The sequence below is a fragment of the Diplotaxodon limnothrissa genome, linkage group LG7, assembly GCF_057381915.1.
Source record: "Diplotaxodon limnothrissa isolate DT_005_m linkage group LG7, D_limnothrissa_male_GT1.1, whole genome shotgun sequence".
Taxonomy (NCBI): Eukaryota; Metazoa; Chordata; class Actinopteri; order Cichliformes; family Cichlidae; genus Diplotaxodon; species Diplotaxodon limnothrissa.
In genome coordinates, this window is record NC_140602.1 from 64,238,944 (window position 1) to 64,340,417 (window position 101,474).

Genomic DNA, 101,474 nt, shown 5'->3' on the forward strand with positions numbered 1-101,474 from the left:
TTCTTTCCTAAATGTTATCTTTTATAAAAAGTAGGATAATTAAAACAAACTTGTATTGTAGTTCTATTGCGTAGAAAAAAACTGTCTTGTTTTCTGTTGTCTGTTATATAATATTGGGGATGTTTGTGACAATTAATTTCTTAATTAATCAACTCCAACATGTTTCCAAGAAAAAAAAAACAACCAATTCAAAAAGATTACGCCGCCTCTCCTTCCTGGCGTGGCCGGCCAATTTCCCCAAATGGCGTCGTCTCATCCTTCCAAAGGGCATTAGAGGAGAGTAGGAAGGAAAACTACCATCTCCAGAAAAAAATGCAACAAATTGGAGAAGAGAAACTTCAACTGGAGGACAAGTGTAAGGCAAGGCAAGGCAAGTTTATTTGTATAGCACAATTCAACAACAAGGTGATTCAAAGTGCTTTACAGAGACATTAGAAACAAAAACAAATAAAAAGCATGATCTAAAATTGATTAAAACAATCAAACAAACAAACAAACAAACAAACAAACAACAGTATATAAAATCAAAACAGATAAAATCAGAACAGTAGATAAAATCAGTAGTTAAAATGTTAGTTTTGAAATTTAAGCTTAAAAGTGTGGATTTGGTGCTTTATTCAAATGCAGCTGAGAACAGGTGAGTCTTCAACCTGGATTTAAATAAACTGAGTGTTTCAGCTGATCTGAGGCTTTCTGGGAGTTTGTTCCAGATATAAGGAGCATAAAAGCTGAATGCAGCTTCTCCGTGTCTGGTTCTGACTCTGGGAACTGATAAAAGACCGGATCCAGATGACCTGAGGGATCTGGAAGGTTCATACCGGGTCAGGAGGTCACTGATGTATTTTGGTCCTAAACAATTCAGAGCTTTATAGACCAGCATCAGAACTTTAAAGTCTATCCTCTGACGGACAGGCAGCCAGTGTAAAGACCTCAGAGCTGGACTGATGTGGTCCACTTTTTTGGTCTTAGTGAGGACTCGAGCAGCAGAGTTCTGAATGAGCTGTAGTTGTCTGACTGATTTTTTAGGTAGACCTGTAAAGATGCTGTTACAGTAATCAAGCCTACTAAAGATGAATGCATGGACTAGTTTTTCCAGGTCCTGTTGAGACATCAGATCTTTTATCCTTGAAATATTCTTGAGGTGATAGTAAGCTGATTTTGTTATTGTCTTAATGTGTTTTTCTAAGTTTAGGTCTGCATCCATCACTACACCCAAATTTCTCGCCTGGTTTGTGGTTTTTAGGTGTATAGATTGAAGTTCTCTGGTGACCTGTAATCGTTTTTCTTTGGCGCCAAAGACTATTACCTCAGTTTTGTTTTTGTTTAGCTGGAGAAAACTGTGGCACAACCAGTCATTAATTTCCTCAATAGTTGGGTTGCGGTCACGTGGTTCTGATGACGTGCGGAGGCAGCGCGATTTTTGAGTGGAGGGCGGAAGTAAACATGGAGGACACTGTGGAGAGTCAGGAGAGCAGCTATTGTGCAACTTTAGACCCCGTTTCTCGGGAGAGATATAAACAGATAGTTAAAAAAATATATCGGACGTGATCCGTATTCTTTGAAAATGTCCGAATACACCACAGAAGTAAAGGATTTGCCTACTATCGAGGCTGTGGATATCACCAACTACTTGGTCCTCCAGACTTCTTACTACACTAGGCAGCAAATGAAAGCTTTCAAGAGTCTGGAGGCGTACAATTTTTTTGTCAGCGGGTGGGTCCACAACCTTGGAACAAAACGTCTCCGTGATGGATACAGTTTGGTGTTTGCAAGGGTGAGTGTTTGTTCTTATATTGCTTTATTGCTTTAACCTCCAACACTAACAGTTAGCGGTAGCGGCTTTAACGTCAACAAACATGCCACATCCTTAGGACTTCGTTAGAGTGACAGTTGTTTGTTTCAAGGTAAACCATTCTCAGCGGTCTAACGAGACACCTCTGAAGACTTGGGTAATTGCAAAGGAGGATGGAGAAGTGATTGCAGCTCATTGCAATTGTATGGCAGGGTTAGTAGCCTAATTAAGTAGGATGTTATTGCAATGAGAACACACACATACACATACACACACACACACACACACACATATACGCATAGGGCACTGCTAGCATTTTGCAAGTGTACTTCAGTAGTAGTGGGGAGAGAGTGTTTTCTTTTAGCTAAGAATTCATCAGCTAAGAATTTGTGTGATTGCCTTAGATCCCTCATGACACTCAGATGCATTTTTCAGATAGAGGGTAGAACTATTCAGTCATGTCATCACCTAGATAATGATTTCTCTATAGGCTGTTGAGAAAGAGTTAATGAATAAATATGTTACTTCAAATAAAGTGCCATTGCACATTAGTATTAGTAAGCTATGCATCATCAAAATGTACTGTAAATATTGCATTTCATGTTAAAAAGATTATGTGCTCTATTTCCAGACTATCAGAATCATGCTCGCACGTTGGAGCTGTTCTTTTTGCAGTTGAAGCTGGGGTGAAAATGAGAGCGACATGCACATCAGAGCAGTGCAAGTGGCTGATGCCATCTCATGTTAAAAAGGTAAGCCAAAAAGCAAAATGTAGGATAAAGAATGTTATATTGGGACTTCATGTGACAGTAGGATAAAATATCTTCCCCTATACTGCTACCTTGTCGTGGTGGGGAAGCTTGAGTGCCTCAATGACCCTGTAGGCTATACCGGCGGGGGCTTCAAGCTCCTGGTAGATCTAATCAAGCCGGGCAGGTTGCAGGTGAGGGGTCAGACAAAAGGCAGTACTTTAATAAATGAAGAGTTCTATTCCAAAACGCTATAACAGCATTTAAAAGCCATTTCCTTTTTCATGACTAACATAACCATGACTGCAGAACCGTATACTGTATATCACACCCTTCTCATGCATGCCTCAACACCCTAGCACTTGTTTTCTGCGCACACACACACCTGACTGCAGCACTTTATATATTCACATTTCTCATGCATTCCTCAATACTCACAACTCCTCACACCACATTTTCATCAACATGGAACTGCTTACTTTCCACTCCTTTTATACCCAGCACATGGCACCTCCATCCCCACCCAACATACACACACACACTTCACTGCCAACCAACCACTATACCCAGCCTAAAACACACATACTCACTCCACTGCCATCACTGTTCAATTTCGAATATTTTTGGAAACGAATATATAGCGTTTTGGAAAAGAGCTTTTTAAATTTTAATGATCTTCTTTGGCTTAATTTTTCCAGATTCCTGCTTGCCCAGTAACTCTGATTGACTTCTCTTCAGCAAAGTCAAAAAAACGAAAGCTTGAGTGTTCCATTGATGGCTGCACAAGTACACAAAAGGTTGGGAAATCACTTCCATGCCCAAGAGTGCAGAGAGATTCAGAGACATACTGTAGGTTTTTTGAGAGTTTAAGCAAAAACTGTCCAAGGAGTGCAGCACTGATGTCTAGGGAACCTTACCACAAAGAATTTGTCCCCCAGTCTAGCATGCTTCCTAAAACTGTGCCTGAGTACAGAACACCAGAGACACTGCAGCTCCCCCCCAAAGACCTTGAAGAGCTATGCCTGGACTTCCAGCTTGAAGAGCTCACCCTGTCCCAAGTCCAGGCTGTAGAGAGGGCGACTCGAAGTCAGAGTGCAAGCAGTATTTGGTTTAGGCAAAGAGCTGGACGCGTAACTGCCTCTAAGCTGAAACAAGTTCTTAAGACCAACCCCCAGCAACCATCAAAGAGCTTGATCAAGGCCATATGCTATCCAGAGGCATATAGGTTCACCACAGCTGCTACAAGGTATTTAGGGTTTGATGTAGGGTAAGGCAGAGTTAAGATTTGGGGTATGAAACTGTCCATAACTGTAACTAAAAAAGTGTTATGAAGATGGAGGTTAGTTATAGGCTTATACGGCTAGGGTTATACAGGGTAAGAACTAAGTATAGTTTAGGGTAATGGCATATTGTATAATACATCACTTTACTGTTTTACACATCCAATACTAAGTAATAATTTCCTTTTCATGTTTGGCATGTGTACTGTTTATAGTTATGGATGCAAACATGAAGCACAAGCCAGAGGAGCATATGAGAAGCTTATGAGCCAGGAGCATGCAGGCTTCTCATGTATGGACAGCGGTCTCTGGCTGAACCCCAAGTGGCCATACATGGGGTCCTCCCCTGATGGGATAGTCACTTGTGACTGTCATGGAACTGGCATCTGCGAGATTAAGGTATTGACTCTGTTGTAGTCAAGGCCATAGGTGTGACATCTTTCCATAAGAATCAGTGAACTGAGTAAAAATGCAGGAAATACCTTTTCTAATTTCTAATCTATTGTTCAATTAAGATAAGATGAGGCTTTATTGTCTGTGTCAAATAGACATTTGTTTTGGGCAATGAGAGATTATGATAACACAGACCACACCCATCATCTTTGCTTCTTCACTGTTTCATCAGATAAATCTTGATTGTTGTTCTCATCACTGTGATTTTAGTGCCCACACTCTCAGAAAGATGCGGTCAACCTGCGCATGCGTGCTGGGGAGAAGGGCTTCTGCCTCATCAGTGACGGGGATAATGTCACACTGGACCCAACTCATGACTACTACTCATGACTACTACTATTACCAAATTCAGGCACAGCTTCACATTGCAAATGCAGAGTACTGTGACTTTGTTGTGTGGAACCGCAATGACATATTTGTTGAAAGGATTTTGCCTGACCTTGAGTTTTGGGATGATGCGATTCCTAAAGTTGAGTGTTTTTTTAGAAACAGTATACTCCCAGAAATACTGGGACAGCAAGTTACAAACATACATGTGTAATGTGATAAAAGGACGACAACATAATGACATTTTGAATATTGTTATGACCTGATGGTAGTCATTATGAGTTCTGGCTATTGTATTTGCTCTGACGTAGCATTAGAGCACAAATTGTCATTTAATTTTATTGTACATTTAATTGTGTCATTTAAGTGTTGTGTAACACTACACAATGATTAAATGCTATTGAGGCAGCATAATAATACATTGGTGGTTTATTTACAAGATTAGACTTTTAAACAAATAAACAAAATAGATTGCAATCCATCTCACAGTATAATACTGTACAAACTGCCAGCACAATATGACAGTTGGAGAAAAATATTTCATTTGAAAACATTTACAGACTAATCAGGAGTCAGGACTTAGGTACTACTATTACTCTACCCTGTTCTACTTATCACCAGAGCCAAGCAGCAGATACTGGACACTACTCTTCCTCTCCACCCCCTTCTGTGAGCCGTGACAGTGACAAGACATTTAATTTTTTTTAACTGATTGATTACCACCCACCCCCCTTACTCCAGTGGGACAACAGACTCGGAGAGATTTGATAAGGCACAACAAATTACCCCAATCTTGTCGATCAATGCATGTGTCTCACCTGGCTTTGTGGACATGTTCTCTATTGGCATAGCCCTGCTCTGCAGAATTTGATATTTCCTCCTGACTAAACCTATGACTCGCTCAACATGGATACGCAAATTGGCTATTTTCCTTGTCTCTGCCACTTCATAGGCTGACAGCTGTTTTCTCCCTTTAGTGAATGCCGGTGTCTGTAGTGAAGCACAGTAAAACCCCACATTATCGCCAATATTGAACCCACGATCTGCAAGGACAATATCTCCAGGTAACAAGTTCTTTAGGAGGCCACTCTCTATTGTGATCTGCTTATCGCTAACTCTCCCTCCCCAGGCAGAAGATATGTAAGTGACGTAGCCTTGGGGGGCAACACCAATCAAAAATTTTACAGTGTGATGGTGCTTGTAGTTGGACCAAGTTTGAGCTTGTGCAAGAAGATTAGATGGTCTCTCAATAAAGACTTCAAAGCAATCAACAATCACAGCCACTTTACATCCAAATGCCTGTCTGAAACTCAGTGGCATCGTAGCTTGAAGAACATGTCGCTCTGGCCACTCAATTAGGAACTCTAACCTTTTATGAAGTATGTCAATTACTTTATGCCAAACTCTAGAAGCAGTGGACAGAGAAATATTGAACCTGAAAGCTAAATCTTTCAGGGGCAGATTTAGTCTCAGCCTCAGCAAAACTAGTATGAATTGTTCAAATTTGGACAACAAAGACATAGGTCCCGAGGTGATATAGGGCTCGCACAGTTCAAAAATCTGAATTAAAACTAAGAAGTTGGGGAGCCCTGTGTAGAACTTTGTCTTGTCTTCATTTTTTTCAAAAGCCTCCTGGCTGAACTGTGTGTCCAGAGCCTTGCTCCGAAGATCAACCAGCTCTGCTGTGTTCTGTCTCAAAACATCCTCCATCTTCTCGATGTCATCCATCGTCAGCTCTGTCTGGCATCCAGCATCCGCACAGCCTGCAATATAACAGTGGGGGAGCATAATCAGCATAATAGAGGCAACCTCAATTTTTACTCATTTTCACTGTAGGAGTTTTTTAGTGGGCTATTAGAATCTGGTGTAATGTGTTTAATTCACTATGTTAATTTAATGTAATTATTTTTTTTAATCAACAAAAAAACATGTTGCGTCTAAACAAAAAATATATTTATATGTTTCTCACCACAGAAACCTTACATTACGGATATCTTTACTTATCTGTGAAAGGAGACTGTCTGGAATCTGGCAATATAAGAACCATAGCAGTGTACAAAAACCTGTGGTGTGTGCCTGACGGTAATAAGTGCCACTTTTTCTTTTTTTCTGAATAAAATGGTATGGATTTACTCTGTGATTAAAAAAATCACAAACATGTAATATGTAACTTGGACCATAATCATTACAGATAATGGCATCTTTTTCTCTTTGACATGATTCTTGTTTGTTTTACATCTCAGCACAATATCTTACCTGGATAAGTGAATGTCTCATTCACACTGAAGTCTTCTGGTTGTGGATTCTCAGCTGGAAGCTGCAGTTCGGGGTTCTCCACTGTCACTAGGCTCAAATCCGGGCTCTCAGCCGTCTGTTGCATATCCAAAATCGCCTCTGCACATCGATGCTGTTCTGCCTTAAGCTTCATTCTTTTCTCTCGTTTGAGAACTGATTCCGATCTGGGTTTTCGTTCGTAGCCGAGATTGACCGTCGGAGCCCAGTCCTCCGACTCTTCGTCATCCAAAGCACTTGGGCAGCCTATAGTCCCAATCAAGTCAATATTAGACTACTAACTTAAAAGCACTAAGTAAACGAGAATTTAACGACAACCTAATGCTAATAAGTTCGTTTGCAAACATAACATTACCTCTGACGAAGTGGTCGCTGCAGACACGGGCATTGGCAGACTCTGCTCCTCCCGACTGTAAACGTAAATTTAAAATCCATTTTTTCCTACGTTTTTCGGTTAGAATTTTCCATTTTTCTCCTCTTCGTTGGGCTATTTTTGGTACCCTAAAATACCGTTTATCAGTTTCTCTGGTCGACCTACTGGAGCATCCGTAAACACAACAGGACATAGGCATTTTGCGTACTGTCTGTCTGTGATTTTGCGCTTATCTTTTTCACTTCCGACCGCCAGTCAAATTTAGCGCTTTACGTCGACGTCACGTCTACGTCAAATGAAACCTAGCTATACATTTACCAAGAGCCTGTACAGGGCCTCGGTCTCCTGGTGACATTGTGATATATATTTGTGTGTCATCTGCATAGCTGTGGTAGTTTATTTTGTTGTTCTTTATAATCTGTGCTAGTGGGAGCATGTAAATGTTAAACAGAGGGGGTCCCAAGATGGAACCTTGGGGAACTCCACATGTGATACTTGTCTGCTCAGATGTGAAGTTACCTATTGATACAAAGTATTTCCTGTTTTCTAAGTATGTTTTGAACCAGTTTAGTACAGTTCCTGAGAGACCTGCCCAGTTCTCCAGTCGTTTGAGTAATATGTTGTGGTCAACTGTATCAAATGCTGCATTGAGATCCAGTAAAACTAAGACTGACATTTTTCCACTGTCTGTATTCAGACATATGTCATTAAACACTTTGGTCAGAGCGTAGCAATTATTCTGTTTTAAGAAGTAACTGAGCTGTTGAGAAACTGCTTTTTCAATGATCTTACTTAAAAATGGGAGATTTGAGATCGGCCTGTAGTTGTTCATTTGTGTCTTGTCAAGATTGTCCTTTTTCAGTATAGGTTTGATTACAGCAGTTTTTAGTGATTCCGGAAACACACCTGACATTAAGGAAAAGTTGACGATCTGTAACAGGTCTGACTCTAAAGTCTTTGAGACCTTTTTGAAAAAACTTGTTGGCAGGACATCTAAACAGCAAGAGGAGGAGTTCAGTTGACCTAAGATGTCCTCCAGGTCTTTGCTGTTAATAGGGTCAAACTGTTTCATGGTGTTTAAACAGTTTTTCGGTGGACACAGTACATATCCTGGATCTGCTGTTGATGTACCAATTGCTTGTCTAATCTTTTGGATTTTTTCTGTGAAGAATTTGGCAAAGTCATTGCAGGCCATGGTCGACTGAAGTTCAGCTGCCACTGACACAGGAGGGATTGTTAGCCTGTCAACTGTAGAAAATAAGACCCGAGCATTATGACTGTTTTTAGTGATGATGTCAGAGAAGTAGGACCTCCTTGCACTCCTCAGTTGTAAATTATAATTGTGAAGTTTCTCTTTATAGATGTCATAGTGAACCTGGAGGTTTGTTTTTCTCCATCTGCGCTCAGCTTTCCTACACTCTCTTTTTTCATTTTTCACTAGTGTGGAGTTTCTCCATGGAGACTTTTTCCTTCCAGAGATAACGTTCACCTTAATGGGAGCAATTGTATCCATTACATTTAACATTTTTGCATTGAAGCTATTGACGAGCTCATTGACTGACCCTCTGGACAGATCAGGTGTTAATGGGAAGACCTGGTTAAAGATCTCACAACTGTCTTCAGTTATACACCGTTTTGTGATCACTGCTGTTGATATATTTGTGTGGGCTGAGATTTTACTTTCAAAGAAAACACAGTAATGATCAGACACGCCCACATCAGACACAGTAATGTGTGAAATGCTCAGGCTCTTGGAGATCAGTAGGTCAAGAGTGTGTCCTCTATTATGTGTGGCCTCTGTTACATGCTGAGTCAGCCCAAAGTTGCCCAGAGTGTTACTCAGGTCTTTAGTCCCTTTGTCCTGAGGGTTGTCCACATGGATGTTAAAATCCCCAACAATAATTACACAGTCAAAATCAACACAGATCACAGACAGCAGTTCACTGAGGTCATTAAAAAAGTCTGTGCAGTATTTGGGAGGCCTGTAAACATTAAGAAACACAACTTTGGATGGGGCCTTCAGCTGTAAAGCCACATATTCAAAAGACTGAAAACTTCCAGGAGATAGCTGCTTACATTGAAATGATTCATTAAATAAGACAGCGACCCCTCCTCCTCTCCTGCTCACCCTGGCCTCACTGATAAAACTGTTAGGAGGGGTCGTCTCGATGAGAACAGCTCCACTGTTACTTTGGTCCAACCAAGTTTCAGTTAGAAACATAAAATCAAGGCTGTGCTCAGTGATTAAATCATTAATTAAAAATGTTTTCCCAGCTAAAGATCTAATGTTTAATAAAGCCAACTTAAGTGTTTTAGAGGCATTACTTGTCCCCTCGTGTTTGGGAGCAGTCTGTGGCACACAAGGTATGTTTACTATATTTAAAGATCTTTTAGAGTGTAGCTCTCTGTGTTTTGACCAGGCCACATGTCTCCTTCCGTCACCTGAAAGTACAGAGATTTTAAAACCTTCTAGTAAACAGGGTCCCAGCTTCTCCTGGGAAAAGTCACCACTGCCATAATCCTCGCAGCCCGGACCCTCCACACATCACACATCAGACTGCGGAGACAGGGCATGAAGGTGGTAAGGAGGAACTAAGGGGGGCGAGGCTGGGCAATGTGGCTTCGATTGCTCTGTTGAGGGTGGGGCTCGATGGCGAACCTTTGGCTGCTCTGGTGGGGGGTTTATGGGGGACAAAAAGGGATTGGGCCGGGGGGTAGATCTGAGCCCAGCATTGACCCGCTCCATCATCTCCTCAGTGAATTTCAGGTGTGGGGAGGAGGGAGAAAGGGAGGGGGAGGAGGGTGATGGGGGTGATGGCCTGTCAGGGGTTTGGGGGACTGGGGAAGATCGTGGTCCCTGGTCCTGGTCCTGGTCGTTGGTGTTGTTGAGAGAGTTGGAGGCAAATAGGGACCCCTCTTCTAGCCTCAGATGTCTCTCCTTTCTGAGGCTCTTCCTGGGTGGGGGCAGATGGAGCTCCTCCTCAAGGTTTCTGCTGGGCTTTGTCTGTTATTGAAGTACTGTTTGTTCCTCTTTATGAGATAACTCCTCGTTTATCTCAGCCTTGGCACCAAGCACAGATGGATGACGTATGGAATAAAATAAGTTGGAGGTGAACAGTTTCACCCTTGACTTGTTAAAATTAAATCCATTTTCTTTAAACAGATGCCTGCGTTCCCAAAAAATATTAAAGTTGTTGATAAAAAGCACTGAGTGGTCAGCACATGCTGATATAAGCCATTTATTCAGTGTAAACAACCTGCTGAATCTCTCGTCTCCTCCTCTGACCGGCGGTACAGGTCCACTGATGAATACAGCTGCATTCAGAGAGTTTACAGTATTTAATAATCCAGTAAAGTCCCGTTTCAGAACCTCTGACTGTTGTTTGGACACATCGTTTGACCCTGTATGCAGAACAATGTTTGTCACAGTTGGATATTCATCTGCAATTAGAAGAAGAATTCTCTCCTTCAGGTTGTTGACCATATCGTTAGGAAAGCAGAGGACTTTAGTGTTCTTAACGCACATCCTTTGTACATCCTTTACGGCAGAGTCACCCACAATCAGAGTTTCAGGCCTAGCCTTGAGCTTTCCCTGTGGCCTTTTACTTTTCAAAAGATTTTCGGACCTTACTTCGCTACTTTTAGATGGATGGTTGTCCGATAGAGATCCAGGGTCCTTTGATAGTGGAGCAAATCTGTTGTGCAGTTTCACATTCAGTTGTTTTGGAGGTTTGTTGTTAACCTTCCTATTCAAGTGTAGACGAATGGAAGCCCAAAATAAAGAGCTGGAAGACAGACAACAGCGCCAGCCGGACATAAAAATTATTAATGAGGGCTGGGGAATCAAGTTTGCTCAGACCCGAGAGCAAATTGTGCACCTCATTAAAGAAAACAAGCAATAGAGTGCAGAACTAAAACAAATGACCAACCAGCTCCAAGACAAGAAAACGATGACTGATAAGATACAATGGGATCTCCAATACATGGACCGAAGGAATCAGCTCCTCCAAAGACAGCTCCATGAAGCTGTGGAAGAAAAGAAAGAAATCCTCCAACAGAAGGAAGAGCATGACAAAAAGCAAAGAGACATGCAGCACGAACTGAAGAGCATGCAGGAAAAATACCGAATGCTGAAAGAAAGCCTGGATGAAACACTGCGCCAACATAAAGACCTTCTTCAACAGAAAGAGCAACAACAAGAAAGACTGAAAGAAGGAAAACATATTGTCCAGGACTTTGAGTCTAAAAATCTAAAACTGCAAGAGTTTTGTAATCAGCTGGAGGACAAAGCAACTAAAGTGGAAGAAGAAAAGGACAAGTTGGAGAAACGCTGCTCACAGATGCTCACAGGGATTTTGGTGGAATTCAATAACTTGAAGCGTGAAAACACTCAAATGCAGGCACAAAAACAACAACAAGACAAAATACGTGAAGACTTGCAGCTCACGCTCCAAGAAATCCAGAAAAGAAACGAGCAGTTAGAAGACAAGCACAAAGAGGTCCAACAGAGAAATGCAGACATGCATAAGGACAAGCTGATACAGGAGGCAACATCCAAACAACTCAAAGACAAGCTTGAAGAACAACAAGCAACCTTAGAAGAGGTGGAACAAAGATGTGAGAAACTTGAAAAGCAAAACACAGAAACAATCGATGAGTTGAGAAATCTCATCCTGGAGAAAAAAGCGCTCGTGGAAAAGTGAATGAAAAAAAAGAAAAAATGGTTCCACTTGTTCCGGAGGAGAGACGCTACTGCTTCCTCACCTGATGTAGCCTTGTCTTGCTCCACCTCTGTTAACCCCCCCCAACCAGTCCCGGCAGTTGACTGTCCCCTCCTGAGCCTGGTTCTGCCGGAGGTTTCTGCCCGTTTAAAGGCAGTTTTTCCTCCCCACTGTCGCCTAGTGCTTGCTCAGAGGGGATTGTTGGGATTTTCTCTCCTCTGCCTTTTTTCTTCATTTACTTGTTTAACTTTTTTCATTATTACTTCGTTTTACCTTGTTTCTTTATTTACTTGCTTGTTTAACTTTTTTTTTCAACTTATCTAAAAAATAAACCAATTGAATTTATGCTTTGAGTATTTTTCATCTCATCTTTACAGAATTTTTCCAAATAATTTTCAAACATTCAGATCTGTCTTTTATTTTCTTCTTGAAACCTCATAAATGGTGAACTAAAAACCCCGGAATATGGTTTGAAACATCGTTTCAGCTGAAACTGGCATAACATGCTTGAGTGAGAGAGTGTGTGTGTGTGTGTGTGTGTGTGTGTGTGTGTGTGTGTGTGTGTGTGTGTGTGTGTGTGTGTGTGTGTGTGTGTGTGTGTGTGTGTGTGAGTGAGACAGGTGCCAGGGTATCACTAGTTAGGTCATCATGTTTAGGCTCATTCACTCCAAAATTATTTAGGCTAAATCTTTAAAACAGTGTCATTGCATACACATTTTCAATTCACTCCAATCGCACAAATGCAGAAATAATTATTTGCAGTATCTTATTTATTATGAGATTATGTCATGACTGATCATTTGCACCCACACCACCAAAAATGGGAGCAAATCGAGGAGATCATGTTTAATCGGTTATAAGAAAAGGTCAGAAATATAAGTGCCAACATGAGCAGTGTCCACAGAAACCTCTGAATCTCAGCTCAAAGCTCAAATAAACCATTTCTACAACCACCAAACACAGCAAAGACACCAAACAGTTAAAAGAGCAGTGACGTCACCACGAATCTGTGGTCAGGTAATATCCATATTTTGATTGATGATTTTCTGGAGTTAAATGTGAACCGAAGCATATTTTCAAAGGTGTTATATGCTATAAAATACTTTTAAATAAAATAATCTCTAATTAATTAGGTGTGGGAAATAAAAAAAATCTCATTTTTCTATGTTTGAGTCACAGTAACTTCACTGGGCTCACATTTTACTGATTCCATTCTTTACTCGCATGTTTTAAACGCTTACAGCACTTTCACAGGTTTTTATATTCTTTTGAAAATTCATGTGAACTCAAGCTGTCAGAATTGTAATGTAAGCTTTGATAATTGTCCACATTTGTCATTTTGACGATTATCCCTTTATTTTAATGAATACAGCAAACAGAAAAAAAACTAACAAATTAACAAACGCGGCTCCTAATAAGACAAAACCTGATGATGCTGCAAAACACAGTTAAGTGAGAGGAGGCTGTAAAATGGAATAACTGAAAAAGTGGCAGTGTACAGAGGTGGCGTTCCTCACCCTCTGGGTATCCGTAGAGGTTGTCAACAAAGTTGGAGATGGTGTAGTCGAACTCCGCAGCTGAGATGCCGTCGTTGTCCTCACTGTCGTCCACAAACTTCAGCCCCTCTCCCTGGTTCACTCCTATCAGGATGTCATAGTTTAGGAACTCCCCCTGGTGGAGAAAATAAGGAAGAACATGCTGAGTGCTGGAACAGAGCCTGTGTGCATCACAAGTCTACAACAGGAAGTGCAGCTGAAACACAGCTTTGGGAATTGGCAGCATTTCATTTCCCAGTAAACAAAAAAAAACATTAGCTGTTGGCTAAAATCCCTACTATAAACTGTAAATACTACAAATATGTGCAAAGAGCTGCAAACTAATATATATACATTGCAAACAATAAATACACATTCCAAAATAAAAACACCTCTGCACATGAAGTGGAAACGTTTGCTCTTGCAGCGCTTCGCATCAACATGTATATGAGGTACTTTTGAGATTTGATCTGTGCATAGGTGCATCTTTGATGTGCAGCTCAGAGATCCACAATCCAGCACGTTTTCTGTTTCTCTGACCGCCAGGCTGCTGACCCGAGGTCACGTAAGAGCTTTATTTTTTATCTAAATGTAACAGACAGTTGGTAGCTCTCCTTCCACGCATTTCATACCACACAGCAGGCATACTTCTGGTTGGTTGACCAGAGTTTTTCAATGCCTGTCTGCATTAACACATCTCGAGAGGCATACGTGCCAAAGAGCGGAATGTAGCAGCTGCAGCACGGCACACAGAGCAAATATTTTCATGGGGTAGTATCAGAAATAAGACCTTTGAATATGTAGTCCCTTTAACTTCTTTCCTTCTATTAAACCCTTTGACAAACAGCCATCCAGTGTCCTCTGACATGTGCTCTTATCATTTGTTCCTGATGCTCAGATACAATCCTGGACTCAACATATGTGGCTGTGTCTCTGTCCTTGCTATAGATATGTGTTAATGTGCAAAATAAGGTTAAAAAACTTAAGAAATAAATGCCCTCTGTTACATTTCATAGAAACCTTCATGGTGGAATGATTAAAAGCATAAGAAAAAAAAATAACAATGTTAAAATAAAAAATATGAACACAATGAGAGTTAGATGAAGTTTTGATTCAAGAATAAGAATAAAAAAATGAACACATGGTTCCCTGTGATGCTGCTGAACACGAGTACTTCACTTCAGAGATTTCAGTCAACACTGGTGTGACAGCGAAGGGAGTCATGGGACTACATCGTAATCTGTCCTGTGGGCCATTTAAAAGCAGATTTGCTGGCTAACCACTGCTGTCAAAGCAAAACTAAAGAAACATTGCACCTTTATTCCTTTTTCCTTACGTCCTTCTAACCTTTTCTTTGAGTCTTAACAACAAGAGTGTAAAGTTAATAGCAGTAAATGTCAAGGCTTTCTGATTCTCAGTGAGATAGAGCGAGCTAGAGGAGCAGAGAGGAATGTGTTAAATGAGGGTTAACTACCACACTGATCCCAGAACAGACCGCATGTACAAATCAAGTTCTCTCTTTAGTTCGTTTTCATCCTCCTAGTCCTCCTCATCTCCTTGTAACCCTGTTTTTATTCCTTGGGATGAAAAAGCAAAAAGGGGCCCGAATCTAATCCTGCAGGAACAATCGGTCATTGTTTGTTTTTCAAACTGCTGAGATATGAAGCGATCCTCGCTTGTTTGTCTCTAGTTAGTCTGCAGTTTTTATGTTAACACAAATGCATGAGTATTTTACTGACTCACTAACTGACACTGGCACTATCGGCGGTTTAGAGATGGCGTATGTACACAGATTGAGGAGGATCTAAGTATGACGTGGATGACAGAGGAAATCGGGCATGGCCCTCCTGTCAAAGTTCATTCCCACTTTGAGTTTTTGTTTCACAGACGGTTCAGCCTGATGTAAATTCACTGCCAGAAGAAAAATACCCTATAAATCTATTAGCAGCTATGGTTTAGGCAGCAGAGCGTAAACTAACACGTCACTTGGAGATAACTGTAGATTTTTCCTTCATGGTTTCAAATGTAAGCTGGCTGATTTGGTTCATTTTTGTTTTTTGTTTTAAACTGAGCAAACCTGGTCTTCTCCTAAGGACTGCTGCAGGTATCATGCAAGCATCTTAATTTAATAAAAAACCAACAACAACAAAAAAAAACCCAAAATAGAATGAAACTCATTTCCGGAGACAAATAACACTGATAGAGACATTTTTTTGTACAGATGATTGGCAAACGGAAAGTTTCTAAAGAGTCGTGCACACACAAGTAGACTACTACAACATGCTACTTAGTTAGGGGAGTTTGGGAATGACAACCAAGCGGAACAAAATTAGACCCAAACATTGTCATCGAAACAAAAACACAAAAAGCTGAGGGGAGGGAATAGAGAGGAGGAAAGCTGAGCTGGAGGCGGGGTTGCTGGAGGGAGGCGGGGAGGCAAAACTTAAACGTTTGAGTCGCATGAAAAGAGACTTAAGCCACAAGTCTACTTACAAGAGAAAACTGTCAAGAATCACAATGATTAATAAGTTTTAACACTTGGTATTTTCGGTATTTTCAAAGGCTTTTCAGAAAGTCTATGACGTGTTCAGCAGGCCATCAGACTGCTGAACACGTCATAGACACCTCTATGGGCTCAAAATGTGGTCATAAATATTTTGTACTTGTAAATCGGTTTTGTACTTGTAAAAAAGATTTGTATGTGTAAAAAAAATTTGTGCGTGCGTAAAAAAGATTTGTATGTGTAAAAAAGATTTGTGTGTGGACTTAGCCAAAAACCCCTGCAAGTTACAACTACGAATTTTGACCCTATTTTTCTTCCTTTCATCTGATTGGTCAATGTCATGTCAATCACAAATTTAACAATCCAATCAGAGAACAGATGGGTTTGGCTGTCGGAGGGGCGCTTTTTTGAACTGCAGGTCCTTGAAGGGTAATCTCTATATAAATATCCGATAGTAGTTAGGTCCCCTTACTTTCAGCAGCTGTTGAAAGGATAAAGTTGTGGTATGTCAGTGGTTAGAAATACCATTATTACTTTAGGATTAGTGTAACACAAAGTCAGGGCTGACCCAGGACCATTGCTGTGAGTCACAGTGCGCAGCATAAAAGTCCTTTCACATCGGACGCAGGATGTGCTGCTAATGCTAATTGCTAACTAAAAGCAAAGGATCCAGAATTTGTTGCTGGCTGCTGGGCTCTGTGGGTTTTTGCAGCAGCTCTACCTGTACTAGATGCACCTGCTCCTTGTCGTTTTTATCTCTGACTTTATGTGAACTACAAGAGTTTGTGGGTTTTTTTGCTAGTTCTTCAAATGTTCAATAAAAACATGTATGCTAATTCATAACGAAGAAAGCTTTGTAATGAAGACTGTCATTTCCAAAACACTGCCCCCCCCCCCGGCCGGCAAACAACCACAAAATGCTTCCCCCATGAGTTAGAGCGAGGCTCCACGAAGCTTAGAAAACCCTTCTTGGACACAACAGATCTGAAAAGAAGGGATTTTATTCATTTATTTATTTATTAAGCGAGCGCTTGTTTTTCTGAGGAAGAAGCAGAGTTGGTTTGTTTCCAGCTGAAATCATCCAGGCTCAGGAATTTGAATCAATCCACATCATTTCTGCTTGAACTAGAGAACATGAGTATCGACTTACATTTGGTCTGTGAGACACATGTCATAGTGACAGTATTTGGGTTAATATGGCATTAATCACCCTGGTCGCATTTCTTCAATATCAGGCACAAAGTTCAGGAACTCGTTCTTTGCAGCCCGCGCAAGGTAGGAGGTCTCCAGAGTGGGAACCATCGGGAAGTTTTCATAGTCTGAGCAGGAGGGACTGGAGGCACGTGAGCTGATCTTAGGGGTCCTTTAACACAAATCACACCAAGTTAGAATCAAATAGATAACCTGTCAATAACCGTTTGCAGATCGAGGTCAATGTTCCTAAAAATATGTTTACTTCTGGCCCATTGAGCCTCAGCGGGAGTCCGACAGAGAGGGGCAGGTAGAGGAAGGGGTGAGGGTGGCACTGCTGAAGCTCGTCACGGATGGATCATGTCCGGTCGGTGAGATGAGAGAAAGCTGAAGTGAAACAACAGCAGGACGAGGTAGACGTTAATATATCAACTCCCTGATGTGACACAGAAAGGCTATTTTTTTTTATTTATTTGTATTATTTCTCACCTTGCAGTCACTGATGCTGTTCACCAGCTGGTTGTATTCACTATTGAAGGTGTGTGTCAGAAGGCGCAGGCACTACAACACAACAGGAACAAGACCGATCAGCTCCAAGCAGAGAAGGCAGCAACAAGAACGCCCACTAAGCCGACGTTTTTCTCACCTTGGTGGCCAGCTCCTTCTCACGATCCACCAGCTCTCGATGTCGGCGGAATCGTAGCCGCTGCTCTCGCTCGGCCTGATGGCGCTTTCAAAGGTGGTGCTGGAGATCTGCGAGGAGACGGAGGTGGACGTGGACAGAGTGCTGGAGCTCACGCTGGGGGACAGAGACTCACTCAGGGACTTGGTGGTGGGAGCTGTTCCCACGGGAGCCGCCTCTCCCAGAAGGTGACGGGTCTTTTCCACCTGGAAAAAAGATGGGGGCGAATGTGAGGTGGAGAGAAGAGGGGAGGGTTAAAACTTTTTAGAATAGCACTTTGGTCTTCGAGTTGAAAAGTCATTTTTCCCTCTACGATATTAAACAGAGATTTATTTCTTTATGAATCTTTTAAGGCCCCACCTCCTGCAGCTGCTCCATCTTCTCTAGCTCCCACTGGTGCTCTAGGATGAGGATATCTCCTCTGGGCCTCCAGCCAGCGAGGCTCTCCTCTCCACGCACGTAAGCCACTGATGTGTCCAGGAGCTTCCTCCTCCTCCTCTGCATCCCTGCTCAGGACATGAGCCCTCATGTTTCATGGCCGCTCACCTGGGCTTCCAGTGTCAGACATCTTACACAAGCTCAGCTCGTAGATCCCAGTCACTCGGTTGCTATAATGAAGCAGAAGTTATGAAGAAGGAAACTTTGTAACAGGGCAGATATCTTTGATTGTGAAACAGAGATGGCCACAGTACAGCAGCCCAGATTTACCAGTCAGGAGTTTTGGAGTATCCAGTCCCAAAGAGGTTCTTGAGAGAACGGGGTGGGGAAATCTTGGCGTCTCGGGAGTAAAAGACCGTGCAGTTTGGTGATAATGGCAGGCTGGATGCAATGATCCAACTGCAGAGAGGCGATAAAGGGTGTGTGTTAGACACGATGACATCAAGAGACTTAAAAACACGTACAAACAGGTACAACACGGCGGAGCAGAGGGCTGACAAAGCAAAGGAAAGGAACCCAGGGCAGCACAGAGTTGGGCACGAGGGATTTTACTGTTGAACACCACAATCTCAGTCTATAGTGAGAAACAGCTGAGGGGGAAAACACTGATCTGGAAACGTCTGAGTGTTACAGAGGATATACATAGCACTGTGGTTCAGTGTCACACAATCACAAACAAATACAGAAAAGTACTAAAAAGGGTGTTGCCTCCAAAGATTGCTTTTACTGGTTTGGAGCTTAGGAGGCTTAATAACGACAGGCATGAATGAAGACAGATCAGAACAGCTGTTTTATCACAGCATCCAGTACCAACACAATCTGAATCGCAGCTGAATGTCTAAAATATCAAATGTCATTTTTTGGTCCATCAGCTACAGCATGAACTGCTTAAAGTGAGAAGCAGCCTAAAGCCCGACAGATTCATCTTTCCAGACTGAAAATATCTCAGAGTGAACCAAGTGTTGCGTTTTCAGTGTGATCTCACAAAGTCAAATCCCTTTAATGATGTTCTGTCCTGTCTTCCTCTATCAAAAGCACACAAACACTATAAAACATTGTTTCTGTGCTTTGGGGTTTTTGTTTACTACAGAGAGGTAAAGCACGACTAGACCCTAAAGGTAGGCTGCTCACCTACAACCACCTCATGAACATCTTTCCAATGGAGCTCGCTGCCCTTCTCGTGGATGAGGGTCACTCTGATCCTCCGCTGGATCTCCTGCAGCAAACATAACAGGAGCTCAGGATCACAGTGAGCACAGCTAGAGCAACATTACGCTTTAAAAGAAGATATTCAACTGTGTACAAAGGAAGCAGTTACCACTGTGTGAGTAGCTCAAGTAGTAGCTCGTGGCTCAAGAGTTGGGAGTTCGCCTTGTAATCGGAAGGTTGCCGGTTCGAGCCCCGGCTTGGACAGTCCCGGTCGTTGTGTCCTTGGGCAAGACACTTCACCCGTTGCCTACTGGGGGTGGTCAGAGGGCCCGGTGGCGCCAGTGTCCGGCAGCCTCACCTCTGTCAGTGCGCCCCAGGGTGGCTGTGGCTACATTGTAGCTTGCCATCACCAGTGTGTGAATGTGTGTGTGAATGGGTGGACGACAGGTTGTGTAAAGCGCTTTGGGGTCCTTAGGGACTAGAAAAGCGCTATACAAATACAGGCCATTTACCATTAATAAGAAAACAACATATGCACCAATCCTGTACCTGGTGCAGCAGGTAGGTACCATGACAGGGCAGGCCTCCACTGTGATCCACGATGGCTGGGATGTACCTGTGCATGGAGGGAGGAGGTGACACAACATCCCAACTTATAATATTCTTCCTGGAGATAATTTTTATGGTTCCTTTAAAGCTTGTGCGTGAATATAACACTCATCACACACATTTGGTGATGGTGTTCAACTTGGTGGCTGCAACTGGCGCACACACACACACACACACACACACACACACAAGCTCAATGTTATCAAGCTGGAATTTGTCTGAATTTAAGAGAAGATGAATAAAGGTGAGGAGTATTTTCTACATGCTTTGGGTGACTAAATGGAGGATGGATAGGTGATGTGAAAACACTACTGACCCTTTATACTGAGCCAATAGCTCACACACTTCTATTAAATCTGTCTAAAGAGCCAGTAATCACAGAGGATAGATACTGGAAACAAACTGAAATGTTAGGAGGAACTAAATCACACATTACAACACCAGTGGCAGCACCCTGCTGTCTCACACATCGGGATCACGGTCCTGTTGAAACGGGCTAATCGCTAAAGCTCACAGTTGCATTCGTCTATACTCAATATGATCGAGAGGAATATTATTACACTTGAAAACTGCTCTATTCACGTCTTCTTTTGCTGTGAATGATATGTCAGCAAGGTGCAGCACTCATAACCACAGCGGAGCTTTACCGTGCTACCGCCTGCAGACACAGAGCACTATAAGAGCACAGCACGACTCTAATCACTACAGCACCAGCATCAAATGTCTGGCTCATTAGCTACAACAGAGTCCACTGTACCAACCATGATGCTTGGGGACAGTTAGCACAGGGTCACTGGCCACTGGGAGGAAGGGGAAGTGAGAGAGCTGGTCAGCCTCGTCCTCCAGACTGGCCACAGCAGAGGACGCCAGGGAGTTGGCGTGCTCGGACAGCGTGTCCAGCACTTTGCCGTTCACATAGCCGCTCACAAGCTAGCGGATCAACTCTATCTTACGGGTATAGTCTGGATGTGCGATATTGATGAACGGTGAGAGAGATGGAAGGAGAAAAGAAGAGGAAGGAGGACAGAGTTGGGTAAGAGGTTTATATAAATAAGAGATACATACATACATATCCAAAGGAGGTGAGAAATGACAAGGGAAAAAAAGTGGAAGGTCACATGAGGCATGCTTATGTAACAAAAAATCAACATAAAATTATTGATGGCAAAGAACACATTGAAGTGACATGGAAACACTCGCCTGGTTTGGACAGAGGCATGGGAATAGGATAGTACTTCCTGGATGCTGTTGGAGGACTCTTGACATAATAAAAATACCTTTTATCTATATATGCATATAGAATTAGCCAATGTGATTAGAATACAATCGTTTACAAAATCTGCTGCATTAAATATGAATTATCACTGCACGACTGGATCTGCTGTTTGACCCCCACCAACCTGGTCCCGTCCTGATATTCTAACTCTGTAATATGCAACTTCTGTCAGTGTCCTGATACTGGGAACTGAATTTCCCGGAGGAACCACCCGAGGGATTAATAAAGTTCTATCTAATCTACATTGACAACAGAAAAAGAAAATCTGCTGCTTGCAACAGCATTGTGTTAGAAGCATTTTTACTGGAGTGAATGCATTTAACTGTACTTGCATCATCTGTTAAAAGTACTTATATATTGCAATAAGACTGCAAAAAGCAAAGGGGACTGAATTCTATAGTATGTGGTATGTGTATAAGGTGACACATGTATGCAGTTTCCTGCCATAATGTAAACTTGGAATCATCACATATCTACAGGTATTTGTACTGAATGGAATGAGCTGTGGTGATTAAAAGCATTAGCAAAAGCATACTTACTAGTAGTGGCCTTTTCTTCTTAGGTCTGGATCTCGATGCCTCTGGGACTGAAGATCACAGCCAAGTCACCAGTTTCATAAACAATAAACAAACAAAAAGCAAATAAACAAAACACTTTCAGAGATCGCACAACTTTGGTTTTCATCTTCATATGATAATGTTCCTTGAATCAAATCTACCATACACACTCTACTACAGTGTATCAAACTAGTCTAAATACTTCCACAAACAATGACATACCCATCTTTGTCTTTTTGTGGCTTTCACCAAAAACTCTCCCCCTGCTGGATCCTGTGTTGACGTACGTGATTTTGGGAGAAAAACAAAAACAAAATCATTTTAAATGGTTACATTAAATGTAATAATATCAACATTCAATAGATTTGACTGTACATGTATCAAGTGGTGTAAAATACATGTTCCTTGATCCTTGATCCTTGATGAGGCATGATTCACGTAGGCATCCACAAACTCCTTCCTGTTTGGAAGATAAAAGTAGTGATTTACATCCACACTTTGGTCAAATCATGAACTGTTCTGTTCCATTTTGTTTAAAGAGTGGTCGCTTTATATCTCTGCCACTGATATTTTACTGTGGTTACTTGTCCCATGGTAATTCATTGTGTAGAAACCTGAAAATTTGTGGTGTGCTTCAAGGATATGCATTCGACCTCTTTCTGTTAGATGCTTCACATTGGCCACAAACGAGTTTATGTAATAAAGCTTTGTTTCTTTGTAGATGATATGCGGTTATATATTTCTGTAAACTGACTTTACAGATCAGCTGCATTTGTAGGCTGATCTAGAGTTATTAGATTAGATTAGATCATAATAAGTGATGACTTGTTATTATCTATAGCATCTGTCTGGCTGGAAGAAACTATGCTTGCTTTTTTAACATATACTATGAAAAACATTTTTTTTCAAATATATGTCCCAGCTTTCATCACTTGTGACTCTATTGTACTACTGTACTCTTTCTTCTTCAAATCGTGTTAAGGAAACCTCAGACTGCAGTAATTAGGGATTTACTGACACCAGGTAAGCAATGTTTAGTGTAAAATACACTTTTTTATTGTTCCAACAAATAACCAATGTTACATATGTTAAAGATTTATTATTGGAAATAATTCAACCCCACCAGAATTAAACAAAACACAAAGAATAAAGTGATAAATAATACAGAAGTGCTCTATTGGATTGTATTACATAGTCAGATGTTTATAGCAATATAGTAGTTATAAAGCAATACATTCTCCTGTTCATGTTTGTCTGAGCATAAAAATTAGATTTGATTCATAAGAATTATAATGCAGCAGTAACTTAAATTATTGGATAAATTATGACATATTAAGAAAAGTCAGATAATTCTAAAGTGCCGTATGATGCTGATGCTGTTACACAGCAGTCTTATGTAGGGATGTTGAATTTTTTGAAAAAGATACATGTTACAAAGTCAAGTTGTGCATTTTCTATAGTGTAATATTAATGTAATACAGTGTAAATTATCCTGAGGTACCACAGGAAAAAAAAGATGAGTTCCCAGAGTAAAAATAAATCTCATCCCTCCTCCTCAGCTCAGACACAGTGCACGCTCCTTTAGAGCTGCATACGATCCACCATCACAGTGTGAAATCTGTATCTGCTAGCAGGGCCTCTGTCAGTCTGTCTCGCATGATCTCCTTAGTTGAGTAAAAAGGCAGATACAGATTAGAGTGACATGTCTCTGACTCAGGGAAGTGCTGATCACAGGTGCCACTCTGAAACTGCACCTTCATCTTGACCTGGTCGATGCCAAGAATAGGAGCTCTCCTGTAACCAGTCAGGAACCCTGATGAACAACAATGGAAAGAAAATATAATTTTACTTAATTAATGATAGTTAGACAGCTATCAATGTCAGTATATTGTGAAAAAGCTCATCAATATCCAAAAAATTCTATAGGAAGATAGCACTGCTCATCATTTTTGGTCATTTGGTTGGCTCACCTAAGCTAGCTTATACTAAAAATGTTATCTCATTAAGCAAATAATTAACAACGTTTTAGTAAATTTGAAAACTTTTGCATACATCTTATCATCATCACATCACAGGAAAAAGTATTTTTGCATATTTGTCACATTTATGTGTAAAAAGTAAATACAAAACACAATTGTTAATTTATCATTTCATTCATTAAGGGAAAAATTATTCAAGCCTAGCTGGCCCTATGTGAAAAAGCAATTGACCTCTAAATGTATTAACTGGTGGAAGCATCCTGGCAGCAAGAACTGCAGTCAAGTGTTTGTGATAACTGGTAATGAATCTTTACATAGCTTTGGGAGGAATTTCGGCCCACTTTCCTTGGCATACGTTTTTGTACTTTGAACAAGCATAATAAAAACAGAATCAGGGCCCAGTGCAAAAACACATGGCTTTTTTAAAAGGCTTAACCAGGCTATGAAGAATCTTTCATTTGACTGAAATATTGTTATTAAGGTATATTCGTCAGATCTGCAATAAGCCGGGTACTGACCTATTCAAATTATAGTAAGAGAGTCACTACGTTGTCATTATACTTAAAATCATCTGTCAGAATTTGAGGTGTTGTGTCTCTTTTGCATTTGATGACTAACTCAAACATAAAGCAGCTTTACAGTATATTAATCAGAACAATGCTGCTCTCTAATATATCTTGGTAAAGTGCAGAAAAATCTAATGTTTTATATGATACAGTGTGATTTCAGTAACATATCATAATGGAGGCTTCAGCAAGTACTTACGAAGGAAATCTTTCCTCTGCTCTTCAGTTAGTTCATCAAATACCTCCCAAAACATCTGTATGGTGGGGTGGCGGTCATGATATTTCCAACCATAACTTGTGTTCTGAAAACAGTGAAAATGACTGTTATAATAGAGTTTTTAAAGTCAGGCATATATACACTATGTTGCCAAAAGTATTCCCTAACCCAGGGGTCAGCAACCTTTAAGACCCAAAGAGCCATTTGGACCCGGGTTCAACGTAAAAGAAAACACTGGGAGCCGCAAATACTTTTTGACATCTACAATGAAGATAATATATATTGTTTTTTACCTTTATGCTTTGTGTGAAAAACTAAGGTGTGTTGCTTATGAAATCCATGAAGTGCTACAGAGAAAGTTACATTTTATTAATGTAATTAACACATTTTGAACTCTTAAAGAAACATAACAAAAGGAAAGACACCCAGCTGAACTAAAATGATCCATGTAGCAAACAAAAACTGTGAGCCGCCACCCTTATATCGCCTTTGGGCTTTTGGAGCCTTGACCTCACTTTTAAAAAATAATTGGAAAAAAAGCACTATGCTGCTAAAAAATGAAAAATAGATATTTGCAAAATTCTGCCTAAATATGTATTTTACCTGGTTAATGTGTGTGGCGGGGCGTGGTCTGCAGGGGAGGCGGACGCACCTGAGCGCCACCCGCAATCACACCTCGCCGCCTTAACGTCTGTGCCATCTATGCTGTTGTGTTGTTGTTGCTATGTGTTGGGCTGTGAGCTGAAAAGCTACAGCTGGCTGTATGCGTACAGCAACCGTGTGTGAAAAGTGGTCAATAAAGAGATGCTGAAAAGCACGTTCATGGAGACATCGTCGGGTCTGCCATGGTATGTTTACAATGGGACTTCTGCTCCTGAACCTCTGCGCACAGCGTCTGCAAATCGGGGCTGTACGAAGTCACTTTCATCTTCACGCAGGACTGTAAGCTGTCATCTGTGAGGCGTGAGCGGCGTTTGTTTTTAACATAGTTCACGGTGGAGAACAGCTGCCGACATAATGTGGATCCGAAGATCCATAATTGGCCTACCTGGGGTTGAAAGTCTCGATAAATGCACGGCGTTTCGGCGGGTACACCGGCTTCCGCGAGTGTGGCGCTTATTTTGAGCGATGAAAAAATAATAAAATATAATTTTATTTTTATATTTCAATATCACAATAATCTTCCAATGTAGAACTACAAGTTGAAAAAAGAACTAACATAAATAAAATACACTTCAGTTAAATACTTTTAATTTATTTTCCCAAGCCACGCAGAGCCGCACTATACGGACTAAAGAGCCGCAGGTTGCCGACCCCTGCTCTAATCCATCCAAATCATTGAAATTGAAATTTCCTCGCTATTAAATATTCCATAGTCAGCTGTTAGTGATATTAAAACAAAGTGGAAGTAATTGGAAATGACAGCTAGTCAACTGATGCTAAGGCTCATAGTGCACTTAAGTCACCAATGTCTGCAGTCTGCTATTGTTACAGATGTCCAAACTTCATTGGTTTCCATGGCTGAGCAGCTGCATCCCAGCCTTACATTGGCAAACACAATGCAAAGCGTCAGATGGAGTGATTTAAGCATCTCAACACTGGACTCTAAAGCAGTGGAGATGTGTTTACTGGAGTGACGAATCACACTTCTCTGACTGGCAATCCGATGGATGTGTCAGGGTTTGGTGGTTGCCAGAAGTACTTGTCTGACTGCACTGTGCCAAGTGTAAAGTGTGGTGGAGGGGCGGTTTTGTTGTGGGGCTGTTTATCAGGAGTTGGGTTCGCCCCCTTAGTGCAGATGAAAGGAACTCTTAATGCTTCAGCATATCAAGACAATTTCATGCTTCCAGTTTGGGGATGGCCACTTTCTGTTCCAACATGGCTGGGCACCAGTGCACAATACAAGGTCCATAAAGACATGGAAGAGCGAGTTTGGTGTAGAAGAACTGGACTAGCCTGCACAGAGTCCTGACCTCACCCTGATAGAACATATTTGGGATGAATTAGAGCAGCAACTATGAGCCAGGCCTTCTCCTCCAACATCAGTGTCTGACACCACAAATGCACTTCTGGAAGAATAGTCAAAAAATTCACATAAACACACCTAAACCTTGTGGAAAGCTTTCCCAGAAGAGTTGAAGCAGTTATAGCTGCAAAGGGTGGGCTGACTATTGTATTATACTATCATACAAAAGTCTGGATTAAGACTGAGATGTGACTCAAGTTCATATTTGTGTTAAAGCAGCCGACTGAATGCTTTTGGCAGTACACAGTTATTGTGCTACAGGACAGCTGTGAAACTACAGCCTGTGTCTGTTTGGCTGAATGTACCTGTTTGAACTTTTCCCAGTCATACACGTCCTGGCCGACCAGCACTCCCTGCAGCTCCTCTGGTCGAAACAGCCTCACCAAATCCTGCTCACACACCAGGAAGAAGCCTCGCTTGAACTCCTGGAACAGACTCTCCACTGATGTGTTGAAGGCATGATTCACATAGGCCTCCACAAACTCCTTCCTGTTTAGGAGGGAAAATGTTAAATTAGCAAATATTTCACAGAGACAAAGGTGCTGCAGATGAACCTCACAAACACTTCATGTTTTATATGCTTACTTATTTTGACTTGTCAGTGGCTTTCCAGGAGTTTGAGGATCCAGGTCAACATATGTTCCATCCCAGATTATCTGTAAATTAGTTATAAATCAGATGAGTTTAGCTGCAAAACCTGAGAATGAGACAGATTACTGATCATCTTCTATAGTAAAACACATACCAAAAAGTCCATGTAGAGATTATCCAGAACATCATCTTCATAGTTTAAGATGGTCTGCAGACTCCTTTAAAGAAATTAAAACAAAAAGTTGTATCAAAAGAAGTTCAACTATGTACATTTTACAGCAGCCACAAGTTACTGTAACTTTTGACACACCACAACTTAAAATACATCCATCCATACATTTTCTTCTGCTTGTCCAGGGACAGGCTGTGGGACCAGCAGCAGCATGTGTTACTGAAATGAAATGGATACTTACCGTCCTACAGTCGGGCTGAACTCCTTCATATCCTCCAGTGTCGGCTCTAAACCGAGTAGCTTCTTGAACAGAACCAGTGGGAATGGTAAGTGTATGATACACTGGTTGTACAAGGCCAAGCCACACAGTAGTCCAAACAGGAAGAAGTTTCTCTTGCTCTCCTCTGTTGCCTGCATTAATAAAAATTCACTTTGGTTTATTTTTGGTTCATTATTGCTTATCGTTTAAATTTTAATCTTTTAACCAATTTTATACAGTTGGTGGGTTCAGTTTTAAAGTCTTACATTGGAGGGAAACCATGCCAGGGTTTTGGAGTCATTGAGCATGAACATCCCAGATTCTTCTGACACCATTTTAAGAAACAGGTGGTGAAAAAGGTCTCGTTTGTAGACATCTTTGATGTTTGGATCCTCATCAAAATGGACCTGAGAAATATAAATATTAGAGATGCTTCTGGAAAGAACAGTTGCAGAAGAATGGCTATGCATTAATCATCAGGTGAAAATCAATCAAATATTCACCACAAGTGGCTTCTTGAAGTCGCTGTGAGCAGTAGCTGCCAGCTCTCTGAAGGTGCTTTCGAAAAGTGATGCGCGCTGCAGGTGCAGTTTAAAAAATTTGGGTTTTGACTGGGAAATCCATCCGTATTGAAAATCAAAAACCATCTGTGGAGGCGCCTGCTGTTCATTCTGCAAGACAAAACAAAGTATCATGATTTTAAAATAAATTCTCTATTTAAATCCAATTGTGATGTATATAAGGCAGCTGGTGAACCACGTGAGCTAGACTGGCTCTTGCTTCTGTTCTGAGGTTCTGAAACTGACGCCTGCCTGAACTGTGAGTGAAAAGAGTGCTGAGAGAACTAAAACAAATAAAACAACAAAATGTTGGAATCTTCTGCAGCACTGAGGGCAGCTGCTGATTCATGATTGTATTCTGTTAGTTTATTTTCTGTTGTGACTCCTTTGTTTTTTATAGATGGTTGTTTTGTCTGTTATATAAAACTGCTGAATAGTGTAGCTTTAAAGTGCGATCACTAATACACACTAATGCAGACTGGAAAATTACAAATTCTGCTATTGTTTTCCTGTAACAGGGTGGTGAAGTTACCTGAGTGAATGCAGAATTCATGTCAAAAACCAGCTTCTTTGATTTCAGATCCATCACAAATGGGTACTTGCACAGAATCACAGGCAGATCATCTGCATTCTGGAAAAAAAAGGAAACAACCCACATAAACAGTTAGTGAGCTTAACAGTGTGTTAACATGAATGAGTCATTTGGTGGGTTGACTGCCATCTTAGCAGGTTCAACGTACTTGTTGTCAGCTGACCTCACCTTGAGTTTTGACTTTGTTCGCCAACGTTTGAGATCCTCCTTTAGAAACATCTGCCTAAGCTCGAGGCAAAAAGTTGTTTCTGGGATTTTCTTGTTTATCTCATTGGTCTTAAAACAAGAAGTGGTAGTATTTGTTATACTGGCTGTGTGAAAATCCAACTTTTTTTGTTGAAAAGCTGAGCAGTAATACATTTAATTAAATTTTGATAATTTGTGATACTGACATAGTACATATGCTGGAGGATTAGCAGTACGTTTCTGGCTTGAGCGTCGCAAGAAACAGACTTAAAGATTGGAATCCACGAGAGGGCCGTCTTCCACACCTGAACATATCTGATCATGTCGGAGGGTGACAGTGAGGACCACCATTCCCCTGAGGATGACAAAGTTACAGTCAGCTCTTCACTGGCTGATATCATGGATTAAGAAGTCTAGAGTGTTCATTAGAATAAAAAGCTATCATTTAATACATTGATGCATTTAAACAGTATATACTAATCCAATAAATACACTTTTAATAGACGTGCTGAAGATTTTAAAGTTGTTAAAGTCTGCCTAAATATATGCCTGAACAACAGACTTTAAAATTGCTTTAAAAACAATTAAATTACATTAAATAATAATTGAGTTGTGACATAATTATGAGCTCTGAATCGCAAAGCTTCAGCAAGGTTTTGGACTAATTCCTCAGATTTGTTAAATTAGTTGTTAGTTTAGTGTTTTTTGCATAGGTGAGATTGTGTTATGGGAAATGCATTAACTGCTTTGAGAACTGTTGGAGTTGGATAGAATGATGTTGATGTGAGAACTGCACTAAAGTCGGGACAGCCAGTAAGCAAAATAGTAGGTGTCACCGTACCTAAAATCTGGACGCTTTCATTGGGGAGTCGTTGCATGGTAGCAGCGACTGCATCAGCAAGCCTTTTGCTTTGTTGCCATCTGCATTTCTGTATGCATGCATGCAGAAGTTCATTGAGAAGCAGGAAGATCCTCAATCCTTCCACTCCCACAGGGTTCATATCAACAGATGGAAGCAGCTGCAGAACAGCAGTCTCAGCCTGCTGATGCAACTTGTTATTAATTAAAGGTTTAATTAAAGTCCACTTCTTACTTTTTTAGTTAACTGCTCATCAGGTTACAAACGTGTGTTAGTCACATTCCAGTTCAATACCTCTGCAAAAACAACATCTTGCATCACCAGCTTCTCAAAACTTTGCCGTGCAAGTGACAAGTCCAAACCGGAGTACGTTGGTGAAGTTTGGAAATGTTTATCTTTGCTGACATGAAGAAAATGACAAATGTGTATCTTCAAATGTTAAATTCAACAGATATAAAGAAGTCATGATCATGCTCATAAATGGTGTTCTTACCTCCTGTCAAGAAAGCTTTGATTCATACAGGATGGAGATGTGAGCATCCTGTGAATTTCCCTGCGAAGAGTTCATGAGGTTAGTCAGTAACACTAAGACTACAGTGTACATGCTGTGCAGCAAACCAGTTACAAACAACAACAATAACAGCTGCTTTTGTGTTAGACTTACTCTTTTAGATTTTTCCACAGCTTTGGATTATATGCAGAGACCCATTTGTCAATCATGTTATCAATAGAGTGTTCTGTCACCTTGTTCTTTGTGCCACTGCCTGACTCGTGATCAGCGCCCTGTGAAAGAAGCAAAGGTTCATGTTTGGTTTAGACACATGACCTCACAAGTAGATATAACTGGTAAAGCCATGTTTACATCCTCCCACAGGTATCCTTACTGCACTGTATGCATTTGTGCTGGTACCTCATTAGGCGTGCGTGTTGCAAATGAAGTGTTTCCTCCTGCATAGATGTTAGAAATGTCTAGAATAAAAACAGATGAGAAATTATCTACCTAAGAGTCAACTGTACTGTATGGGATGGTTTTTCAGTTCCAGAAAGAAATATAAGATATAGCGACTTGCTCTTACAGTGGGCTTAATTTGTGACATTTAGTCAATAAACCTTTTTGTTGTTAACTGTGGTTAACTTGGTTATTTGGATCAAATTCAGGTCCAGTTTTATTTGCTTAAATTTTTTTTTCATCAGCACTTTAAAAACATACAGCAGAAAACCTAAAACCTGCCGTGAGTTCATGACATTTATTTTTTGGATTATTTTAAGTTTTCCAGTATTTGATGCGTGGCCAAACATTTTGTCTATGATTATATTCAAGCCCTTATAGTCAGAATTACAAATTATTTTAAACTAAGGCTTTACCCAATTATCTATTGGGCTATTGGCTCATCCGTGTTACACCTGCAGCAAGTGCAAAGCCCAACAGTGCAGCTCCTCACTGGTTTCAGAAGACTCAGTACCTCTGAGTAGCACTTTTTATTGTTGCATAGTGAATATATGTGTGTGTGTCTTTGTCAGGTTTATAACCTCTATCTATACAGTTGGATGTGACACACCTTAATTATTACTCTAACAATAAAATTATTTAATTGTTACTGTTAGTTTTGTGTAATTGTAAATTGAATCGACTCTTCTGTTCAGATAAATGTATTTACCATGTGGCAGTTGCACAGGTAGTGGCACTGATGCCTGAGTCTCTTCTCCACGTCCCAGCTGCCCTTGTTCATTACACCCAAACGAGTACACCTTCTTGGATTCTGTCAGTACCAGTGTGTGGTAGCTGATTGAGAAAAGAGTGCATGAAAAGGAAAGTCCACAATGTAAAACATGCTTTTTCAAAGGTTTTAAACATCTGTGTTGTTGGTGGACCTCAGTATGATCACTCTGAAGATATAAGACAGAAGTTGAAGTTTCCTGTTTGCTCAGCAGTAAACGCTTTTCTTTTTCAATTATTTATGATATAATAATAATTAAATGTTACCTTCCACATGCAACCTTTGTGACCTTTGCCCCCCAGAGCTCTGCAACAAGCCGAGGACGCTGTTCATTTTGTAACGAGTTGTGGCCAAGCTGTCCATATTGACCAGAGCCAAATGTAAACACTGCACCGTCCTGAGAACCAGACAACAGTTCATATTAATTTTTGCCATGTACATATAGTTATCTCAGGAGTTTGTGGAAAAGCAATTAGAAGCCAAAGAATAAGAAACAAAAAGGCGCTTTCATAATTAATGCAAAATAAACAATGATAGTATGAAAGTACTGGAATTTCTTTCAAATTAAAAAACAGACAAATAAAATAAACCTCAATATAAATAACTGGAGTCAACTTTAAACAAAAAAAAATAAAAAAGAACACAGATTGAGTGTATATCAAATATCATGCATTCATCTATTATTTCCTCCTGTAAAGCAACCTTCAAATTAAAGCGTAAAGTAATTTGAAAGATGCGCAAAGAAAACAAAAAACAAAGATTATGGAAATAAACATGGAAACAACGACAAAGACCACAACTGAAATACTGAGTTCAACACTTCACACAACAAAATACATCTTCTGACATCTATCAATGTTTTAATCACAGCTCATTTAAATCATAGTCAGCATTTAATTGTTTCTCTGCTTGTTCTGGTGGTACAATTTTATGTGAGCCTGTTAACTGTTGTTGACTCACCTTTGTCAGAGCGGCAGTGTGGTCCTTCCCACAGGAAATGGAAACAGTTTTCTTCATGTTTAGGTAATGAACCGGAGTCGGTGTATGTCTGTCTACGAGAAAAACAAAATACTGAATATTGCATGTATATTTTGATACCTGCACCTTGAGTACATATACATCAGATTCCTTCTGGGAACCACACTTCAGTGCAATATTGACAGATATTGACAGATACTGAGAGTGAGAGATTTAAACTTTCGTTGTAGTACCTTGTGTGTCACCCAGTCCAAGCTGTCCACAGTCATTTCTGCCCCAGCTAAACACTCCTCCAGAGACAGAGAGGGCGAAGCTCTGCTCTCCACCTGCAGCGACCTGGACCACTGGGATCGCTGACAAAGATCTGACATGCTGGGGTGAATTCACGTATTGCTCGTTTGTGCCCAGACCCAGCTGCCCCCTGGAGTCCTGGCCCCAAGTATACAACTGACCATCTGTGAGGAAAATCAACATAATACTTTTCTATCATATTAAACTCCTAAATCCACTAAACCTGTGAAAAGGATTCGTTTTCATTCAGGTTCACAAGCCTTTTCTTGCTTACTACATACTTCACGCTACCTTTTGTCAAAACGACTGTATGCTGGCTCCCACAAGTCACCTGAGACACCTGTTTGTTGCGCAGTGCTTCTGGTGTGCTGACAGAACACATGCAAGAAGTGATCAAACTCTTCTGTGATTACAACGGCAGGTTATTGTGAATTCAACTGGAAATTGAAGGACGATCCCTTAAAAACTGAAGCTGCAAATCTTTGACCTCACCTGGGACTGAAAGGAGGGCGAGCTTGATCCACACAAAAAACGATGCCGCTTTCAGACAGAATCCTCACCACATCTTCACCACAACTCACAGCCTCAATCTTCTCTTCGCATTTCACAATCTCTGCAGATTTACACACAGAGCAGGTCATAGTGGATCAACACAGGCAGAGAAGTGAAATTGAGACAGAGACATAAAGCTGATACTCACTCTGTTTCCCTCTCACTCTTCCCTCATCTTGGCTCTCAACTGTGTGAATGATGTAAACATCCCCATTTCTTTTAATGAAGGCAAGCAGTCTGTGACCTGCTGAAAGATCTGTGACTTGAAAGCTGAGGTTTAAAGAGCGTACTCCATCAGCAGGTGAAATATTTGAGGGTCTTTTCAAGCGAAAGCCCTGCTGCCAGTCCTCTCCCCATGAAAACATGATGCTAAAATGACTGTGCAGTACAAGCAGCTGCTTTTTATGACTCAGGTGGAAGTATGAAACGAAACCTGACTGGTTTATTGAGCAAAGTCAGCTGTGAGAAAACAAAACTTACAAACAATAAAAACACCACACCTAGTGAGTCACTGGCACGTGGTTTATTACCTTAGCTGGAAAACCAAAAACGAAACTGGAGTTGACGTGTGCAGATTTTGCATGACAGCAACATATTTACCTATACTGAGCAAGTCATTCGCATGAGTCACGAAGTTACTCTGCATTTGGTGTTTTCTGAAGGAGGTGTGGCTTTTACCCTAAATAACAAGAAAATGTGTGAGGCTGTTAACTGTTAAGTATACCAGGTGTGCAAGATATCATTTGTGCTTTTTCTTATTTTCTGTCATACATACCATCACAATGATGGATGCTCATATTGAACATGACCTAAGATTCAGACAATGGTGTCATTATATGTACAAGTAATCGCTGTGAGCTAAAAGCTTGTAAGTACTTTGTTCCAGACTGTTTCTTTAAACTCTTGGCTCTGTATGATGTCAGTGAGACCAGGTATTCCAAATATTATCAGCTTGGTGTCACGATGCCGGGTCTTATGACCCAGTGTTTTGAGTTTAGTTTATTTGGATGTTTATATGATTAAGCTCATGAGTTTTTCTAGTTCTTTGTTATTAGATTCCCCTTGTGTCTTCCAACCCCTGTTAAGTCTCCCTTGCCCTTCATGTGTTTCATGTCTGTTATGTTGTCAAGTTCATGTAGTCATGTCTGCGTTTCATTATGTTTCCTATTTTATTTTCTAAGAGGTTCTGTGTTTTGTTTTACTCTTTCCCTGTGGCGTTGTTATGTCCACATTGTGTCTACTGTGCCTTTCTGTCCCATGTTTCAGGCTCCTATGTTCTGTCTTCTCAGTTGCTGTTAAGTTTGCATGTTTAGAGTTCAGTCAGTGTGTTTCCTGTTTTACTTTGAAGGTCCATGTCTTATGTGAGTGATTCTAGTTTTGCTTCCCTTGTCTCGTCCAGCCTGATTACTCCCAGCTGTGCTCTCCTTCTGTGTCTCATTCCCTCGTTATCCCTCTGTGTATTTAAGCCCTGTGTTTCTCTTTGTCAGTGTTGTGGTCTTGCTCATAGCTGTGTGAGTTGCCATGTGTTTTCACGTATGAGTTAGTTGCAGTTTTCCCCAGTTTAGTTTGTTCTTTGTTTCCTTCCCAAGCCTGCAATAAAGCAGTGTTTTGAGTTCACTTTTGTGTCTGTGAGTTTTGCGTTTGGGTCCTTCTCTTGCCTGCACACAGCCGAAACATGACACTTTGGCACACAGCTGTGGCTGAGGATGGAGACTCCACCCACCTATTGTTCAAATCTTTTGTTTGTGGAAGCAGCCAAACAGAGCGATCCTGGTTTAAAGGGAAGGGGTTGGATTATTCTGAAGCAAGAATATCAATATTGAGAAGGAAATGAGCAAAGTGGGTCACTTTCAGGTAACTCCAAGTAAAACTTTAATAGTAAATCCACATCTGGAACACAGAACAGTGTAGTTTATGTTGAAAACTAACATTCTTTTTTACATAATGCAAAGTTTTTCATAAAATGATGCAAATCTTTACTTACATATGTTAACATTGGCAACACTGGCAACATTGTATAAGTGTGGCTGATTATGATTTAGAGAGTGCAGTTATTTTGTGTATTTTCTGAGCTGTAACATTTAGGGGAAAAACTATGAAATACTGACAGACTTTCTCCAAATTTTATAATCTAATATTACCTATTTACACTTTAAAAAAAATATACACACAAGCATAGATGCCAAGTCATCATCATAAATTTTTTATGTTCCAGAAACTAAACTAACAGGCAGAACACACAGCCCGAGAATGGACGAAATCATGACGCTGCACAGAGGGAGACACAAACAATATATACACACCCAAGAAGGAGGCAAAGATCTCAATGTCAGACTATTAAATAAATCCAAACCAAAAGTCCAAAACGCTGGGTAGAAGACGCAGGATCATGAGAGTAACAGTAAGTATGTTTCAGTAACTGCAAACGCTAGACTTAATCAACAATTACTTTTTACTGTTCAATACAGTAAAAAACTGTCTTATAATACTGATCACTTATGGATCCTCTTATTGTTGCTCAGGGCCTCTGTGAGTTTGGTTTGCATGATCTCCTTAGTTGAGTATAACGGCAGCTCCAAGGTCGAGAAGCACGTGTGTGTCTCAGGATAGTACTGGTCATAGGAGACGTCCTCGACTTCTTTAACTTTGACTTGCATCTTGATTTTGTCCATACCGAGAATAGGCACCCGGTCAAATCCTGTCACAAACCCTAGAAGAGGAAAAAAGCAGAAATCGATGAATGTCGTGAGTTTTTGTTTACTTTTCTGCATGTTGGGGTGCTTTATCCACAACCTCAGCTGCTGTGTAACTGATGTTTCCTACCACATGTTCACTGCATCGATTAGCAAATGTCAAAACCTTCCTGAGTGATCAAAACTTTAGTAGTCACTGTGATGAAGCAATGTTGCAAATTTACAATGGTAAATTCCTGCTAATAAAGCAGATTAGTAACGTAACTTCCATTTACATGTTAAAATTTAACTAGCTTTTATGATCAAATCAAATACTTACAAAGGAAAGCTTTCTTCTGGTTCTCAGTCAGTTCATCAAAAACCTCCCAAAACATCTGTATGGTGGGATGGCCTGCGCTGTATTCACCTTCATAATGTGTGTTCTAATCGTAGTGAAAGAGGCTGTTAGATATATTGAAAATAATTCATTCAAACTGTAATCAAAGCATGCACAAGGATGTGATAAAAAAATTGCAGACAAATTACATCTTTGTGTCACTAACAGCTGTTTACCTGTTTCAGCTTTTCCCAGTCACTGAAGTCTTTGCCCACCATCACTTCTTGCAGCTCCTTTGGCCTGAAGAGTTTCACCAAATCCCGCTCACACACCAGGAAGAAGCCTCTCTTGAACTCCTGAAACACATTCTCCACTGATGTGTTGAAGGCATGATTCACGTAGGCATCCACAAACTCCTTCCTGTTTGGAAGATAAAAGTAGTGATTTAAAAAAAAAAACACAATCACACTTTGGTCAAATCATGAACTGTTCTGTTCCTTTTTGTTTAAAGAGTGGTCGCTTTATATCTCTGCCATGGTCATTTCCCATTAATTGCTTAAATTACTTGCCTATAAACAGGCAAACTGAGGGTGGTGTATCGCACTGGACCTTGTTACCTTTTCTAACCTTAGTAGTAAAAATAAGGAAATTGGTTGGTTGATTATGTCCTTGTTGTAACTATGCTTCTTGGCAAATAAACTTAGACTATTGGAAAGCCTGATTATTCACCCTCAAATTGTGTCACATTTGCAAGGAAAATGCATTTGTGGGTTGAGCAGCAGAGTTGAGCATGTGACTTTCATCCATGACAAACTTTCCAGATCATCTCTGCTAATGCCAAACAGCTTATTCTGCTATTGGCTCTTGTCTGGTGTTATTTGTTGGATTGATTGGATCATTTGCTGGCATACACCCAACACATCACACTGTTTCCACCAAAACCTAGTTTTATCCGCACTTTGACCCTGTGATCATACAGTAAAATTTTGTGGTGGTGTCTTCTTGATTCACCTGTCTCTGATATCCCCTGTTTTGGCCTTCAAATTTGGAGGTGGTGCTAGGGCTCACTCCATCAATGTGCCTTGATTGGCACAATCAGGTGCATAATAAGCATCTGATTGTCAGAACTGCAAGTACCAGAAGCCTAAAAATGAGAGTCAATAGCAGAATAGGCTGTTTGGCTTTGGCAGAGAAGATCTGGCATGTTTAAATGGGCGCCACGCACAAATGTGCACAAAAATGACCCAATTTTAGTGGAAAAAAACATGCCAATTCTTTCCAAGAAGTGCTGTTACAACAAAGAAATTATTTACTAAATATAAATATTCTTTTATGTGATGACGTTTTATTATGTCTAGCTTCTCTCTGGCAGGATAATTCATAGTTTGCTTTTCAAAAACATGTTATAAAAAACACTTTAATTGTCCTCACTTATTTTGACTTGTCACCAATTTTTCCGAATTTTCTGGATCAAGATCGACATCTTTCCCATCCCAGTTGATCTGTTGAAAAAAAAATATTTTACTGCTTTAAGAATTGCGAATCCCAAGACCATTTTGAAAACTGTTTTGATTTAAGTTGTGTGGAAAACCCCTACCGAAAAATACATGTCCAGGTTTTCCAAGTCATCATCTTGGTAGTCCTCCAGAATGTACTGCAGACTCCTGTAAACATAATATAGTTTAGGATCATTTGTATAACCAATCAACACCTAAAACTACAAATTTGTGTGAAGTAAATATAACTGTTATTAAATTTTCTGCCTTACTCTCCAACACTTGGGTTGAATTCTATCAAATCCTCCAGTGAAGGCCTTACACCGAGCAGCTTCTTGAACAGCACCAGTGGGAAGGGTAAGTAGATGATGCACTGGTTGTACAAGGCCAATCCACACAGAACTCCGAACAGGAAGAAACGCTGGTCTTCCTGAGTTGCCTGGTGTCAACGGTGAGGACAAATTTAAATCAAAAGTTAGTTGTCAAAGACTGTATTGATGACTATCATCTGTACTAAACTATTGTTAGTTATATTGTATTATAATCAGTTAAAAGAATCAGAAAATTCTGAGTCTAATCTTATTTCCAATCAATAGGAAGGCTTACTTTTGAGGAGAACCATGCCATTGTTTCAGAGTCATTGAACATGAACATCCCAGATTCAGCTGAGACCAAGTCATGAAAGACTTCATAAAAAAAGTCTTTCTTGTAGACCTCATCGATCACACGATTTCCATCAAAGAAAACCTACAAGACACAGGGGCAAAAAAAGTTTAGATCAAAACTGCATGAATGCACGAGTTTTTAATGTTATCTGTGCCTTGCTGTGTTTACCACGAGTGGCCTCTTGTAGTCTCTGTGATTCGTATCAGCCAGTTTTTCAATAGTGTCCTCCAAAACTGACGCTCGCCTTAGCTTCACTACGAACTGAAAGTCTTCCAAAACTGAGGGATAGCAACCGAATGTCCCCCAAAAACTAAAAAAGACTTTTGTCACTTCTGTAAGCTGAAATAAAGTGAATGATGTCAGTTTTACTCTTTCTCAAAGAGAGAGAAATATTCTGTGTCACATAAACACCAGTTTTTGGAAGGTTTTTTTTACCTTGGCATGGTAAGCATTCATGTCAAACACTGTTTTCTTTGATTGCAGATCCATCACAATTGGGAACTTGCACAGGATGAGAGGCTCAGCATGTGAATACTGAAAGGGAAAAACCCATAGAGGTCTTTAAGGTTTGATTGCGCATAAAAACCCCCATAAATTTCTTCATGTTGTTTATTTGAACACTGGGTATTGACTAAAAAGTGACCGAACCAAAGATGAGAAGAATGGAATAACAAAGTATGACACAGTAGATTACACACAGACACACTACTTTAGACCAGAACATTTTACCTTTCGTTGTGACTGTAAAAGCCAATGTTGCAAATCCTCCAAAAGGAAATCTTCATCAGCTGACACACAAAAATCGCTTTCTGGTATCCTTCGAGTTTCTGCAACCCTTCTGTTTGCCTAACAACAGAACATCTCATTATCTATTTATCATCATTTAAAAGGCAGAGAAAGGGTTGCATTTCACTTTAGGAATGAGTGAAATGACTGTTTTAGGATATTTATACTAACATTGTACATATATTGGAGGACTAGCAGCAGATTTCTGACTCCAGAGTTGCGAGGTACAGGTTTAAAGGACAGGATCTCTGATAGGGCCTGCTTCCACACCTTAACGTATCGCACCATGGTGGAGGGTGACAGCGAGGACCACCAGTCACCTGAAGAAAAACAGAGAAAAGATAAAAAGGACATGCCATGAAACTTTGAGCACTTTCTCACCTTCCAGATTAAAAAGAGTATTGTGATATCATGTAGACAGCTGTGACAGTACCTATGATCTTAAGACTTTCATTCGACAACCTTGTTACTGCACCAGCTACCGCCTCAGCGAGCTTTATGCTCTGTTGCCGTGTGTGTTTCAGCACTGCATGCAGAAGCTCATTGAGAAGAAGGTAGATTCTCAACCCCTCAACTCCAACTGGTTTCTGGTCGAGGGAAGGAAGCAGGCGTAGCACAGCAGCCTCGATCTGTTAGTTTGGCAAGGATTGCAAGAATCGATCAGCAGCAGTTAGGTCCAGGTACTGTTACATGTGTATTACATTAGGCAGTAGAACGGGGAATTCATACATTATGGAGAGATGCTGATTCCTCAAATTATTAGTAGGATATTTATAAAATAACAAGCAAACAAGAAGACCTTTTGCTACAGATTGCATGTATTCTAGCAACATACCTCTGCCCAAACATTGTCCTTTGTTAACAGGTTCTTGAAAGCAAGCCGTGCATGTTTTAGGTTCAAGCCGTGGTACTTCAGTGAAGTTTGATAATGTTTATCACCGCTAAGAAGACAATGAACAAAGTCCACATATAAGTATGGCACTTATCCATAAGAAAACATTTACCAGCTAAAACAATATTTCAGTTCTTTCAATCCTGAAACACCAGATCTCCCACCTTTGAAATGAGAAAAAGAATGTTGTGCACAGAAACTGTGTATTTACCTTTGTTGAAGGAAACTTTTATTCAGACAGGATGCAGAGGAAAACGCCCCGTAGATTTCCCTGTGAAGATTTAATATTTTCATCCGATTGCAGAAAAAAATGTTTTCAAAGAAATAATTTGAATGAAAGAAACCATACAACACCATGCAAACCAACAAGCTGTGACTGCCAGTGCATCGTACTTACTGTTTAATCTTTTTCCATGACTTTAAATCACATTCAGAGATCCATTTGCCAACCATGTTATCAAGACAGTGTTGTGATGCAAAGCCACAGTCTGTGTTTGAACCCTCGTCAATGTCCTGTGAAGGAAAGTAGTGACTGTTTACATATTCACACATATTCGCACTTCCTCCCATCACAGTCTGTACCTAATGTGTTAGTGTCAGTACCTCATCAGACGAGCATGTTGCAAATGAACAGTTTTCTCCTGCAAAGATGTTTCTGATTTTGGGCCCATTGGTGCCTTAAATGATAAGTAAACACGTCACTTCTTTCATAGATAAATTACGGTAATTGCATCCTCAATTTGTTTATTATCAGAGGTGTAGTTACCCTGTGGCAGTCGAACAGGCAGCGGCACAGATGGATTACTCTCCTCTCGATGTCCCAGCTGCCCTTGATCCTCACAACCAAAGGAGTAGACCCTCTTGGATTCAGTCAGCACTAAAGTGTGATTCCTGTGTAGATGATAATATACTAAATATGTATACCTCAAACCCACACATACACTTTACTAACTGCTTTACTTTAAGCATTTTTTATTTAAGATGCTTGATGTTGTCTCTGATATCTGTTAGTCTCTTCAGTGATAATATAATAACTTAAGGTGTTTTTACATTAACATGCTCATGTAACTGTATAACCAGTGATCTTTAAATTAATCTATTTTTTTAACTCTATATAAAAACATTCTTCTAAGAGAATAGTGATACATTTAAAATGTATAATTGCTTCACATGGATGTAAAAGCTGAAAAAAATAAACAAAGAAACATTCCTTGTTAAAGGATGAGACTGATTCTGCAGGATCAGATCTCGGGTCAGGATGCATCTTGTTCAGATTAGGTCAGAACAGTCAGTGAAATGTCCTAGCTTTGTTTGTTTTTTTTCTTACTCTATATAAAATAATAAAATAATAATTCCTGGGATACATTTAAAACTTTAACCTCTGTATCTTTGATGTGAAAGCTGAAAAATATTCAAAGTAACCTGAATATTTCATGAATTAAACAGTATGTGTGTCGTACCTTCCACATGCAATCTTGGTGACCTTTGCCCCCCAGAGCTCTGCAACAAGTCGAGGACGCAGTTCGTTGCGTAGTGAGTTGTGACCGAGCTGTCCGTGTTGACCGGAGCCAAATGTAAACACTGCCCCATGCTGAGGAGCCAAACACACAACCACAGTGTAAAGTCCCACAGCCATTTACTTTTACATGACAACTGTTTTAATATGTTTGCAAAAAATAAAGAATTAAGTTGCTTTTAAAATTTGTGTCCCAGTGGTAAGTACGGCATCAAAATCAAACTCCACAGAGCTTTTCATTCTCTTTCAGCTTTCTTTTTTCATGTTTAGAACTTGTAACTTCTATAGGAAGATGTTTTTGAGACAACATTCAAAATCCTTTTTTTTTTGCATTCCTTGAATAATTTCATTTTTTTTGTTTAAATCCACACTCTTTACAATAATATATTAGTAAGAAAGGAGAGCATCAAAATGCTCCAGTTGTCTAACCTTTGTCAAAATGGCCGTGTGGTCCTGTCCACAGGAAATGCGCTGAGCTTTCTTCATATTCAAACACTGAACAGGAGCTGGTGTGTGTCTGTCTATAAGGAAAAGGATTGTCAGTGTTATTATGTTACCAGATTATAATGTTCATTAACATACAATAAAGTTAGGACATTTATTGTAAAGCCACAGTACCTTTTGTGTCTCCCAGCCCGAGCTGTCCACAGTCATTTCTCCCCCAGCTGAAAACACCTCCAGAGACAGAGAGGGCGAAACTCTGGTCTCCTCCTGCAGCGACCTGGATCAGGGGGATCGCTGACAGTGATGGCACATGTTGAGGTGATCTGCAGACAGACTTTCTCGTACCCAGACCCAGCTGGCCCCTGCAGTCCTGACCCCACGTATACAGCTGACCATCTGTGGGAGAATCAGCTTGTCTCTGTGAAACACTCTCACTCCTGATATCTTCAACTTTTACTCAGAGTTTATGTTTAATGTCATGACCAAATGGAAATAAAATTTCCAATTCAGATTTCATATATAAATGCTTGTATGCACAAAAGATAATGTGTACCTGATGGAGAAAGTGAGACTGAAGTTTAAAATTCACCCGTCCTTCTAGGCTTTAAATGATTAGATCTTATTTTGAGTGCACCAATAAACTGCTTTAACCTGCCCACAGTAGCTAAACACACAGTGGCAAAATATTGTTTGTTCCTACATCTAAAATACTCTAATTACTCATTAGATAGATCGATACCTTTATTTGGTTGTTTACAATTGTACCATGCATGTGTATTATAATTATACAATTTAAAATATGTGGAGGAATGTATATCTATATAGACATGTATACAAAGACAAATAACATGAACTACACGACAGATGTTGTTAAACTACAACCTTAGGGTCCGTGCAATCATGAAGTGCAAGTTGGCTGGACTGATTCAGGGTCTCTTAATTATTTTAGCTTGTTTAAATAAAAACCTAAGATGAGATGGCTGCTGCTCCCTGACCCTGGTTCTGCTGGAGGTTTTTTCCTGTTAGAAGGGAGTTTTTCCTTCCCACCATCACCAAGTGCTTCCTCAGAGGGGTTCTTTGACTGTTGGGATTCCTCTCTATTATTGTAACGCCTTTACCGTCAAACATAAAGTGCCTTGACGTGACTGTTGTTGTGATATGGTGCTATATAAATAAAACTGAATTGAACTAAAAATCTTTAGCGCTTGCAAAATTCGACTGTACCTTTGGTCAGTGCAACTGAGTGCTGACTCCCACAAGCAACCTGAGAAACCTGCTTGTTAGAAAAAGCTTCCAGTGGCCTGAAAGAGAAAGAGCAGAAGAAGAGAACAGAGCTGAAACAGCCATTTATGAGCGCTAACTATGAACCCAAATAAACATGAATCACACTGTATACACTCCTAGGACTACGATGGAGTATTAGGACCACATTAAGAAAAAGAAATTGTGTCAATTTTGAAAATAAAGTTGACACACCCACCCAGCACATCACCCGGGTACCCACAGGAGGGCGGTACAGGACAAAAAAAAAAGCCAAACCAGACTGAAAATCATCACATATTCCAGGGCTGGAATACATATATACTGTTTATACTGTATCTAATTATTAGAAACTGTTTAATATACGATTTTTACATTTTTTGCCTTCTGACCAGATGCAGCTGGTCACACACTGTGTTTATGTAAGGAAAAAATGTCTTGTAACTTAAACCGATTCTGTAACTCATCTACAAAAAGCATTTTGTAAAAGGTAGACTATAGCAGCACTGGCAGTTTGTCTTGAAACAGCTGTCATCTCCACATTATAACACATTTTCGACTTTTTTAAATAATATTTTTTTCTTAACGTGATACTAATACTCCTTCTCACAGGACCAATAATAATAATAATAATAATAATAATAATAATAATAATAATAATAATAATAATAATAATAAATGTTTGCACATCTGTATCTGTTACCTGGGAGTGAAAGGTGGGTGTCTGGTGTCCACACAGAGAACTTTGCCGCTCACAGACAGCAGTGCGACCACATCATCGCCACAACTCACAGCCTCTATCTTCTCTTTGTGTTTCACAAACTCTGCAGATTCACAAGCCACAAACACAGCAGGCGTGAGTGGACACAGTTCGGTTAAATGTAGCAGAGAGTGAACTTGTTAGTGACACCGATACTCACTCTGCCTGCCTCTCGCTCTTCTCCCATCCTCGTTCTCGTTTGTGCGGATAATGAACGCGTTTCCGTTACTTTTAACGAAAGCCAGCACGTTTCGACCTGCCGACAGATCCGCGATGTGATGGCTGATGTTTAAGTAATGAACTCCATCATCAGTGGTCGTGCTGTCGGTACCGGAGCCGTCTTTCACGTAAAACCCGCGCTGACAGTCCTCTCCCCAGGAAAACATGTTGTCGTGTGTTTAGGGGCAACAGCTGATCCTCACTGTGTCACTCTGCAGTCTGTCAACAAGAAACGAAACTTAAACTTAAGCATGCCGCTGCACAGCATCCGGAAAGGAAACAATAACACGAGTCAGCTGATCTGTTAAAGTAACGAAACGAAAGTAAAACTGATAAGAGATAATCATAATAACAATAACAAGGAGAGGTCAATTGTGTAGCTTTTCATTTGGTTTCGTTTCACACGCAGGAAGTGGACAAAAATGCATGTTTGTATTGTACAATGTGGGAAATGTTGATACTGCGTTTAGCTGGTATCAACTTTTTATGTAACAAACCTTAAAAAAAGAGAAAAAACCAACTACTGTATAAATTTAAAGGCTTGGCAAAAATCATGAAGGAGAGGTTTCTAAAAATAACATGATTTATTGATGCATGCAATTGAGATAGAGGTATTTGGCTCATACACTTCAATGGCCCGTCTTGGCATAACAGAACCCCAGATGTGATGGGCATTAGAGCAGGATCCCCCGGAGTCTGGACACTGGTGGTGGAGATAAAGACGGAGGCTTGAATGGAGCCTGAGTAATGATAGGCGGTGATGGGGAGTGGGTGGGTTGCACGAAGGCGTCTGCAAAGGAGAATGACAGATGCGAACTAAGACTTAAAGTGCTTCGTGTGACCTGAGACACGAAGAAGATGATTGGACAGGACCAGTGATGTCATAAACAGGTTGACAGCGTGAACAAGTGGAAGTGACGTGAAGAACAGACTGGGAGCAGACAGACATCATAGATCTACCTTACTGAACTTATGTATAAGCTTCATAACAGTTTCAGTCCACCTTCAATGCTCCTGACTTTGCTTCCCTGGCCTCTCCTATGCTAAAAAAATTAATTCATTAAAAATATATATATTAACACTAGTACTACTACTAATAATAATAATAATAAATAACAATAACAGCAGTTACTGTTAAGCTTTGCCTGGCAGTGTGCAATATATCAAATATGCCTGGAAAAAATATATACTGTATATTTCATGTATAATATATATCTTGGCTCTGTATGATGTTGCTGAGAGCAGATATTCCCAATATGATCATCTTAGACCTGCAGCTGTATCAATGAGCTTGGAGCTCCATCCACTTACTGTTTAAATCGTTTGTGGAGGCAGCATCCACAAACTCGGCTTAAAGCCAAAGGATTGTATTTTGAACTCTGAGACTTCCACAGAGTCCAGCATTAACAATTTGGAATTGGAAATGAGCAAAGTGCATCGAATTTCAGTTTTAATTTATTCTAAGCAAAGCTTTAATAAAATTTAATCCACATCTGAAAAACTGAACAGTGAAAGTTTTGTTCAGAACGAAGATTAATTCTTTTATGGTGTAAATATGTTTCATAGAATTTTGATATTTAATAAATATCACACATGTCTACAATGACAACATTGCATAGGCTCAATATGATTTACTGAATGCAGTTATTTTGAATATTATTTGGATATTTGAATATTTTATGAGATGTAACAATAAGGAACACTTCCTCCAAACTATATAAAAGCATGTATCACATTTTTATTTTTAGTAGGTGGGATTTCTTTGGTATACATACATTCCATCTACATCACAATCAACAGCAGTACAACTAACTACAAATGCTACTCTTTGGTCAGCAATTCACAGAGTGCAGCATTACAATGTTATGTCTTCTGTTCAGTACAGTAAAAAAAATGGCATTTATTGTTGCCAAGTCATCATCATAAATTTTTTATGTTCCAGAAACTAAACTAGCAGGCAGAACACACAGCGCGAGAATGGATGAGATCATGACGCTGCACAGAGGGAGACACAAACAATATATACACACCCAAGAGGGAGTCAGGGCAAAGATCTCAACCTCAGACTATTAAATAAATCCAAACCAAAAGTCCAAAACGCTGGGTAGAAGACGCAGGATCATGACAGTAACAGTAAGTATGTTTCAGCAACTGCAAATGCTAGACTTGATCAACAATTACTTTTTACTGTTCAATACAGTAAAAAACTGTCTTATAATACTGATCACTTATGGATCCTCTTATTGTTGCTCAGGGCCTCTGTGAGTTTGGTTTGCATGATCTCCTTAGTTGAGTAGAACGGCAGCTCCAAGGTCGAGATGCACGTGTGTGTCTGAGGATAGTACTGGTCATAGGAGAGGTCCTCGACTTCTTTAACTTTGACTTGCATCTTGATTTTGTCCATACTGAGAATAGGCACCCGGTCAAATCCTGTCACAAACCCTAGAAGAGGAAAAAAGCAGAAATCGATGAATGTCGTGGAAAAAGTGGAAGTCACTGAGTTTTATTTTGTGGATAACATTATGGCCTGATAGCCCTCTGAAGTCACACTGTCAGTTCATTCATGACTGCTCATCCACCTCAGCAGTTCATCAAATACTTTTTCCTACTAAAGACCAGATACCAAATGCACAAATTAGGAAATGTAAAAACATTCTGGAAACAAATGAACTCAGCTCATAAAACACGAATATTTTACTTTATTAAATCCTTGCAATTTGTGGCTTTACAAGATTAGCACTCATTGTTTTATATGATCAACTCAAATACTTACAAAGGAAAGCTTTCTTCTGGTTCTCAGTCAGTTCATCAAAAACCTCCCAAAACATCTGTATGGTGGGATGGTCTGCGCTGTATTCACCTTCATAATGTGTGTTCTAATCGTAGTGAAAGAGGCTGTTAGATATACTAAAGATAATTTAAACTATAATAGAACTGCAGACAAATTACAGCAGTTTACCTGTTTCAGCTTTTCCCAGTCACTGAAGTCTTTGCCCACCATCACTTCTTGCAGCTCCTTTGGCCTGAAGAGTTTCACCAAATCCCGCTCACACACCAGGAAGAAGCCTCTCTTGAACTCCTGAAACACATTCTCCACTGATGTGTTGAAGGCATGATTCACGTAGGCATCCACAAACTCCTTCCTGTTTGGCAGATAAAAGCAGTGATTAAAAGAAACACATCCACACTTTGGTCAAATCATGAACTGTTCTGTTCCATTTTGTTTAAAGAGTGGTCGCTTTATATCTCTGCCATGGACATTTCCCATTAATTACTTGCCAATAAACATGCAAACTTGTGGTGTATCTCAAGGATATCAGGGCTCTAGACTAACTTGTTGCCATGGGCACACCGGCACAAAAGTTAGGCGCACTCAAATTTTTCAACCGCCATCGCTTAACACATGTGCATCTTTTTGGGGGGGAAATTGCAGTCCATACATATAATATTCATTTCTAAATTATTAACTTACAATCTTGTGCTTAAAGTGCTTTGTCAATATTGTAGAAAATGTTAAACGTAATCATTATCTCGGCCTCCTCTGATGACCTGTTTGCTGTTGCATGCTGCTGAAAGGCAGTGGGGAGAGGGGACACTTGGGCATTTATCGCAGCATATAATGTGTTTTCTGGATACACTGTGCTTTTTCAGCATTCAAAGATTGGTGGCACCGTGTCAGAGCACTGGCTATGAATTTCAGACGGATCAGGCCTTAACTTAACAAAAAAGTTATCAATAGTTCTTTTCATCTTTTCTTATTACCCAGAGCTACATCCACTTCTGTCGGGCCTAGGCTGCTCACTAGGGCTGGGTATCATCACTGATTTCTATAATCCATTCGATTCCAGTTCTCAAAGTCCTGATTCGGTTCAATTTAGCCTCAGACAGTCAGAAATATTATAATTCTGATCATTTATCAGTACTGATACATGTGAAACTTCATCAGAATTGTGAACATCACAGCAGATGCCTTTGTGTCAAAGTAACTGAGAATAAAACACCGAAAAACATGAAGGAAATTTTTCTGGCCTGGCTTTTTATATCAGATAACTTTAAAAACATTCTGCAACATTCTGTAATTTTGCATAATTTTAAAAAGTTTACATTTCTTCAGTATTGAACAACAGAAAAAACAAAAGGCTTTCTTGTCCGAGGTCATTTAAGTGAAAAAAAGAAAAAGAAAAGAAAAAGACAGCAGCCACAGCGCTGTAAACAACGGTAGACTGGTGGGTAATAAGCGAATGAATAATACAGAAAACAGAGATTTGAGACGGGAAACTGTTCTTGAAGTACAGAGAGAGATAGAGAGAGAGCTAGCTGTGCATGAAGTGTGATTTTAATAGTCGTGGAAGCAAAACAGCAAAATTCATGAGGACATTGATCAAATGTGAAGCGCAGTTTGCTGCTTCTTTTGCTGCTGGCTCGGCGAATTTTGGTTGGATAGACAAAACCTGCAGCTCAGAATCAGCGCAAAAAGACATAAAAACAGAGCAGACCCGACGCATTAGAATCGGTGAGCTCCGACAGCGTGTCCGTCTACGGGCCGTCGGGTGAGAAAGCCGAGAAAGACAAAGCTGATTCTGATGCGTCGGGTCCGTTCTGTGTTTACGTCTTTGTGTGGAATCCGTGTACCTGCTCTCATTTGCTGTGTGGTAGTTGTTGAAATAGTTTTGTGAGCTTTAATCTGAGAATCTGGCGTTTCTGGCAAAACACAGTTATATTTAAAAGTCAATTCAGGATTTAATGAATCGATATCGCTTTATTCAAACTACTCACCTCCCACTTCCACCTGCACTTTCAACTGGACCAAGGCCAATCAGAGAGGTCCCGACCCCTGACTATCTCTGATTGGTTTAGTGACCACATGGACAGTTGCAGAGATTTTTTTTTTTTTTTGGTTACCTGAACAGTGCGACCAAATATTTTTTTAGGCGCACCACTGAAAAAATTTGCTCGCATTTGCGACCAAATTGGTCGCACTCTAGAGCCCTGGATATACACCGAGTCTTGGTACTTTTTCTAATTAAATGCTTCTGCTTGGTCACAAAACAGTTTAATGTATGTTTCTTTGCAGATGACATCCAGTTATAGCTTTCTGTCAGCTCCATTGTCACTGTCACTGTTGGTAGAGTCGTTAGATATTATGTGATGGCTTGTTATTATCTCTAGCTTCTCTTTGGCAGGACAATACTATATTTGGTTTTAAAACGCATGTTATGAAAAAATGCTGCCATTGTCCTCACTTATTTTGACTTGTCACCAACTTTTCAGGACCTTCAGGATCAAGGTCAATGTCCTTTCCATCCCAGTTGATCTGTTGGGGAAAAATAGATATTATTGATTAAAGAAGCGAGTTGATATCAAAGCCGTTTTTGACTTAAAGTTGTGTTAAACACCTACCGAAAAATACATGTCCAGGTTTTCCAAGTCATCATCTTTGTAGTCCTCCAGGATGTACTGCAGACTCCTTTAAACACAAAATACTTTGAGATGATTTGTGGAACCAACCAGCACCTAACACTACAAATATTTGCGCAATACAGCAAATACAAGGGAACTTTCTCCCTTACTCTCCAACACTTGTGTTGAATTCTATCAAATCCTCCAGTGAAGGCCTTACACCGAGCAGCTTCTTGAACAGCACCAGTGGGAAGGGTAAGTGGATGATGCACTGGTTGTACAAGGCCAATCCACACAGAACTCCGAACAGGAAGAAACGCTGGTCTTCCTGAGTTGCCTGATGCTGACAGTAGAGACATTTGAAATTGTTTTCTTGAATTAAGGAATAATAAATCAGCAATCACAATTGTTAAATAGTTTTTGAAGTCAGTTTCGGTCTATTTAAATTATATTTTTAGTAACTTAGTAACTCTTACTTTTGAGGAGAACCATGCCATTGTTTCAGAGTCATTGAACATGAACATCCCAGATTCAGCTGAGATCAAGTCATGAAAGACTTCATAAAAAAAGTCTTTCCTGTAGACGTCATCGATCATTTCATCAAACAAGACCTACAAGACAAAATTATAAAAAGTAAACAAAATTTGTTGTATGCCAAAATATTGTTTATGTAACAATGTGTACACAACAATGCAAACATTTTGAGTTGGCTTGTGCCTTGTTGTTTTTACCCTAAGTGGCTTCTTGTAGTCTGTGTCACAAGCATCCGCCAGTTGTTCAAAGGTGTCTTCCAAAATGGTTGCTCGCCTCAGGTCCAGTAAAAATACATCTTCATCGTAATCATCAAAAATACCCCAGTAGTCAGAGAAATTATCCAAGTCGTAACTCATCTGCATTGAATGGGAAAAAAAGTTCAAGATTCAACATGTTTTTGTTTTGCCTACCTGATTACTTACTTTAAAGTGTATTTTAAACAGAGTATTGTATCACACCAAATTCATATAAGGATGTCATTTACCAGCTTGGTGTATTCAGAATAAGAGTCAAAAACCAATTTTTTTGATTGCAGGTCCATCACAATTGGGAAGTCACAAAGGAGAAGTGGCTCAGCTTTGGCATTCTAAACACAGAAAAGAAAACATACAGTTCTTTTGAGTTTAATAATGCAATTGTTAGCAATGCAGACATTTTCAGTTGGAACCACTCATTTTTTATGATATGTTACATGCTGTAATGTGATTGTCATGATTTGGCTGTGCAGCAGGCAGGAAAGGACCCAAATGCAGACTCACGGAGGCGAAAGTAGACTCAGACACAGCTTTTTTTGCTAAATGGCAAAACAACACAAAACTAGACTGGAAAATTATATAAACCGGGCACACGGGGACACGCACAACCATGAGGGACATAAATACACAGGAGGATAACGAGAGAAGTAAGAACACACGGGGAATACAGCTGACACGAATGAACCTGACGCCACAGGGGAAGCACAACTAGACACACAGAACATGGAAATACGAGACTTTCACAATAAAACAGGAAATGTAGAAACATCACACAGGAGCCGACAGGAGGGAGCATGAGAGGGAGAGAGAGAGAGGAGACGAGAGAGACAAGACACAAAGGGCGACACAATATCCAAACATGACATGGTGACTGGGAGGACACAACACTCAGAGAAACGAGAAGGTCTAGGGAGACAGATAAACACAATAGATGGAGAAAATATGGAATGACACACAAGGATGGGAACACAGGCACAGAAGAGGGAAATAAGGCACAAAGACTAACACACATAAACACATACTGAACAAAAGCTAACAGAATAAACTCAGGGAACCATAACACAAAATGTCATAAAAACAGAAGAAACTCAGAATGCTGGGACCCAGAACCATGACAGTGACGGTAAATATAATGTCAGGCTGCATAATGGGATGTTAATATGAACAGATGGTGAAGAGTCAATGAATGATCGCACCCAAGGCAAATGACAAAAGAAAAAAAGAGAAAACAGCCATCACAAAAGCAGACCCAAACACATGACAGACACATCGCTTTAGCCTAAAACAGAAACAAAAGGCAGGGTTTTGTTTTGTTTACCCCGTTTTCTGAACGTAAATGCCACTGGTCCAGATCCTCATTAAGAAATGCTTCATCCAACAATAAATAAAAACTGCTCTCCGGTATCCTTCGAGATTCCGCAACCCTGCTGTTGGCCTTTAAAAGAAAAATTTTACTTACAATTTATTTTTGTTTTCAGGTTAAAAAAAGAGGCATTAAGGCTTAAGAAGGAGTAAAATGACTGGTTTAAGATAATAACACTGACGTTGTACATGTATTTGAGGACTAGCAGCAGATTTCTGACCCCGGAGTTGCGGGGAACAGGCACAAAGGACAGGATTTCTGAGAGTGCCTGCTTCCACACGTTAATGTGTCGAATCATGGTGGAGTGCGACAGAGAGGACCACCAGTCGCCTGAAGAAAACAATAACGTTAGCAAAAGTAAAAACAGCAGATAGAAGGGCTTTAAAATTTCCATGTATAATAGCGGTGGTGGGTATAGGCAACATACCCATAATCTGGAGGCTTTCATTCGACAACCTTGTTACTGCATTGGCTACCGCCACAGCGAGCTTTATTCTCTGTTGCCGTGTGTGTTTCAGGACTGTGTGCAGAAGCTCAATGAGAAGAAGGTAGATTCTCAACCCCTCCACTCCCAGTGGTTTCTGATCGAGGGAAGGAAGCAGGCGTAGCACTGCAGCCTCGATCTGTTAGTTTGGCAAGGATTGCAAGGATCACTCAGCAGCAGGTAGATCAAAGGTGGACTGTTTTTGTGCAGGGTGGCGTTCAGAGGAAAAATGTTCGGATTATTTAGGTATCTTATAAAAACCAGGATTCTTACCTTGTCACTTAGAGTGTATCCAGTTACTATTAGCAAATATCCCCTAAATGAGTCATATGCAAGTGTTTTTTTAAAGGCGACTGTGCCTGTTCAATATGTGGCCACAGATAACAAGTACATTACAATAATATATACAATATATGAAATGATAATCATGTGTCTGCTTGATTAAGCTATATCAGGTTTTAGACTGTCTCAGTGATACAAATGGGTAGAAACTAGAAGACAGTCTAGACTGAGGCTTTGTTTTAGAGTTATAATTACATGTGAGTGTCTGAGATAGTCTGAGTTTTGTACATACTGCAACAGTCAAAATAACAATTGAAATACTCCCCTCCCCCCCTCCAAGTATAAAAAGGATCAAATGAATGATTGTCAACATAGACATAAAAACAAGGAGTCATGAGTCTTGACATTTCTCAAATTATTGGAAAGATTATTTATAAAAACAAAAACAGAGCCTTTTCCTACAGATTACATGTATTCTAGTAACATACCTCTGCAAGAACATTGTCTTTCTTTGCCAAATTTTTGAAAGCATGCCGTGCATGTTTCATGTTCAAACCGGGGTACTTTGGTGAAGTTTGGAAATGTTTATCACCGCTAAGAACACAAAGAAAAAAGTCCACATTAAAGCGTTTCTTCTTCTGCATCAGCAAATATATATAGCAGCAAAAACATTACCGCGATCACCCAGTTAAGTTAAGAGCATGTTCACATTTGCTAATTAATTAACTTTTAACACTGATAGGAATATCATTAGTTTGGCTGCTATTTTGACATCAACCAATGTACCAGACAAACCCACACTGTGTCCTCTTATTCATGCTAATAAGAATCATCGATATCATTACAAATTAGCACAGAATAGCCATAAATGGCAACGCTAAATTTCTCAAGCCAAAACCTATTAGACCTACCACCGACAACCTGCCATGACATGGACATTAACTCTGTATTTACCTTTTTTCAAGGAAACTTTTATTCAGATAGGATGCAGAGGAAAATGCCTCCATGATTTCCCTGTGAAGATTTAATGTTTTCATTCAATTGCAGAAAAAAAAACTTGCTTTCAAACGAATAATTTGAGTCACAAAAGCCATAAATCACCAGGCAAACCAACAAGCTGTGACTGCCAGTGCATCATACTTACTGTTTAATCTTTTTCCATGACTTTAAATCACATTCAGAGATCCATTTGTCAACCATGTTATCAAGACAGTGTTGTGATGCTATGTCACAGTCTGTGATTGAACCCTCGTCAATGTCCTGTGAAGGAAAGCAGTGACTGTTTACATATTCACACATATTCGCACCTCCTCCCATCACTTAATGTGTTAGTGTCAGTACCTCATCAGACCAGCATGTTGCAAATGAACAGTTTTCTCCTGCAAAGATGTTTCTGATTTTGGGCCCATTGGTGCCTTAAATGATAAGTAAACACGTCACTTCTTTCATAGATAAATTAATTGCATCCTCAATTTGTTTATTATCAGAGGTGTAGTTACCCTGTGGCAGTCGAACAGGCAGCGGCACAGATGGATTACTCTCCTCTCGATGTCCCAGCTGCCCTTGATCCCCACAACCAAAGGAGTAGACCCTCTTGGATTCAGTCAGCACTAAAGTGTGATTCCTGTGTAGATGATAATATACAAAATATTTAGACCTCAAACCCACACATACACTTTACTAACTGCTTTACTTTAAGCATTTTTTATTTAAGATGCTTGATGTTGTCTCTGATATCTGTTAGTCTCTTCAGTGATAATATAATAACTTAAGGTGTTTTTACATTAGCATGCTCATGTAACTGTATAACCAGTGATCTTTAAATTAATCTATTAAATTTTTTTAAACTCTATATAAAAAATGTATTCTAAAAGAATTGTGATACATTTAAAATGTATAATTGCTTCACATATAATTGCTCCTTTGTCCCACACGCCATCAAACTCTTTAACTCCTCTCTGGAGGGGAGAGGGAGGGGAAACAGGAGGACAAAGGAGGGGGGAACAACTAAGCTGTAGTGCCTCTTCACCTCACTGTACAATACCTTGTGCAATACTTTTTGTAAATAGTCAACAGTGCAATAGACTCAATACTTGAAATGTGCAATTCACTTGTATTTTTATTTTTATTCCTATTTATTCTATTTATCCCCTTCGTATATTTTATTTATATTTGTCTCTGTTGTGTGTGTGTGTGTGTGTGTGTGTGTGTGTGTGTGTGTGTGTGTGTGTGTGTGTGTGTGTGTATATATATCATTCTGTAACTCTGTAACTTCTGTCAGTGCTGTGCTTTTTGGAAATCGAATTTCCCAGAGGAACCCACCCGAGGGATTAATAAAGTTCTATCTTATCTTATCTTATCTTATCTTACATGGATGTGAAAGCTGAGAAAAATAAACAAAGAAACATTCCTTGTTAAAGCTGAAAAAAATTAGATCATGAATTAAACAGTATGTGTGTCGTACCTTCCACATGCAATCTTGGTGACCTTTGCCCCCCAGAGCTCTGCAACAAGTCGAGGACGCAGTTCGTTGCGTAGTGAGTTGTGACCGAGCTGTCCGTGTTGACCGGAGCCAAATGTAAACACTGCCCCATGCTGAGGAGCCAAACACACAACCACAGTGTAAAGTCCCACAGCCATTTACTTTTACATGACAACTATTTTAATATGTTTGCAAAAAATAAAGAATTAAGTTGCTTTTAAAATTTGTGTCCCAGTGGTAAGTACGGCATCAAAATCAAACTCCACAGAGCTTTTCATTCTCTTTCAGCTTTCTTTTTTCATGTTTAGAACTTGTAACTTCTATAGGAAGATGTTTTTGAGACAACATTCAAAATCCTTTTTTTTTGCATTCCTTGAATAATTTCATTTTTTTTTTTGTTTAAATCCACACTCTTTACAATAATATATTAGTAAGAAAGGAGAGCATCAAAATGCTCCAGTTGTCTAACCTTTGTCAAAATGGCCGTGTGGTCCTGTCCACAGGAAATGCGCTGAGCTTTCTTCATATTCAAACACTGAACAGGAGCTGGTGTGTGTCTGTCTATAAGGAAAAGGATTGTCAGTGTTATTATGTTACCAGATTATAATGCTCATTAACATACAATAAAGTTAGGACATTTATTGTAAAGCCACAGTACCTTTTGTGTCTCCCAGCCCGAGCTGTCCACAGTCATTTCTCCCCCAGCTGAAAACACCTCCAGAGACAGAGAGGGCGAAACTCTGGTCTCCTCCTGCAGCGACCTGGATCAGGGGGATCGCTGACAGTGATGGCACATGTTGAGGTGATCTGCAGACAGACTTTCTCGTACCCAGACCCAGCTGGCCCCTGCAGTCCTGACCCCACGTATACAGCTGACCATCTGTGGGAGAATCAGCTTGTCTCTGTGAAACACTCTCACTCCTGATATCTTCAACTTTTACTCAGAGTTTATGTTTAATGTCATGACATAGACCCTGTGTGGACAATTAGTAAGGCAACCAAACGTGTTTCGTATAAATGTAAGTTGGATGGACTGACTCTGTCTAAATTATTTGAGTTTTTCATTTACATTTGTAGCAGTTTATTGCAGAACTGTACTGTACCTTTGGTCAGTGCAACCGAGTGCTGACTCCCACAAGCAACCTGAGAAACCTGCTTGTTAGAAAAAGCTTCCAGTGGCCTGAAAGAGAAGGAACAGGAAACAGAAGAAAAATCCAAATAAACAGGCTACACACTGCGGGGTTAAAGGCCTAATCATAACAGCCATAATAAATCATTTTGCACATTTCTATTGCCAGTCTATGGAACATACTTTTTTTCTTAACGTGGTACTAATACTCCTTCTCATAGGACCAATAAAAACAACAACAACAACAATAATAATAAATGTTTGCACATCTGTATCTGTTACCTGGGAGTGAAAGGTGGGTGTCTGGTGTCCACACAGAGAACTTTGCCGCTCACAGACAGCAGTGCGACCACATCATCGCCACAACTCACAGCCTCTATCTTCTCTTTGTGTTTCACAAACTCTGCAGATTCACAAGCCACAAACACAGCAGGCGTGAGTGGACACAGTTCGGTTAAATGTAGAGAGTGAACTTGTTAGTGACACCGATACTCACTCTGCCTGCCTCTCGCTCTTCTCCCATCCTTGCTCTCGTTTGTGCGGATAATGAACGCGTTTCCATTACTTTTAACGAAAGCCAGCACGTTTCGACCTGCCGACAGATCCGCGATGTGATGGCTGATGTTTAAGTAATGAACTCCATCATCAGTGGTCGTGCTGTCGGTACCGGAGCCGTCTTTCACGTAAAACCCGCGCTGACAGTCCTCTCCCCAGGAAAACATGTTGTCGTGTGTTTAGGGGCAACAGCTGATCCTCACTGTGTCACTCTGCAGTCTGTCAACAAGAAACGAAACTTAAACTTAAGCATGCCGCTGAACAGCATGAGGCAACAAAATCACAACAGTCGGGAACACGATAGTGAAACTGATAACAGATAATCATATGAGACAACAAACACCAGCGCAAGACGATTGCGCTGTTTTTCAGATCCATGAGTAATATTGATGGTATTAATGTGGCAACGGTAATGTTTATAGCTTTTATCCCCAATGTTCCATTCCATTCAATTCAATTTTACTTTTTGTAGGGCAAAATTACAACAGCAGTCAACTCAAGTTCCCTTTTGAATGACAGCAGGAGAGAAAATGGAGAGAACCCCCCAAATAGACCAACAACGCTGAGACAGAGGAAAAAAACTATGGCGGAGAGCTGACATTTCATTATCACCAATGATTAAATACTTGGATTACCACAATATGATGTAAGCTGGTATGTTTTGATCAGTGGTTTGAATTTCATTTAAGTTAGATTAATTATATTGTTGACAAAAGAGAAAGCTGATGATAATGAAAACTAAATCAGTTAAAATGTTGAGAGGGTCAGCAGATACATGCGCTTTGACACTGATGAAGCAAAGTGTGTGTGAATATTTCTGTTAACTTTGACAAAATGGCAAAATAGTAAAAAGAAACTTATGGGAACAACAACAGGTTTAGTATTAACCAACCGGCCCATTTAACAGACACAGCAGCGATTACATTCCTGCACTCTATGATACTGGCTCATAGTGAACACTCTATTACAAGTTGGTCCAATACGAGCTTTGCTGCTATTGGGCCAATCGAAGTATGCTACAAAAGAGCATTGAAAATATTAGATAAGAAACCCTTTTCATATCACCATTGTCAACTTTGAGATGAAGTTATACATGGCTGAGGGACACACAAACATGTGATCGTGTTTAATTAATCATGCTTCATGTTGGACGTGAAAAAGAGTTAATGTATTACAAAAAGGGAAACATAGCATAATGTGTCAGTGCAATATCACCACAGTCAGAGCATGTGTAATACTGGGATATGTGCAATATAACTGATGTGTTTCCGTTATTATTATCTATATTGTCCTCTGTTGTCCACTCCTCTTGTCATTGTTTGGTCTAATATGATGTGTTCACTGTTTTTGTCTTTGTCACATGATCTGTAAATATTATCTCTGTATGTTTTTACTAACTTGTGTGTAACACCAACCTGCCAGAGGGTCTGCAGATGAAAACTAGCCCAAGTCTATAATCTGGCATATTTGCATTTGTGTAAAATGCTTATTAATATGTGCTGCCCCTCTTTCTAAAATAAATAAATAAATAAATATATTAAACTGATGAGAAGCTGTGTTCACCCCAGAAAGCTCCCAGAAATTTGGGCAAATGTCTGCTGTGAAATTTTTAGCCAAACCAAATTGCAGGTCAGTTTAAAGCCGAAAAGTAGTCCAAACTCTAAACCGTTCCTGAGATGCAGAAATGTTTTCACATAAAATTCATCGACTGTACTTCCAAACAAATTACACTTACAAATGCTTGTAACACAAACGATGAAAACAGTAACTGCAAAGTTGAGACCGAAAAGTGTTACAGTTAAAGTGATGAGGTGATAGCTGCCATTGGTGATTGTAACAAATGTAGGTTTTATTATAGCAGAGGTTCCGAAAGTGTCCCTAGAGCGGGCCAATAATAAGACCTGGGAATTGCACCACATGGGAACCATTGTCAGCTATAAATCATATCAGACAGATGCTTTAATTTCTTTCATTATTGAAAATTTGATCATTCTACTTAGGGTGCTGATCCAGAAACTGGTGCTTTCAAGTGCTTTCAGCACCTGAACCTCTTGCTTTAAGGAAAGTGTGACCATAACGCCTCTGTTGGCAGATACAAAGAAGAGCCTTCCTATGTATTTGCATGCTGATCGTAACTGTTTTCATAGAGAAACACCTTATAAAAAGCCTTATAATTTAACTTATACCTTTGATTCTTACAAGTGTGGTGTGTATTTGACCTCTGACCTATCTATTTGACTTCTCATCTAGACTATAGTGAGGGTCTAAAAGATCCTAATGTTATTTAGAGCTATATGTTCCTTACTGCCATTGTTTGTTTTGGCAACATTTGGGAGATTATATACCAACATATGTGGATTCTACATATCACAATATAGTTTGCATACAAATATCCTGTCATCCTGTATCAATGTGAGTGATGTGATTTTGAATAGAATGACAAGCACACGTGTTCAGTCTAGGCTGAAAATGTAGACATTTGTGTGACAATGAAACATGCAATATTCACAATATAATCTTTTAGATAATTTTATTAAATTAATAAAATTAATAAAAACATATCTTATTGGGCACTTTAAATTAATAAACTCAATTTACAGTGCCCAATAAGATAAGTTATGTATTAGTTGACAAAAAAGAAAACCCCAATAATCTGACATTTCCCTCTGAGCAAGCACTCGGCGACAGTGGGGAGGAAAAACTTTCTTTTAAAAGCAAGAAACCTCCGGCAGAACCAGGCTCAGTGAGGGACGGCCATCTGCCTCGGCCGGTCCTGGAGTTTTTAAAATGACTTGTTAGCCAATTAAAAAAGTTACTTTGATGTCAACTAATACACTTAAACTGTCTGTCATGGTCCTGGGCCATGTTGGCCCAGTATTCTTAGTTTTCATGTATTTTTGTATTTTATTCCTTATTTAGGCAATGCTTCCTGGGTTGCTCTGTTACGTTGTTCCTTATGTGTTTTCCCCTTGTGACTCTTACCCCCGGGCTGCCCCTCTGTGTATCTGTGAGCCCTCGTCTCTCCTTGTGTTTTATTCCATGTTTTCCCCAGCCTGTTATGTCTGTGTTCTCCCCGTGCTCTCTCTCCTCCTGTCTGAACCTCTGTGTACTTCCTGTTTTACTTTGACAGTCTCCCGTCAGTGTTGCATTTACTCCTGCCGTGTCTTGTTATGGTTATCAGTGTCACATGTGTTCCCCGTGTGTTCCCACTTACCTCGTTAACCCTCTGTGTATTTATGTCTGCGTCTCCCTCAGTTCGGTGTCGCGTTCTCCCTCATTCATGGCTGTGTGTTTCTCCGTGCAATATGTTATAGTTTCCAGTTTAGTTTGTATGGTTTTTCTGTCCAGCAATAAAGCTGTGTTTTGAGTTCAATCCTGCCTCCGTGAGCTTGCGTTTGGGTCCTCATCCTGTCTGCACACAGCCGCAACCATGACACTGTCCTAATAATTTTAAACAAATATTTACAGGCAATCCTGATGGATTGCTTACAGAACATTCATTTTGTTTTGTTTGTGTGCGAACTCCGTATACCTCGACCCACATAGGTTTTAAACATAGGTCTGAATAATTTAATGTGAACACCGGCTTCTGCCTTGAATGTTTTCCACTCGTGAATAATCTCTCTTACTGTAGAATGATGGACTTTAAGTTTTTTGGAATGGTCTTATAACCCTCCCCAGATTGATGTGTAGCAGCATTTGCTTCTTCAAGGCCATCGCTGATGTCTTTCTTCTTTTGAGTTTTGTTAACAAACATAAAGCTTCAGACCAGCAAACTGGAAAACCTTCTGATTTTATTGACATGTTCATTTGCATTAAATTATTAGCAGCAAATGACTGCTTCTTACCCTTTTAACTCCAATGGAAACAGTAAGAGTGTAGTTTTTCACATACTGCTTCTGCATTTTGGCTCACCTTTTGCTAAATAAACATAGATGTAGTGCAATATGTGATGATCTGAGGCTGTGTTTACTCAGTTTAAAACCAGATCACTGATACTAACTCCTGAGCTGACTGTAAGTTAACATGCGCCACAAATAAGGGTCATATTTGGATTTAAAACAATCAAGAAGAAGCTACCACTGAATGCTACTTTCCCCTGCGTGACACTGGAATCAGTAACACATACTAAATAAAAGAAAAGTGAAAGTTACTCCCTCAAATTGAACCCTCCATACCCTGTAGGAAACTCACTTCCTTGGAAAATGGCAGTAATTAATTAACAATATGTGTATCAGTAGTGCTAAAAAGCTATTATATCAAAAAGTAAAGGGAAAACAGTCTGATGAGCTGAAACTGAAACAAAATGAAGCCTATCATTAGGAATGCTGACTTGTTGTAATGTCTGTTTGCTTTTTGCAGCTTCAGTTCTTTTTTCAGTCAGTAGGTGGCAGCAAACTACAAACAATGGTTGCAATTTACACTCATCTGTTTTCATTAGAGGTAGAACCCAGAAGCACATCCACGTTTACGTCTACTGCTTGGTGCTACACAAAAACAGGCTGAACAGACTGAAAATTACTTGTATTTGGATAAATCCAAATCAGACGTCAGTGAAGCTCCATAACCACTTCTGCTTTTTAGTTTTCTCAGAAATGGATTAAGCCTACACCCAAACCTACAGATGTGTTCACTGACTTTTTCTCTTAGTCTGGAAATAGACTTAATCCACCCATTACTCAACTGAATTGATTATCATGACCCTCACTAATAGCCACTTAATAAGTTAAGAGTGATGTGCAAAACCCATTAGCCAGAGTAGTATAAATATTTAAACTTTTAGCAAATCCAGCAGGTTAATTAAGTGATTTCACATCATATTTTCAAACAGCTTGTCCATTATCAGTCAAACAGACAAATTCAGACAAAAGCACTACTGTCAGTGACTCAAACTTTAACTCTCAATCTGGGGCAGACAACACTTGGATTGTATGCCAGATTTACACAAATCCTCAAGTTAAAAGAAGACAGATTATGTTCTCAGATAAAGCAAGCAAAGAGGGCGAAGCAGCGAAAGTACCTGCACAATACATCCACATAAATCATAATGGAATTTCTTTTTTAGAACGCAGGAACATCAGGGGAGTAAACATCTGTTTCAATGTCTAATCACAGATTGTGCTTTCTGTTGTAAACGTTTTTAGTAAGGCATAATTAACAAAAAGGCTAGAGAGATGAAAGGATGCCAAGCTGATATCAGGCCTCAGTCACATGCATTGTTTCTTAAATTCTGAAATTAAGTGGCCAAAACTGCTGATGATGCAGCCCATCAGCTTTCATTGGCATTACATGATTTACAAAAATGGCTGAATGACTCGTGCCTTAATGTAAAAAAGACTGTATCCTTGTTTTTTAGTAAACCTAAAACAACTGTGGCTGCAGTAAAAGTTTTCTTGGGTGCACAAGAACTAGTTAATGTTGAGGAATTTAAGTATTTGGGAATGCTACTAGACTATAAATGATCCTTTAAAAAACACATTGAAAAAGTAGTGAAAACCGTAAATGTTAATATACAGAACTCTAGACATATCCGCACATCATTAAAGGGACCACAATAGCCTTATGATCCACTCAGACGTGTTACATTCAGATGGTTTCAGCCTAAAAAGAAACAATGACATTGATCAACCACAAGTGGGAGGTAGAGTTCCTCCAATGTCCACACATTGAACGCAGAGATACCAACAAACACAAACGCACACTTTCAAAATGTTACTTGGCCTTGACCTTCCTGAAACTCATGAAGCATCTGTCACTTTTACAAAGTGACTTATTTGTTTCCAAGAAAAGACTGAGGAGATAAATCTGATAAAATGCTGACTAAAAGGTGAAAAACTGACAGAAAGAGCCAAGATCAATGTGCTTCTGTTTAGCCCAGTGGAAGCTAAAAATGCAAAAGGTTATCTTGAGGACATTATTCGCTTTAAAAACAACAAGCCCCATCTGAAATGTTAGCTTTGGAAAATGCTCACACTGAGACAGAGGGCACAAGCTATCTTGGAATTAATTTCCTTATAGGAAAAAGATCCACTGACAGTGGCTCAGAGCATTTTTTTATTTATTATTTTTTTAATCTTTACAGTGTCTTAAAGAGATACATGTTCCAAAGTAGCTGACAACAAAGAGGGAATTCAGGTGTTCGTGGACAGCGTCACTGCATCACATCCCTCTACTGAAACTCCCGCTCTCAGCAAAGAATGTAATATTCTTTAATAGTATCTATAAATATTAAATATTCTTTATTTATTTATAGACAACATGAGTATTTTTCCAGTTATTCCATAAGTTGCACAATTTGCATAAGTTTATGCAAATTGTGTGTGCAATTGCAGAAAGTCAAAGACACCAAATACCTCTTAACGTATTATTTCTTTATGTATTGAAATGTATTTGTATGCTTCTAAATGAAAGGAATTTGATCTATTTTCATTTTATTTTCAGTGAACTTCTTGCTGTACATGTAACTGGTGCAAAGGGTTGTGGATCAGATAGCCTGGACAGGAAAGCTGGTTTGCATGCTTGAAAAATTAAATGGGAACCACCAGGAAAGCCAAATGAAACAAGTTGCACACTTATGGCTGGTTCCATAGACTCCCATGATAAAATGGTTCAGCTATAAAAACAACATGTTCAGAAAACAGTTTTAGATCCGTGTGGATTTTGTTTTTATGCTTAAAGTTGGGGATGTGGCTTACTTTGATTGGCAGATGTCCTCCCAAAGACCGTTGAAGCTGCTAGCTATCTGCGAAACATGATCTCGGTTAATCTGAGTGACTGAACAGCCTCTCTCCACAGTGTTTGTGTTGCTGGTGCCTTTAGGTGCATTTTAATGGCATGCTGTGAGGTCCAGCCTGTCCAAGAAGTTTGTGCTCCACCTTTGGTGAGTCGCCACTAAAAAGCAGCTGAGGGTTGCACATAACGCCCATTATTACTTCACTTTGCTGAAGTTTGTCAGAGCTGCTTGGTGATTAGGGGTTTTGACTTCTACCTGTTATTATTTTTTTAGTCTGTGACTGTGCTTTTTGGGTTGTATTGCTTAAACTTTTACACTTTAATGATTAACCCTGGAGAAACCATGGGGTCAAATTTGACCCCATGGTTTCCCTAGAAAACCAATGGGGTCGGCTCTGACCCCATGGGTTCTCCAGGGTTAAATCAAGTGAGGTGATTTTTAATATGTGGATTTAGGTGCTAAATCCAGGGTGCTAAAAAATATTCTCAATCAGATGTATTGTCTTGTGTTACATTCATACACAGCAATCGATACACCTTGATAACCAAGCTAGCAAGCAATAGCTGAAATCTTAAAACCCCTTCTTCTGGTCTAAATATGGCCATTTCGCTAATATAATGGCTGTGAGTCCAGACTAACTTGTGATGTTATGGTGGCTACATTATTCTTCTATATACAGTCTATGTGCAAAAAACAACAACTTGATTATTTTTTTGAGTAATACACATACCAACTTTAACATTTCTCTTCAGTTTATAAAGAAATATATATAAAACAAAAATAATGCATTTCACCAGCTTTAAAGACAAAAATCTCAAAATTTTGACCCTCTTAGTCAGCCTAGACTGCAGTCCATTTCTTGTTTACACCATTTCTTGAAACGACTTTGTTGTTCACTTGGCTTCACTGGAGAGGATAACCAAGCTGGAAGTGATTTTACTCCTCTGGACGACCACTGCCAGAAACTGTCAAAAGCTTTAGCTCAGTCTGAGCTGGAGGAACATCATCTTCTTCCTGTTTTGTGCCATGAAGCAATAAAACAGATTCCCCTTTAAATCCTACCCAGAGGCACAAAATGTAAAAGACAGAGTAGATCTGCTGGTAGAATCTGACAAACATCACTTCATGAAGTCATTATTAATGTAGAAATGAACACGCTAAAATTCACCAGCGTGCAAAACAATAAGACAAGTAGCAACGGCGTGATAAGTGACTGTTTTTCTCCTGTTTATTCAGCACTTACGCTGCACTTTTTGATATTCATCTCTCCTGTGCCTGCAGCTTTGCTGTACTCATGTCAGGATTTTTATCCTCCTGAAGCAACTTGAATCTCTGACAGTAAGTGAAGGAGTGCAGCCTCTTGAGAAACAAACTGCACTGAGTACTTCCAGTACTGTGTGCATGCACGCATGTGTGTGCGTCTGTGTGCATGTACACGTGTGCTTTTCAGGGCTGTGCTGAGCCGTACCAGGACCTAAACAGTCACGGTATCGTCTCTGCTTCTTTGCTTCCACAAAATACGGAGCAACATGACCGCAGAGGATGCTATTTGTCCTATTTTTCCTCTTACTCCTGCTTTCTTTCTTCTTTCTGTTTCTTTCACAACATTGCTGCTTCTTTTTCCTTCAGCTCCAGAATAAGCGCTGCTCTCCGCTCTTATCTTCAGACACGAAATATGATTTAAAAACAATTTTCTTAAGTGAGAAAGACCCACGGGGCCGAGAATAAGACAATCAGTGCACTGTCAGCACCATGACTGGATTAACTCAAAAGAGGGCAAAAGTTTACTTTCTCAACACTTTATCACAAGCAGGGTCCTCATGTATGCACCCGATGTTTTAAATGAGATCAATGGTATGCTATTTAGGACAAACAGAAGAAGTCATAATTTTAAAGTGAGATTCAAATTGGATTTGCAAAATGCTCAAATATTCTCGTGCGCTTGGCAATAAAGTTCTGAAATATTTTATGTTTTTTTTTCTGGAAAGAAAAAGAAGGGGGGGGGGGGGGGGAGAGATATTTATGTAATATGCAAATGGGTCTGGGACAGTCATGGTAACAAGAAAGTACACCCTCTGTCAATTCTAAAGTTTTACATATCAGGACCTAATAAAAGATTATCTTGTCCTTACCAGCTCTGAAAATTAGGTAAATAATTTGGTGCACAGAGAAGTTCATGTTCAACTCAATAACTGCGAGGTATCCAGGTCCTGTGTCTTCAAAACAAGCCCAAATCATCACCACTCCACCACTGTGCCTGACACTCGGTATGAGGTGTTTGTGCTGATATGCTGTGTTTGGTTTTTTTTTTCAAATATGCCGCTGTGCATTATAGCCAGACATCTCCACTTTGGTTTCATCTGTCTGTTTGTTCAGATGAAAGTTTGCAAACCTAAGCTGTGTTATTTTTAGGGAAGATGCTTTCTCCTTGCAACCCTACCAAATAAGCCATACTTGTTCAGTTTTCTTCTAATTGTGCTTTTATGAACTTTAACCGTTGCTAACTGAGGTTTGTAGAGTCTGAGATGTAGCTCCTGGTTTTTTTGGGGGGGGTTAAGTTTTTCTGAGTATTGGACGGTCTGACCTTGGGGTGAATTTGCTAGAACAGCCACTCTTAGGAAGACTGTGGCATTATGTTGATACACAGCTGAAAGCTCTGGTTTTATAGAGGCGCTCACACTTGCTGATGCAAGCGCCTCTATAAACATGCACATGGCTGCTACTCAGCCTTTTAATTCCTAAAAGGAATTAAAAGTAGTAAGTGTGTACTTAGTTTTCCACACACTGCATCTGCGTTTTGGCTTAATATTTTTAAAATAATGATACACAGTAATATGTCATGTTTTGTAGTCAATCTGACGTTGTATTGTACCTAATCTTCCTGCTAAGGACCAGATGTCCTGACACATAAAACCTCATAACCTTATTCAAGAGGGTGAATTGCTTATTTGGAAACTAAATGGAACTTTGCTATCATCAAAGTTATTATTTCCACTTGTGTTTTTGCTGATATTAAAGGGCAAAACATTTCATGAGATCAGGGTATTTCTACTAATGTGTAAGATCACTTGTCCATAACACCTTTAACCTTTGTATCCTCCAGTATGTGATGTTTTTCTAAACAATGCTGATTTAAGCCATAGACTGTATATAAAAGATGGATGTAGCTACTGTGATGTTTAAAAATATATAAAAGAAGAAAAGAAGAACTACCACATTTGAATAAAAGGGCAGAGTTTGCAGTGTTACCAGCTAATACTAATGGTAGATCTGGTGACGTCCCATTTACACCCTGTGCAGAAGAAATCAGCTACAGAGACGTCGGCTGCATTTTGTTCTCATTGTCACTCATTGGCCAAGAACTTGGGACAGACAAGCTGCTAGCCAATGAGTGTTCCCTGGAAAATCATCCTTTATAAAATGTAGAATGACCAAAATGTAAAAAGTAGATTTAATGTTTTATTCATTAAGATCTGAGACAACAAACTCATCAGGAGAATGTCTACAAAAGTCTGCAACCAGGAAGATCCGTGTTTGACTCACTTTTCAGTGAATCAAAAACATCCATCTTTTATACGTTTTCTATGTTTTCTTGAAGCCTGATGTGGTCATTGCAGGGACTACAGTTGTCCAAAAGGACGAAGAGACTCGTTGTGCCATGACTAATGCTGTAACGCAAAACATTTACATCTCCACAATACAGCACCTAAATAGCTTGGACTAATACAACTTCTAGATTAAAATATCTGACTCTTTGATTACTCTGGATATATAGAAAACAAATAGTTTATCTTTTTTCTTTTTCAGTTAAAAGCATCAGTCTGCGGCAGCTCTACAGGCGGTGGCAGTCAGAGAGCAGTGAAATTAAACTAGAACAGTTTTTGCACCCTAAAATCAAAACTAGCATAAAAAACTGGTTGACTTGACCTCAGAAGCAACTCATTGCTTGACACTGAGCAGAACATTAGCTCAAACTGAGTAAAGACGTGTTTGCCATTAAGGAGCTAAAATGTAAAGCGCTTTACGTTTGAGAAGCACCGCGAGGCATGTTTTTCTTCTCCACCACTAATGGGCCCAATCCCTGTTTTTTGCTAGGACATTTAGATATAGCATCGAATGTGGCTACTGCAAGTGGACACAAGTTGTTACACTGACCAGCTTTGTTACTTCAAAGGGCCTTAGCGGCATGAACGAACACACACACTCACACACACACACACACACACACACACACACACACACACACACACACACACGCAGTAAGGGTAGAAGGAGAGATGTAGGTCTCGTCCGACAGCTGAGATATAGCACAAGAGCCCTGGGGAGTTTCAGGGGATTTCCACCGAGGGAATCGGACACGTTGTCTGATTTACTCTAACACTTTGGCTAAACTTATGATAAAAGTTCACAAAGGAAGCAGCATTACTCTGTCATTATCCGTCTCTACACTCATCTGTCTGCTTTTTCCTCCATGTTGTTGTTTTTTTCATGTGACTGTTGAGGACTGTCGTCTTTCTTAAATAATAATAAATAATAATAATAATAATACCAAAAAAAAAAAGAACAAAAGAATGTCTTTTGACCTAAAAGTGAAGCTAATGGTGCACGAGGAAGAATGAGAGGAGTGGAAGCAAAGCAGCAGGAGAGAGGGGCTGAAAGAAAACACGTTCATTTTTATCTGGCTGCTTCTTCTTTTTTTCACTGAGAGTCAAGGAATGCAACCAGGAATCTGGTGAGAGATAAAGAAAGGAAGGTGGATGGTACTGTACTGTACTGTGTGTGTGTTTTCTTATTGTGCAAGTCTGCGTCAGCTGGAGCGCGTACACTCCATAATGTTTCATTCATTAAATTTTAAGTTAAAAAGTGTTGTTTTAGCCACAAACAGGGCAGGATGTATGTAGGGAAGAAGAAACAGGTCTCTTGTGTGCTCTGGGAGGAAACCCCGGTCAAGGTCAGCTAATGTATAGTCTTAGATTTTGCACATATTTCACTTTAAGTCTTTTGGGTCTTTCTACAACTTATTTTCTGTTATCTAATGTTTTAAAAAAAGACTTGTAGATTATTCTCTGTGAGATAATACCACAGCAGAAACTGGACACAAAATGACAAAAAACAACCACAGAGGCCAAATCTTACTGTATCAAAACAGTCACAAGACATTTAAACAGAGAGAAATTTTCAATCTCACACTTTGAGTACAAAATGTTTCACTGACATTTTCTGTTTTATGACTCCAATATTAATACACTTCAAAGAAAAGAAAGAAAAATATAAACAGTTTCTCGATTCATCCAAAGAGAAGTCTAATATATATCAGTTAATTTACATCTTTCCCCCTATGAAAACAGTTCAGTTCCCATGATGAAGAAGTATTATTTACATCTTGACCATAATGTCTCGGCCACAGAGCCAGTGTGACCCGGCAGACATATTTTAAAGCTTGCAGTGCTGAAAACACTGCCAAAGTCCAGCAATATTTACACACCACAGGGACAAGAGACAACTGAGCTCCAAGGAAAAAAAGTCACATTAATCAACAACAACAACAACAAAAAAGTTCAGCTTTTTAAATACAGCCGTAAAGTCATGTTTGTGGCAACGAGATATTTTATGCAGACCAGACAAAACACCAAAAGCTTTCACAGAGCGAGTGCTGCAAAGATGCAAGTTATTCTCTTGATTTGATTCTTTCAGATTAAAAGCAGCTTATTGTTAAAAGGACGACAAAAAAATCTCTCTCTCTGCTTTTAATCCGTCCAGTGAAAGCAGGTTTTATATGCAAAATGGTAACATGTGCGCCTTCTTAAAGTAGTTTTGCAAAAGAAATATTTACAACAGCTGAAAAGGTGCTAAGCTGTAGGTTTGTAGGCCGCTGACTATAACCTTTGACCTCACTCTGCAGCATTGAACAGTTAAGATCTGGCGTCCTCTGGAACACATCCTGGGCATGGAAATGTAAAATGAAAGATTTGCATACATTTTTAGAACATTTACACCCAATGTTTGCCTGAAATTATATTTTATGCAGGTGGAAACACGTTTTACTTTCAAGCAAAACTATCAGGTGAAGCTTTTTGTTTTTGTTATCTCCTCTTGGTTCTCCTGAAACATGGGTACAGAGAATCTATATAAAACTGATTATGTATGTTATTTACTGTCAACAAATCCCATAAAAAACCCCATCATCTGGGGAAGCAGGCTGCACTCAGACATTACTCCTCTGCGTCACAATAATTAGGCTACAATAATTAAACATACCAGCATTGCACTGACTAGCATGCGCCATAATTAGCGCCCGTTTGGAGAGAGTGCAACACGGGTTATTTTTTTATGGCTACAGTTTACGAACGTCCCCTAAAGGCGTCACAGCCATGAAGTTACTGAGAACAGCTACAAGGATACACTCGCTGAAGGTGTGTGTGTGTGTGTGTGTGTGTGTGTGTGTGTGTGTGTGTGTGTGTGTGTGTGTGTGTGTGTGTGTGTGTGAGTGTGGCAGGTTGGAGCTCCTCCTCCAAACACAGAAGTCATCTGTGACTGGAAACCATAGAAAATAGAGCTATCTTTGTGAGAAGCATTTTAAGACCAACAGTGTGATGAAGGATTTTTATTTTTTTGCACCGTTCACACTTTTTCTGAGTCCGAGTTTTAAAGGTATAGTTAGAATTAGGGCAAGGGTTTGGTACTTGACTGTGAAGGCTGGAGGTAAAAGGGCTTTGGATTAGATTTATGTTAGCCATGTATATGTGGCCCTCCTCTTTAGACACCGAGTGCAGCAGGCAGCAACTTTTAGCTAATATATGAGGCTGAAACATCCAAGCAACCTCAAACGTGACACTGCAAATTATCACAGAAAGCAGCTGTCAAGCTATGCGTAGATCGACATACAGAGATTTCTTCATTTTTTAGTAATTTAATTTCATACACTCGCTGCTGAGCCAGATCCTCAGCAGACATCAGTCTGAGAACTACGTATTGCTGTTTGAGAAAAACCTGCTAATACTCAGGTGTTTTAGGAAGTTATTCCACCTTAAAGAAAACATACATGGCCAAATGTTGTGAGTTTGGAGCTCAGAATAACATAGATATATTGCAGAAATGATAATATAGAGAGAGCATGAAAATATGTAGACGTGCTGGTGAAAACAGCGCGTTTGAAGTACTTTGTTTAAGATAAAAAACCTCAGTGGGAAATAACCATTGAGTACTCTACCAGGACTATGACTGGCCAAAGTAGCATCTTACCAGATGACATAGCAACTCTGCACGAGGGTGTTTGGGGAGGTCGCTGCGATTTTCACACATTGATGATTTTGTTTTTGGATTTTTTTGCATTTCTTGACAGAAGCAAAAACACATGTCAGTAAAAGAAGATTATCATTTCCATCAGCAGTGATTTATATAAGAAGCATGGCACTGTTCTGAGACACCTCCCTATTTCATGGTCACAGGACACAGCAGGTTTTAAGAACGAAGATGAGATGCTTAAGTCAGATACAGCATAAAAGGTGAAGCACAGTTATAGGTATGTTGCAAGTGGAGAGCTTAAATGAGAGAGTCAGCTGAATGGGTAAGGAAGGTATGAGCTGATCTGAGCTGGCCTTGAGATCAACTGAACTGATGAACTAAGTAATATACTGCAGTTTCCAAGACTACATCCCCTTTGTCAGAATTCTCCTTGATTTTAGACAGATTTGCATTTCACCTCAGAGTGCAGACTGTGGTGTGTAGCTCGTAAAATTTAAGTCCTAAATGTCAGATTAAGACTCCCACGGATGCTTTTTTGTTTTGGGCTACGCAAAATAACATGTTAATATTTTAGTCTTGGAAACGGGCTGCAGAGACACACTCAGATGGACAGCTGGAGCTTGGTGAGGTTCCTCTGGTGCATATTGTGGTGTCGTACCAGCTCGTCGCTTCGGGCAAACTTCTTCTGACAGTTAGGCCACCGGCAGTTAAATGGCTTCTCACCTGAGAGAGAGGTGGGTGGAGGACGGTGAGGCAACGACAGGAGGGGGAGAATTAGCACCAGAGGGATTTAAAATCAGGGATTTCTTCGAATATTTTGCTGCTATATCTCTTCATGCATAGTAGCACCAGTCTATTAACATTCTTTTTATTTCATAGGAATTAAAATGAACATTTTCAGCTATAATATACATGTATATAAATATTAAATGGATGAAGAAGAAATGAAAAAATAAAAGTTTACGCACTTGTTTTACCTGTATGAGTCCGTGTGTGTGTCTTAAGGTGGTCAGACCGAGAGAACTTTCTCTGACACGTCTCGCATTGGAACGGTTTTACTCCTAAACACATGTACAGTAAGCATGCACACGCATTCAGCACGAGTTCACATAAACACATACGGAAAACACACATTCAACATCACACACACACACACACACACACACACAGAGGGAGATAGAGAAATACAGTAGAGCAAAGGCTTGCAGAGAAGCCATTCCAAAGTTTGGCCAGCATTTAGCAACTTCATCTGAAGTGAGTTCAGTACAGTGCACCAATGAACACAAAACTTTAAAGACGGCACTGTCTTTAAAAATAAACAAAACAAAAACAAAGCTGTCATGCAAAAAGCAGAGGAGAGCGAGAAGAGAGAGGGAGAGAGCAAAAGGCCAGGAAGAAATAAAAAATGAAGTCAGACAGCCCGCGGGAGTAAAACCGGTCAAACCTGTGTGCCTCCTCTGGTGTCTTTTAAGCTGGTCAGAGCGCGAAAATCTGCGGCCACAGTCTGTGAACTCACACTGGTAGGGTTTCTCCCCTGGACAGAGACAAGAAAAAGAACACAGAGGATTAATTTAAACATCCTTTCAACTTATTTTATCACATACTCACAGCTGGTCACTCTTGCAGTGATGGAAAAAAGCAGGATCTGTACAGATGAAACCAACAGGCCAGTTTATCAGCCCGTCCAGAACATTGTGCAGCAGCTTTGAACCTGATTGTTGCAACGTGATCAGTCATGCAGGAACACCAACACTCATATTACCAAAGATCACTTATAAACATATTTTTCAAAAAAAAAATACAATCCAATTAAAACGCGTTGCTCAAAATATGATTTTGCATAGTCGCAGTCACTGTTCAGTCACACTGAATGAATGAGAGGTAGCAGCAAAAGATCCAGGCAGCTGCCTGACATGAAAGCAGAACAACAATATTTAACCACATAAGCAATTAAACAAACAAGCAAATAAACAACAAAAGAAACCAATAAAAGAGTCAATAACTTGATAAATAAAAAAACCAGGATCAGATGAAATTGAGGGAAAAGAATTAAGGAATAAATTTGCTGGTTCTGATCAAACTTTTGACCCGACTATATACAGCATATAAAGATCACCTTGGGCTCTGGGTATTTCCTGAAATCCAACAGACTAAATGAGTAAGTAAGAACACGATTAAAAAATGTATTAATGGGTAATTAACAAAATAATTATTTAAGCTATAAAATGTGTGTGCAAAGGTAACCACAACACAAAAACCAAAGCTTTTAAGATTTATATCAGGGTAAGTTGTGGACAACATTTTTTTAATACATTTTCAAACACACTTTGTAAAAATAAATAAATAAATAATAATAATGAATAGTATTGAAGAGATTAATGGTCTCATTATGGCTGTTTTATTGTTTATAATAACAAAAAAGCATATACTCAGAATAACACTGATTATTTTTAACTAGTGCTATTCTGAGAGTATGCACAGTGACATGTTCTAAAGTTTTAGGTAATTTAGAGATTATATGTAAAATCTGAAGGGCTCACATCTGTTAGTGCATGCACGTTTGGCTTTGTTTTTGACTTTTGAGTCATTGAAAATAAAATCACCACAGTGAAAGGTTCTTTTCTGTGCAACAGACCCAACTGAAAATCTCTTTCTCTATATTTCACCAAACAGGAAATATTTCCTGGCAAGAGGAGACACGGAAATCAGAGCCAATGGAAACTTCATTTGAAGAAGTTTGTCCTCCTGAAGCTCAAAAAACGTAAGCGAAGTAGAAAGCCTTTATTGAAGTTAACAGCACTGCTGGGAAATGTGTGCAGAACGCCGCTGCTGTCGGCAGTCATGTGATGAATGTGTCAGCAGAGCGTGCGTCTTCACCTGTGTGTTTGCGGCTGTGCATCTGCAGATGGGAGAGCTTGAAGTAGCGCTTGTTGCATCCTGGGTAGGCGCACATGAACGGGCGCTTCTCGCTGCTTTCTGACCGCATGATGGCTGGAGCGATGCTGGGCACCCGACGCACGTCCTGCACCCACCCACCCACACACACACACACACACACACACACACACACACACACACACACACACACACACACACACACACACATATTTAAAGCTAAACTGCTCAATGCAGAATTAACAAAAACTCTCCCAGGACATCAATAGCCGAAGCAACAAAAAAAAATTGCCTGTTTTCTAAATTACATTTAGAAAACAGGCAATTAAATCTGTCCTGCATGTAAATGAGTGCATGAGATCTCCATGTTGGGGTTCATTATGATGAAATGGTCATATATTCATTAGATGGGAATTAGCAGTAAAATGACCCCAGGCTGAGTGCAGCCCAAAGGGAGCAGTTAGTCACGCTTTTTAGACCGACCCCCTAACAGTGCCCCCCACTGCATCGCTCACAGCCGGAGGAGAAAACAGGAAAACACACGTGACCAAAGGGACAAATTCAGTGTTTACATTTATTTACAGTACCAGACGTCTTGGCGTTTCATAACCTGCTGGTTATTTAATCTACATTGACACGGTAGTACACACTCTTCATGTTTCCTTTAGCCGTCCGTCTTCTGTTTCCACTTTACACCCCTCCACCTCATTCTTCCCTTTATCACTTTCTCTTTTCTCCCTCTTTCCCTCCACACTGCCTCCCATCTCTCCTCCTCCTCCCCTGTTTGCAGCATCTGCTCTTCATTTCCTCAGCGTTTAGCATAATGACCAGCGATTAAGAGGTCAGCCCTGTTCTAATTAGAACTGTTAACATTAGAGCTGTTAAGAGTCACCTACCGTGCCCATGTGAACATCGAGGCAACCATGAGCTGTAAACTGATCAGAATCCACAGTGTGTGACACACAATACAAACTCTTTGCACTGATAGTTTATTATGTGTTAATGTAGGGAGTCCTGATGCGTTTAATATTGGATAAATGCTTTAAAAAATATGTATATGGTTAAACATACAGCACTAAATACATTTGTTCGATGAAATCTGACAGCATTTTATGATTCTGCACTGAGATGATGAACATTTAGGATTAAGAATTACAGATCTGATTCTTCATTTTTATTTCGGGTTATAATTTAGTCTCACAACCCTGCATAGCGAGTTACACAGCTAGACAGTTTAAGCTGTCTGTGCAGTGGGTTTATTTACAGCAGTAGCCTCATTAACTTTGGTAAACGTTTTTGCTGTGGCTCAAAGGAGTTACCTGCTTACATTGGGTAGATATTGTTAAATCTTCAGAGATGTAGAGGACATGGCTGATTAAAAGGTAAACTGTCAAGAAAAACTTTTATGCAATAGAAGAGCATGAAAAAAATACACAAATATCAGCATAAAAAAACTATTTTCTTCAAATATTGATAATTAAATATTATTATTCTAGGTGTCTTTCTACCATTTAAGTCATGTATATTACTTTAAAAAATGTGATCTAAAATGACATATCCGTTTAATTAATTTTGACCACACTGGGCCTCCATACGAAATAACCCAGATCTAAGAAGTAACGTGTTTGCTGAAGGTCTGTTTAGCTGATTTAATGTGAGACCAACAACAACGACTTTGTGAGACTAAAGTGTTATAGTTAGCTGATCAGAGGCTTCAGTTTTTAACACTCTGTGTAATAATGACTGCAGGCCATGAGGTAATATTAATGAAGAGTGAAATTCCACGGCTGTCATCTGTATTTCCTTTGGCAGTGACTGGGAATTAGTGTAATCCCTGTAATAAAAATATGGAGCAAAGCATCATTTTGCTGCTCAATCTGTTATCTCACTTTTTAGCAGCTCTTAAATTATACTTTAAAAAGGAACAGGAGTGAGATATTGTTTATTCTTTTGTACCGAGCAAGATCTCAGAGAAGGAAAAGGAACAGAGTGAGTAATGAAGCAGGCCCCAGAAAGAAAGATCTCAAAAAGTCCTGTTGTGGACTAAGAGCAGGTCTGGAGAATCTCCTGCTCCCTGTCCTTTAGAGCAGCTGACAGACAATAATTAAAATCTAATGATTTATTAACATGCTGATCCCTGCATGGAAACTGCATCGTTACCCAGCGTAACCCTGAGTGTGTGTTTCTCCACTGCTAATGGATTTGTGGAAAAAGATTCCTCTTGACTTTTAAAGTCGCCTTATAAGAGCCCCTGAATGTGTGTGTGTGTGTGTGTGTGTGTGTGTGTGTGTGTGTGTGTGTGTGTGTGTGTACGCGCAGGTATTTGTGTGTATGGGTTTGTAAATCTGTGCTCTGCTGCATATCAGTCCTCTTCACGTAGCCTGTTCATTGCATCAGACTCTCCACCACTCATCTTCTTCATTCCACCCATTAGAAAAATACGCTCTGGCTCAATCGTCTGTTTTTGCTCTTCCGTTTATCAAAGTGACCTCAGGTGTTTTTCAGTATTGTCAAGCATGTGGCTACACTCTGATCTTAACACATGACCTCAGGGTGACCTCTTGACAAAGAGTTAGGCGCATGCAGGAGAAGCAGTAATGTGGGTTCCTACCTGTAATCCCCTGAAGACTCCATGTGTGTGTATGCGGTACTGCGTGCTGCAGCTGTATACCATCGGGGTGCTGGGGTCACTGTCATAACTGGCTGCGTGGCTGCAAACACAGATAGAGAAACAGGCCGTTTTATTAGCTGCTGCTGTTGTGGTCTCTAAACCCACCAAGTACCAGACGTCTGTGAGACGTGATTTCTGAAGGTCTGTCATGGCCACACGTTTGATCTTAGACATTCGTCTGCATCACACCTCACCAGACAGTTTCCAAAATGCAAATGCAAGTATATTTGGTGTTTTATTGTTCTCTTTGGGAATAAACATGTCCATGTCATTTACATATGCTTATACATATAACCCTGTTTTCCTGGGGTTTCAGTGCATGGTGTGCTTATTAGCACAAGGATCCAGAAAATCAAAACTTACTGTTCTCAAACAGAGCGGCAGGACAGACAGCGGTTAGTTGCATCCCTGTTGCAAAGGAAGAAAGCTCTGGATTTGGATTTGCTGGTCAAATAAGGACCATGCAGAGGTGCTGGAGAGGAAGACCGTTCTTTTTAACCAAGTTTAGATGTAAAGAGTCTTTTTAAAGACCGGAGAAGACATCTGACATCTGATAAAGTCGTCTTCCAGTCAATTCAATCAGCTCCCATGTAGCTAAACTGGCTGGCATTGGTACAGTAAACATACTGGTATATGTGGTGTCCGGCATGGAAGCTGTTTTTTATACAATCGAGTTCATTTAGAAATGGCGTGATCGCAGAATGACTCAGACTGTGGCACAGAGTCAAGCGGTGTCGTTGTGTTAAATTAATGCCTATTTTGGACATTTCAAAATAAATGACAGCTTTATTTTTATTATTAATATAATACTAATATACCGTAAAAGCATAAGGAGCACTATTTCATTACTCCCGAAAAGTTGGCTCCAAAAATCAAGTGTCCACCGTGCTGCAGTATACCGTGCTACTAAATGACGGTAGAAGCTCAAAACCTCTTCAGAGTGAAGTCAGAGAGTCCAAGATGAATGTGAAGTGTACACACACCAGATTTTAAAAATGCAATAGCACGCAAATCTCTGTGCTGGCTGGTAACATTATTACCCTGTCACTGAGAGCCCATAATACAAAACACAGAGTCCACTGTACTGATGTCACCAGTGGTGATGTATGGTGCTGATTTCCTTGTTTGTGCACAGGCCTCTGCTTTTTGGGGAAAATATTTGGCCAAAAACACAAAGTTTTTGCCTCATACAAAATCAGCTTCACTACATGGAAGTGTCACATCTGAAATGATATAATCAAAGAATATACTTGCAACTAAACTTAACTTAGATGGCAAACACACTTCAGAAAAATGAGCGTATTAAATGCTAAACTATTTCTCTAAAGAGACTATTATTATTATATAAATTAAGATTAACCCATTAACACCTAGCATATCATATTAGATACAAATAGTTTTTGTGAGTTTTTCAGGCTTCTACATCATCAGTGTGTTTTTTCCCCACCAAAAAAATCTAATATATATAATATATTTCTAAGTAATAAATTGCAAAAGAAATGCCATATGTAGCAAATATGACACAAATTAAAACACATATGCAAATGAATATCTAGTTTGTTGTTTTAATTGTCAGAAGATTCAATAAACACTCGATTTTTTTTAACAAAATTGAATTTTCTAGCAGTAATTTCATGGTTCAGGCTTTAAACGGTTAATATTTTACAGTTGATCAAGGAAAATAATCAAGCAGCTGCTACAGAAACTCTTCCAGTCACGTATTTCACATGACTTAAAGGGCAGAACAAAACCTGCTCTGTTTGACACAGCTGCCTCTCATATCTTCTTATCATAACACCCAGAGACACAGAAAGCTCTTGTCTATGAAATGTGTTATATTTCAGTCTGTCTAACCAAACGAGGAGGATGGGAGTTTGCATCCTGTGCCGCTGCAGTGGAAAACGCACACCGTACAGCCGAGCGCGTATAAGGTGCTCTTTGTCTGCCTCGATTATCCCAAAGACAGGAAGACAGTCACTGCAACTGACTTTACATTGCACTGCAAGCTCCTTTGCTGCGCCTTATTCATTCATCTTTATGTCTATGCGATTAGTAATAGTGGGTGATGTACTTTACATAATGAGAGACCCAAGTCAGTCAGTCCTCTGACAACCACCTCGCTGTGAGGCTGGACAGCTGTGGATGTGACCGCAGACGTTTGTGGCATTTTACATCACACAGACGTAAAACAGAAGGAGATGACATCTGACAATATAAAAGATATAACTGTGTAATGAAGAGTTGTTTGAAAATATGTAGTTCTGTTAAGAGTGTAAAACCAGAAAACACTACGAGGTCCTTCAAAAGGCAAAATAAGACAAGGCTGTCCATTAACTTCATCTTGTCATGGCGAATGTACTTACAAGCTATCCTTTGGTGTTCACCCTTGAAGCATCAGGCTAGGGTATCGGTATCATGTGTGTCAAAACCAGAATACCTTCCTAACTGCCACATGTACTTTTTCAGAGCCCAAATCTAAGTAGCAAGGTGAAGCAAAAACAAAATCCGCGAGTTAAAAATGGAGAACAGAATGCAAAACACAAATGTCCTGGTGGGACAGAAATCATGGATCACAAACCTGCAACTCATGTCATCCTGTCAAGCTCACGAGGCAGACTCTGTAGGGATGGTTACCTCTTGGCAGCAAGAATGTCTCAAATATAAGTTAAATAAAGGATGTCTCATCTTATATATCTGCAGCTAGAGCAACAAACCACGGATGCTAAAGACCTGTAATGTGTCTAATGAGGAGATGCAGGAGGAATCTGAGAAAACAGCGTTATATTTGCTCAAAATATCAAGGTTACAGCAAAAAGACTGAAAGCAGAGAGAAATAGTACTGTAACAAATAAAAGGTATATAAAAAATAGTGTTGTTACCCTACAGTGTTTCTGCAGAAAAGAGTCAGAAATGAGCAGACTAGCAGTTTTTGGGCTAATGCAATCTCACCAACCGGTAGCTCCAGCTTCATTTTTTGCAGCACATATCTGTGCAAACTTTTCATGTCAGGAAAAAGAAAACAAATGCATTTCTTGAATAAAATACTCACATTTAAGGAAACTTTCAAACAGGTTATATAGTTATAGCAATAGCTGGTAAGAGCTACAACTTCAGGCACAACTTTGAAGTTTGATCTGTGATGAATTTCAGATTGATCACATTATGAACGATGAGTGACGACGTGCTTCCACATTTCCATACGGAGTTGTTAGTGAGTGTCAGAAACTCCTGCAAGGACTCTTGTTTATCATTTCTAATCACTTTGATCCAAAAAAGTGTTGCAAAGTCTAAAGAGGGTCAGCTATTCAAATTCTTCCTCCTTCATGGTTGTAGGTTGAGCAGACGTTAGTGCACACGCTCATCTGCAGAACCATGAAGGAGATCTTCCAACACGTGCAACCACTGTGTCACTCTCGATCAGGTGTGATGTTTGAATGCAAAAAACTGAAAACACATCTATGACGGGAACTAATGATTTGCTATGATGTGCTAAAACAATAAAACTAATAATAACACCACACATCAGTGCTTTATGATACTGAGAGAGTGTAATGGCAAATAATCAGAGTTGCTGAACCACATTTGAAATACGTGGTCTCATATTTCTACAGAATGTCTCTGGCACTACTGCAGGTCTTCTCCAGCCTTCACTCTTTCACACTGAGCAAACAGCTGATGTGCACTTTATCGTTTTAGTGTTTAGTTTCCAAATCGAAATAATAGGAAGGGAGGAATCTGTACTCCCTGTCTCAGCTCAGCTCCCCTACACTTCCACTTCCTCAAATCCTGCTCCTCCCCTTCTTTCTGCTTTCCTTTCTCTTCCTCATCATCCTCATCACTCCTCAACCCTTCATTTCTCCTGCTGTCCATCACAGATGCCACAAAGTCAGAGACAGCCCTCTGAAACAGTAAAAATCACTCAGCTAGCATGAAGCCACAGGCAAAATGAAATATTTTCTATTTCAAAAGTTTATTTAAGTGAATAAAACCACATTAATACCGGCTTTAAAGAGCCTCGGCCCACCACACATACACACCCACACTGCTCTCACAAAACAGCAGTACCACACAGTACCACACCTTTATCCATATACAAATCTCTATTACACACACACACACACATTCATCTGTTAACCAAGATGAATGCCTCTTGGCTCGGAGCAGAAAGCTATTTGTGAGTCGACACAGATGCTGACCAGCAGTAAGCTATGCAGGTCACAGTGACATACAGCACAGCGCATGCTTTTCGGTGCTTTTAAGATCGTCTGAACAATGCTGACACTTCAGTGATTATTTCTGCATGGTTTCTAATTGGTGTCTGGCAGACAGGAATATAAGAAGCCGTGGGAAAATGTGATAGATACTCGACCCAGGATGAGAACAAAGACAAGCGCTGGCGCCAAAACCCCACTGGTTTTACAACTTTGCAAAAATTATCAGCATGTAAAATTTAGGAGCAAACATTTGCTAATATAGACGTCTTTCACTATATCCGTACTTTGACATTAACAGTATTTCTGTTAATTATCTTTTTGGCTGGTAAACCGCACTGAAAACACTTCTAAGGCATTCTTAAGTTACACTGCTTTCAAAAACTTAATTTAAATCAATTGAATTTTATTTATATAACACCAAATCACAACAACAGTTGCTTCAAGGTCTTTGTACTGTAAGTTAAAGACCCTACAATAATAAATTGATCTATATTTATTGTTCCTACATCCTTTTAGGAATTAAAACCCATGTTTGACCTTTAAAGCTATGCTTGTGTTTTGTTTCAAGGTTCTGTAAGATTATTCTCATTTATCAAACACTCAGTGGCTGTAAAGTTTATCACAGTGCACTAGCATGAGCGAGTCAAAAAACAGAGCAGTTGCAATAAAAAGTACCCATTACAGTATGCTGAGCATGGCTGTCAGTGAAGCAAACTAACAAATGGTGGAATGGCTTTAAACAGACATGTGCCTAAACATCTGTGTGTAACCACCTAAAACAGATCTAACCTCTAAACAACAATCAGCCAACAATCATCTTCTCTAAATATGCATCCATTCTCTTCTGCTTATCAGGGTCGCGGGGGGGGGGCTACCACAGGGTAACATCTGTATTAATGTCAAGGCAACAATGCTTTTGAATATTTTGATCTGCAACACAGACAACCCCCACTGAAAAAGAGCACCAGTCTGAAGTACAGTGATCAGATCAATGGTTGCTGAGTTAGGCAAAGAACAGACGGCGATCAATTGACTAATAAGTGATATGAGATGATCAATGTTGCTCACCGGCTTTAATGCTGTGGCTGATCAGTGGTTTAAATGAATGTTCTTACCTGCTCAGTAGTAGATGCACTTCCATTTGGAACAATACTTCTAGTACTATAAGTTATAGTATAGCAAAAAGTAACTATTCCTGCTATTTATATTAGTAATAACAAAGGCAAAGTCCTGACAGAAGCGGGTCTTGCCATTCTGCTGTCATACTGATAAAACCTCCGGGCACTGGGACCTGACAGCAGCATGAACAGAATCACCAGTTAAATTTGAAAACTGCTTAAAAATTTGATAGCAAATCCTATTTAATGGCACATCTCGCTTTTATAATGTCTCTGGTAACAGGAAGAATAGATGTAGCATTTGAATTAAGTAAGGCTGGTGTATGTTGTAGGAACTTATGCTATTTAAACAAACGTCCTACAAAACTGGCGTCCTTCTAAATCACAGAGAAAGTGGTTGCTGCGTTGTTTACATGCTAAGATAAAACAAATGAGCACATGAGTTTGAACCCAGTGTCTTGCCGTCCATGCAGCAGTACCTCAAACCTTAAAAACCAAATTGAAGCGTGTGTTTTACCGGCTTGTTCAAACTCTACATCACAGCGACGCAGCAGGTGGGAAAGACTAAAGATGTTCTTTCAGCGCTGAAAACTGCCGCTGCTGTTCCAAAAATAATGAGTCTGCTCACTCTCTTCGACCTAATCTTCCCTTCACATGACCCACTGTCCTATTCAGCCCAAACCTGACAGACTCCTGCTGCTTAAAGAGAGCGATGGATGAGTTCCTACCTCTTTATGGTGGATGCCAGTGTATTGACAGGGTTCCATGCCACACACTCCAACTGAGAGGTCATTTGATATAAATTTTCACCGCTGTGGAGGAAAGACAAAATGTAGAAGAAAAGCTCATGAGCTGTGCAGTGGACTGTCAAGCACCAGGACACGGTTGGGTGTATGTGTGTGTGTATTCACTCGCTTTTGTCGTCCGCTGTAGAAGCACGCTAATGAAAAATGCCAACACACACAAACACCCACACAGTCACAGGTGGAGCTGAGATTAAAAAATGTTCCTCGGACACCAAGAGAGCCAAATTATCTCATTACGGCCATCTTTCATTAAACACGGCAGACTCGAGAATCATTATTCAGAGCTGCCATGCGTTTAAATACCTCACGTGCACACACACACACACACACACAATGGATTTATAGCTCTCACCCCTAACACCACAGTCCCTCTATTACACCACCTGCAGGCACATAGCAGTGTGGATGGGGTAGATGTGGTGCCTGGTACCCTGCTCGTTACACAGCTATTATTTTACAGTACAACAGGGGCACACGGCCAGCTGGGCCAAATGGTATATCTGCTGAAATACTGCTGGGATGGAGGTTCAGAGCAAGATTTAAAGCAGCTATCCATGACATTTTCAAATAAATATGTCTGCTTTTCTTCTCTCACTGGATCCATTGCTGACCATCTATTTTATGACCATTATCGGTCCCCTCCCCCTTTTTTTTGTTGTTGCCGTAACACCCAGCGTGTGTTACAGCAGGTGTTTCCTGGAAAAACCCTCCACTTCACAGTTAACCTACAAAAGAATTTATCTTTTCTTCAGAATAAACAAACAGAGAATTTATCTCAAGAAGTGCCACAGAGGATCAAAAACAGCACAATTACCAAATATCTATAATTTTGATAATAACTATGTAGGCAGGCTTTTTGGATAGGGATGTACAAATCCAACTTTTTCCCACTTCCGACACAATACAGACACTTTGGCTGATTTGTCTAGGCTAAAATAATAAACTGAAGTGACTGGGAATCTAGGTTTTATGTTGAAAAGTAGAAAACAAATGCATCCAAGAAGATAAAATGATCTGAAGGGGTAAATTAATAAAGGTGATCGCAGTTTGAACAACGTAGAACTGAACTGTTGAAATGTTGCCTCCATCTCAGTGAAGTGGATGTCAGTGGAACTCAGCATGAAGCACTCAACAAAACATCCACTCATGCTGTCTTCGCAACAATGGCAGTAACCATATCCAACTTCTTAATAGCAATGAACTGGTCTGCATTGGTGCATCATATCTTTATTCTCTTCCCCCTCCTGCCCCCCTCTTTCTTAAATAGATAACTATCATATCTGATATCATATCTCACAGTACAATAATATTGAATGGGTGCATTGTTGTATTTTGTCATGTTTCTCAGGTCTTTGTCTGAATTTCTACGAACATTATTGCTAAGGATTGTCTTATTGCATTGGAGTCACACTGGGTTAAATATGTACACTTGGGTTTTAAGGGGTATTTATTATTTTCTTCTTTTTTTGGGTTGTATGGAAGCCCCAAACGCAATTTCATTGTTCTTGACAATGACAATAAAATAAATACTATACTACTTTTCAATGCATATCAAGCCTCTTTAACCATCATAACTAACAGTCAAACCTGGACAGTCATAAAAACCTAACAGTAACTTTAAAAGCATCCATTCATCCCACTAATAATCATATCGGCTTATAATAATAATGGATTGGATTTATATAGCGCTTTTCAAGGCACCCAAAGCGCTTTACAATACCACTATTCATTCACTCTCACATTCATACACTGGTGGAGGCACCTATGGTTGTAGCCACAGCTGCCCTGGGGCAGACTGACAGAAGCGAGGCTGCCATATCGCGCCATCGGCCCCTCTGGCCAACACCAGTAGGCAGTAGGGTAAAGTGTCTTGCCCAAGGACACAACGACCAGGACAGAGAGCCCAGGGATCGAACCGGCGACCTTCCGGTTACAGATATGCTTCCCAACCCCCTGAGCCACGGTCGCCCCTTATCAGTGCAACAAATCTGCCTAATGAGACATTGTATTGCAAAAAGCTATACAGATACAAATTGACATAAACATTTAAGTAACGAGTGCAAAAAGAGCTTGTATTTCAAAGGTGTCAGAAGGAGGGGATTTCCAGACATATTTGAAAATGGTTCAGACAAACTGTGAATCGTGCTTCGGTGAGATGAAAAAACAAAATCTGCCTGAGCAAACCGAATAACTGAATATGCAAAGAGTGGCCCACTGCCACCCCCTCCACATGCACCGACTCCATGTGAGAAGTCAAATGACTCCTGAGGACACAAAAGTTTGGAATTCTATGCAAATTGCCAAATTTCCTGTGTGTCCAAGAAGAGCCTGAGCATTTGTTTGCAGCTCAAAGATTACAGCAACTGTTCAGAACATGGTGTGCGATTTCATACACCTTGTACTCTTTTTTACTTTGATAAAAACCAGAGTGCCCCCCTGTCTGTATGCATTAATAAGGCCCGTGTTTTTATTTCATGTTGTTCCAGCAGCCTGCAGAGTAAATACAGGCCTGTTGGTACCAGGCTGTGAGATTAGACCACTGACTCATATGAGCCTTCCCAGCTATGAGAGCGCGTTCGAGTGGATATCAGTTATGTTTATGATTAAGACGTCCCTCACAGGGAGATTCTGAGGACAGCCTATGACCATACGTCTCTCTCTCACACAACTTTCCCTGCTGTGATATTCACAGAGAATTTATTACGTTGGTCCATCGATGGGGAACACTGAAGCAATGGCATGTGAAGAATGTTATATTTAGAAATCAGAACAAGAAAAACTTTAGCGAGCACACAGCCAGGAGACATACCTACTAAAAATGGTTCATGTATTAACCTCAGAGGAAGCTTATTGCCGCTAGTTTTTAAATGCATCTGTAAAAGAGCTGCACAGGTAGCTCTGTGTGGTGAAGGCTTGTGGAATATTTACATTAACATCCATTTTTTTGTTTTGTTTTTCTGTACTAATCCGACTTACAATAATTGCAGTAAATTATCAGGTACAAAATGGGCACAATGGCTACATTTTTAAGAAACTAGGCAATATTTTTATTTCTGGAATGTGGGTGGAGTGAGGGAGTAAAGGAATGGATTAAAGGTTAAGTTTGGGTGTGGCTGAAGGTGAAATACTTGTTGGTGGAGGAGCAGACTCACTATATGTACATGCAGAAAATTGCACACTTGGTATGTAAAAACATACCAAATAGAGTATTGATATTGGACAGAAAATTTCTAATCTTAGAATTCAGATATTTTCAGTCCCATTGCCACAGCTTTATAAAATCAAACACCTGGCCTCGCAGTCAGCCAAACAACTGTGAATGAATGGGTCGTTCTAAAGAGCTCACTGAATTCAAGTGTGGTACTGAAATAGGAAGTGAGCGTAGCAGCAAGTCAGTTTATGAAGTTTCTTCCCCCTAAATATTATAAGTATTACTGCAAAGTGAAGCGTTTAGCACCCACGGGAACAGCAGTCAACGTTACAGGGTGCGGTCACTGAGCGCTGAGGTGCTCAAACCTCCTCTGGCATTGACATCAGTACAAACACTGCGCACCAGGAGCTTCATGGCAGCAGCCACAGCAAAGTGTAGGTGGCCCAGTGTTTTTATCCATATAGTTGAAGACAAGGTCTCTAAACTCAGAATGTGCTCATGCTTTGTCACGACATGTTGGCAGCACGTTTCTCATTTTCCATCTTCACCACTATAACCAAGATAATCATGGAAGAGCTTGGTTTTTCCCCCAGCTGTTAAGTTTCTTATTTTCTGTCTTTGCTTGGAACATAAGAGCAAGTTTCAACCAATATTCACTTAGACTCGACTGAGTCAGGAGAAGCTACAGAACATTATTACTGACACCCATAAATAACGGGGGGGAAAAAGCTTTTTTTCTCTTGGTACTTTTGTCAAATTGATTATGGGTGTGACCACAGTCACCATGGCTATCACAAATACAAAACTTCCAAGTCAAACTACAGTGTGCTGAGACCTGTCAGGGTCCCACAAGGAACTACTGGGTAAAAAAGTCACTGCACCAGTCATGTTTTAGACGTCACACTGGACAGCTCATCTAATCGAAAGTGAAAAGCGAGTCTTGCGCACTGTTGCTAAAAAGTCCTTTCATTAAATGCTGCAAAGCCCACTAGGAAAGCAATGAAAGAAGGTAAACTGGCCATCAACCATCGGTGGAGTTTCATGACAAGAAAACAGGCTTATAGCTTCGGTTCGTCTCAGCGGCTTGTTGAGTGGAAATATTTCTAGTGTTCCAGTCATTCATCTACTGCAGCAAATCACTGCTTTTGGAAAATGGCTTAATGTGATTTAACCTTATGTGAAGCAGTCTGCTGTCAGTGAAGACATTTCCTTTATTTTCTTCATTTTCGTTTTTATTGGATGGAAACAAACAGTTTTAACTTAAATGTAAGCGCTGTATCAACACGAGCTGATTCATATCGTAAAGATTAATGTAGATCACTCTGCAAGGCATTATAAAAGCACAAAGCCCTGCGCTGTTTCAATCAAAAACTCCCGCTAATGTTGCAAAATGATGCCAGAACAGTCGCAAGTTTAGAACCAGAGGATCTTACGAAAGACTCAGTGTGGAAGAAGCTCAGCCTTTTCGCGTCTTGCCACAATGTAACTGCACTTTATGACGAATTCTGCTTGGACGTCATCTGTCCTTCAGAGGAAACACCAGAGTGTCTCACAGCAATTAAAACCCCAGAAAGGTAGACAGTAAATCACTGACAATTATCCTCACAGAATAAGCATAAAGGACTTTCTTTATTTTAAACAATCAGTAAATCAGCCCATGCTTTCCTTCTGAACGTCCTAACACCGTTACTTACGGACTAATCTACACACAAAGTCACGACGATACATACACTGAGGATTTTCACATCACTTGAGGAATACTTAAATACTCTAATGGGTGCACAAAAACTGAAACAACCAAGAAGCTGCTAAAGGAAGCAGAACAAAAGCAAAGAAGGAAACTGCAATGGCAGGCAGACCTGTCCTGAAGGTGAACATCCTGTTAAGAACTGCATCCTGCTACCTTTCACTGAATTTAGTGCAACACAAAAACAATCAACAATGGTTTCTGAAGTATTTCCAGATTTAATTGCTGCTGATAGTTTGGTGTAAAAATAGATTTGATGATTTTGGTGGGTGCGCACTGCAGTGCATGAGGCATGTGAGTGTTACCTGTTGTAAGGATTCCTCAGAAGCAGAGCCTGGCTGCTCGTACAGCTATCTGAAGGTGTGTGACACCCATAGACAGGAGGAGGTACAGGATACTGCTGCTCACCTATAATGCCCACACAGATACACAATACAGTATATAATGTGGGTAGTTATACATTAAAAAAAATATGGCTTTTGCAACAACAAAAAAGACATAATGTGAAGGTTAAATTCCTCAGCAGTGTTTCTTTTGTGGTCTCTCTTTTCCCCCAGATTTCTTCAAATGTTAAGATCTTTCTCTCTCTGTCAACGGCTCCCTTGACATTTCTGAAAAATCCCTCTCTCTACTCTAATTCCCGGCGTAATCTTTGCTGTAAAAATCATTGAAAATTTACAGCTACGGGTCCACAAAACACCCCTATTTAAATATTTACAAATACCATACAGAGGGGAGGGATTAAAGACAGAAGTGGGTGGATGAAAGGGGTTTGTCAGTCAGGATGTGGCTGATTTATACCTCCGACATGCAAGGTCAGGGCCGAGGGACCAGAATAGGGGACAAGACACTCCCTAGGTGAGGGCCTTTGGGCTGCCATACACACAGCTGTGCACTCACACAGAATTAAAACGCACTGAAACGTCTATTTTTGTTCCAACTGGCAGAGACTCTGATGCATTGTTGTTTTGAGAAAGATGGAAAAATAATGCATTTTTGGATCTGCACAAATGTTATCTGAGCAGTTGTCCTACAAAGGCAAAAGACCTGCAGCAACTATGTAACTATGTGCTTTGGTATAAGCTTGCAACAAAACTATTTGTAAAAATTATAATTGTGATTAATAAAAAAAAAAACAGAAAGTGTAACAACTATGAGTCATTTAAATTTTCCCTTGCAATTCCCTGCAAATGGAGATATATATGTGTGTATATATATATAAGTCTGTTTATTTCAGAAGACTAAAAGACACCAAAACAAACAAAAAACTTTTTTACCATTTGAGCACATATATTAATATGTGCTATTTATATTTTCACTATAAATAGTTAGAATAAAATTAACTTACTTAAGCAAAACAAAAAATTTTGATTAATGAATCTCAGGAAGAAAACTCCTGTTTACATGCTGAGACATTTATCAGGAGAGACTGAATTCACAGGGCGCGTCGGCACGCCGAAAGCCACACTCGCACATACCCATCGTGTTCTGCTGAGTTAAAGCGTCTTCATGTTTGAAGGAGTGGTTGGAGAACTGCGAGCTGTGGTGTGTAGGAGTGTGACCATAATTACCGGCTCCATCGAATGCAACTGCGCTGTAACCTGCAACACAGAAAGAAAAATAAATACATAAAAACAGGCGGAAATCCATAACAGTGAAACACGATGACATGAAACTAAATACAACAGCATAGCTGCATTTGTGAATCTGGTAATAAAGGTAAAGTAACCAAAGAGCCGCATGCAGAACAAACGACTTATAATAAACTCATAAGATTATCCCAACAAGGCCTTCATGATTAAAAACAAGAATTTTCTATATTAAAAAAAATTCCTTTTTCTTGTTTTTGCGATGAAGAAATAAGATTAATAAAAAAATCCTCATAAATGACCATTTCAGCATATATCCTGCTACAAGCAAAATGAATATAGACTAAAAAATGCCACCAAAAGGTGAGTGCATCACTGAACGAAACGGTGATCATACATGATGCTCATTTTCATGAACATCAACGCTGATACTTTTATTATTGACAGTCTTGCAGCACAGATCACTAAAAGAGGAAAAGATCAAGGTAACATTTATGATGAAGACCATCAAAGTCAGCCAAAGTCATGAAATGTGAAGCACCGGGCAGAGATGTTCACGCATCAGTGTAAGGCGAGAGAAAAGTTTGCTTTGCACACATACGTTAAAAAGCAGTACAGACTCATTGCAATCATCCTACTTTGAGATTTTGAGATTCAGTAATATAATTATGTCAATTATTATTTATTCATTTTTTCCACTTTTTAGGACGTTGCAGGCCAGACTATGATCTAGAGGACCAGCTCGGGCACTTGGGTTGTATTTATGTATTTTCTCTGCTTTAAAAGATGAAAATAAATCACTCAAGTTATGATAAAACCAGTGAAAAAAGGAGGTGAAGAAGATTTTCTGGGTTTTTCTTTGTTTCTACACATAAAACATGAGACATGTTAAATGTTACACCTTAAGCTTCCCTTACTCGTTTTTTTTTTATAAAGTTACAGAAAATTTGAATTAGCCTCATTTATGACTTTATTCTCCATTCGATTAATCTTATTTTCACCACTGGCATAATATGCACACAGTTAAACTGCGAGTTCAGTTTGAATAAATTTAGTTTTATAAAAAAAAAAACCCCAAAGAAACACTCAAACACACCGACTTCTGTTGAGAGAGATCCGTGCCCGACAACCCAGACTAGACCTGACTCATGACTTAGACTGGCCTAAAGGGCACGACACACTGCCATAAATCACCCATGCACGCACGCACACACACATTATCTCTCACATGCACGCCTCATTAATTAAAATACAGCACTTTCACCGACTTTACCCTGTAAATCGGTGCTTGAGAGGAGAGGCGGAGGGGGACGAGAAAAAAACTCATTAAACATCTCCATTTGTCTTCTTCCCTGTCTGAGTTTTCTCTCTCTGCATATGTTTGAGCGTGTGTGTGTTCATCCATGTATTGGGACATTTTTGTTGCCTCCTTGAAGTCTAGCACTGAGGTGAGAAGAGATGAGGTCAGCTGGAAAACTCTGGAAATACCCCATATTGTCTTCTTCTTTTTTAATACTCAGAGTTGTAAATAAATCTTCAAATGGATGATTGTGGAAATCAGCTTTACATATTAGGTGATCGTCAGTATGTATTTATGTGTTATCTAAAGGTTAAATATATGGCAATAAGTACAGTAAAAGTTGTGCTGTAAAGTTGAAGTGTTTTGGTAAAATTTATTTTACTTTTTGTTTGTTTTGTTGTTCAAATCACACAAAAATGTCAGAACATGACAGAAAAACAGAAAAGCGGTGTGTGTGAGTGTGTGTGTGATGGTCCCTGTGTGACCCCACTGTGCTATCACGCTCTACTGTGTGACCCGAGTCCTGCTGTTGGTTTGTTTGTCTGTGCTCATCCAGCCACAGCGGGGAGCAGATAAAAACAGGTTAGAGGTCGGCTTGGCGCTTTGATTGCTGTGTTATTCCTAAACGATCTGCTTGATAAGCACGTTATTACTAATTAATCAGTTGGGTAATCACTAACAGATGAATTTTTCTGCCTGAAATGAACATTTACAAAAACAAGAGTTTAGGGTGTGATACTCAGAAGGTATGAATCCCACTGTTGACTTTGGACACGCTTCAGCTCATGGTTAATTACTGAACTCTAGTCTGGTTAAAATGACGGATTTTACTGGTTAAATGAGATGATGCACAAAGCGTGGTTCAGGTGAATATAATTCACAGAAAAATTCACAGAAAAAAATGAAACTTTATATAATTTACATGCGAACGTGAAAATAATAATGGAAAAATGTTTAAAGATGTTAACAGAAAAGTGTTTTTGTTCTCCGAATAAAACACAAATTGAAATTAAATCTAAACAACCAGGACTAAACTGAGATGTGAAAAACCCTCGACTCCAATGGCAAAAATTACGAATTCGAACTAACTCAGTGGCGTATTTAATTATAAGTGGATCATGCTGATGCACGTTGCTGCAGTCATGCATTTATTACACATTAAGCAGATGTTTAAAGAATTATAAATTACAATTGCCAAATCTTTGACATTTATTAGACCAAAATACTGTTGTGCTTGACAATCAGATTTTGTAAATGAATTAAAACATTTCAGACAAAATTTTATTTACCTTAAAAAGTATGAAACGGTAATTTTATATAAAATTTCATATGAAGCACTGCACCTGGAATTATGATATTTTCAGAGCTATATTATGAGTAACACATGACATGTTATTTTATATAAAAAGTAAACCTTCCAAAAATTAATTTATAAGGGCGTCAGACACAAAAGAAAAGAATGATCATAATTACTGTAACCCTATTTAAAAAATTCAGTGACTGCGATTAAAAGCAAGATCAGATCCAAAGAAGTTCATGGATGTGATCTTTTAATGGGCCGTTTGCACAGGACACACATCTGTGGCTTAAACATTAATGCCTACAGCTCGAATGCTTTTAACGCCACCTTTTCAGAAACAAACAGGAGTCTTGTGTAAGAGTACTAGCTGGATCGCCTTTCTACAACTTGTGTGTGCTTTTAAGAAGATGTCAATGTTTGTAACGTGCTTGGTCGTATCAGGCCGAGCCAAGATTTCGAGCCAGAGAAGGAACACGTCAGCTGATTTAAACCACATGAAATCATTTTTGGTGATGTACTAATGACTGACAGATTTGTCAGAGAACTTCAGATGCATATACAGGGGGTAAAATTTGTAAAAGAAAATGTGCTAAGTTATAGAAAAGTGACCTTCACCTTCTGAAGCACCTTCTGCAGAAAGTAGAAAAGATTTATGTTGAATTGAATGATAAAAAAAAAAATGATACCAAGACTTCAAGCTGCATCTGTCAAAAGTTCTTGTGAAAGAATTGACAGTTAAATTGGTGATGTTCTAACACCCAGACTCACACCCTACCTGTCTGGTTGCGGGCCGCCTGCTGCGTGTCCATGCAGTTGGTCAGGTATGGCGGATTGCTGAACATCCTGCTGGGGGGCTGGTGGTGGTGCGGGGCGGCCACGGGTGGCGGTTGGCTCGGGGCCGGCGGAGGAGGTGGTGCCCCGAACGCCGCACCGTACCTGCAGGCCCCAGTCCCTGTGAACTGGCCCGAGAAGTGGACGGTAAAAGCACTGAGGCAATGGGGATCTGCATCGTGGTGGGGGTCACCAGCGGCCCCCCAGCTGGGCTCCTGTTTGATGAAGGAGTGCGCCCCCAGGGAAGAGTGGGGAGCAGCCAGAGAGGTGTAAGGGGAGGGGGCAGTGTGGAAGTCCAGGACAGGAGCCCACTGAGGGGCCGTGCTGACGGGAAGGGCCGGGCAGCCAGGGCTGGGGCCCGCCGGGACCGGGGGCAGCAGGGAGTTTAGGTCGCGTACATCTGAACCCATCGCGGTCCAGGGGAGAGAACTGGGATAAAGGAAGGCTATTTTTAAATTCGATCCGTCTCCCTGTGTCCACCTTCTTAATCCTTGGGAGTCTTTCAGTCACTTTAAGGAGTACGTCTTCTTTTTCTCAGCTCTTCTCTGAATCAGTCGTCTACGACACCACACACAGGCGCTCTGGAAACTCATCAAGTCTGACAGAAGTACAGAAGTTCATGGCGACACAGCACAGTCTCTGCAGCCAAGTTTCTCAGCAAAAGAAGAAGAAAAAAGAAGAAAAAAAAACAGACAGATTGATCAGTGGTGATCTTCAGTTTTCGTCCACAACAGCAGAAAGCAAGTTTTGGCTCGGAGAGATGGGGTCCATTCAAGAAGGAGCTCAGAGCTTTCTCTGTGAATGGAGAAAGAGGAGTGAGGAGGAGTGAGGAGGAGTAGCCCTCTTTTCCCTCCACTCTCTGAGCTTGTGCATGTGTCTGTGTGTGTGTGTGAGGAGGGTGGAGGGGGTGGAGTCAGGAGGTGATGAGGGAAAGCACCCTCTGACTTCATTCATCTACTGAACAGTCACTCTGATGCAAACAAATAAAGCCAAACTTTGACCTCAGTCACACAAAAATAAAATTTTAACCACGTGCTTTTCCTGTATTTAAAAAATCTGGGAACAAAAATCTTCAACAAGCATAATTTTCTAACTATTTGTTGAAAGACAATAGCCCAAACTATAAGTCTATTTTATTGCTGACAGGCCGATACAGTAGCTATTTTGAATGCATTTAATCAAGCAGCATTAAAAAGGATTTTATTCTGAAGACGACTTAAATATTTCGTAAAGAATAAACTCACCTGTGACAAAGGAGGCCCGGCCCGGAGTCCGCTTTAAATAGAAACGAATCAACCTTCCTCCTCCAGACTGAAAATAAATGCAGCATTTTACACGGATTAAAATTATTAGACAATATTAAATTATTATAACATCTGATTTATCTAATTTTTTTTTGCTGTGTTTAAGTACAAACCGGGGCGGGGTTACGGTCTAATTTAAACGGTTGTGCACGAACGCCCCGCGCGCCAATAAATCATGTCTGACTGCAGCTTTTAAGGCCCGCTGCTGTATTTATCTGCGTTTTCCTATTTTATTTACTCTGTTTTCTTAATTGTATTCGTTGAAAAGCTGTCGACATATTAAAATCACACGAACACTAAAATAATAAGAACTGTGACGCCTCAGGTTTTCAGCCGAAAGGCCAGAAAAAGGGAAATCATCACTGAGAAATGAATAAATACATAAATAAATGAACGGAGACGCGCGTGTCAGTGGTTTAAAATTTAATGTTTCGTCCATACAACGAAAACACATTTTAACGGCTCACCTTACTGCTAACATTCATCAGTTTCCTGCTTGGGAATAATGCGATAAGAGTTCCCAAAGTGTGCGTGAAAAGTCCATTTATCTTCAACTCTCCACGTTTGCGCGTGCTGGTTGCACGTGGCAACAACGGCCTTTCCCGTAATGCAAATCTATGTCTTTTCCACCTGCGTCAAAACGACGAGAACACAGTGCTAACCGTGTCTGACCTCTTGATAGACTAACAAAAGTGCGAAAGAAAAAAAAAGGAAAAAATAAATAAATTATTCAAATTAAAATGCCGGTAATGTATTTTCCCTGCGTCAAAACCTTTTAAAGATGCACTTATTTCCGGTTATTAATCCGGTTATTAGCCATTAATACGACTTCCTTCAAGTGCTTTTGTTTTCAAATTAATTCGTTATTGCTCAACTGCATAAAAAACAAACAAAAAAATCTAACATCACAACTAACTGTGCAGGGGCGTTGTTAGCATTTTCTTTAAAGAATCAAGTGGCACAGGACACTGTGGGGAACCAGGAACAGAGTTTATTTTCTTCCACAGTGGAAAAAAACACAACTAGGCTTGATTTTCTCGCTGGTGTGCAGCCCTGTGCTCTCTTACAGGTGGTATCAAATGTGTGGGTGCACAAGAATTTAAACATTGCTCGGTAGTGAGTGGGAAGTTTTTAGATTTTTTTTTTAAACTCATAATGATAATATTAAGGACTATGACAAAAAATCATAATCCTAAAAAGAATGTTAATACTGAAATATTTACATATCAGAGACTACCAACTGAAGTCTCTGGGGACCCCGAGAATAAATTACTGTCAGCAGCAAATAAAATAAATTTAAAAACCAGAAGAGCAATTTAGTTGTGTGATTAATGAAATTGTAGTGAATAATGAAAACTATTATTATAGTAATATCAAGGCAAAGTTAAAAAATTATTGCACACACTTTTTTTAATTTTCACATTATTACTTAACAGCTTATTTACCGTCCTTTGAGTCTGGTATCACTGAGGTTTCACTCATTTCAATATAAATATTATTCCTGCTGTTTTTTTATTTTATTTATAAACACCAGACAGGACCTGACCTATTAGGCATCCACGAGGCATCCAAACCACCTCAGGTTGCTCCTTTAAATGAAGAGGAGCAGTAGCTCTACACTGAGCATTAAGCACCAAACTCTGCACCCTATAGGTCTGAGCCCAGACACCTTTCAGAGGAAACTCATTTCAACCACTAATAAACACAGTCGTATTTATTCAGTCACTCATGACCACAGGTTGATCCTTGTAGTTCAATAGCTTAGCTTTTATCTTAAGCTCGCTCTTCACAACACACCTGTACAAGATCTTTCTGTCATTCTCCCACCCTGTTCTCCTCTCGCTTGTGAACAAGACCTTGAGATCTTGAGATTTCCTCCACTTGGCGCAGCAACTCATCCCTGACCCAGAGTAGGCACTCCACCCTTTTCCAGCTGGGAACGGCGTCCTCAGACTTGGAGGTGTTAATTCCCATCCTAGTGCTTCATACTTACCTGCAAACCACCTGAGAGTAAGGCTACATCCACACTAGACCGGATAGATTTGAAAACGCTCCGCGTCCACACTATCAACTTCAGTCGTTTTCACAGAATTGTGCGTCCACATTGAAACAGCCAAAAACGCTTACGTTCCAGTACTGCACATGCATGAAACGGGAGACGATTCGACCTGCCTCATTTCTGTCTGCCGCTTCTTTACTTTCCAGCTCTTTGAAATGTCGCGGCAAAATGTTGAGGAAAAGCACAGAGTTTTTTAAATGGACTAACAATGAGGTGGAGTTGTTGCTGCGAGTAACACAAAAGTACAAAGTTGCAAAAGCGAGTGAGAATTAAAGAATTTGAAGAAAAGCTATCTGAAGCATGTACAGACTGATATTAATCTTTGATAGGGCTGTCAAAACTGAGAGCAAACAAAACAACTGCTGTATAATGCCCTTGTATATAAGTTTAATTGGTCACTTGACTGCATCACATGACTAAAATGTGTCAAAGTTTTCAAAAACTCCTGTGCACTGCCACGCGAGCACCGTTTTCAAATGTATGCGTTTTCGGGAGCGTTTTCAAAACGCTGCGTTTTCGATCAGCGAAAACGTCGTCTCAGTGTGGACGGGAGGCCCAAACGATGCGTTTTCAAATGAAAACGCATTAGTGTGGATGTAGCCTAAGTGGAGGTCACCACCTGATACACCTAAGAGAATCACATCATCTGCAAAAAGCAGAGATGAGTCCACTGAATCTGACACCCTACGCCTCTTGGATATGCTAAGAAATTCAGCCCATTAAAAGTTATGAATAGAGCCTCTGACAAAGGTTAGCACTGATGGAGACCAGTCTGACATTTTGTTGGCAACAAGTACCAGACTTTGACTCTCAACTAAAAACCGATGAAGCTAAAGACATGCTACAGGCAGGCAGAGCACACAGTTTGCCTCATGCTATGTCCAGGGCAAGCTGGTATGTGATAGTTGCTCTCTGTGTTTCAGGACCAAAGGTAACACCTTTATGATGTAAACCTTCCAGCTGAGAATTGGACAGCAACATCAGCACACGCATCACTCCCAGCAGGGTCACTGCCGCCTGGACTGGGCCTTGCAGTGTAACAGTACCAACTCTCTTTTTCCATGTGTGACATGACCAGGGCATGCCCCAGCTGTGCCGGGTAGAGTTGGTGGGGCCTTCAACCTTCTGATGATTTCCGTTTTACAATTTGAATTCTTTTTATATTGCTGGGTAGGTGTGTCTATGTTTGAAAATCTAAATAAAGTATGTAAAATGATTAAAAACTAGCATAAAATAAATAATATGGAGGACAAATGATACATTTTGGAGTAGAAGCAGGAAGAAGAAAATACTAAAAAGCACACAGGTATGACCAAATTTGTACCTTAGTAAAGTATTTAAAGTGAATGTAATAAATTACATTTCCACTATGGGCCTATCCATCCTCCATTCCACTTCAACGTCACTGTTTGTGGAGTGGGCTTTTATTTTGGGTGGGAGCCAGTGACACCCAAGGCCCTCCCTCTAGACGCACCTCTGTCACCACGTATTTGTTAATTTAGCTCTTAACGCCTACATCACCAATCAAAAACTAATATTGGCAGTTTACACTGCTATTTCCAGGAGAGAAACTCTTTTCCTCTCCCGCCTCCCACATTTCAGCCACGCCAACTTCCGCATGTTACAAAGTGCGCTAAGCCACAAGAAACAAGCTCAAGACCAGTTTATGACCCTGCGGCTATAATTTTGGATGACACAAAGACACAGAGGGGGAGAGAGAGGAGGACGACTGTGATGAAGTGCCTCCACACTGCAACAGAAAAAGTCATTCACAAAGACGGCGCTTCCCTATGCTAGCTCCACCCTGCATGGGATTAAGTGCAGAAAAATCTGTATGTAGTGTATATTTTGAAATGTTCCTTAATTGAGGTCAGGGTGACACAACACTGTTGAGTAGAGTCAGCTTGCTCACACAGATAAACAATTTTCTGTCATATGTGTGTCCTAGATTCCAAACGCTCATATTAAACATGTTCAAATGTCAAATTATGTCATTGCATGTGTAAGTAATCTGTTACTTGCACAAATAACCTGCGACTTCTGATTGCTCCAAATTGGAACAGAAATCCTGGCTCTATACGGTTCCTGTAAGAGCAGATGTATTGTCATCTCAGGCACTGCTCCAGAAGCTCCGCCCATCTGCTGTTAAAATAATTTGCTTGCTAGAGACAGCCAATCTGAAGACACCGGCTTTGTCTTTGTTTCCGATAGTGGATTAACTGAAATCCTACTCCAATGCCCAGTATAAGATAAATAAGGATTATTTTAAAGTGTGAATCATGCAAAGCTACTCTAATAGCTCTACACCTCTGCTAATTATCGTGATAAAATATATCTACTGGGCCAGTGTATCCAATGTGAAATGTGAGAAGATTAAGAATATTGCAAATACGTATATTTTACTTTTATAATTTTAAGATAAAAACGAAAATTATGTATGATAATGGAGTGGATAAAATATCTCTTTTCAGCATCAGTACCACCAACTATCATTCCATAAAGTAAAAATCAACTTTCTGCGCAAAATTGTCAATAGAGACTGAAAACGCAGGATTTTGGAAAAGTATCGGACTGCACAGGTTGCAGAGATGTACCTAATAAAGTGGCTGTTGACTGAAGCTTCCAGCGAAGAAACACAACCATAAGACCTGTGGATCAATGGAAGGAGCAGATGAAATGAATAGCTATGGAACGTTTTCTCTGCACCTCCAGCCGGTCACGGCAGATGACTTCCCCTCCCTGAGCCTGGTTCTGCTGGAAGTTTCTTCCTGTTTAAAGGGAGTTTTTCCTTCCCACTATCACCAAGCGGTTGTTCATAGGGGGTTGTCAAACTGTTTGAGTCTTCTGTGTATTACTGTAGGGTCTTTACCTTATAATATAAAGTGCGCTGAGGTGACTCTTGTTGTGATTTGGCACTAACTGGATTTAATTGAAAATTGAGTTTCACATTGTTGCCATGGTTTGAGGACTGACTGGCACTTATTGGCAAAGCTACGAAATATTTATAGATGTAACCAGCCTGAAATTCAATTCAATTCAGTTCAATTTAATTTTATTTATATAGCGCCAAATCACAACAACAGTCGCCTCAAGGTGCTTTATATTGTAAGGTAGACCCCACAATAACACATACAGAGAAAAACAATCATATGACCCCCTATGAGCAAGCACTTTGGCGACAGTGGGAAGGAAAAACTCCCTTTTAACAAGAAGAAACCTCCAGCAGAACCAGGCTCAGGGAGGGGCGGGGCCATCTGCTGCGACCGGTTGGGGTGAGAGAAGGAAGACAGGATAGAAGACATGCCGTGGAAGATTGAAACCAAATTGTTAAACAGAAACTAATGTTAATGTTTGTTTTCTGCATTGTGATTTGCTGTTTGCAGCACAGTCCATTTATTTGGTTATTCTTTGCATCACTGTCGCAAAGTTGGAGTGTTTATTCTTTCTTTTTTTTTAAATTGCTGACTAAGGTCGGAGCATATTTGCTAAATTTGAAACTGGCAGTTAGGGAATAACAGCAATACTTATATCTATAATCGAAGCCTTTATGCCTGTCAATCAAAGCTTCATACCCTTATCTCCAGTATTTGGATGGATATCTGATAAAGAAATTCAGCTGTTATTAAGGGGACATCGATCCATAGCAGGAAGTGTGTACACATGCTGCTTAATTCTGTAAAGTTGTACATATTAATATATAACTCTAAGGAGACTGACTCCCGTTTGGGAGGTGATGAAACGGTGGTGAGAGCAGTGGCCACCTCTTGGTTCCGGCCCTGCTGGCACACTTAATAGTCCCCTGCTTATTCGGCTGCAGCTTTCAGGAACTCAGCCGGACGACTGCTTATCACGATGACCTCAACCTCTAGAATTTGCATAACAGTGTAAGATAGAAATTAGTTTCCATCTTCGTGCTGATGGATTTAACTGAACGATGTGCCACATCTCTGAAGTCTCCTTCCATCCTCTCCATCTAAATAATGTGACCGACATGCTTCATGTAAATCAAACAGCTATTTTAAATATATTTATAAAAATCGTCATCAGCATTGTTTTTATTTGACTGTAAAGCTTGAAATCACTCAGCGTGCTGACCTTTTTGCCTGGTCCAGACTAAGAAAGTCTGGAGCCAACATGAAAAGAGTCACGTCATAGTACCGCTGCCTCCTCTCAGCTCCAGTGTTCACATATTCCAAACATACATTAAAATCTAAGATTCCCCCTGTGCTGTCTTCGGCGATACCGCCGCCTATTTATGGTTATCTCACTCTGACTGATGCTCCTGGTGTTGCCAGCTGTCTTGTTGTCATGACAACATGCTCATACACGGACACACAGTACCAGACACCAGTTTCGGTAAGTTTCTGTTTATTTTTAACAGGCTTCTCCAGAACTTAGACATTTTTTTCCTCCTCATCATCCTCGTGTAAAACAGACCACATCTGGACACAAACACGAGAAAAGAAGTGAAAACAAAGTTCCCAAAGCCACTGGAAGCTGATGTTTGGGTGCCAAACAGCTGCACGCATTTAGTCTTCAGCATTTATTAAGACACCTTGTTTCTCAAACAAGACGTCCAACTTTTAAAATGATGTCTTGATTTTGAGATGTATTTGTATTTTCTTTAGTCTGCTTGCTCTTCTCTTTGAAGACAAATGGATGTTCTGCAGGCCGGAGATGCTGGCAAACTGCCACCAGTGGACCCAAGCACACACACAGTTTGAAGCTTTAAAGTATCACAGTTAAAGTGGGTTTTCCCCCTCTTAACGGAAGTGTCCACTCAGCACTTTTCTTCCCATCACGCTCCTCCTCTGGAACCAATTATAGCACTGACATGACTCAATTTGCTTAACACCCTGTACATCAGAGTAAACAGACATGGTTAGACAGCAGCAGTGTGTTGTTGTTTACTCTCTGCGCACTGGTTAAATGTGGCTGCCTGCTGTATGAGTTTGGGTGTATCTGTGTTAAGCTGATGAGGAGAGATAGATGGTGACTTCACCATCTGGAAATCTAGTCTGGCTCTCTGTGCAAGAGAACTGCTGACCCACGATTCAACTCTTCAACTCCACAAGGAACAGAGAGAGAGAGAGAGAGAGAGAGAGGGAGGGAGGTTAGCAGGAGGAGAGGATGAGGGAGGCAGGAGGTGCGCGGTGTTAAAAGTGCTTGTCATGAGGAGAATTCGGCGCGTCAGACTACTTTGTTCAGCCGTCAACAAGAGTCTTGGAAAGAGGAGTAGATGTGCACTCATCCAGACGTGCAGGCCGACACACACGGAGTCGTGTTTCCATCACTTTAGAGAACATTAAACTGACTTACAGTCAAATCCAGGAGTTTTATCCCAAATTACCCACCCTAAAGTTTGTCGCCAAAAGAAAGGCGAGCCCCTGCTACATCATTAGTACCATTACACGCTGTTTAGTGTTTTGTTTTTGTTCTTATTATAATGGCTTATGTTCTTTCAGAGCAAACTGTGGCTGACATGTTGGGAATTAAAAGAATGGCTC

General features: G+C 40.0%; 5 protein-coding genes and 1 pseudogene across 8 annotated transcripts; 1 reads left to right on the forward strand and 5 right to left on the reverse strand.

Annotated features, from left to right (window-relative positions):
- The first annotated feature begins 2,423 nt into the window (after window positions 1–2,423).
- On the forward strand, window positions 2,424–4,828 carry LOC146629542 (uncharacterized; annotated as a pseudogene).
- Window positions 4,829–4,979: 151 nt separating this feature from the next.
- Window positions 4,980–7,510, reverse strand: LOC146629543 (uncharacterized). The gene is made up of 3 exons (XM_085358692.1): window positions 7,249–7,510; window positions 6,858–7,139; window positions 4,980–6,364 (listed from the first exon to the last, which is right to left on the reverse strand). The coding sequence occupies exons 1-3, from the start codon at window positions 7,463–7,465 to the stop codon at window positions 5,334–5,336; spliced, it is 1,530 nt and encodes a 509-aa protein (XP_085214818.1). The 5' UTR covers window positions 7,466–7,510; the 3' UTR covers window positions 4,980–5,333.
- Window positions 7,511–23,531: 16,021 nt separating this feature from the next.
- LOC146629544 (E3 ISG15--protein ligase HERC5-like) lies at window positions 23,532–33,838 on the reverse strand. Its single transcript, XM_085358693.1, has 23 exons — window positions 33,622–33,838; window positions 33,414–33,534; window positions 33,213–33,289; window positions 32,864–33,085; window positions 32,613–32,704; window positions 31,919–32,049; window positions 31,593–31,717; window positions 30,845–30,903; window positions 30,599–30,717; window positions 30,428–30,487; window positions 30,229–30,334; window positions 29,917–30,115; window positions 29,282–29,430; window positions 29,058–29,165; window positions 28,830–28,928; window positions 28,241–28,408; window positions 28,004–28,144; window positions 27,720–27,889; window positions 27,461–27,524; window positions 27,301–27,371; window positions 27,021–27,204; window positions 24,672–24,774; window positions 23,532–23,740 (listed from the first exon to the last, which is right to left on the reverse strand). Exons 1-23 carry the CDS (start codon window positions 33,836–33,838, stop codon window positions 23,532–23,534), a joined length of 2,994 nt encoding a protein of 997 aa, XP_085214819.1.
- A 2,127-nt stretch (window positions 33,839–35,965) lies between these two features.
- On the reverse strand, window positions 35,966–44,689 carry LOC146629545 (putative E3 ubiquitin-protein ligase HERC4). The gene is made up of 23 exons (XM_085360132.1): window positions 44,463–44,689; window positions 44,246–44,366; window positions 43,507–43,583; window positions 42,457–42,678; window positions 42,268–42,359; window positions 41,783–41,913; window positions 41,089–41,213; window positions 40,926–40,999; window positions 40,720–40,835; window positions 40,534–40,593; window positions 40,266–40,371; window positions 39,864–40,059; window positions 39,602–39,750; window positions 39,374–39,490; window positions 39,080–39,178; window positions 38,813–38,983; window positions 38,586–38,725; window positions 38,251–38,424; window positions 38,080–38,146; window positions 37,914–37,984; window positions 36,719–36,902; window positions 36,486–36,588; window positions 35,966–36,183 (listed from the first exon to the last, which is right to left on the reverse strand). Exons 1-23 carry the CDS (start codon window positions 44,686–44,688, stop codon window positions 35,966–35,968), a joined length of 3,039 nt encoding a protein of 1,012 aa, XP_085216258.1. The 5' UTR covers window position 44,689.
- Window positions 44,690–46,745: 2,056 nt separating this feature from the next.
- On the reverse strand, window positions 46,746–57,209 carry LOC146629546 (putative E3 ubiquitin-protein ligase HERC3). 2 transcript variants are annotated; one of them, XM_085360131.1, is made up of 23 exons: window positions 56,946–57,209; window positions 56,732–56,852; window positions 56,424–56,500; window positions 55,979–56,200; window positions 55,790–55,881; window positions 55,303–55,433; window positions 54,338–54,462; window positions 54,180–54,253; window positions 53,983–54,098; window positions 53,793–53,852; window positions 53,327–53,432; window positions 52,500–52,695; window positions 52,254–52,402; window positions 52,028–52,144; window positions 50,940–51,041; window positions 50,653–50,811; window positions 50,398–50,532; window positions 50,092–50,258; window positions 49,922–49,988; window positions 49,765–49,835; window positions 47,481–47,664; window positions 47,295–47,397; window positions 46,746–46,963 (listed from the first exon to the last, which is right to left on the reverse strand). In XM_085360131.1, exons 1-23 carry the CDS (start codon window positions 57,169–57,171, stop codon window positions 46,746–46,748), a joined length of 3,018 nt encoding a protein of 1,005 aa, XP_085216257.1. In that variant the 5' UTR covers window positions 57,172–57,209. The 2 variants fall into 2 exon arrangements, with proteins under 2 accessions (XP_085216257.1, XP_085216255.1); XM_085360129.1 differs by having other exon boundaries at window positions 50,092–50,264.
- Window positions 57,210–71,583: 14,374 nt separating this feature from the next.
- Window positions 71,584–93,014, reverse strand: wt1a (WT1 transcription factor a). Of its 3 annotated transcripts, XM_085358694.1 has the most exons (9): window positions 92,549–93,014; window positions 89,063–89,185; window positions 87,890–87,992; window positions 82,609–82,692; window positions 76,489–76,588; window positions 73,860–74,004; window positions 72,427–72,516; window positions 71,951–72,043; window positions 71,584–71,705 (listed from the first exon to the last, which is right to left on the reverse strand). In XM_085358694.1, the coding sequence occupies exons 1-9, from the start codon at window positions 93,012–93,014 to the stop codon at window positions 71,584–71,586; spliced, it is 1,326 nt and encodes a 441-aa protein (XP_085214820.1). The 3 variants fall into 3 exon arrangements, with proteins under 3 accessions (XP_085214820.1, XP_085214822.1, XP_085214821.1); XM_085358696.1 differs by lacking the exon at window positions 82,609–82,692 and having other exon boundaries at window positions 71,960–72,043; XM_085358695.1 differs by lacking the exon at window positions 82,609–82,692.
- Window positions 93,015–101,474: the final 8,460 nt, after the last annotated feature.

Bases quoted from the DNA above. Each gene is read 5' to 3' on its own strand.
- LOC146629543 (XM_085358692.1), bottom strand. From the start codon at position 7,465: ATGCCTATGTCCTGTTGTGTTTACGGATGCTCCAGTAGGTCGACCAGA. The intron at 7,140-7,248 runs GTAATGTTATGT...TTGGGACTATAG, and splicing joins CAGCGACCACTTCGTCAGAG to GCTGCCCAAGTGCTTTGGAT. The intron at 6,365-6,857 runs GTAAGATATTGT...GTTATATTGCAG, and splicing joins TGAGACATTCACTTATCCAG to GCTGTGCGGATGCTGGATGC.
- LOC146629545 (XM_085360132.1), bottom strand. From the start codon at position 44,688: ATGTTTTCCTGGGGAGAGGACTGTCAGCGCGGGTTTTACGTGAAAGAC. The intron at 38,726-38,812 runs GTAAACACAGCA...TGTGTCTTGTAG, and splicing joins ACTACAAGAGGCCACTCGTG to GTTTTCTTTGATGGAAATCG. The intron at 36,184-36,485 runs GTAAGTATTTGA...TTCCTCTTCTAG, and splicing joins CCAGAAGAAAGCTTTCCTTT to GGTTTGTGACAGGATTTGAC.
- wt1a (XM_085358694.1), bottom strand. From the start codon at position 93,014: ATGGGTTCAGATGTACGCGACCTAAACTCCCTGCTGCCCCCGGTCCCG. The intron at 76,589-82,608 runs GTAGGAACTCAT...CTGTGTTTGCAG, and splicing joins CTGGCATCCACCATAAAGAG to CCACGCAGCCAGTTATGACA. The intron at 71,706-71,950 runs GTGCGTAAACTT...CCTCTCTCTCAG, and splicing joins GACTCATACAGGTAAAACAA to GTGAGAAGCCATTTAACTGC.
- LOC146629544 (XM_085358693.1), bottom strand. From the start codon at position 33,838: ATGTTTTCATGGGGAGAGGACTGGCAGCAGGGCTTTCGCTTGAAAAGA. The intron at 30,904-31,592 runs GTAAATACATTT...TTTTTATTCTAG, and splicing joins ACCTGTGCAACTGCCACATG to ACATTTCTAACATCTATGCA. The intron at 27,525-27,719 runs GTAAGTATCCAT...ATTTCTTTAAAG, and splicing joins TTCAGCCCGACTGTAGGACG to GAGTCTGCAGACCATCTTAA.
- LOC146629546 (XM_085360129.1), bottom strand. From the start codon at position 57,171: ATGTTTTCCTGGGGAGAGGACTGTCAGCGCGGGTTTTACGTGAAAGAC. The intron at 54,463-55,302 runs GTACGACACACA...TCATCTACACAG, and splicing joins ACCAAGATTGCATGTGGAAG to GAATCACACTTTAGTGCTGA. The intron at 54,099-54,179 runs GTACTGACACTA...TTTCCTTCACAG, and splicing joins CAACATGCTGGTCTGATGAG to GACATTGACGAGGGTTCAAT.